Raw genomic sequence first — 144,179 nt, 5'->3', positions numbered from 1 at the left:
TCGGGAGCGATGCGTTCGAAGTGCAACCATGTATGTTGGGTGTACATACATATTTGTAGCTGCCGCCAACCGGCATGCTGAGAAATTTATGCTTTGTTTTCCATTGCGCAACATGCAACATCAATTCTCGTTAACTTTTCGTGTACGGCTGAGGAAGTCATGCTACACACACACACACATGCATAAGAGGGATACAGACACTAAAAAAGGGACGCAGCCGACTGCGGAATACTCTGCTCTAGCTTCTATGTATGTATGTATGAGAGAAGCCTTATGAAACATACAGTCGGACGGACGAATATGCCAACGTCGATGTGACTAGTAATGGAAAATGGAGAAAAAAATTGATACAACTAAATATCTTTTATAATCTTATAGCTGGACCTATCAAATTTGGCTGGCATCTTGCTGGGGATGTGCTACATGTCAAACCCGATTCACCAAATTCGAAAATCATATCAAAATCGAATTAACTTACCAATTTTAAAACTAGTGTCACCATATCAATTAAAATATTCATTGGTAAGATTCTATATCAACTATTAGTGAAACACAAAGAAATACATGAAAATGGCGAATCCAATTGCAACTAGAACAACTGAGACTCCAGCCAGGAGTAGCATCTTGGCACCTTTGGCTTCTCCACGCTCCGCTGTACGTTGATTCCAGCCATCAGCTGGAAAGCGTTCCTCTTCCATATTTTCGTTCGTGGCAGATCTCTGAATGAGTCCTGAATCAAACTTGCGGATTCAGAAAATTAAATCCCATTAACGCTTTTATCATTTTCAAATTGATTAAATTACTCTTTGCTTTATTTTCTTTTTATTATTTTTTTTAAGGCCTACTGTTTGAGTTGCTTTTGCTTGTCTTTTTACACAATTGAGCATTCTGTGTACAGTCGATTTGCTAGAAACATAAACCACAAGTGCTTCTGATTTGATGTACAGTCACAAAACACGACCAAGAAACACACACACACACGAAACGGAAACAGCATAGGAAATATGCTGTTGCACTTCCGCAAAAAAATGTTTATTATTTCAGAATGTTGAAAATCGCACTGAAAACAATTAAGCAGAACATAAATACGCTTTTATATATATATACAAAATATTAATGAATAGTTATTTGATTAATTTCTCAACTTGCAATTTAAAGTAATAATAATAGATTTTTTCTAAGTGTATTAACTGTTAAATAATATGCAAAACATGTACTCTGACCTTCGTCAATGGAAGGGGGGTGGAGGGGAGATGTACAAATAACAATTGCCAGGGTGTGCAAGGGGGGTGGGGGTTGGGGTGAGGTTTGCTGGTGCCATTCAATAAAAATGTAAATTAACTTATCAATTACAACGCCAAACAACAATAAACAAGCGGTAACTAAAAGAGCGAGGGGTGTGCGGGGTGTGTGTGTGTGAGGGGGCGACTTCATCTTGTGGCCACTGTTGAGTGTGAACGAGAGGCACGCGGGAGATATGGGAGGGGGATGCTATGTCTCTTAACGATTTTCTTATGCAAATGGAGGAACGAGAGACGTTAAAATATTCTCGCTCATAATTTTTATTTCCGTTTATTCAAGTTTCAAGATTGTATTGCATACTTTCTGGCAACGCCTCGTTGTCCTTGCCAGAATGCTGGACCAGAAATACCATCGTATCGTCCTGTTGTTTGTGCCCAGAGTCCATCCCCATCCCATCTCTGCTTCTTTCCACCTCTGTTGCGGCCAAAAGGAAGCATTTACAAGGCCAAATGAGGTCTGTGTTTTCTTTTGCGTCTCTTTGTGACCTTTGTGGGGCCATCAAAAGGCCATCGTCGGACATAAGTTACGACTGCCCGCCCCGGGGGTGCATTCATTTTAATATGTAGCTGATAAGAGACCAGACAGCTATCTTAATTAGATAACATTCGCAATGTTAACGGCGACTTAAGTTCGTTTCAACATTAAACCAAGCACACAACTGGACAATCTTGGATATTGTGAAAAATGAAAAGTAATTTGAACATTAACAATATAAGCAGAGCATCAATTGAAGAGTATTCTGTTCATGTCCGGATTAAATTCAATTTAAATTTAGTGTATTTAGTTCTTGAAACATGTTATTTTTACTTTGCTATCTCACTTTAGCAAGAGTAAAAAATATTTGTAATAAATTCTCGTTCTAAACAAATATGTATCTTTTGATTTATATTTCCTATTGAAACTCATTTGTGTAGTTACGCAATTTATTGTATAATAATAATCAATTCCTAAAATCGAAATCTAAATTGCTAATTATGCTGATCATGAATATATATACTAAGCTGACAAAGAGACTCTCTCGGCAGCAAAGACCTAAAGAGCTCTTTTTTTTGGGATGTGGAGTGTTTCCATCACTGACAATAAAAATAAATTTATATAAGTTCTAAGATTCTGTGCCAAATCCAACGTGGTCGGTCGCATTACATGTCTCTTTGGCCTGGGCTACTTTTATCGCCAGTTGCAGCTGCATGCGAGCTATGCAATTGCCAGCAAAAAGATGTATTCATCACTGATGCCGCCCACAGCATTCTCACACAATGCATCAGACTTCGGCCTCCAACACGGAGACTGGTCCAGAAATTGACCCATCACCAGAATGTGTGCATAATCATTAGATTGCCTGTCCGCCTGCTCGCCTAGCTCACTACACTGAGCAAAAAAGTGAGTGTCGTTGTTTATCTGAATATGTATTAGTTTTATAATGTATTCAGTTCGTGGTAGATAATGTGCAACTTGTAGAAACTTATTTTTGTTTTATAGTTTTTGTATATAAATTTGTATTTTTTTTTGTTAAGTGTAGAACTCATAATGCGAGTCTGTACATGAACGGTAAGCTGGTGCCCAGGTAAATGTGAGTAAGGTTAGGTTGATGGTCATGCAAGCGTATTTTCACATTCATTTCACATTCACACCATTTGGCAACCAAGGCGAGGAGGCATTTGCCGGACATGCCAGACAAATTATGACCACGATTGTGACTACAACAACAACAATAACTTGTTGCGATTCTCTCTGCAGGCCACTTGGAGAACGAGGGCTGCGAGTGTTGCTTTGGCGATAAGCATTTGGGTGATTAATGAAATTTGATGCCACTGCCAGAGGAGTGAGGGAGAAAATGAGTTGCCAGCCCAAAGCGCTCAAGCTACCCAGTAAGAGGGATAGAGAGTGAGAGAGAGTTGGCATTGTTTGTTACAGAGAATCTGAGGAACAAAGTCAGGCATTTTAAAGCACACTGATACTCTTCTTAACAACTTTAAACTGGGAGAGAATTCAAAATTTCACACAGTTGAAATAAATAAGCGACCATCTAAAATTGACTGCTTGACTCCAACAATTCTCAAGCTAAACTCTGAACAACAATTCAACCCAATAAAAAATGCAATATTAAATAGTATTACTTTTAAGTAAAACAATCAAAAATAGCTGTCCACATTTGGTTAAGTGTTAAGTGGACATAAACCTAATCTTACTCAGATACAGGAATCGTAAAGAACACTTCTCTCTGGAATTATAGATCAAATTGTTTACTGTGTATATGTTAAGTGAAGGGAAAGGCAGGCGAAAAGTTTGCACACCTTTGCCACAAAGAATTACAACAATTGAATCGACATGACTTATGTATGTTTGTTTATATGGTCACACAGTGGGCGGGCCTTGTACCGCCGCCTCTACACCTCCATGCCGCACTTGCAACGTACTCTAATTGGCCAGCTAGCCAGCTAGCTTGCAATACTCCAATTAGAATTCGTAATCGCGCACGCTTTGCCCATTTGAATTTATATCGAAGTGTAATCTAATTAATAGAGCGGCCAAAGAGTTGGCGACCAGGTGCTGCTTGGTTGCTTGCTGACCAACAACTACTGCCAATTCTTATTCGGCGAAAAGCACAACAATCGCCTATCGCAGCGGGAAGTGTCAAAAAGTCAACTCAATAACTGTTTATTTAACTGGCATATTTCCAATTTCCATCGGCCGTTGTGGCCTACTTGCAAGCCTTCTTCTGCTCTGGCTCTGACTCAGGCAAGCAGTCTCTGGGCCCAGTTAAGAGTCGAAAGCAACTTCGACAGCTTCGTTTTGTTTTGCATTTGCTCCACGTGGCGAAATTTGAGCCTCTTTGCCCAACTGCGTTTTTTGCTTTGTGTTTTTTTTCTTCCTGTTGCTCTTATCTGCATTTTGGGCATGCATTTTTTTATTGGGATTGCTTTGGAGTTGTTTCGGATAGCCAAATAGATAGTTACATAAGGATTGATTGTTATGACCAGGCTGAAATGTTGAAAAGTGGCCAGTTATGGCTGTGAAAAGTTTAAAACCATATTCGAAGGGAATTTTTTGTTTTATATTGGTGTAAAACAGAATTATACTTAACACTCTGTAGGCCATCTAATTTTGATCAGAACTAAAAATAAGTTCTTGACAAGCTATTGTAGAGGAATAATCAATATTATATTTCCTTTTTATATTGATTTCATAATTTCATAATTGCATAACTGACTAGTGCACATATCGATTAGAATATTTTGTTTGACTTTTTCGTTCACTTGCCATTTAATTGGGCTTAGACGGCCCACCTGATTTCTGGTTGATCGATATGCACAACTATCCATAACTGGAGTCGGGCGCCGGTGGCGGGAGTTGCCCACATTCCGAGCTTTGGTCGCCCATTTGCTACCGTTTAGCAGGCAGATTGATTTCAAGCCAGCCGCTGCTCGACTCGATGATCATTTCATATTTCCCCATTTCCATAAACAAACGCCCACCAATTGTGGGTGAGCCGGCTGCAGTTTCCCATCAATCAACTTGCTGCACTTCACTTGTGCCAGTTGCGCTGCGGCGTGGATGGAAGGAGGGGTTGGGTGCAAGTTGAATCCTCAGCACATTTGGCTGTTAAATTTGTAGCGGCATCATTTTTCATAACTGCCAGGCAAACAATATACAGACGATGCCATGGAAAGCGAGTAGCAGCTAACAGCGGGAGCTGCAATTGTAAACTGTAACCAGCCCCCTTCCTCCTCCCTCAACGGCATGAACCCTTTTTAAAACTGGCTGCGAAATCGATTCGAGCTCTAAACGTGATCGCAGCTTCAGTGTGCTGTTGTGTGAGTGTGCGTCTTCTTCGAATAACGCTTTGTTTTTGTGTGCAAGCCAACTGCTCACCTTACACCCCCCACACCCCCCACCCCCCACCCCCCACAAACCACAGCCCCTTGCGCCGTTTGTGAATTTGTTGCAATTTCTCATTGTCAGCGAACGCGTTCGCCGGTAAATTTTGATTAAACGCTCTACGGGAATTCACTTTGCCTGTTTCACCTCTCGTTTTTTCGCTCTATCTTTGTTGGTTTTTTGAGTTTTTTGTTTTTGCTTTCTTGTGGCTGTGGCTGTGGCAATAGCAGCACCTCTGTCCACATCTGCGTCCTTGCCCTTTCCCACTTGCAGCAATTGATAAATGATGCTCTTCGCTTGGCGATATGTTATGCAATTGTGGTATTTGTGTTTCGGCTGCGATACCAATGCGAAATACTTGAAGAATAGTTGGCTAAATCCTGCAACAAGATCGCCGTAATAAATGAATGAAGCATTTGGAAATCAATTAGAAGGTCTGCCAAGATGAAAGCGAATTTTATATCTTATACCCTGTCAGGGTGAGAGAGAGCGTGAGGGGGGATTTTAATCGGTCGTCAACAATACAACAGTTCTAGGATGAATTCAAGAAATGCTTTGGTCATTTGGCCGGCGAGTTCTTTTTGGGACTCGGCAAACTACAGTTCATGGCCAAAGCTTGAATGAAAAAATCAGCACACGAGATAATGACGGCGATCAGATGACTGATAGTATTTGTGATGAGTCGTTTTACGATTCTTCTTAGAGTTGGTGCAGTACGGACATGCCTAGATGGACTCGACTGTTGATCTAGAAGACATATAGATAAATATGGCATCGGAAACGCTTCTTTTTGCCTGTTACATGCACTTTCACAAAACCGGTATGCCCTTTTTACCCGTTTTTAATATGTTAAGGTTATGATATAATACCCTCTAAATGAGAAACACAACGAAAGTCTGATGAAAGTGCTCGTACACAGTAAACTATATGTATTGGTCAATGGAAGCCGCAGAGAGGGCGGAATGGGGGCAGCGACAGCAGAAGCCGGCGCAGCAGAATTGAGAGCGCCTCAATAACAAGCCGTAATAATAATTTTGCTCCAATTAATCAGCGTTAAATCAGCGAAGCGACGTCAACCGAAGCGATTCGTTCGATTTGATGTTAACCAATTGCCGCCTTTTGTTTTGCCGGTCTCTTTGTTATTATATATTCCAGTTGTTATTGCTGCTGTTGTTGTTGATGCTGTTGTGTCCGTTGTTGAAACGGATCAATGGCTGGGAAAGTAGCAGATGCCCAAGTTCGACGTCTGGTTCCATTAAACTTAAATGATATTAAAGCAAGCAGCCAGATGCCAAAGTGAATTCCAGAGTATTTTAAACTTATAATTTGTGAATACTGAGAGCATTTCTTATATTATTAATCATCGGTAGTAAATATACATATATATATATATATATATGTATAATATTGTATCGATTAAAACTGCGGAAAACTTTGATACTAATGAAATACCAGCTGATAACACTCTTGCAGGTGTGGGTGTAGTCAGGAAAGTTATTATATTTAATTAGGCATTTAATGTGCACTAAAAACATTCAAATTTGTATTTTAAAGGATTTAATACATAAGAAGTTGATTTCAAGAGAATCAATCATTTGTATTGGTATTGAAATTCAAAATGGTAAAATACTTTTTGATTAAGAATATACATATATACTTCATGGTATGGGGAAATGCTTTATTCTGCCAGCTACACAAGTTGTTCTTACCCTTTTTGCAATGGGTTCAGCAAATAAAAATGAGTGTAAAACTGATAAAGTCAGAAGAAACCCAAATATTTATATTGAGATGTAAGCAATTGTACTACCTGCTTCCATGACTATACATACATACATAAAGATATGTACATAAATATATACACGTATATATATATATTCCGTACATCGGCGAATCAACAACTTGACATTTGATGGGCCTCAAGTGTATGTTGCTTTTTGATTTTTTTGTTGTTTATTTTGTTGTTAAATATTCAACCCTTTGACTTGTGCCTTCTTGTTGTCTTTACCTTTTTGCGCTTTGTAAAAACATACTTAAAATTGCTCGTTGCTGAACTTGTGTCTGCCGTTGCCCGATTGTTTTCGACGGATTTTCAACTTAATTGCATCGTTGTGGGTCTGTCTTGAATCCATCGAATGTTTGACAGCAGGCAGCGCACCGAGCCGTAGGTGGTCCCCATAACGAGAGCTAATGAAATCTGAGTCAGGAACTGTCAAAATTGACGACGGCAAAAAAAAATCGCTTAAGTACATGCAAATAAAGTGTGCGGTGATAATTGCTTAACTTATCAACGACTGAGTTTGAAGTGTTTTTCTTGAGAATGCCAAAAATAAATCGGCGTAGAAGTCGTAATATTAATATTGGCATACAGCAGTGCAGTTAAAAGTGTTTGCAGTGCTCTCAATCTGCTCAGATCTGCAATAGATCTAAAAATAATTGATTGATATCAGCAATTAAGTTTATTTCATCTGTGCTGGATTTGCTAATTAATACATCGTCAAGAGCGTGTTGCATTTAATTAACGACACCAAATTTCAATTCTACGAATGTGACTCAAGAAACAGGCTTTTGTGTGTATTTTTAGATCTGCAGCTGCAGATGAGCGCTCTTAAGTTCCATTGAGGATCACTCAGAAACGAGTTGGCCAACAACAAACTGGGCTAACATTTCAGATGCCTCGGCATGCCAGTATCACTTACACCATCATCATCATCATCAACATCATCATTCCAACTGCGGACAATGTCAATGTTCGCAGCTAGCTTTTAGTTTAACTAACACGTTTCTTAGCCTCATTTCACAAGCTGGCCAATGTGCTTGACGTTGTTGTTATTGGCTGTCAGCCAGCGTCGATTGCGGTTGACACTTTTTCGCGCCACACGCCTAATCCTCTCATGCATCGCAGACGAGGTCGAGTGGCACCCAGAAACCGTGATGACTTGACACTTTAAAAACAGCTAACCGAGACCCAAAAACGAAACCAGCGCTAATAAAATATACCCAAAAAACTCCAAAGATATCACTTACACAGAGCTCTTAACTACTCTCAAGTGTCAAGTTCATTAACATATGCATACATCCAATTGATAGAAAACATACTTATACACACCTCATTAGCTTGACAGATTAGCCAATGAACCAACTCAAGATGTCCAAAAACCATTTAGAATACTGAGAAAAACACTGAGGTGAGAATACGTTTAACAGTTTGTAGATTTGTCTAAAAAATATCGTTTATTTATACATATTCATTGAAACCTGAGACTCAGATTTCGGGCTGGGCGCAGGATAACAAGTCGAAGTAGCTGGCGATGCTTCTGGGCAATAATAATATAGACCAAGTTGAGATCCGTATCGTATTACAGCGTCTGTCCGAATACATATATTTTGTATATAGATTTTTTAAGATTTAATTACTTGAAAAGTTATGTTTGTTTATACCCCCTGTAGAGGGTATTCTAATTTTGTTGTGAAGTTTGTTACACATTAAAGCAGACGTTTTCGACGCCATAATGTGTATATATTCCTGATCAGCGCTAATAGCCCAGTCGATATAGCCATTTATCCGACTGTCTCTCTACTTTGAGAAACTTGGCATATATCCGTCAGGCTATATGCTCAGTCTCATTTATCGCATAATTCTACTTTTCTTTATGAGCGTTTTAAATATTCAACTAGATGGTAAAATAAATGAATTGTTAATGCCCAGCTGACTGATAATGATTATCTATGTTTCGTGGCTTAAATGCTGAGCCAGGAATAGATGAGCTTTCGCTGGTGGCTCCTTCTGGTCATGGACTTTTGGGCCCAGTTTTGAGACTCCAGATGACTATCGCTGAATCTGGCTGCAGGTAACAAATGCAGAGTAAGCACAAATGATTAATGCGACCAGGCAGCCTATAATTAATAATGATTAAAAGCTGGCGCCCCTTCATCAACAGCAAAACGTGCACAGTCGAGGAGATGGTCGAGGAGTAGGTGAAGGTGGCGCCTTAAGGAATACTCGATTCCTTCAAGGCACTAATCGCTCCAACGAAATGAAAAGTGAGCATAGTCCGAGTAGATCAGAAATCCACTGGAGCCGACGACCCGCTGTGAGGATTAACATGAATTTATATATATATATATATATATATATATATATGGGAGTGTGAGTGTGTATGAGGCATTTGAATATTTTTCTTATTGGCCGCGAGAAGTTCACGATTCATGGCCCGACTGTGCGTGACCAGGTTTCATTTTCATTAGCCTTTGTTACTAACAACTGGCTAGGACTGACTTGGCTTGCTGTGTGGTCCCATCTGTGTGGCATTATGTTGTCAGCCACATCTCTGATCTCTCATCCAGTCTTCTCTGCAGCAAAAGTTGCTAATTGATTTCTGAAAGATGCTATTTATTATTGTTTATTCTTTTTGTTTCGTTTTTGCTGTGTCATAATAGCAATTATTTTAATAACATACATAAGGCTGCGTACTTTGTACATTTCAGCGATTATCATTTATTTTTCTGGACAGCATCATTGTCAGGCTTTTAATAGTGATGATATGCCTTCATGAGCCCCCACATGAGCCTGGACGTCGTATTCTTAGCGTCCTCACCACAATCTCTGCGTATCGTTTTTAAATACAACACCGGGTATATTCTTCAGATCCCTCAACATTGAATGATGTTGCTCCTAAGGCCTGATTGTATTTTGTTTCATTTTTATATACATCTCGATAGGCACTCCAATCGTTGGGTATCTCCATTGCCACACTCGAGATTCATTGATGGTTGAGAAAATGATCAAAGATTTTTTCACCTTGACACATTTTTTGGCACAATATCTAACACAGAAAACAAAAAATTAAAAGATTCAGATTTCAGCAGCCCTGGCTTATCGAAATACTGAACTGTGCTGACAGCAAATGTGAAATGTGCAAGCAGCTACTGACAGGAGTCAGGAATCTGGTCTCATTTTTTAGTTGTCTCGCTTTTAGTAGACGCTGTAGTTTCTGTGAGTTTTAACCAAAAAAAAAACGTTTGTGGAAATGAGCAGATACCGGGTGAATACAAAACCTGTAAGCGCACAAATGATTTTTGGAGTAGAATACAGCTAAAAGAAAATTGTTGTTTTTAATGCTTACAGTTGCCAGTTAGTGGCAAAGCGCCCTATCAGCCAGTGCCAGTGCCAGTGAGTGCGATTCGGGGTAAGTTATGGTGGATCGTCTCGCTAACCTCACAAAGTATATGCATGTATTTAATTAGGAAATTATCGTGGAGAATCTGAGTCACCGCCACGAGTAGCAGCTACGCGACAACGTGTAAGTTTTATACCAGATTTCATTTTTGGCAGTTTTATGTGAAAAGAAAAACGAAAATACAATAAGCACGAAGAGTGAAAATATCATTCGTTTTTGTATTTCACAACATACAAATGAGCTCCTCCAAAATCTTCTATAATTGCTTGCGAACCGACAGGCAACATAAATAGAGCCTGTCCAGATCCATATATGCATTTAATCCAAAACAAGGCATCGAATTTTGCAACCTCGAAATTTTAATCTATGAAAGCTTTAGTTTATAGTATTCCGATGTTCTTGATTTTTTTGTGAGACACACAATAACAGTCATAACTGTAGATTTTGGTACGGAAGCGTTTCCGATGCCGTAAAGTGTACGTGTATATTCCTATTAAGCATCAAAAACTTGCTCTCAATCTTGCTCTGCATGCTTAAAAGTATCACACGTTCGAACTACAACTGAAAATGTTCACTATTTGTATATATCCTATCCAATGGTTGTATCAAAAATATTACACTTTTTTTAATATTTGTTTTTTGGTATGCTTTTAGGGTCGTCCCCGTAATCGAACTTTGGAGGGCAGTTCGTTGAGAATGAACAGCACGAATCGGGTACAGGATCTTATCAAGCTGCTGGTGCGTATGTATAAGACACATGGCAGGTTGGTGCCAACGGAGAACAATGGCTTTAATCGAAATCTGAAGCCAGATGTGATTGTTGACTCCTTCGCAACGGATGACGGAGAACCAATGTTCTTCCTGCGATTCAAGTGTCGCAAGATACCCGAACTGATTACGTTGACCGAAATGAAGCGACGTGCTCCAACTATACTAATTGAATTCTATAGTTCCAGATTGACAAATGCTTATGAGAAATGATTCATTAATGAATTAAATTGACTTTACAATATTATTGAGTATACTATTGAGTAGTTCATATCTGTGTATCTGGAGCATTGCACATCAAAATGTTGTGGCAGCCACAGGTGTGTGGCATGTGCGAGTATTTGTGTTAAGCATAAAGATTTGCACAGTTAACGTGGCATTAAGGCAACAGTCACGCCCTTGCTCGCATATAAATCCAAATTCGTTGCCCCGCAACTGCAAAATGCAATTCCTACAATTCGACTACAGTTGCCTGATAAATTTTCATGTTGTCACACCTGCACACAACTCGCATGCACATAAATATAAATGACTGTGGATCCGCCAAAAGGTGGCATTGCAACAATTTCGGTGCCCCAAATAAGATATCAAGTGGGGAGGCGAACTCACTCACTCGACGCAGTTCTCGGTTCGCACCCAAGTTTACCAACCAACAAAATAAAGAAAAAAAAGGTGTAGAAAGAAGAATATATTGAAAGTGAAATATTATTAAAATGCCGCATTGTTGTTGGATGTCTCCGCAGTGGCAGTTATTGTTCCCTGCCTGCTTCTTGGAAGTTGCAATTGCGGTCTCTCTCTCTCTCTCTCTCTCTCTCCCACTCTTCCTCTTTCCGTTGCACCTTTATTTATGGGCGAATATTTGATTTTGGGAATTTCGTGTCGCGTGTCTCTGTTATCGCTAAGGCATTGGCATTTTGACTGCGCCTCCACTTGAAGCCAGCATGCATAAATATTTGCTTATTTATGCACCAATGTCAACACTCGGCTGCACAACGTACACAAACTGTGACTGCTTATCCCTTTCTCGGCAAGGGAGCAGAGGGGTGGCAGGAATGCCAATACCGAAAGATGCAGCAACAGGTTGCAAAATAAGCCCAATGTTTAAAGTTGCAGGAAAGAATGCAGTGACTGACTTCCGATAAGGACACAGATGTATTAAATAGATTTTGTATTTAGGAAAGTTGCATATATTATAAAAATTACTCATACGTAGCGTTGTTTAATATCTTACCTATATTATTAGCACATTTAAATCATTTAATGTCAAAACAAATAAAAATAAAAATAAAGGCTGTTCGTTTCATTCTACTTCAATAATTTGTACTCCATTATTTATACAGGCCTGCCGAATCATTTTAATCCGCTTTGGCCTTATCCGCTTGTCTGTCCGCTTGTATATGGAGTATTGTCATGACAGTGTTCCCAGCATATGTTTAATAAATATTGCAATATATATGTACAAATTGGTGCAAGGCTATTTATTCGAGAATAACTGGATTAAATATAAGAATATATTATTCAAATAAGATTTTTAGAACTCTGTTCATTTTTGACATATTTCGTACTTGAATCAAGAATATATTATTCATTAAAATATGCTTTTTCTCTGAGCAGATTAGGAATAACCCAAAGATTGTATGTATTCACCTACTATTTAAATCATATCTAGGCCTTATCATCATCTGGACACTATTTAATGAGTCAGAGTTACCTTTAAAATGTTCCCAAATTATGCCTTTGCCGAAGGTAGTCTCATTATATGTTCCCATCAGATTGCTGTCAAATATAAGAGTAAATTAGAATTATATTGCTCATTTATAAAATCGATAGGTAAATAGTACCTGTGGTGGCAACGATAGTACCACCAGGCTCCCGTAAACATTTCAGCACAACTGCCATTATCATCTGTATCGTTGTCTCGATCCCGTGTTGAGAACTTTTGACCCACATGAACTCGCAACGAATCGCCCGCATCTCCGGAGTATTTGCCCAATCTGGTCAGCTTGTACGCTTCCCATTCGGCTCCGATTGCAAATCGATCGTACATTGCAAACCTACGTATTCCTTTCCAATCCATAATTATGAGTAGTTCTTGATCAGCAGCTTTGGTCATGAAATGCAGCTTCTGCAGCCCTATAAAAAACTCGCCAGTCAAAGTTCCGAATCCTTTTTTGTAGTCCTCCCAGAAGAGAAAGAAATCCACACTTCCATCTTGACGCCTCAACACCGTTGTCCAGCCCCCACCCTGTGTCTCCTCATCGCAACTAACGTCAATCGCTTGCAGACTGAAACCGGGAACGACGATCTTACGAATACCACTACGACGATCCACAGCCTGCACATCGCCACAGCTGCTGGGAAACTGAATTGGCTGCAGGCTTATCGACTTATCGAATTTCTCACTCAACTCATTGAGTTTACCCATCATCTTATTCAGCAATTGGCTCTGCATTCTCTTTTCTGATATGTTAATGTCGATTTTGCTTTCCAAACTTGTAATATTATTCAATTTCTCATTAAAATCATTATTTTTCACCATCACATCATTCTGAGAATCATTCTGACGAATCTGTTTCGTTGCCAACTCTTCAAATTCACCCTTAACCTCATTCAGCAAATCGATCTGACGATTCTGCTCTGACCTGCTCAAGTCAATTTTGCTCTCCAAGTCTGTCACTTTACTGAATTTCTCATTCAACTGATTAAGTTTATTTATCACATCATTCTGCAATTCGCTCTGACGAATCTGTTTCGTTGCCGACTCTTTAAATTCACCCTTAAGCTCATTCAGCAAATCGATCTGACGATTCTGCTCTGACCTGCTCAAGTCAATTTTGCTCTCCAAGTCTGTCACTTTACTGAATTTCTCATTCAACTGATTAAGTTTATTTATCACATCATTCTGCAATTCGCTCTGACGAATCTGTTTCGTTGCCGACTCTTTAAATTCACCCTTAAGCTCATTCAGCAAATCGATCTGACGATTCTGCTCTGACCTGCTCAAGTCAATTTTGCTCTCCAAGTCTGTCACTTTACTGAATTTCTCATTCAACTGATTAAGTTTATTTATCACATCATTCTGCAATTCGCTCTGACGAATCTGTTTCGTTGCCGACTCTTTAAATTCACTCTTAAGCTCATTCAGCAAATCGATCTGACGATTCTGCAATTCGCTCTGACGATTCAGTTCTAGCCTGCAAATGTGGTGATAAGAATCTTTCAAATTTTTTTGAAATACATGTCGGGTTTCCAATACAAACCTAATCTCTTCGAGCTGCAATTGCTCAACTTTTCTGCAGATATCCTTGATCTGAAAACGTATTTCTGTTTTGTTGTCAAATTTAAGAGATATATACGACAGTTTCTCATCTTTTCGAACACATTCCCCTCCACTTGTTTGTACAGATATGCATAATAGGAACACAGTGCAAATAAATTGAAACAGCATTTTGGCTTGAATATTTTAGTACTTTAAATGAGCACAGATCGCACAAGACTGAAGAAACAGAGCTTATATCTCTTTGTTTTTGATTGCTTCTCTTGGCAACGACTTATTTAATTTATATTTAATCAAAAATGTGTTTATATATTATTATATATTCTCTAATGATAATGACGCGCACACTTTTGTCGATTCATCTTATCTATTCCAACGAATTCCCAATGTGCCTTCCAAAGTGGAACGATGCATAATAGTTGTTCACCTTCAACCCTGTGTACCCTGAGATGATGATTATGATGATGTAGACGCTACTACGAAGACTTTATCGGTTCTTAAAGGAATAAGTAAAACAGCTCCCTAATGCATAATTTTATTTAAATATCCAACAGATGTTTTAAATATATAGGTATTGTACTTAGGAAAGTTGCATATATTATGAAAATTACTCATACGTAGCGTTGTTTAATATCTTACTTATTTAAATATCACGTTGATGTCAAAGAGAATAAAAATAAAGGCTGTTCGTTTCATTCTACTTCAATAATTTGTACTCCATTATTTATACAGGCCTGCCGAATCATTTTAATCCGCTTTGGCCTTATCCGCTTGTCTGTCCGCTTGTATATGGAGTATTGTCATGACAGTGTTCCCAGCATATGTTTAATAAATATTGCAATATATATGTACAAATTGGTGCAAGGCTATTTATTCGAGAATAACTGGATTAAACATTAGAATATATTATTCAATTAAGATTTTTAGAGCTCTGTTCATTTTTGATATTTTGCGTACTTGAATCAAGAATATATTATTCATTAAAATATGCTTTTTCTCTGAGCAGATTAGGAATAACCCAAAGATTGTATGTATTCACCTACTATTTAAATCATATCTAGGCCTTATCATCATCTGGACACTATTTAATGAGCAAGATTTACCTGCAAAATTTCTCCAATGAACGCCTCTGTCAGGTCTGTTGTCATTATATGTTCCCATCAGATTGCTGTCAAATATAAGAGTAAATTAGAATTATATTGCTCATTTATAAAATCGATAGGTAAATAGTACCTGTGGTGGCATGCATTGTACCACCAGGCTCCCGTATACCATTGAGCACAACTGCCATTATCATCTGTATCGTTGTCTCGATCCCGTGTTGAGAACTTTTGACCCACATGAACTCGCAACGAATCGCCCGCATCTCCGGAGTATTTGCCCAATGTGGTCAGCTTGTACGCTTCCTCTTCGCCTCCGATTACAAATCGATCGTACATTGCAAACCTACGTTGTCCTATGGAGTCCTCCATAGTTATGAGCAGTTCTTGATCAGCAGCTTTGGTCATGAAATGCAGCTTCTGCAGCCCTATAAAAAACTCGCCAGTCAAAGTTCCGAATCCTTTTTTGTAGTCCTCCCAGAAGAGAAAGAAATCCACACTTCCATCTTGACGCCTCAACACCGTTGTCCAGCCCCCACCCTGTGTCTTCTCATCGCAACTAACGATAAATGGATACTGACTATAGCTGGGCACGACGATCTGATAAACGTTACTACGACGACTTCCAGCTGCAGCCTCTGCACAGCTTTTGGGATACTGAATTGGCTGCAGGCTTATCGACTTATCGAATTTCTCACTCAACTCATTGAGTTTACCCATCATCTTATTCAGCAATTGGCTCTGCATTCTCCTTTCTGATATGTTAATGTCGATTTTGCTTTCCAAACTTGTAATATTATTCAATTTCTCATTAAAATCATTATTTTTCACCATCACATCATTCAGAGAATCATTCTGACGAATCTGTTTCGTTGCCAACTCTTCAAATTCACCCCTAAGCTCAGTCAGCAAATCGATCTGACGATTCTGCTCTGACCTGCTCAAGTCAATTTTGCTCTCCAAGTCTGTCACTTTACTGAATTTCTCATTCAACTGATTAAGTTTATTTATCACATCATTCTGCAATTCGCTCTGACGAATCTGTTTCGTTGCCAACTCTTCAAATTCACCCTTAAGCTCATTCAGCAAATCGATCTGACGATTCTGCTCTGACCTGCTCAAGTCAATTTTGCTCTCCAAGTCTGTCACTTTACTGAATTTCTCATTCAACTGATTAAGTTTATTTATCACATCATTCTGCAATTCGCTCTGACGAATCTGTTTCGTTGCCGACTCTTTAAATTCACTCTTAAGCTCATTCAGCAAATCGATCTGACGATTCTGCAATTCGCTCTGACGATTCAGTTCTAGCCTGCAAATGTGGTGATAAGAATCTTTCAAATTTTTTTGAAATACATGTCGGGTTTCCAATACAAACCTAATCTCTTCGAGCTGCAATTGCTCAACTTTTCTGCAGATATCCTTGATCTGAAAACGTATTTCTGTTTTGTTGTCAAATTTAAGAGATATATACGACAGTTTCTCATCTTTTCGAACACATTCCCCTCCACTTGTTTGTACAGATATGCATAATAGGAACACAGTGCAAATAAATTGAAACAGCATTTTGGCTTGAATATTTTAGTACTTTAAATGAGCACAGATCGCACAAGACTGAAGAAACAGAGCTTATATCTCTTTGTTTTTGATTGCTTCTCTTGGCAACGACTTATTTAATTTATATTTAATCAAAAATGTGTTTATATATTATTATATATTCTCTAATGATAATGACGCGCACACTTTTGTCGATTCATCTTATCTATTCCAACGAATTCCCAATGTGCCTTCCAAAGTGGAACGATGCATAATAGTTGTTCACCTTCAACCCTGTGTACCCTGAGATGATGATTATGATGATGTAGACGCTACTACGAAGACTTTATCGGTTCTTAAAGGAATAAGTAAAACAGCTCCCTAATGCAAGAAGAAGAACTTCATAAAGATTACCTTCCAGGTAAGCATGCGCCTATATATATTTTCAAGTTTCAGTTTTTGAGCTTAAGGTGGAGCTGGAGCTGGAGAGCCGTGTGCGGTTCCCTTAGCTCACCAATCATATAATTCACTGACCAAGCCTGTTTGTATTTATAAGCAACTTAAGGATATTCGCTTAGGCACAATAACTGCCCTACCCCTCTCTCAGCTTCCCTCTCTGTTAGGGGATGGAAGCAGCCGCTGTTGACGTTAATTGACCGCAAACATTTTTTTCTTGTCACATTTCGTTCTTTTTTTTTTTTGCTGCGTGCAGTAAATTTTAATGAAATTGCTGCATTGCATTGTTGCTGTTGTTGGAGCGTTGCTGCCACATTGCTGCCACATTGCTGCATCTGCATCGGCTCGAAGTGCTGATGACACGCCTGTCAGCGACACTTTGCGCCCGATTGCTCCATAATAACATTTATAAAATAAAATATAAATAAATATGCAGCAAAATAGATAGATTGTATTTAAAATCAGGCGAATTGCTGAAGCTTCATTTTCGACGCCTTGATAAGGCATAAGCAAGTCTCGTTGTTGTTATACCCTTGCATAGAGTAATATAAATTGGTCGCCTTTAAGGAGATATCTTCGATCATTTGGATCATCATCATTAGAACAATCGGAGGTTTATGTCCATTTTGATTTCCTGGCTACACCAATACGTAAATCGGTTCTAAGGTACAGAAAGATTATAGAGTAGCATATTAAGCCATCTTTGAACTGTTTGCATATAAAATTAGACATTCAGTTTAAATATAACAGACTTAGTTAATGACAAACATTGGAATAGCTAATCTTCTGACCCTAATCGTTAGTGATAAGAAATATATAATACATATGGGGACTTCCATTTTTGATGTTGCTGTATTTAATTTAATTATATATATTCAACACATAACAAATACCACGTAGATATTTTAAAAAATGTATTTACTTAGATGGCTTTCTGATTGCTAAAAGAATTAAAAGATTTCTCTAAAACAAAAAGTATACAGCGATCACCTTGAAAATCACATTGACATGGCAGCTGAATAAATGCTTCATTATAGCAATGCTATTAATTACATTTCACACAAAATTCAATAAAAACAGCAACTACAATGCCAAACTTTTATTATAACTGGACAAATTGGAAGCCTTTGTGCAGACAGCCAAGTCGAATAATACATCATAAATAGCTATTTAATTGACGAACTTGGGCAACTAACCCAATTTTGTGTCCGACCAAAATTGGTTCATGTCCAGAATTGAAAAGGATTTAATTAAGCACGCCAGAAACCAAGTGAATGCCTTCTGCAATTTGCCTAAAACTAACTTAGTTAGTTATACGGACATCAGTTGAAGAAGTATACGAAGAGATTTAGCAGTTGCCTCTGGCTTATTTCGAATTGAATTTGAGAGACTTGACCCCCAAAGGTTGCCAGAGCAAACAGAACTTATTAAACCGAGGCAACAGTGGGTTTAACATCTATATATATATATATCTATATATGTATATATATACATATAGTATAAGAGGCTGTAGGGCGTGTCAGTTTGGTTAAGTGGCAAAATAACAAAGACTCAAACAAGTTCGGACTTGAACCTAAACTGGCAAGTTGGAAAATTACACAGACGCGAAGACTCGAGTGCTTTGGACTTTAGCTTGCAACAAAAACCGCAAATTAGTTGCCTGCCACAGCGTACCACAGATGGTACAACAACAAGCAACCAGCACCAAGAACAACAAACAGCATGCGAACTGCGAGCTGTGAGCTGTGGGCTGCCCGTTGCTCCTTGCTCGTTGCCAGTTGTTGCCCTCCAATGTCAAACGCATCCACAATATAACCAAAACCATAGCCAGAGACAAAATAAATAAGAAAATATTGTTCGAGCTGCTGTCGCTGCTGCTGCTGCTGGTGCTGCTGCCGCCGCCGAAGGCATCTTTCCAGGAAACCCAACAAAAATAATAACAACAACAACTACAGCAGCAACAGGCAGCGGCAGCTTCACTCTTATGACTGGCAGCCGCTTCTTCCTTAGCCTCTGTTTGACACTCAAAAAAAAAAAAGATGTAAATGTAAAGCTATTTATTTATTTATAATATTATTTATATTTTGGGCTATTCAAATGTAAAATGGCACAAAAATAATTTACATGATTAATAAGTGGTTCAAGTTTTTTAATATTTTTTACAACATTTTTTTTTGTCAGTGTGGCAGCAGCTTCCGATGCCGCTGTGCCAGCCTCTTATCAGCTCTCTGCTGACTTTGTGCCACTTTAACAAAACCAAAAAAAAAGTGGAAGAAGAAGAAGGAGGAAATTGACGCGCGCGTCGCTCCAAATCGCCGTCAACAATGTCATCGACGCTGTTCCCTGTATCGACTTCATCTGCATCTTACACTTCGCATCTTGCATCTTACAACAGCATCTCTTGCACCATACATGCACATGTATGGGTAGTACTTGTATGCGCACTCAGATGCCATCGCCAGATAAGCTCTCGCCGGGCCAAGTGGCCGCGTGACTGCCCTGAACTTGCACCGCGGCTGCGTTGCTCCATTGCACCATTGCTCCATTGGTCCTCACGCTTTGTTCCATAAATTATAATTTTATGATCACGAACATATTCGTGGAATATGTTGGCGTTCTTCATCTTCTCCTGCTCCATCGCCAGCTCCATCGCCATCTCCATCTCCATCTCCAACGCCATCCCAGTCGCCATTGTCGCGTTAAATATTAAAGTGTCTGCAACGAAAAAGAGACTGAAAATTGGCTACGCTGTGTTGGTGTCATCGTTTCTGTTTACACTAATTGAAGAACTCGACGTGCACACTCACTTCGGACTTCGTCACAGCCATGGACACTTTAACCGAACCCCAAACCCAACAACTCCCAACTGCAACTCCATGGCACTCAATCTCAATGTCAAACGGCTTCCGTGGCCAGTGGCGCAGTCGCAGTCGGAGACACAGACGCACATTTTCTTCACACTGTCTCTTGGTGTTAATCGTAAAAATTCTTTATTGGCCCCAGGGTGGAACGGGGCTCTATCCTAGGCTGAAAATACTTTGTTTAAGCTTTGCCGCAATAGCTATAATATTCAGAGTCAACTCGCCTCGACTCGCCTCGTCTTGCGCCATTTTATTGAAACGCATAAATCAATTAAGTCACGCAGACAACTGAAGTTCAAATATTGCCATATTTATGCCTTTTAATTAGCATCAGGCTGTCTTTTCTGCCCAGCTTTAGCACTAACCATAAAACAAAAACAAGATTTAAGGTTTTCGAAACACATATACCATTCAAATTCAAAGTGTGCCGCGCCAAAAAAAAATTAAATTTCGGTGGGCGTTGCCAACACCAATAAAAGAGAGCGGGCGAATTTGAAAGAGTGGGCATGTCATTAGCTCGGAAATGACTTCAATGAAATTTGAAAAACAATCAATATTCGTTAATTTACAAATGTATCTTTTAAAGTCTTAAAGTCTTTAAAAGATAGTTTTGTAGCTAATAGTCTATTAAACTGTTAAACAGATTGAAACGATCAGTCGATCGCATGCTGATTAGCATTAATAGCGATGTCCATCTGTCTGGCAGAGAACTTATAATAAATAAAGTCTAAGTGTACAGGGTATCTCCTAGTCGATCTCTCTCCCACTATTTAAGCATTTTTACTTGTTTTCGTGTTGTTTCAAAGAAAAATTTACAATACATTTTTTTTTTTTTCCTTTTTATTAATTGGCGACAATTTGTTTTATGTTCAGCCCCTGTTTTGGATTGCATGATTTTCACTATAAAATAACAGCAGGAGAGAATAATAACAACAACAATATAATACAATTTTGCCACGTTTTTTATGACTTCATTTGAATTTGCTGCGAGTAATGAACTTTAGCATGCAATAAAATGAAATTTAATATGGCTACGCCTGACTCAGACTCTTGGGGCGAACTCTTCGTGGTTGTGGTCCTAATTAGTTCCTTCCGCATAATTGTGCAAGGCAACTGGCAAAAAATATTAATATTCAACTGCAGCGCAGCTAAATGAAGTTATTGTTGTGGCCCATCCTCAATTAAATTCCCTCTCGCAATATGGCTATGCCAAGAACATATGCGAGTTAGAGTCAACTTTTATGCAATACGTTTTCAAAATCAATTGCCTTCCATTAGAGTTAGTCATTTAAGAATTTTACACGACTCTTCAAGCCTTTTTTCCAAACTTTTATCACTCGCTCTCGCATAAATATTCATTTGCCAAAGCAAAGACCAAAATATCTGGTGGCACATTCAGATTTTTCAACTGGCAAACACGGCATCATTATCATTATCATCATCAGCATCATCATTATCAAGTTTGCAGTTGTTGGCTGCTGGTTTAATTCCCTGGAAATTTCCAAGTTGAAAGTTGAAGGCAAATTAGCAACAGCGTCAAAATTGCGCCAGCGTGAAAATTAGAATTAAAAGCTGCAAAACTTGCCAAACAGCTAAACAAGAAGAAGAACAAAGTTCTTGTGCCAGCAACAGAATTAGCCAAAAATTAAATTACAGTATGTGTGTGCTTCTGTGCATTCTGTGTGAAGGGGTTTTATTTTCAAGTGCAGTGCTCTTAAATACTGCAAGCTGCGCTGAGTATTTTAAGTAAAGTTTGTCGCTTTGATTTAATTTTTATACCCTGAACCTAAAATGCAGGGCCAACCACTACTTTTCTCATTTACCTTACGTAGATCAAGTTAATTTAATTTTTTCAATAACTTTCCTCATTTGCCCAGTCATCAACAAATATTCATTTCCAATAGCAATTAAGCCACAGTTTTAAAGATATATTTTTCTAACCAAAAATGACGTGTAGGATTTACTGAATCTATTTAACATTTACAAAATTACAGAATGATTTGAATTATATTAGCTCACCTCTCAATAAACTATTGTTTGCGGCAGCCAGCAATAAATTTAGTTGTTAATTGGACTATTACAAGCAGTTGCCATATTCCAGGTATTTCACACCTGAGTCGCACTTCAAAATGGCACCACAATGCACCACATTTACGAGCACCACTCGAGCGCAGCCCTTAAATGCAACGAAGCCACATGCAATTTCTTGCGGTTTTCGCATGAAGGACTCTTTAGCTGCCACTTGAACTCCATTTGTGAGTGCGAAATTGTTAAGTAAATCAGAGCCAGAGCACGGTCTCAATGTGTGTTGGTTTTGGTTAGTTATATATATAAATATATATATATGTATATAATATATATATATAAATATATAATTTCTTGGTTATTTTTTCTTTTTTTTTTTTGTGTGCTTCTTGTGTTTTATTACAACGCTTTATGAGCCAAGCACAAAAATCTGTTGGAAGCGCAACGCAGCGAAATTAATTAAAAACGCCCACATTTCAGCGATAAATCAACGGCGACGACGACGGCGAAGACCGAGGGCAAGATTAAACGACAACAGCAGGCGACGGACGAGACACACACGCACACACACACACACACACACACACACACGTGCCTTTGCCATAAGTCGCCCTGCACGGCTGGCACGCCCTCTCCTTCGACAATGCTTTTGGACCGTGTTTGCTTAAGAGCCACTAATAATCCATTGTTGGCTTTTGTCCTTGCCGCTTGTTGTTGCAGCTGCTGTCGCTTGTCGAACCGCAGCAATCGAATGCATCGTAACCAGAAAGAAATTGCATGTTTAACAAGCAGCTTTAACAGCGCACCACAAATAACAGCAACAACAGCAGCCACATTTTGAAGAACTTTTGAAAAACAAAAGTTGCTGTTTTCTCCCTTTCTTTCTTTTCTTTTTGCAAGCAGCTTTTATGTGGTGCTCCACACACATGATTTGGCTTCGTCCCTTTTTTACTGCCAGCTTTTGGCGAGTGCATAACATTTCAGATTTATTTATGCCTCAGTTTTGTTGTGGCCTCTTCCCCGTTTTCTCCTTATCCCTCATTTTTGATCGCCTCGCTTATGAAATGTGTTTTAAATTAAAACAAAAATGTTCGATTTTATTTATTATTATTATTTCTTTGTGTTGAAAATAAAATTTATGCAGATACTCTCAATGCTGACAGCGACAGAGCCGGCTGGACATTTCAAGAGTTTCCCCAATTTTTATAGATGATTTGGATAGGGGAGGGGCATGGTTGGGCGGATAGGGGCTCTCGCTTTGGCGCCAAGTGGCAATTTAGCCAGTTCTTAAATACAGTGTGCACCGTAAATATTGTGCCGCCATGTCTCTGCAAATCGTCGACATTTTTATGAGCGATGTCCAGGGCCTGGAGGCAAGTTAAGTAAAGCAAAAATAAACAACAGCAAATAAATAAAGCAGCTTAAAAGCTGTTTGCCATCGTTGAATACGAATGCAAATGACATTACAATTGTCTGAGAGCTCCAGCGAATCGATTTTAACTGCATAAATATTGAAAATATGTATTTGCCAGCATACAATTATCGGTTTGTTGTTCGAAGCAGACAGACTACTCACCTGTGGTGTTTGAAACGTATGACTTGGTTTGGCTTATAGTCTTAAAGCGTATTAAAATTCACACCCAAATTGCAGAAAATTGTGAAAAATTGTTACACTTGTTTTTAGGTTATTAACTGACTGGCTTCAATGCAATTTTGTTTATAAATAATAAGTGGTAGGATAAAGAATTTTCTACCATCAGCAGACTTGACTACCTGACTCCGTAGCGCTTTACGCCTACACAGAATTCTAAATATATAGCAAATACTTTACTAACTCTAGCATAATTCTTCATAACTTTCAAATAATTTGCAATAAATGTTTGTGCAGGCAAACACTCAAGTGCCAATGAATTCAGTTATGCATTAACAACTTTTTACACACACACACACACTGGCTGACTGTGATTATGTAATGAAAATGAAACGAGCTTTTGATATACGATCGATATGTATTTTAAATGTTGTGTTAAATGGCGTATTTAGCTTGTTCACGGCTCAAAATTATGGGACAACTCCATTTGACGGCATGTCGCGGCACAGGAGGTCGAGGCGATAAATATCCAAGTGTAAATGGATACGAGAACCAAGAGCCAAGAACCGCGAACCCAGAGCCCAGAAACGCCAAAAGCAAAGAGACAGCAAAGCAATGAACTAATAAAGGACAGCCATGACAACAACAACAACAACGACAACAACAGCGACAGCGACAACGACTCCGACGCTTTATTAGCTAGAGCTTGTTGTTGTTGTTGTTGTTCTTATACCCTGTATCCATTAAAAATGGTTAAGAAGGCTATCATGAAGTCTGTGTAACAATGTGAAGAAAATATCTTCAACTCGATAAAGTAAACAATGAAGAGACAATCTAGATTAGAATAACTTCGTCTAATCTTAGTCTAATCTTAGGGTATATAAAAACTATCTAACATAAATGAAGTTTATTTATTTTAACACTTCAAAGTCAAAGTTATTATAAAATAAGATCAAAAGCACATTAATTATAGATTTACGTATGATAAATAAATGATGTCATAAAGTTTACGACACATCTTTATCCCTTTTGTTAATAGCTTCCCTCTCACACTCTCCAAAATTGGAGAATATATACGTAGATATATGCTCTTAAAATTATATATTTCTTTCTGTAACAAATAATAACAATATTAAAAATTGAGAGCCAAAATGATTGCCTAGCAGACACAGTTAGCAGCTGTGAATGTAGCTTAGAGCTGGCTAAAGGGTATCTCTAAGTCGAGCACTCGCGACTCTAAGTTGTTGTTGTTGCTGGCCATGGCATTATGACCGTAAGCGTGCGCACCGCAAATGCGTTGCCATAAATTTCAAGCTTTAGAGCAGGGGAGCCAACAATGTCTATGAAGACGTCGTCTTCATCGTCGTCGTCGTCGTCGCCATCGTCGGCGCCCGGGCACCCGGCGCTAATGAAGATCAACGATTGGCGGACGACGAAGACGTTGCTGCCGAGATTCCAGACATGAACTGCAGGCGGTGCTCGTTTCACCTTTCCGGTTAGCCATTTTGTGGGTGGCCGCATTTCTATGCGTTGCGCGCAAATAATTCATAAATTTCATTCAATTTTTATTAAACGCAAGATGTACGAGGAGAACGTAACGGAAATCCGCTCATTACGCAAGGCTTGTAATTAATCTCCAAAAGGAAAAGCACAAAAAAAGATACAATGTATGTATAGAAGAACTTATGAAAAAAGTTTATGAACCCGTCTTTGTTTTTTTTTTTTTAGGATGAGGCATTGTGGGTCGTCGCACCTGTTACACTCTTGGATTTGGGTTGCGCATCCGTTGTGCGAAAGGGTTTCCTTTTCGCCTCCATTTTCTGTGTGTAAATATTTGCAAATGAGTTTGAAATTAAGCCGCTTGTTATACTTAAGGCATGGGATCCATCCACTAGCCATCACTACTGTTGCTGCAGTAGCCGCAGTCGTGACGGCTTATGACTAAAACGTGGACATAGGATGCGTGGTTGCACATTGGTTTGAGACAGAAAAACAATAAAACAGAAAATTTTTATAAAATTTGATCATTTAGTATTTTGTAAGCAATGTTAAAAATTACGCTAAAGATTAGAAATTTATATTAAAATAAGATTGCACATGGATTCCATGGATCGTTGTCCTGATCCCGAGCTGTGAACTTTTGATCCGTAGTTCATCGCCCGCACCTCCGGAGTATTTGCCCAATGCGATAAATTAGCTCATGAAATTGAACTTTTTGGGTCCTACAAATAATTCGGTAGACTTGTTTGAAGTCCTCCCAAAATATAAAGAAATTCACATTGCCATCCTCACGCCTCGCGGTGACAAGTCAGAACAGGCACCTCCAAATTTCCTCGCACGCTTTCCAGTTCATATCACTTACGACTTTCACCTTTCCAATGAGGCTAACGTATCTTCCAATGTGCGTTCCCAAAGCGAAACCACGCATAATATTTGCCCTGCTTTCGCCCTGAGGATGCTCATCCTATGATAGATGAATGCTCGTTTTCAATATGCGAGAGGAATTGTGTAGGAGAGACAGAGAGGAAAGGTCAAGGATAACTCCTTGTCGAGAAACAATAATCAAAGGTAAATAGCATATTCACGGTTTTTTCTCATATATTTTTCTAAAGAATTAGATTATCTATAGATATGTCGTGGCTTGTCATCATTTGGTATTCGCGTGAGGCAATACGAGTCATTGCTCGTTGAAAAAGACGTCACAAATATATTGAATCATATTAAAGGAATCTTACATAATTTATTATATTTTAAAGGAATATATATATATAGTATTCAAATACAGTGCTTTCGACGATTTTGTATAATATATATATAATATTCAAATACAGTTCGACGATTTTATCTTTCAATAATTTTTGAGTTTTGACTTTAAAGAATTCTTTAATTATACTCTTGCAGATGAAATGAAAATGTTGTTGTAAGGCATGAAGGAGACATCTCAGACCCTATATAGTACATATATTCTTGATCAGCTTTCTCGATCAAATAGATATGGTCTTGTCCGACTCTCAGCTCTTATGCTGGGCTTATATGTGAGAATCGAGCAGAATGATGAGCAAATGAGGTCAATTTATGTATTCTGCAAGCTGCATAATAAACAATATGCAAAAGATCGTAGACAAGCAGAGGTTGGGCTTTTCACTGGACCCGAACAGATTTTCATTATTTGTATTTAATTTTTGCGAAACTTGTATCAAATTACACTTGTCACAATTAGCCGAGTAACCACTGTGCTCGACACAAAAAATAACTTGGATAGATAAAGCAGTAGACAGCATGCCGCAGATTGAATTGTCCGGCCAGGGCAAAGTATTTACATAAATTATTTTAATTCCGTTTCCTTTTTTTATTTATGCCAGCGTGTTTTGCATGTCAGCTCAAGCGATGGAGCAGCAGAACGAGCTGAGGGGATGTGGGAATAGAGCCGGGTGCCATATTCTGCCTTGGCAGCTGCGACTTTGTTGTTGTTGTTGTTCGCCTACTCCTTCATTTGCTTCTAAGCTGAGAGCGGGCGACACTTGACTGACGCCTCGCTGGCGCCATCTAGCGGCTGCCGACTGCGCGTGCATAACTTGCGTTTCATTATAATGAGATTATCCCTTTTGCTTGTAACTGTAACTGCGTGTTATTGTATAAGGATTTGTGTGTGTCAGTGTGTGTGTGTGTGTGTGTGTGTTTGTGTCTGGCACATTTTCATCTCCGGGCGGAGCTCAGAACTGCAACAGCTGTTTGTGTTTTCTTATTTAAATTATTTCTCCCTTTTGACATGTTGTTATTTATTCTTTCCCAGTCTCCTCGGCCTTCTTAGCTGTAAGGATTTAGGTTTTTCTCCTTATTTAACGTGAGCAAATAGCTTTCAGAAGAAGCAAAGTCACTCAAAACTCGTAACTTTCAAATAATGCAATGGGTTTTTTGGAGTGTGGCTTACAAGCACTAAAAATATACAGATTAAAAATGTAGAATTAAAGACGAAATGTTGGCTGGTCAAAAAAACAACAACAACAAAAAATACATATGAAATATCAAGATTTATTTAAAATATGTTGCTTTGCTTTGGTACTTGACAAATTTATGAGAACAGAAAAGTAACTTTTCTTTTGTATTCCCATTAGCATTCCAATCATTTGAACACATTTTCTATTCATGCTTAAAGAGCATCGATTTCAATTGAAATGAAAAGCGTGTAAAATGTCGAAAAGAGTCACGGGACCCACAACAGTTTACATAATGTGGAAAAGATGTTTAGCATGTTGTACAAATTATGCAAAAATGTGTAAAGCATGAACACAAATATGTACAGATAATGACATATGTTGATTTCTTTTTTTCTCTTTTTTTCCCAACCAACTCTTTTGATTAACGGACTGTGATTGGAACATGGCAAGGCCGAACCCATGTTTGAAAACTAATTAGAGCCGAGAGCGACAAATGTAAGCAGGGCGGACAACAACAACAATAACAACAGCAATAATAACAATGATAAGAGCCAACAACATCGAATCGTGTAATGGGGCTCATTACAACATCATTTTGTTAGAAAACAACAATAACATGCCTTTCAAGGTGTGAGCGTACTTTAACACAATAAATTATACGATGCGGGCAGCTAAAAGATCAATTCGTTGCATTGACGACAAAAATAAAAATAAAAAATAAAAAAATATCACGCAAAATTTTATTCAAAATAATTTAGCAGTAATTCTGTCAAAAGCGCCGATTGGGCTTCGGGTCAAAGTTGAGCACATCGAAGGTGAGAATCTTGTAAAAGGACACCGACCAGCCCGGATCGTTTAAGCGTGACAAAATGCGTCCCATCAGCAGGTCCTCTGCTGATGATGAGGATTCCGTTTGCTCCAAGGAATGAGCATCGTTTTGCTTCAGACTCGAATCCTGTTTGCGTCTCCACTCAGCCGTGTAATCGCGACGAAAGCGTATAAAAATCTCGGCAAAAACAATGCGATGCGGCACCGAGATAATCTCATGTGGCGTCTTCAACTCAATATCCATGCGACGCAACAAATCGTTGATCTCCGCCAGTTCGGCGGGTGAATCAAAGTCCTTCGTATTGCGTAGGCCAACGAACAGCATGTCAATGAATGCATATTTGCGACCAAAATTCTTACGTGTCGCCACCTTCATGGGAATGGCACGACGGATGTGCTCCTTCTCGAAGCGCACCAGCTGCAGTCGCGTATCGTTGCGGGAGAGCAGCATATCCCGTGTGATCTGCTGGAAGCCCACTGGCGTTGTAAGCTCACTAAGCTGTTCCGCACCCTGTTGCCGTATTATGTCCGTCATAACAATGGCTGCCTGCTTGGAACCCTCAACAAACTCCGTCTCACAGAACCCATAATCCCACAACCACTTGAGCCTCCACATATTGAACTTGGTTACCAGATACTTCCACGGATTGTGCAGATATACCAACTTTGGTATGATTTTCCTTTGCTGTTCGTTCATTGCATTTTGCCGCTTCCATTTGCTGCCGTGCAGCTGTCGAGAGTTCAAAGGTGGATCACTTGACCTTGCACCCAGCGGGGCTCGACATGCCACACAGCCAATGCAACACTTACGCAGTGCGGCATGATTGAGTAGTAAACTAATTAACATCCTGGATTGGGGTGTTAAGTTCTTGGCATCTTTCTGCAATTTTCAATTGACCTAAACTCGTTTTAAAATTGTTTTCTTCGAAACGCCAATCGAGTGTGTAGAAGCAAAATTTTGACAATTAATTCGAAAAAGCTGACTTACAATAGAAATATACAGTGTCTCGCAGCTTATTTCGGCAGTGTCTAGCAAAAATTTTAATTGCCTGCCATAAACTAATAATACAATATTTTTCAAAAATTCCAAAGACCTATGGCAGGTACATATATTAACCACCATAATGACTATATGACCCCCATAAACTGGGGTTTTCCCGCCGGCTGGGCCGGGTTATGTAAAAAAGTACCTGAAATTATGGTCACAGCTTATTTTCAACAGTGACATTATGGACACCTGGGTGCCATAAAACCCGGATTTTTTACGTAATGTTGATTATTTTCGGTATAAATAGACCAATCCTTCATAGTCAGTTTAGTTATATCCTGCATCTCGGGTGCAATCAGTCAACAAGGACTATGGGCAAACGGACTACCATTGAACAACGGAATCTCATCCTGGATCACTTCAAGAACGGATATTCACATAGCCAAATAGCTGAAATGGTCAATTTAAACAGGTCAACTGTAAACAGCATCATTCATCGCTTCTTCGACGAAATTCGGATAGAGGACAAGGGCAGAATGGCACCAAACAAGATTTTCACCGAACGGGAAGAGCGGGGGATCATCAGGAAAATAAGGGCAAATCCCAAGCTATCGGCTCCAAAACTGACTCAACAGGTGCAGGATGAAATGGGGAAAAAGTGCAGTGTGGAAACTGTGCGCCGGGTTCTGCGCAACCGTGACTTTAATGCCCGAGTACCACGGAAGAAGCCCTTTATAAGCGTAAAAAAATAAATGGACAAGGATGACGTTCGCCAAAACCCATTTGGACAAGGATATGGAGTTCTGGAACACAGTCATATTTGCAGATGAGTCCAAATTCAACATTTTTGGCTCGGACGGACGGAATTATGTGTGGCGACAGCCCAACACTAAGCTGAATCCCAAGCACCTAAAGGCTACAGTATCTCGGCAGCCGGCGTCGGGAATTTGGTGTTTATTGAACCAACAATGTACAAGAATGTGTACCTCAATATCTTAAAGGAAAATTTACTCCAAAGTGCCAAGAACCTAGGAATCCGACGTACTTTCCGGTTCTACCAGGACAACGACCCGAAGCATAAGTCCGGAATAGTACAGTCCTGGATTATCTGCAACTGCCCACATGATAATTCCACCGGCCCAGTCTCCAGATTTAAATGTTATTGAAAATTTGTGGGCTCTGCTGGAAAATAACATCCGGAATCACAACATATCCAGCAAACAGGATCTCAAGAATGCTCTGCTGGAATAGTGGACCAAAATTAGTACAGAAACGACCCATAAGCTGGTATCTTCCATGAATAATAGGTTAAGGGAAGTTATTAAGGCTAAAGGATATCATACTAAGTATTAACATCCTTATTTAAGTTTTTATACGTCTTAGAGACTGTCGAAATAATATTTGCCCTGTATTTTGGATAAGTTTTCAGTTTTTGACTAATTTTAGTTAATTAATTAATATTTTAATAAAAACTGAAGTTTCCTTTTCAAACGTGATATAACATAAAACAAATTGACATTTAAACATTTTGCGTTTGTTTCTTTGTTTAAACTTTATAGCACTTTAAAATTTTTGCTAGACACTGCCGGAAATAAGCTGTGAGACACTGTATATAGATAATACATTAGTAGTTAACTCACTAACTAAGTTCAATTGGAAACCTGTTTTGTGGCACTTGCAACTTTTATCTTTTGGATTTTAAATAAATCTATAAAGTGTCTTTGTGAGCTTTTCTACAGTTATGCCACACTTGAGATTTGATTATGAGAGACAAAAATGCACTTTTAACTCATTTGATTTATTCAAACATAAATTTATAATGGGTATAAAAAGAAAGAAGGAGACTAGATCTAAATCGCACAACGAGATTCCCCAATGCTTTCCAAAAGAAAAACATAATTTGAAGATGCTAAAAACATTATTTGACCGATACATAAATTATATTTGGACTTGCGAGCTGCGTGAGTGTCTCGAGTGTCTGAGTATCTGAGTATCTGAACATCTGGGAGTTGCGTGGGACAAGTGTGGTACGGGTTCAGTCTCTTTTCCGGATCTATCTCTGGATCACACGCAAACGACATAAAAATTAACAGCGAAATAAGAAAATAAATGAAAAAGAGCTTTAAATGCAATTGTTGCGCTTTGGAGATGTGTATTTAAATGGCGAGGCGAATTGAATTATGTGTAAGAAATTTAATGGAAAATTAAAGAGTAGCTGCTCAAGATCGCTGTGGTAGCTACACTCAAAGAAAAACTATCGTTTGTCCGAGCTGGGCAAGGCGAATCCAGTTGGAAACTATATTACATAATGTAGCAAAAATTGATTGTGAAATCATAAAAGCTTATCTCTATGAATCGATTTTTCAATTAAAGTATTTCTTAAAATATTCCTCACAAGCTTAACATCGTTTTTCGCGTGCTGCACTAACATTTCATTGCTGGGCTATGCTTTTAGTATTGAAATGGGCAGCTATGGAAACTCAAATGTGAATACGAGTATATTTTTTTCCAACAAGTTGAGCTAACATTAGTTTATCAATTCCCAGCCCCGTTGACTGGTTGACACAAAATGCGTGGTCGTCATCTCGTCATTGTTGTCGCTGACGACGACGACGTCACATGACGGGGCAAGAAAAACTCGGCAAGAGTTTGTATTTTTTTATTTGATTTTAGAGCGATAAGCATCTTTCATGAACCGCCGTGTTACAACTATGTGTGGCACACACAATGGCAACACAACTAACAGATACTTATTTGAGCGCAGTGCACACTGTGTGCAAGTGTGCAAGTGTGCATTGTGTGCTTGTGCCTTGAGAGATTCAAATTGAAATTCGAATGAAATGGAAAATAAGTAATTCATTTCGCTGCGGTTGGCAGGCCAGCATCGTTTATCTTGTTGCTCATTAAATCATTCAACTGTCAATCAATTTAAAACCCCTCCAACCGCCACTCCACAAACTCATTTCACTCGTCTCGCATTCATCATGAGCTGCATCCATGAGTTGAGTGGAGTGGAGTGGAGTGCTGTAGATTGAAGTGGGTAAGTTGCGTCGGGTCCAGCTTGAAGCTATAGACAGTCGTCAATTGTCTTTGGTATATAGCCAAAAGGAAATTCATGTATCGCTGCCTCGCTCTATTTCAACTCATCTAACGGTCGCTGTCCACCATAATTACTTACATCCACTGTTTAAAACTGCACGCATTTCAATCTAGCTGTAAATCGATTCTGATCAAAGCTATACAGCTCTTTGAAGTCTGTCTAAATTCTATATATATATGCTTGTCTATTCAAATTACATTTTATTTTTGTTTTTTTTTTTTTTGGAACACAACAAATGAAAACTGGTAAGCATGAAAATATTCCACTGTAATTATAGATATACGATTTGAGGTATTTATGAATATGTATGCCGATTTGTATATATCACTTGGTTTCTGCATAACTTCGCTTGATTGTCGCACTTTTTTCCTTTATTGTGGCGATCGACAGTTGAGTTTAGAGTTTCAAAACACACCGTTTTCTGCTGGGGCATTCAATGGATTCGTTCCCTCCCAGGTTGGTTGAACTGCGCTTAGCATAAGTATCTGTCGATTTCCATAACTAAAGCAGGCTGTATCTTGTATAAATCGAGCATCTCGTTCCTTGTATGTGTGTGTGTGTGTGTGTGTGTACAGCGAGTATCTCGTGACATGGGCATGCCAAAATGCTCTCCTACCTGTCAGGCGATTCAGGTTAAATCAATCAAACGTGAGTTGGAAAAACGAAACCTGTCAACACGGTTCATTGTTTGCATGCGCCGCGTTTAATGAAAGAACCGCCCCGAATCGAAGCGAAACAAAACAAAACAAAACAAAACAAAACCGAATCGAAAACGAACCCAACTAGGCATTTTTTATGCGGGAGTTTCAATGGGTTGGGGGGGCGTGGGGAGGGCGGCGTCACTATTGTAGATTTATGCGCGAGTATCTCTCAGATACACCAACATGCACAGTACAAAATGTTACTTAAAACCAGAAAGTAAATTAGAAAATGTCCAAAATGTATCATTTTAGAACATAAGCAAGTTTTTACATTAGTTTTAATTAACTTTACAGTAACTTGTAGGGGTATTTATTATTTTAATATTATTAAAAGAATGTAAGAGTTAGCAACCAAAATTCAGATACGATTTTATAGGCTTCAAAATATATAAGAAAAATAATTAAAAATCTATGTGAATAAAGAAAGAAATATTTATTGGGTTGGTGGAATTTTTAAACGTGAATATTTTAATTAGAAATCTATTTTTCTCAGTGCACAAACACACACGCACACACACATACAAGACGCATTTGCGATTCGTGGAGTTATTTGCATTTTTAGTTATTTCCATCTGGTGAACTATTGTCTGCTTCATACGGGTGGTCATTTAGCATATTTTGATATTGAGATTTATGGACAAGATAGAAACGTGTGCGACGTGCTGCATATCTTGTTGTTGTTGTTGTTGTTGTTGTTGCTGTTGCTGCTGTTGTTGGTACTTTGTCGGTAAATGCGGCAGCAACGGCCGGAAACGTTATGGAAACGCATATTATGTCAAATGTTAGCAAGAGTGAAATTAATTGAGTATTCGTATCGTATTACAAGAGACTGGGACTGAGACCGAGACCGAGACCGAGACTGAAGAAGAAAGGAATTGGCGCCCACTTAAACAAGTTGACCACAGAAATCATCATCATTAACGCATCGTGCCTTACCGTGGATGTGGACAATGCCACAGTGGAAATCTATATCTGAGTATCAGAGTTTCCATTGAAACCCTGCAAAAAGCGCGGAATGTGGTCGTGTCATTGAAATGCGATACACAAGTTGAGGGGCAGAGATCGTGATCCATTGCAAATTGTGGAATTGCTCACGGTTGCCAACTTCTACGGTTTCACCAGTTGTCAGTTGGTTGGTTGTCAGTACACAGAAATCTCGATGCGGTGGCAATCTTGGCTGGTGGTGCTCGATTTGTCATGCAAATTGATCGCCACTTGCTGCAAAACGCACAAATCAAATAAAAAAAATATAAAAAAAAAGCTGCAGTTTTTTGCGGAAGCAGCAGGTTCAAATCCGGTCGATCAAATTGCAATTTCAGTCGGTTCAATACGGAATTTGATGCAATTGGTAATTGAATACTCTCACGCATGTGCCGTCCATGATCCTTACGATTCGATTGTCATTCGCGGCGGCGGCGGCGGCGGCGTCGGTGTCGGTGTCGGCGTTGAGTCATCATTAAAATTCCAGGCCGCATTGTGCGTGGGCCTGCCGAAACTGTCAGCGGGCGACACCTAGCGGCCAACACCTGCAACTGTCAACTGGCTGCAACACAACAACACAACAACACAACAACCAACAACCACGTGATGTGCCTACTTTATAGCCACTTAAGTCCAGCCACTGACAGTTGACACTCGTCCGCTGCTGCTGCTGCTGCTGCTGTGTGGTGTGGTGTGTGCAACTGTCTCGCGCTTCCAAGAAAATCGCGCTGGGTGTGATGTCAGCATAAATTCACAGCCCTCCATCCACTCCCACACAGCCCTCCCTCCCCCCTCTACAGACGTACATTGCATCCAAACAATTCGAAACTGGGCGAATCGTCTAATTTATGGTATTAGATATTCAATTTTAATACACTTCTGGTGGGCATTATGAACTCCTCGAAGCTTTTGCTATGTGAACGGACAAACAAATAATACATTTCTATTATTCCTTTCAAATACAGAGAAAAATACTTTTAAGATTTACAAATAAATCACAAATATTACAGATAATTCAACACGTTAGAAAGCATAGATAGTTTTAATTTCGAGTATGTTAGAATTAAAACATTAATTAAATTAATAACAAATAATTAAAGTCTTTGGCACTAAAGAGTTCGAATTGAATTCATTATTTGTGTAGGGTATGTCTAAAGCGCATTCGTTCGACGCTGTTAGGACAAAACACCTTTGGTTTTCTTGACCATTTTCAAATGCTGGTTGTGTGCCCGCGTCGCGTCAGTTGTCAACAAAAAGAGCCACCCAAAAAAAAAAAAAATAGACAAAGAAATGGGGAGAACCTGTCAAGTACGTTTTGAGGTGCTTTACGCGGTCATAATGCAAATGCGATCGAGTTGGCCACCGTCCCTAAACATCCATCAGCTAAACTGAGCTAGTTCGCTCTCCCACTCTCTCTCTCTCTCTCTCTCTCTCTATCTGTCTCTCTCTCTCTCTCTCTCTCTCTATCTGCCTCTCTCTCTCTGTATTTTAAATGCAGCAGTTTGTACTACTGCAGTTACCCAGTAACCCAGATACAATAACTAAGACATCAAAGCAAAGTTCAGCCAAGTGCGCGATTTGTGTTTGGGCTTCGTTTTTTTTTCTTTATATTCATTCTTTCTTTGCTGTCAAGCTTAGTGAGTTGTACAAGAGACATACAGAAATATATATGTAGATATATTATGCTTACATCGCGTTATCAACTTGTTTTCAAAGTACAAAAAAAATAATACTCGACGAGTAGTTGGCGAGGCCAAAGGGACGAGGATGCAAACAAAACCAACGATGCGACAACGCAACCCAGAGCCAGAGCGAGAGCCAGAGCGAGAGCCAGAGTTGACAGTAGCCAAAAAATATGTCATAAAAAGATATGGTCTGCGTCAATATTGATACAACGGCTCGACGGGGGGAGGGGAACAGCCACGTAATGCAACCGTTTCATTTGGGGGAATCTTCTCCCCCTTCTCAGCACCTTTCTGTTTCCGTGTGTGTTTGTGTGTGTGTGTGTGTGTGGATTACAGGTGGCTGTGTGTTGTTTTGTTGTCAGCCTCGTTGTCATCATCATCTCTCTATCTCACACTCTCACTCTCACTCTCAGTCTCAGTCTCGTTCTCTGTCTCTCTGTATTTTTCATTGTTTTGCGTCAAATGCCGCAGGCCAAGCCACGTGCCACACTGTGTGCTTGCCACGGCACGGCAAGTCCACAACGCCAATTGCTTGCACTGTGGTATACAAAATATATGCATGGCCAAATGCAAAATTAAAAGTGATAAAAGAGCCGCTTTTCTCAATATTTCTAGACATAGTTCGGTTTAGCTTAGGCTTAGCACACAAGACTTTAATGTTAAACAATATGCCAAAGGGTTATTTTGACAGCTGCATTTGTGTTGTGTGAAACTTTAACTTTAACAAATATTTAAGAAAACTAATATCTTCAACCTTCATCAGTCATATATTTTGTATAATTTTCTTTCCACATTTAATGAACTAAAACGGCTATCTAAACCAAATACAGCTGTAGCTCTTAAGCAAAAGTAGCCAAGATAAACTAACATTAACAAAGTCAAAACATGATATCTGCCCTTATGAAGGGTCATTCATTTGATTATTATTCAATGGCAATCATTTAATAACGTCCCAAAGCTCAATTTGTGTATTATTGCATAGCTGAGAGCTAATTAAAATGCGAGCATATTTAATGTCTTTACTTGAAATATTATGAAATTATTATAGGGAAGCAACCCTTTATTGGTCTGTCTGTCACCCCATTGTCCAACTATTCTATTTCGAGCACTATATTTTAGTTTCTCGAAATTCTTAGCCAATGCTGTTGAGCATGCATAACTCTTGTGTTTGGGACCCCGTTTTTATAGCTCCTTTGACATTTGCACTCTGTATGCTAACGTATTCTCGGTGCGGTTGGTGGCTGCACCCGCTTACGGACTGGCTTAGGTTAACCAAGTTAAATTGTGCTATTTATATACCACGAAAATAACCCAAATTCTTTTATCGCTGGATAAATATTTATGTTCCCAACGGCACCGCAAGTAACCCCAACAAAATTCGATACGCTCATAAACAATGAGGGGAGACGGCACAAAAGGCAAAAGCAGCTTCTATTCCCCTTCCCCAATCATTTTCTAAATACATTTGCCACTGTCCACCACTGTGCATTACAGAATTGTCTCTCGAGTGTGAGTGTGAGTGTGTGTGTGTGTGTGTTGGGGGTAGAAAATTGTGAAAGGGATTGTAAATTGGGGTTTGGGAAGGGCGGTTTTTTGAGAAACATTTTTGGGGTGAGCAGATGTGGCCTAGAACCAACAATTGTTCCATTTTAACTTAGTCGTTGTCGTCCCCTCCATCTAACTGCTGCTAAATAATTCAAATTGTAATGTTAGCAAAAGAAAAAAATAAAATTAAATAATAAGTAATCATAAAATGAATGCATCCATATGTAAGTGTATCAAAACTTTTTGATGGGGAAGGGCGGAACTTTTCAGGTAGTTGTGTAATTGTATATTTGTGACAATCTGTTGTAATTGCGCTAATTGCAATTTATTATTCAGTGTCTGACTTGCTTACGTGCTCATCATCATTATCGTCAGGACGATGTGTGTGTGTGTGTGTGTGTGTGTGTCAGTTAGTGAGTGACAACGAGAGCTGACAAAATTTGTTGGGCAAAATATCCGCAGGATATGTGCTTGTTGATTTCGCTTGAGACTTTGACATATTATCTGCACCAGCAGCCGAGGGGGGATTAAGTACACAAGCTTACAGTTACCCGGCAAATGATATACCAGATACCACATACCACATGCCAGATACCAGATACCAGATACATATACAAATACTTGATTTTAATAATAAGACCAGACATCTCTTATGCCGATGTGTGTATCTGTTCGCATTTACTTGTTTATTTATTTTGTATTGTGTTTGCACTCTCTCCCTCTATACATAAATATATTATATGTACACAGATATATATATATAAATACATATATATATATATATATATATATATATATGTGTGTGTATCTGACAAACATGTGCAAATAAATTCATACAAATTCGTTTGAGTCAATATTGTGTATATGCATATGAAAATATGTATAAAATATATATTAAATTTCACATGTTAATTTCTCGAATATCCTGTCTGACTGTCTGTGTGTCTGTCCGTCTACTTGTCTGTCCGTCCGCCTGTCTGTCGTTATGCAATCACGCAAATGAAGTGTGCCATATTCCGCATTAAATATGAAAATTATAATGTACAATTTTAATTTGATTAAGTGGCCTCTGCATTCTTTTTGTCCAGCATCTGGAATTCGCCTTCCTCTCCTCTGATCTCACTCTCCCAGAGAGAGACAAAGAAAGAGAGAGAGAGAGCGAGAGAGAGTTTCACAATATTCAATATTAAATTTACATAAGAGCCCGTTCATCGTTTGTGGTTAATGTCGAATAATAAACACTTATGTTCAAAAACGCAATATGATTGGAGTTCAATGAGATGCATTATAATATTTATTTTCGAGAAAAGCATGGCTCTGGGGGAAAAAGCACAACTGGCCGAGTCTGGCAACTGATGGGATATGTGATAGCTGTAATTGGCTAACTGGCATTTGGCACAGCTAATCAGCGGCATTTTAGTGGCTTTCAACTTGCTTAATAACTTTACAATAAAATTACATAGCGCGACGAAAGACTGCAGGCGAGTATGTTGAAAGTTGCTGAGAAAACGATTTGATCAGCTTTAATTGGGTATACACAGCAGTAATGAACAAAAAGCTGCTGAATAAAATCTAATATGTAGAATTAAAGCGTTAACGAATGGAGTCTCTTTAGGCTCTTTAGCCTCAGTTATATATATATTTGACACCAAGCTGCTCGTAGTCTGTTTCTACTATAATTTGAGGCATTTAGTTTCTGTTGAACAGTTTCTGTAAGAATTGTAGTCTATTTAGCTGTCTGCTTTAAATTATGCATGCGCTATGTCTAATTGTGACATCCAATGAACTTTAGCCTTTTGTCTACACCCTCTGCGAAAAAGTTCTTGTCCAACTTTTGGCAGCAGGTGCTTAACAAGACCCACAATACATACTTATAAAGAGAAAGAGAGAGAGAGAGAGAGAGAGGGAGAGAGAGAGATGGAGAGAAACACCCACATATGAATACATTCACACACTCACACAGCAATGTGCATAAATTTTGAAGTTCTTTGGTTGCAATCTCTGCTAAAAAGTGGCGAGCAACAAAAGAGCACAAAAAACAGCGCAAGAAATATGTGCAAGCCTGAGAGAGATGGGAAGGGGGAGGGAGAGAGACAGAGACAGCGAATGTGGCAAGAATGGGGATCTAAATAGTTGTTACACTAACTTAACCTCATTTAAATATTTTGCTGCTGCTGCTGCTACTGCTGGCTGTTGTTGTTGTTGTTTTTTCCTGTTGTTATTGTTCTTACTGCTGCTCGGCATCATCTTGTTATTTTTTTGGGCACGCTGCTCAGGCTCACCGCCCCGCCCCGCCCACCCACCTACCCGCCTCCGCACTTCAGGTGCAGCCACATACATTTTGCTTTCGTCTTTAATGCCTGCGCGCACTCGCATAAAGTAGCACACGCGACGGGGGCGGGGTCAGGTGGCAATGTTGCATTCTGTATTCAAGTACAACGAAAATTGTTGTAAATTAGTAAATATGTAAACATGGCGCACGCTTACGACGACGACGACAGCAGCAGCAGCAGCAGCAGCAGCAGCAACAGCAGCAGCCACAAAAAAGGTGTGCGAAGCAAAGATGAGCAGCGTGTGGGTGTGAAAGGGGGGCTGGGTGCTTGTGGAAGGTTAAGTTGCCCCAGCCGGTGGCATCTCGAGTGTGCGTCAGCTGAAGTGGCTGAGGCTCAGGCTGTGGCTACCAACCTACGCAATTAAGTGACGACAATGATGTTGTTGGCCGATATACTCGTAGAAAGAAAGAACCTGCCGCCAAGTGAAAGGCGGCCTCACTCTATATAAATGCCAGCTTGTTGCAAGCTCTTCCCCTCCTTAGACCTTTCACTCTCTTTCTCTCCCTTTCTCTCTCTGTCTCTCTCTCTCTGTAGCGGCGCAGTATTATTTCATTGTTTGCATTAAAGTCGCAACAGAAGCTGCAGCAACAGCTGCCCCCAACTCCACGTTTACTCTTGCCGCACTTGAACGGCTACTTCAGCTTCCAAAAGGCTTTCGGTTACTTGGCTTCCGACAGCATTTGCTTTTCAAATACTCTAACAAATGTTGTTTTTTTGTTATATGATTCTATGGTCCAAGTGGTAACAAAAGAAGTTTCAACTTCAACAAAATGTAATTCATTTTTTCAGTCATTTACAAAATTGTTTCTGGTAAGTTGCTTAACTAGAAAAAAAAATATATAAATAAGAAAGTTGCCTTCTTTTTTTTTAATTACATCAATTAGATATTTTTTTCTGGCTCCATCAGCTTTTGCAGAGTATCTACTTTGTTGGGGGTTCAGTTGTCAGCTTGTTATGCTCTCTTTCTTGTGGGCCACCGCATGTTTGCATTTACCTTGGATGCCTCTGCTCCACAAGTGGGTTGTCAAGCATTTGGCCGGATCTGAAGCAGCAGCCAGCCAGCCAGTTGTTGTCAAGAGAAGTTGTAAAATGCGTTTCATACCAGCAGCAACAACAACAACAACAGCATCGACAACACAACTACGACAACAATATATTTTTGTGGATGCAAGTGGATTTGTAATGTAAGAAAAGCAGCGCCCCGGAAAAAATGCTTTGCTTACCTTTATTTGATTATTTATTTAAATTTATAAACGTACGCCCAGAAACGAAAAAAAATATAATAAATATGCAGTAGCTTTGAGTAATTTCATCATATGAATAATATAAATAATTTTGTTGTGCTCAAATGAAAATAACTTTAACATAACATAAGAAGTCTCTTGCAGTTAAGAAGAAAATTTGTTAATCTTCAGTTACAAGTGATAATCCTCAAACTGAATGCTTTCATTGTTATGTTCTTATTGTTAATCCGCTAGCTCTCCATAAAAATAGCAAACACGATCTTAACCCATTACATTTCATGCAGCTTACTTCAACATGACCACAATAAAAAAAAAAAGATGGCCATCTCCGCAGTGTTATTTTAGCAGCTTCTCCGCTTATTTATTCAAGTTTATGGATATCTTTGACGCAGTGGTCTCTTCACTAATCCAACTCGAATCCAACACACACAATTGGTATTCTTGGTAGTCGGAGTTAAGGCTTTTTATGATTTTCGCTTTGTCTGAGCCGGTGTGAAAATGAAAGTGTGTTGTGCACCATTTTGATATGGATCTGCTTTTTTTTATCTGCCTGATAAGCTGAGGCAGTTAATGGATGATGTATGTCGCATGTAGTCTGCTTGAGGCCAAGCTGTGCAAATTGCGTGGTCGATTTATGGCCGTATTTATGGCTGATCTCTATAGAATACTCAACTTTACACCGATCAAAAAAATAAAATAACCGAGAAAAAATGCCAAACAATGCGTGGTGACAGGCAATAAACACCCACAAAAAAAAAAAAAAAAAACCAACAGCTTTTTAGATTGAGGCGTCAAAATGTGTTTTGGATTTGGTAATATTAACAGCTAAAACTGCAGATGAGTCGAGTTTAAGGTTTTCATTGCTGCCTCGTTAGGCAAGCTGTTAAAAATGGCAATAATCACAGCAATTGATTGATGATTATTGAAACTAAATATGGTAAAATATGTTGGCTTACATTTAATACCAAATAAAGTGGCCTTCTATTCAAATTTGTGTCTACCATAATTAATATTCAGATTAAAGTAAAAAAAGAGAAGTTTATGAGTGAATTTTTTTGTAAATAAATAAATTGATATGTCGATAAAATGAAATTTGAATTCATTTAAAACTAAAGCTTTTTTTATTTTACAACAACTTTACAGAATACTAAAAAATCAGTTCGATTTCATTTAATTTTTCTGTTCCTAAGCTTTTGAACTGTTTTGGCTTTTCGCCTGGTTTTATCTTTATTATAGTGTGGAGCATGCATGCACTTATGGGATTTACCATGTAACCTCGTGATGCTATTAAAAAAAAGAAACTGGTCAATTTATGCGATTTTAATTTTTAGGTGCACATTTTCGAATTTGATCATAAAAAGTGTGCCACCTCTCTGCCTTGTGACAGGTCGACCATAAAATGCTAAGAAGTCCCGAATAAATATTTCAAATAACCATAAATATCGTTGATTATATATGCGCATGTGTGTGTGTGTCAGTGTGTGTGTGTGTGTGTGTATTTAGCGTAGGCCAAGGACCGGCCCAATCTTTTAATTAAGGCAATAAAACGGAAATCGACCACGTAACCTAAGGAAAACATAAACTTTACATTAAATCCACTTAATGTTCGAACAAAGTGCCATGAATGTCTTCTTTATCGCCACGTGCTCAGGGAAGGCCAGGCGCAAGTCCCGAGACCTCTCCTCACAGCCCCAGTTTGAAGTCCTTGTCAAGCAGCACCACTCATCAAAGTAGGGGACACACAGGCACACACACACACACACTCATACAGTAATTCAAAAGCGTTTGCCACTCAACTGAACAGAGCAGATGAGCCACATTCTCCACCTGCTGATCCACCTGGCTTTGCGTCGCGTTTGTGTCCCCTTCACATATTTGATTTTTATTAGCCGCTGTTGGACACCGGAGCGCGGTGTCAGAAAGTGGCGCCTTTGGCGTTTGCTTTTTTGCCCATCATCAACGCTGACCCATAAAAACACTCAGTCGAATGGATGGATGCATGGATGGATGGATGGATGGGTGGTTGGATGGTCGGTTGTGATGCTGAAGTACGTATAAATTAAATATCCTGGACATTAACGCTCGAGTGTTTATTTTTGCTCAGGGCTAAGGAATGCGCCAAAACCGTTAGAAAACTCATTAAATTAGCAATGTCGATTTGAAATGTTCACTCCAGAAATGTTGGGTCTATGCTACGCATGAATCATTCACGGCCAGAGAACAATTTGCAGAATTGGTTCGAATTCACTCGATTGTCATTTTATTTATTTCACATTTGTGCCAATGGCTAATTAAAAGAGTAATTGTTCGCTTACGCAAAAGGAGTCCTATCGAACTTAAAATAGACTCCATTCGATTTTTATCAGTGACAACAAGAAGATAGAACGCCTGTCGTAGGAACTCCGAAGATTAGATACCCTCGACGACCGAAGTCAAATTCATCTTACGACATAGCTATATCGATTCGACTCTTGATGCTGGTCGGAATAGATACATATATATATATATATACATAATGAGGTCGGATCATTTAACAACCCTTTAAATATCTGCAAGCAGTTCAATTAAGTTGCATGCTGCAAATTGTATTTTATTCTTGCAACTCGTACAGAGTATTTACAATTCGCTGCACATCATGCCGATCTGCACAGCGGGCGCTAGTCTGCCACAGCTTGTGCCACAGCCTGTGCCACAGCCTGTGCCACAGCTTGTGCCACAGCCTGTGCCACAGCCTGTGCCACAGCTTGCGCCATCATCCACAGCGTCAGTTGGTTTTCTTGTGTGTTTACTACCTGTGTGGTGGGCAACGTTTCATCGTGACCCAATGACACTTTGACTAATTGAAAACTGTCAAATTGCAAGAGTCAAATGCTGCCGGGATCAAGCTGGACTTCTTCCAACCCCTCATCTCCTCATCCACCCCACTCCGTGGCATTCTCTTAGCCGAGTGCCTGCTGTGTGTGGTTTTCGTAATTGAATTAACTCATTAGCAGTAAATATCTGTATAACCACCTAGCTGTGAGTAGATTTGTGTATCTGTACTTAGATCTATGTCTATTCAAATGTCATATAAATATTTTGAGCATTTTTCATACGTGTGTTTGTGTGAGTGTGCAAACAATTTGGGAAAATGTCATTTTGTTTAACATTGGCATCGGATTTATTTATGACTTTTCCAATTGAGGAAAACCCTTATTTCCTTTCATTTACTTTATTTTGCTCTATGTGTAATCTTTGGTCTCTGCTCTTAGGTCTCCGGCCTTCATGTTGTGAGTGCTTTCTAATTTAAAGTGGCAACAATTTGTGCATTTCATGTTGCCTGACAGCTGAAGCATCTACGGCTTACATTGAATATCTTCTGGCTATTTGCGAATTGCCGGTCCGATAATTAATTTAAAGTGTCCCAAAAAGGATCAAACACAAATTCGCCTGTCAATTGCAATATTGCAATCGAAACTGCAGTCAGTGCCAGACTAAAAGCATACGTCAACTGTAATGTTCCCAAAAATTATACACGAAATAGGTCAAGTTAATATTTTGATTTGACTCAAAAGTGATCAGAGTATTACTTAATGTCGACAAATAATGCATAGTTCACCAGTTCGGATTTCATTTACCTTAGTATTACTCGAGGGATAAGCGAGTAATATCTGTTAGCATAGCTGCTTATGAAATAAACTACAAACCATTGAATATCAATCGGTCGTCATAAAATCTGTACACATTATTCACATAAACGAGCTCTTCTTTTATATTGCCAACTGGCGGAGGAAAACTCCTTACTCACACATAGCATGTATGTATGTCTCTCTGTCTGTCCGTCAGTCTGTCTGTCTGTCTGTCTGTCTGGCTGACTGTGACTGGCGCTCATACGAAATCCCTTGCCAGCTGGAGTTCAGTGTGGTTAAGTGCGTGTTGTTACGATTGTGGCTGAGAAGCGGTGGTGCGCGGGGGAAGCGGGAGCGATAACTGATGATGATGATTCCATTTGTGGTTTGAATAATTTTCATAATTTAAATAACAGCCAAAACGGCTTCAATACTTTGCCGCAGCAGTCCTGACTGAACTGACAGACTGTCAGTTTGCCAGCCTGCCTGACCTGACAGACAGCCATGCTCTGTGTGAGAACTGCAAGAGAAAGCAAGAGTGTAAATCACAGTCATCTAGACAGAGAGACAGAGAGAGAGAAAGAGAGAGAGAGAGAGAGAGAGAAAGGGAGCCGCTTGGGAAATGATAAATGGAGCAGCGACTTGTTACGCATAAATTTTTGGAGGCGCCAAGTGGGCATTCTCTCACTCACTCCCCCTTTGGAGTAGCTAAGTAAATCCTTGACGTTGTGTGCAAAGTCGTCCGTTGTTGTTGTGTCCCTTTTTTGCCTTGCCAGTGAAAACAATATTTCATTACATTTACATATTTTCACTCAATTTTCATATTTTCACATTCGCGCTGGCTGCATTGGTGTCCCCTCCATCGCCTCTATCACCTACTCCTGACTTCATTGGCGCCTTTTGTTTTTTTCATTTTATGGTAATTCACTCAGTCCCTCCCCAGTTCCAATCCCATCCCATCCTCAGTCCCCATCCCCGTCCCTGTCCTCAGTCCCCATCCCCGTCCCTGTCCCCGTCCCCGTGCCACCCCGTTCGGTTTGTCGCTTTCTCGCTGGCTAGTCCCTGTTGCACTGTGGCGCCCCCAAGTGTTGAGCGGCAGAGTTCATTCGTTCGTTCGCATTTCGTATGTCAGCATTTTAAATAGGCTTTTCATGTTCGAATTTTATTGTATTTTTTTATATATACTTTGCCTTTTGCTCACTTATTTTATTTTTTTTTCTTTTGCTGTATTCTCCCATTTTTGTTGTTGCGTTGAGGACCTTCTTGTTGTCACCGCACCGTTGGATACATTAAATTCCGCAAGTCGTATATGCAAAGTCAAGCGACCCAACAACACTGCCACTTACCCTGGGCTTTATTAAATACAAATATTTTGCTTTCGCCGTGGGGTGAAACTGGGCGTAAACTCTTGGAAAATTGTTTGGCCTGCTTTCCAGCGTGGGCTCAACTGAAGGCCACTCAAGAAGGGCTTAACATTTGACAAGCAATGTGTAGCCGTGTGTCAGAGGACAGTATCAAAATTATATCAGCGGAACTACTCTATTTTGCCAAGTATCTGAGGCGATGGGCCAACAAGAAGAAATAAATATTCAATTTTATAAAAATTTCCAATCATGCAAATATATATATATATTTTTTTTTGATTTTTAATTATTTTTTTAGGCAAACGCAAAGTGGTAATTTTTTTCTTTCGATTTTTGTACTGCATTCATAATTCGTTATGTTTGCTTCAGTTTGTTTGAGAGCGCATTACTGTCTCGTACTTGCGAGTTTTATTTAAAACAAATAAAATGCCCAAAGGCTTAAAAATCACCATGACATCAGGATGGCATCAGGGCAAACACAGTCGCGTACAACAAAAATAATAATAATAACACCAACAACAACAACAACAACAACGACTCCACTGCGAACAATCTGGTAGAAAAAAAAGAAAAAAACGACAGGAAGCAGCAGAGCGGAACGTGTGAGAATGAGAGGAGTAAAAATAACAAAAAAGCCGCATAAAAAATGAATGGCAAAAAGCACTGAACAAATATTTCGCTCGTCATAAAAAACATTGTGCAATAATTTTTGCATTTCAGGACGAGAAACCAGGATACAGCAGCATGCAAATAACAAAAATAAGAAGCAGTCAGTTTATAATGTAAACAATATCGTGGGGTAAATACGAGGACATCAACTCGACTTGAAAATTCTGTGCGGGGCGGGACTCTATGGCAGTTGTTGCTGCTGTTGCTGCTGCTGTTGCTGCTGCTGTCACATTATGAACCGCGCTACCAGGCAACATAATCCTTTTTAAGCTACAAACAACTGACATTATCCGGCCAATCGAAATCCAACACCAGGAGCAATTGCCTTGACTGCATTGCCATTGCCATTGCCATTGCCATTATGTGTGCCTCTGCCTCTGGTCAGCTCTTTCGAGTGTCGCAACTTAAAGGCCACTTGGCAGTGCCATAACCCCAGCTTGCTTGGGGTCGGCAAAATGGGGTACAGGCAATACAACAATTTCTTAAATCTTGTTTACTTCAGTGTTGGTTCTTTGTCTTTGCAGTAGTACCTTTAAGTATTTCACTTTTATTACAATATTTGCCATTTGAGTCCCCTGTTGCCACCGGCAAACCAAACCAAACCAAAGCAAAAGCAAAGGCATCTAGGCAACCAGGGAACCAGCGTACTTACCTTCTGTAAGTCCTTCCTTCAGCTCTTTGCTTGAGAACTCTGTTTTACTGTTTTAGCATTCACTCTCCTACTTCTTCAAATTCCAAGCCACAGCAAGGAGTATTTGCTTCAGCTTAATAATTCGCGGTGCTAAAATTAAAAAAAAAAAATGGCAACTTATAAAATATTGTATACGGGTGCCTGGTGGTACAGAAAATGCTATAGTAAGTAATATTTAAATGCTGTTTTTATTAGTGAGCATTTGTATCTTATTTAACAGCAATCTGATGGGAAGATATAATGACAACAACTACGGCAAAGGCATTATTTGGTCCATCATCCAGATGATGATAAGGCCGAGTAGAGGATGAAAGAGAAGCTGAATACCTTAACAAAGCTGTAGTTTTCTGTAAACTGAAATTGATTCATTCTATTCTGGAATTAACTGTATTTAAACTTATTATTTCTTATATTTAATGTGAATTTGAACTGAAGTTCCCTAATTTGTTCAGAAATATTCTATGAACTGAACTCATTGAATATTTAACTGAACTGCAAATGGCTGCTTTACCACCCATCTCATCATTCACTCGGCCATTCATTGATTAGCAATTGGTGTCACATTGAAAAGTTGTCCTCTAATCGAAAGCAAAACCACAACGCAGTCAGGCTCAAACAGGCTCGTCAAAAGTGCCATTGAGCTAGCCGGATTTAGAGATTTCGAGCTGAATGCGTCACCCGATGCCGCCTAATGAGTCCAAATCCCTGCGAATAATAACAGCGCTGACAAAGGTGTGTCCATTGTCCCGATGTCCAGTGTAATTTTTGGGCTCAAGCGAGCGATATGATCTCGCTCAAAACTGACACCGCAGACGGGACAAAAATGTTTTTTGGCTAATTGAGGGACGCTCACTGGTGGCCAGTGTCTGTCCGCCACTGTCTGCATTTGTATCTGTGTCGGGCCTAAACAAAAGATTAGCAGCACTTTTAGCCAGCGCACTGAAAACGACACGAACTGGAAACAAGGAGTATCCTCTTAGATCTACAGCGTGCAGACCACAGACCTGGGCACCGAGTGACGAGGTAGTCCAGTGCCCAGCATGTGGACGGACGGACACGCGTTTAATGGCAGGCAAACAGCGCAAGCAGCGCAAGCAGCGTTGCATGCGCTTCTCTCTACGCATTCAGGGGCAAACAAAAACAATTGTCAACAGACGTAGAAACGTGACCAACGAATTTTACGCACAATTTCACTTTATGCGGCAGCGGCAGCGGAACAAAAGCAACCGAACAACACTCTGCAACCTGGAAAGCCATTCAATGAGCCCTCTATGTGTGTGTGTATGTATGTGTGTGTGTCTGCACATTCGTGCCACATTTATTGTTTAGTGTTGCCACCTACATTCCCCTTGCATGCCCTTGCCACATGCTGACCAGTCAACAGCCGACTCGCAGAGTGGGCAAAAATCCAATTAGGCGTCGCATGTGCCACGTTTGGCGCTACAAAAATCATCACTTTTTCTATTGTATACATATGTATATATACATATATATATATATATATATGCTGCTTCCTTTCACTTGGCCACAGTGCCACAATTGTCCATAACTCCGATATGCACATGAATCATACGCACTCCAAGTCGCATTCTAAATGCATAAACCATAATTGTCCCTGGCGCTTAGACGATGACTTCAACTTCAACTTCAACAATGTCTTTGACTAGTTACTTTGTTGTTTATGTCCGGGGACTTCCGCAGTCTGTGACTTCGCATCATATCCATAATTGTAGTGTTTACGATCTATTGGAGCCAGCTTGGCGCTGAAATAACTCAAGTGACAAAGGCGTCATTGGATTGCGAGACTTGGGCTGCCTTTAATAATCCAAAATCGAACTTTGTAAACTTTATAAAAATATAATAAAAAATAATGTAATTTCAGTTAATTTGTCAACTACCTAAAAATTGTGTGATTTGTCGATTTTAGTCATTATGGGGATTGGAGTGGGAGCGACACTTAAATGCCATCATCGGAATTATTGCTTTCCTTTCAGAGTATAAAAACGCTGTTTTTCAACAATGGCCACCTGTCAATCTATTTGAGATTAACATTTCAGCCGAGGAGCCAAACAGCTTTCAGCCACTTAATAGATTCACTTGTGTATCAAACAATCTGCTGGGATTTAATCCTTCTGTTTCTCTTGGCGTTTCCGTTGCTGTTTCGCCCATTATCATTGCAAATGTTGAAGTATTGTCCTACATATGTTTTTGTTCCTCGCCATGGAAAAGTTTCATCCGTCGATGTAATCGTATCACATTTCAGTCTCATCAGAGATGTTTCAGCTGTTTTAGTTGTCACTGTTTTTGTTGTTGCTAATGATCATGTTGACACAAGTTGTTAACAGAATAATTTATGCGACTTGTGACGCATTAAAAGTTGGCCGAGTCGAATCTATTGCATATTTAATGACAAGCCTGTGGTTTGGCTCATACATATATATATATATATATATGTATGCCTGTGCTGAGCCAGGCCGGATGCGCGTGCTGGATAAAATTAAGAGCCGCTTGGCCAGGGGCAGGGAGGAGTGGGAAGAAAGCAGCAGGCATCAGCAAGCAGCATAAATGGACGTCGACGCAGTTTTTTTGTCATTTGTCAACGTCGCCAGTTCCAAGATTTTTTCCAACTTCGAAGTGAGTGCGAGAGTAAAAAATGATAAACGCATTCGCTTATGATGTGTAGAGTTTCATAAATCATGTTGAAGTTTGAAGCTTGCTTGTATTTTGTTGCTGCTGCTGCTGCTGCTGTTGCATTGGGTGAACTTTATGGTTAGATCACGAGGCGACCTCGCCTGCATAAGTCTCCTGGCCCCGGGTCCTGATCCCAGTGCCACTAAGGTCGCCACGCGACAGCGCTTAGACAAACAAGTGTCACACTGTGCATGATGAAGAGCTGCCAGCAAAACAACATAAACAAAGCAAAGCAAGCCAGCCAGCCAGCCAGAGTTGCCGCTGCGATTTATGCAGCGTTGTTACCAACTGAACTAAAACTGTACCAGCTTGCAGCTAATGTCAAGGCTGACAAAGAGCAGCTGCTTTTTTGATACAATTGATGCTTCCATAAAATTTCCTATTTGTCTGCCTCTAAAAAAAATATGCACTTTAGTTGTTGATAAGCTAAACTCAAATAAATAATAATATTAAAAATATATATTAACAAATATTCCGCATTTGTTGAGATTAGCTTAGGAAAGGTCGAAGATCTCAGATCGCAAATGTGCTCATCAAAATGCGCATTAAAATATGAAGCAAGATGACTTCATCAAAGATTAAAAATTTGTCATTATAGACGAGCTCACTTCGAGAATATATTTTTGGCTTAAGAATTTTGAGGCTCGTTTTAAGTTTGCTTTAAGCCATGCACCGCAACTACTACTACTATCTCAATAAGTTCAACTATTTTACTTCAAGTTTTGTGTTAAATAATTAGTAGTCTTGGTATTATTCCTCCCCATACATGTCTGCTACTTCCAGATTATGGGGTACGAAGGAAAACTAATAAAAAAAAAGTTGTTATTAAAGCTACTCCAGAGACGAAGTCAGCTGCGTCGCAAAAGACCATCCTGATACTCAGTGCACAGTAATTGGCCCTCAATAACTGCTCATTATTATTAAGCAGCTTTCACTGGCACACACACACACACACACACATACACACACACAGAGAGAATTCCCCGATGTCGCACAGAAAGCTATTAGCCCTCATTTTTAAATGCCTGAATAAACTTGGAATCGATATCGTAAACTTGAAAGGGCGTCTATAATAATGTGTTCAGCATGTCAACTGTTTGTCATAGAGGGTGTCGAGGAGGGCTGCGTTGCAGAGTGGCGGGTAGGGGATTGGGAAGGGGAATGGGGACGCATCAAAGCTCAGCTCCGAGTCAACAATGGTGGACAGCAACAACAGGGCCACAGGGCGCTGCTCCCCATTGCTCCCCACTTGCCACTTATGAAATTGATTGTAAACACAATGAGGGTTCACTCCGAACGACACCCACTATTCAACGCCTCCCGCCCGGCCCTGTCCCTACTGTAGTTGACATATCGGCGCCAAGCAGGCAATTAACATGCAATTGTCATAAATTTACCCAGTGCACAGATTATTAAACATTCATAAAATAAATTACAAGCCAATGCGCATAAATTGTGAATTGATTTTAACGCGGCAAATCCGAACAAAGAATCATCGTCAATGCCATTAAGGAATCTGGTTATTGAATTATAACCACTTCTACGCATAATGGCCAAAGGGAAAAACATAAATTTCGCCCCCGACTAAACCATTGTGTGGAGTGCGAGTAGAAGAAATCAATTGCCAAAGTGCATTCGAGGGTTTTAAGTGTGCACAGACGAGGAAGACGACGACCAGCAAATATGTATTGTAATTGCAGCCGTAAAGAAACGAAGGGAAATCCCAATAAATGCCACACAAAGGGGCAACCCTAGTTGTGAGGGTTGTCATGGGCAAAGGGCTTCAAAGGGGTGTGGTAAATAGACTTTAAGTTTTCCTGTATACAGCAAACTGCTCTCAGTCAGCTCAATTTGAGACACTGACTCCAACTTTGAACATAACCTCACTTGTGTTAAAGCCAGTGCAGAAAATGCAATTACAAAAAAAAAATAGAAAAGAAAAACAAAAAAATATGTTTAGAAATTTGTCTGTGAATATTATTGGATTACTTAGTACATTTTCTCACATTTCGCTCTCAGAAAGAAGCACGCGAAGCAGATCATTTTTTTGGGCGCCAGAATATCATTAGAAATTCCCTGTCAGTTTTAAGAACTCCAAAGGGTAACGCCAGAAAAAAAATACACTTGAAATAAAATGATGACACAACTGCGCCAGTAATAATAATGACGATGACGATGATGATGATAATGATGATGACGACGATGATTATGTTGATGGGGCATGCCAAACAAAGAGAAAAATAAGTAAAAAAGAAACATTTTATGACATTGCTGACAATTTATGATGCAAATTCCTCGCAACAGAAAAGCAAAAACGAGGAATGAAGGATGCAGCCTGCGTTTTGACGGCGGGAGGGGAGGGGAGCGGCGACGACAAATTTGTCGAGAAATTGCATAAAAAAATCCATATCAAAAATAAATTGTTATGCTGAAATCTGTAATCTGAAGTAGTTGCGGATGCACTCGAAAGATATTTACGGGTGCGCAACCCAAGAGCAAAATGGCAGACCCGAATACAAAATGGCAACAAAAATAAATAAACTCATTGCGAATTGTTTTTCTGTTGATTCATCAGAAAATAAATTGAAATGCTCTTGTTGACATTTAACCAAAAAAAAAAAAAAAACAAAAACAACAAGTGAAGAATAAACACAAAAACAACACTGAATGCAGTCGGGTCCTGTCAGGTTTCAGCCAAGCTGTGTTTGCACTGTTGATTTATTTAATTTACTAAAACTAACAGCATAAAATATTTGATAATAAAATCACGTTCACACGCCTATGGCCACAAATCAATTGATACACAAACACACACAAACATATAACACACACCGAGCTAAATAACCCAACAAAAGTCCACCAACCAATCTATCCAATCGACCAACAAGTTCATTAAAACTTTTATACATACGAGTATACATGTATGTTTGACAAAAAAAAAAAAAAAAACTAAATAAATCCAATAAAATGAGGCTCCCATTTTCGTGGTAACCGCAACAAAACTTCAATTCGTTGGGACGTTTTGGTTATGGCCATTTCAACTAAATGGATTTGCCCCTGGGGCCAAACAGTAACCCAAACCCAAACTCATTCCCAAGCTCAATGTGTGTGGTCAAAACTTTGCATATCATCATTTCATTTCATGTTAGTTAAGCGTAGCCAAAAACATTTTTATTTTGCGTGTAGCACTTAATATTTATGAACATTTCATTATAAAAATATAGCCAAACAACAAAGCTTTGGCAACATTTCATATATGTGAATGTAATAAATTTTTTAGTGGCCAACCGACCAGAAAAGCGAAACTTCAACATATTATTAGAAATCTGAAATTCGAGCAGAGTTGTTCAATGAGTAATCCATGTGATTCACTAAGCCATGGGAACTAGTAAATCCAAGGAATTTCTGAGTATTTGAAACTGCTCTAGAGATGAAAGAAAAACATTAGAACATTAAAAGTCATAAATCATAAATCGCGTGTGTCTTCTTTAAAATGAGAATAAAATTAGGTAGTAAGAAGATATGCAATCCAATCCAATCCAAGATATGTCATTATATTATTATATTATTTGTTTTAGACATATTCATAAATGACCCTCCATTTAAGTTTGTGTTCATTTGCATTCCCAAATCAATGTCAATTACATTTTTGAAGGGATTCATTTGATTTCTTTTTAACTTTAATTGTAGTAAACCATATATCATCTATATTTTTAGCTCGAGATTTTCAAGGCTCTCCTCATTTTTTAGACATTTCGCAGACGAAACAATCAAATATTCCCGATTTAATCTTGTTTTTCGCTAAGCGTGTCAATTTTTAGTCCCACATCAATTTAAATTACATTTTCGAACAGTTTTCAAGGGATTAATATGATTTCTTTATTTATTTATTTTTGTATTACAATTTGATAAATTTGATTGTATTCAGCAGAATGTCAATCTTATTGTGAGTAATAATTGACAAAGATTTGATATCGTTGCCAATAACCAGAATATTTTATAATGAGTTTTCTTTTCTCATTTCCATTTAAAACAGTTTGTTATGAATTTTTATTGCATCCTATCATAAAAATATATATGTAAATATAAATATATATTTTTGTTTGTGTTCGAAATTAATTTATCGCCTTCAAATAATAACGAAACAAAATCGAAGCGAGCGATCGAAAAAAATATTGTTTACGAACAACGTGCAACGTGCAACGTACAACGTACAACGTTCAACGTACAACGTCAAATGTCTGCTGAAGAAGAAGAAGAAGCAGCAGCAAAAGCGTTGCCTGAATTTAAATGGACAAATTAATTGCGTTTGTCATGTTTTTGTTCGTGGCTGGGACTGCTTCTCATTGAGTTCTCGCTGCTCATGGAAACCCAAATAAAAAAAAATTAATTGGTTTTTTTCTGTGGACAGCTCTGAAATGTGTTTAATTCAGCATTAATGAAACATACACGTCACAGAGATTTTTTGTTCTTCATTTACTTGTTGTACACCAAAGTGCCAATTGTCGTTGAATTATTGGTTGCATTTAAAGTCGTTATAAATCTTGTTATCTGTGCGATCGGCGTCTGATCAACAAACGCCCATTAAACAGTTGCCAGCACGACCATTATCCTTGTCTATCCAGCAATCGCATTAGCTGAGACGAACCAAACCCAACCAAACCGAACCAAACCGAACCGAAGTGAACCCTTTTTGGGAACGCACACGAACAGAAAAGAAGACAAAAATACACGGGGGGGATCTATCCCTCTCTCTCTCTGTGGACATTAATTATCACACAGTTTGATTTTTTCGATTAAATGCCTTTTTTTTTGTTGTTCTCGCGTGTAGGAGGATCAATCGAGTGGAGGAGCTCCTTCCCATGCCCCTTCAGAGCACTGCTCCCTGCCCACCATGTCGTGTCAGTTGACATTTGTGATTGTGTCGCCTTTTTTGTGAATTAATTGAGCCTCCACTGCTTTTTTTTTGTTTTGTTTTTTTTTCATTTTTCTGGCCTTCAAAATTAAGTCGTTTCTCTGGAATGTTTTTGGGTGCCTGCCTGCAGCTTTTATCCCGTTTCTATCGTGAACCGACCACACATGGCGTTCCCCAAATGGGACTCCAATTTTGTGGCTCACGCAGCTGGAGAATATAAATATATATATGTGTATATATATATACTCTGATAGCTGCGGGCCGCATTGCCAATTAATTATAATTGATTAGCAATATTAACGGATGAATATTAAGTTGATGTCAATTCGCATGAAATCATCACGTTTGCATCCGCAGCAACATTTAATTATTTATAGTTTTTTATGTATTTATTTTTTTACATCTGTTGTCCAAAGATATTTCGAGTCTATCAATTTGCAGCGAAAGCTAAAATTCTCGATAAATGATAAATGATAAATGATAAATGACTTAATTGCGGCTCTCAACAGATTTGTGAAGCGTTCGAAATTATCATTTCAACAAATATATTCATTTTTTTGATGTGATGAATCATATGTAAATTAAATTAATGCTGCACAAACCGAAATAGAGAAAGAAAGAGTGTGGAGAGAGAGAGAGAGAGAGAGAGAGTGGATTATTGAGGAAAGCATTTTTTAAAGCGTTTTATAGCACTGCACTACTATGCAAGTATAACAAGTACCTTGAACAACTATAAATTATTTCTTAAAAAAGTGAAACAGAAATTTACATTCATTTTTTGAATTCTGTGCATATTGAAAATGGATAAAAATTGTATAATAAATAAAAATATTCCCATTTCGAGCTGTGGTTCGCTGTGAAATCGCTCTTCTCTTTATTGATGAAGTATCCCTGTTTTTCAGCCACTTGACACAGACCAGAGTAGACAGGGACTTGTATTAAATGTTAATCTGATTTCATTTTCAGCCGTTGGACTGCCCTTTACTTTATTATCAATAGTTCTCTTCAAATGCAACCCTGACCTGCTGGCAGCAAATTAAACGGAGTTGCCTGCGCCTTTGAGAGCTGTCAGTCGAAGCGGGTTCCGAATAATAATCAGCTTCCATTTGCCATTTTCCAGCATTCTCAACTGTTTTGTTGTGCATAGAAACAAATTTGGAAAATGGGTCGCGAATCCAAAAATAAGTTTCGATCGCGCAAACGCGTCAATAGATATCGTGCTTATGCTCCAGCTCGTTCTCGTTCCCGTTCCCGTTCCCGTTCCCGATCCGGATCGCCTGCCCGTTCGCAATCCAAATACCGTTCGTCATATTACCGATGCGAGGCAGGTGAATCGGGCCGCATAATAACGTGGCAGGCGAACACGTCACGGAAATGCCGTCGCACCAGCAGCGCCTGGGATGTGCCACCGGTGGGCTATGAGCATCTATCGCCCGTCCAATACAAGTCGATGCAGGCCAGCGGACAGATTGCCCTGAGGATTGTGCCAAATGCGTTGCCCACCGGCGAGTCGGCATCGATAGCGACTGTGACGCGGCAGGCACGTCGCTTGTATGTTGGCAACATACCCTTCAATACCACCGATGATGAGATGAGGGCCTTCTTCAATGTGCAGATCCAGCGCATGTGTGGCGCACTGGAGAACGATGGCAAAGCTGTGCTCACCTGCCAGACGAATCTGGAGAAGAATTTCGCATTTCTCGAGCTGCGCTCGATGGATGAGACAACGTTGGCCATCTCATTTGATGGCATCAATTATCGCGGCCAATCGCTGAAGATACGGCGTCCACATGACTATCATGCTGGGGGCACGACTGGGAGCTTTGTGGGTGCCACTGGGTATGTGTCTGGTGCAGTGGTGCAGTCGAATGCGGCCATTGCCACTGTGGTGCCAGATACACCGCATAAGATATATATTGGTGGCTTGCCCACCTGCCTCAACGATGATCAGGTCAAGGAGCTGCTGATGACCTTTGGCCATCTGCGCGGCTTCAACATGGTCAAGGATGAGCTGGGTCACGGCAAGGGTTATGCCTTCTGCGAGTACATGGATGCCTCGATAACGGAACAGGCCATCGCCGGCCTCAACGGCATGCAACTGGGCGAACGCAAGTTGATCGTGCAACGTTCTCTGGCCGGTGTACGAAACCTGGTTACCCATCAGTTGCCCGTGTTGCAAGTGCCCGGATTTCCCGCTGACGTCAAAGTGGGCAAGGCAACCGAGGTGCTCTGTTTGCTCAACATGGTCATGCCCGACGAGCTGTTGGACGATGCCGAGTACGAGGATATACGCAAGGACATCAAGGAGGAGTGCGCCAAATTTGGCAAGGTCATCAGCATCAAGATACCGCGACCCTTTGGCGAGTCGCCACAGCCCGGCTGCGGCAAGGTCTATGTTCGCTTCGAGACCACCGATGTCTGCAAAAAGGCCCTGAAAGCATTGAGTGGCAGACGCTTCAGCGGACGCATCGTGATGACATCCTTCTACGATCCAAACAAATTCAAACGCAAGGATTTTCAATAAACATAAAAACCCACAAATATTATCAATAACAATAATCAAATAAAGAGCTATTTAATTGTCGACTCTTCAAGTGACAAAGAAGGAAGCAAATCCAACTGAAAAAGGATATCAATCTGAAATGCCTTAACACTCATAAATCTCAACTGATTTTCTAAGACTGGGGCTTTTTAGTCATAGTCTGATCTGTAGATGTAAAGTTGAAACCCGATGGGTCAAGACTTTCCGCTTTCATAAATTTGTGAAAGTTTAAAACTCGTTTCAAGGTCGCAAATCCAAATTGCATCCCAAATAAATGCTTGGGCATCGGTCAAAGCTTTCCACTGCCAAATCCAATCCGATTTTCAAAAATCATTGCTTCTCAATCATGTTTTGACATCTAGATAAATACTGGAAACAAAGTTCAAAAATAGTTTCTCGCTGTTGCAATTGAACTCCGTCTTGCCACAGCTCTGCCAATTCATCTGTTGCCAGCCATAATACCCTTCTCTACGCTTCATACAGGGTATACTCCTGTCTGTTTTTTCGTGCCTTGCCTTGTCTTGTCATATCATTATCTGCTTAAGAGCGCTTTAGATTCTGTTGCCTGACTGTGGGCATGTCTGCCTCCTTTTCTCCGCCTCACACTCCCTCTGTCTGTCTCTCAGTCTCTCAGTCTCCGTCTCTCTGTGTGTGGACTGATTCAATTAGTTGACGTACAATCCTTATATACTTTTAAAAGCTGCTCCACAGCTCGCCGCCAGCTTAATTAAAATTTTCAGAGTTTCGCCTTCTTATCGCTGTGGCATTTCTCACATATTCACACCTTCTTCGCCGATGTTGTTCAGCTCCAGCTCCAGCTTCAGCTCCAACTCCGGCTTCAGCTTCAGCTCATTACGGCCAAGCAGGGCATTGTTAATGCTTTTACAATTGTGTGAAGAGTGAGGGCGGGGGCAGGGAGGCAGGGGAAAGGAAGCTGCACCAGAAGCTTATCGCACAACACAACGATTGCATTTTCTCAGGTTTAAGAAGGGTCTCTGTTGTATTTTATATTTTGTTGTTGTTCTTCTTCTTGTTGTTGTTGTTTGGAGCGCACCTTATCTTTATTTTGGTCATTTGGCCGACAGCCGGTCATCAATAAAGGCAAAAGGCGAAGCTTCGACGCTTTATCGCTGGGAGACGACTTCAACTAAACGCTTTATCGCAAAGTCCACCATAAATGTATGCGGCCGGGACACAAATTAATTCAACGCCTTGGATTTGTCATCGGGTTCGGTGGTTTGCCTTTGCTTTTAGGTAGACAATCGCCTTCTCAACTTGCCGCCAAGGGCAGCAGCAGAATTCAATTCAGTTCAGTTCAGTTCAGTTGAACTGCTGCTCTCAGAAATCAATGCCTATTTCGATGGGTAATTAATAAACGCCCATAAAGATGCGGATACAATAAAAATTCCAAAGAGAACTACACAGAGAGAGAGAGAGAGAGAGAGATGGAGAGAGATGGAGAGAGTATTGAGAAACTGGAAAAATCGTTGGGCTTTGTTTCGGTCACTCCAAAAAGGGTTTCTTTCATCGTTTTTTGTGTGTGTTTATTTTTTATGAGCTGCAGCTGCCTTGCACGGGATTAACTGGATTGTGTGAGATGATGGCCAGTCTCACCCCTCACCCCTCCCCCCTCTCCAGACACCCGCAACTACTTGCCTCTTGCCAGTTGGGGGCAGTGCCAGCATTAGCATCTCTCTCTTCCCCTCTCTCTTTCTCTCTCTCTCTCTCTCTCTCTCTCTCTCTCTCTCTCTCGCTCTCTGTTTTAATCTTTTTTATTGCTGACCATTTGGTGTCATAGGTTAGGACTCTGTCGATTGTCGCACGCAATGATTCTACACTGAACAAAATGTTATAGCTATAAATTAAATATATATATCTAAATAAGAAAAAAAATAATAATAATTAGACAAAGTGGTAGGCAGATGAAGGCATCGCCGATCCCTTGAGGTATATATATTCCTGATCAGCAACAACATCCGACTGTCTCTCTGAAAGTAAGGATCTTAAATAGGAACTAGAGAATCGAAGTTCTCTTTAAATATATGCGGATTAGACATATTTCATTTGATCGATAACTGTCCCGTTTTCGAGAATATCGATAAAAATCGATTTACGATTGCAATAAAATACACAATTGTATCCATATAGCCTTCAAATTGATGTACAATATACCCAGACATTCTTTATCAACTGATCGGTGATAGTTTTTTGTTTTTTTTTTAATTCTTTTTATTTTTTTGAGTGTACAGCACACAGTGGTGGCAGCACTTGGTCGGGATGTTAGGTAATCGAGGCGATTGGAGAATTAAGAAATCAAATCCGTGACTCTGAATAGTTTGGATAGTTTGGATGGTTTGGATAGTTGAGTGAACTCGTCGCGCGAGTTGTTTCTACGCATCTTTAATTGCATTCTCAGCATTTATTGTTTTGGGGCGAGAATTTGAATATGATGTAGTAGATAATTATGGGGCAGGGGTTTGGGGTTTGGGGTTTGGGGGAGGGGCGTAATCTTGATGGTGGTCATTAAATGTGGCTACCTACAGCTATATGATTACAGCTACAAAAAGGCAAACCCTAAACCCAAAAAACAAAAGCAACATTTTCAAAGCGTTTTGATAATAGTTGGAATCGATACTCAAATAACAAGTTAATTAGCTTTATTTCTTGGTTCATTTCCGATTTGGTTTGCTTTTGAAAACGGATTTGGATTTGGATTTGAGACGCAAAGAGCACCCACAACAAAGTATCTAATTTAATGGCCTTTGATATGTATCTGCGCTTAGACTAAATGTATCTTTTAGCTGCTAAAAACTTATTATAAAATCAAATAAACAAATTTGTTCTTCTAATGATTAACAAATTTATCTGATGCTGCTCACCGATATCTGATCAATTTGTAAGGTTGCATTTCTAATGAAGAAATATTGAACAGACTGAAAACCAGTCAAGGCAAAAAAACCAAATTCAAAATATATAAAAAAATGTGTTATTTGAATAACCAGAAAGATATTATCTGATTTTCAATTTAAGCGAAACTCTGCTCAAATCAATCCAATCAACTTTCTTCATTAAACCCATTCAAAATGCTTTTATGGAGTAAATATTTAGTTAACCAAAAAAGACGCAAAAAAACGATAAGAAAAGTATTTAATTAGCCGGAAACCTGTTGCCGTGTGTCGATTTTCGATTGCAAAAACCCCCAAAATTCAATTTGCATTTCCTGTTTGCTGACCACGCCCCCACCCCCCCCCCCACTCCTCTCTTCCCACGCGCCTATCCACCCTTGCTAAATAAAATCAAATAAACAAATATCGCAGTGCAACAAAAACCCCAAATTAAAGCAGAGTGAAGAAGAAGAAGACGAAAAAATGTTTTGTTATTTCCTTTTTAGCTCTACGTTCGGGCTTCGAGCAAAGGCAAAAACAAATTACACGCAAATACTCGTCGAGGGGATGGGGGATGCTCGCCAGTGACGTTTCTGTCTGCTGACGTCGCAGTCGTCGTCGTTGCTGCGTTAATGGCAGCGCAATTAATTCGAGCAAATCGTCTGTGAACCCTTTTTATGACCAGCGTAAGGTGAGCGAGAGCGACGAATGGCAGAGTGTGGGGTGTTGGGGTCGGTTTTTGGGCGCTGCTCTCAAATAAAAATTCATTAAACGGTAAACAGCGTCAGTTTTGTTTGTGCTTTTATGCCCGCCTTTGAACCGTTAAACGTGAAATAGGCGCACAAATATAAAATTTCTTTGAATGCCAACCGAAATTGATGCGCAATTTGCGAGTGCGAATAGACAGCAACAGAAGCAAGAGAGTGGGAGAGAGATAGAGAGACAGCTGCTATGCTGATGATGAAATACGCCTTAAACATTCCTAATTTATTCCACACTCAGGCAACACTGGTTTGGGAATAACTCAACTCGATTCTATTTTCAACGCTAGCTGATAATAAAACTAAATTGAATAAATTAAACTAAATTGCTATTAACATTTGCAAACTCCAATTGTAATAAATCAGGCAGAAGCTAGCTGTAAAAATCGTTGTAAAATTAGCATTATTATTAGCAGTAATAAGTAGTAAGTGTAGTAATAGTAGTAGGATAAATAGTAGAGGTTTGAATACTTGTAAAATTAGTATTTGTTGTAATAAGTAGTAATAATAATATGAGTAGTATAAATAGTTGTAAAATTAGAGTTAGTATTAGTTGTAATAAGTAGTATTAGTAGTAGTTGTAGTACATGAGCAAAAATAGTAGTTTAATTAGTAACAGAATTTAGTAGTAGTATTAGTAGCAGTGGAAATAAAATTAGAATTAGTAGAAGTAAAAGTAGTATTAGTAATGGACATATTATGATACAAATAAAAATAAAAACATAAATATAACAATAGTAGTAGCTATATTATTTATGGAACAATTTACATAATTAGTAGTTGTAGTAGTAAAAATAGTAGTATAAATATTACCTTTTTATGAAGCATTTACAACACTACTACTATTTACTACACAATTACCATTTATGGCTTTACTACTATTTATACTACTGCTACTGCAATTACGTATGCAAGCAAAGGAGAATTTCGTAGGGTACAAATAAATAAATAAAAGAAAAGGAAACAAAATTTGAAAGAAAAAAGGAATACCTGGAAGGGAAGCGCACTTAATGAGGCCAATAAAATCGAAGCGCCGTTCCACTTTCCAGTCCAGTTTAACAGGTGCCCCAACAACAACAACAACAACCAGTGCAGACAGGTAGCCAAAAAGGATATTTTTTAGGCAACATTTAAATTTGAATTTCAATTTAATTTTCGGGCATTTGCTTTGATATTTTGCCGTCGCTTTGCTTTTGTTACAAATCAAACAGAAAATTAAACTGAAGGGGGAGTGGGGGATAGAAAGAGAGAACAACAACAACAAAAACCATAAGCCAAAGGATGCATGTAGAGAACAAAACGAGCAAAGAGACTGGAAAAACACAATATGAAAACATTTTAAGCTGCTTGGCTTCGTCTCTCTCTCTCTCTCTCTCTCTCTCTCTCTTTCACTGTCCGTCTCTCCCTCTCGCTCTCTCTCTCTCTTTCACTGTCCGTCTCTCCCTCTCGCTCTCTCTCCCTTCCTGCATCTTGCTACGAATTTTGTTCTGCTTTTTTGTCTGTGCATCGATTGAGGCATAAGCTAAAAAGAGTTGTTAGTTTTAATGATCGTTTTTGCCAAGCAGCTTACGAATTATATAAATCTAAAATGAGCAAGGCAAAGCAAAGCAAGACATGCACTGAGCGAAAAAAGGGCTGCGTGTTGAGTGTAGATTAGAGTGGAAGTGGAAGAGTTTCTAAATATGTAAGTTGATTTTTTTGAGTGTAGATTAGAATGGAAATGACAACCCACTGGAAGACAACCCCCCACCACTCCCCCTCCCATTCCACTTGTCACTTCCATGAAGACTGACAAGTTTATCCTTTCTGGCAGTTGCATCTTTCCATTATGGCAGTAGCAGAGAGATGGGGAGGGGCTATCTATGTCCGCTTGTCAGCTGCACACCAAATGGTTCAACGACCCAGTGGGGTACACAGGGATGGGGACGGGGAATGCTGGATGAATGCTTCATAGTCGTCATCATATTCTTCGTTAGCTTCTTCTTCCTCGTCATGCTCAACGTTATCCACATTTTGCCTATTCATTTGTCCTTTGTGTGTCCGGCCCTGGCACACCCCAAACCCCCCTCCCCCCACCCTTCCTTCCAAACACCACCTTTGGCCCTTACCTATCACAACTTCAACTTTTGATATCCATCTGAATTTGCATTATTTTCTTTCGTTCTTCTGCTGCTGCTGCTGCTGCTGTTTACTGTCATTCTGATTTTAATCTTCACTGCGCTGCTCCCGTCTCTCTGCCTTCCTCACTCCATCGCTTTGTGCGTTTGACCTGCTTCTTCTTGCTACTGCCTTGCTTTATTATATCCTTGCAGAGAGTGAGAGCTGCAGAGAGTGTTTTAATTCAGAATCTCACAAATAACTAAAATTTATTCATCAGATATTATTATTATATCTTATCACTCTATCAATAATATATAATATATACTGCCATATAAGATATATATTAAATTCAAGCAACTTCTTAAATGTTAACGACAGGGTATTTCAACTTCGCTGTGCTGCAGTTTGGTTGTTTTTACATGTTTAGTTCTTAATTTTGTATTCCACTTCTTCTGCTCAGCACATTTGTTGTTGTGTTTGCTCTCTCTCTCTCTCTCTCTCTCTCTCAGACGCGTGTGCTTCAGCAAATGAACAGGTTCCATTTCTTTAGGCTGCCACTGCACTTTTGTTGTTGTTGTTATTATTGTTGTTTCCCTTAGGTTACCTTCCGTTGGCCAACAAGCACTTGACGTTTCATTCTCATTCCAGAGTTAAGCCTGAAAAAGTATCCTAATTGGTATTAAAATCGCTGTTATTTTTTTCTCAACCTTTGTTGCCGTGTCTCGTTGCAGTTGTTGTTGTTATTGTTGTTGTTGTTGGTGTATTCTGATGCTTTAAAAGGCATTTAATGGTTTATCTTCGCTGGTATTCAAATTGCATTCAACTAAATAAACTGAAAACTAAAGCAAAAATGTAAAAAAGACAAATAAATTCAACAACAAACTCAATTTCGGTTGCGCATTTTTCTGATTTAATCGCTACTTTTCTTCAACAGATAAAAATCAAAACAAATGCCGCGCTTCTTCTTCGTTAGCTTCCCTGGTAAGTGGAAGTAGCAAGTAATTCCAACGAAAGGGAAATATCCAGTGGGATTAAAATATTCGTACTGATTTTTAATGGTAATTACAAGTAAGTCGTTTTCAAAGAATATTGAATTTAATTATATGTTTGGCAGATTAAATTAAAGAATATAATATCAGATATTTTTAGACATAAATAAATTCATTGATTATTGAAAGTCTTTGACATTTCAATTGTAGTTCTAAACCAAAAAATAGTTTAAATCAATTAAAATATATTTTGCAGCATTCTGTTAATATTAATCGGGCACTTGAATGATTTTTGTTGTGTAGGTCAGTTAAAATATGTAAGCTATGTTAACGTTTCTAGCTAGCATTTTCTCCGAATTGTGTCTCTTGAATATGTCCGCTGCTGTTAACAGCATCGCGCTCTTAAGCTCTTAAGCAATGTGGAACGCATTAGTCCGAAATAAAGTAATAAGAGAAAATAATAATCAATTGAAGACGCAATGTTGTGGGATTATATTAAATTAATTAATTTACTAATTCAACACCTACATAACATATTCACTTACTAATATTTAACTATGAAGATTATTATGCTGTATATATTAATTTAATTTCAAGCTTCAATTGTTAAACTTTACAGAGACATAAGATCCACATGAAGAGTAGATGAGAGCAAAACAGACCGTTAACACGAAAAAGAGAGCGTGCTTTCAATATGAGGACCAATTCCCATAACTATGTCATTCTGTTAAAGCAAGACATATTGCCAAGTGTCAGAAGGAGTAAATCCATGTTAAAAATAGTCGACAACAAATTAATCAACATTTATGAAAATAGACACTTGCAAGACTTTCAGGTTGAACGTTCACATTCCATTATTAATGGCACACTATTAGTCAAACGTTCAAGCTTAATTATAATTATTTTGATGATGACAGCTACTAACTAACAAGGCATATTAATTGAAAACGAAAACTTAGTTCGGCATTTAGTAGTAGAATATTATTTTAAGTATTGTTATCCTTCAGCAGCAACAGTCGCTTAACATAATGCAATTCTCAAGCAGATACTCTCTCTCTCGTTCACGCTCTCACACAATCCACACTCGGTATTGCTGGAGAGCAGCCGAGCAGCCGCAGCTTGTTTACATTTGGTTTTTGGTGTTAACAGTCGCGTGCAACTTGCCCAACTCAGTGTTGCCGAGTGTCTGAAGCGTAGTGGTTGTCGTAGCGGCTGGCGTTACGTTTCAACTAGAGAAAACCGATTCGCGTCTGTTCGTGCGTACGTTCGTCGTCACCGTTATATTGTCGTCGTCGTCGTCGTTTATTATATATTCGGTCTGCCAAAAAGGATCCGTTAGTTTGAAGATCGTTTCTGTTTCGCTTTCCTTTTTTCGCCTGAACTTGTCGCTAGTTCTCGCGGTTAAAACAATTGAGTTATAAACGAATTTAAGAGCCGGCAAACGGTTTTTGACGGACAAAAGCAGCGCAAGCAAAAAAAAAAGAATAAAATTTTAGCTGCTTCGCGTGTCCTTTTAATGTGTTTGTGTTTTTCGCTGCTTCAAATTGAATGCACCTTGAATGGAAGAAGAAGCAGAAGGAGGTGTAACTGAGTGTGTGTGTTTGTGTGTGTGTGTCTGTGTGTAAATTTTAAATTAGCCGAGCAAAAGAAGCAACGGGATATTTGCCAAGGATTACAGCAAGGATTAAATAAGAAAGTAATTTGCATATGTTGAAAATAATTAATTCTATGATTATAATTATGAAAACGTGCTCCAAAACTTTAACATTAATGTATGCCAACTCTCACCACGCCTCCCCCGCCCCCCTGACCACCGCCCAAAGAATGTCCGCCTGTGTCCATGTTGCGAGTCAATGAAATTTTTAATTGTGCACGCGTGTCCCAAGTGACCCCCTTGTGACAGGGAGATGGGCGGTGCGGAGTACGTGTATTCCAGCATGTCGTGCCGGTTACGCCCCCCAAAATCTCCTACCCAGCCCCTTACCCACACTCTCGCATATCCTGGCTGCATGTTTCCCGCATATTCATCATATTCTGAGTAAACTTGCAGCCGTTTCCGGTTTATGAATATACCCCCCAACTCCACTCCGCCTCCCCTTAAGCCACCCACCTCCAAAAAAAAAGAACCAACCCCTTAAAATGCAGCCAGTGCTTAATTGAGTAACTTAATCCCCTAAGCAAGAACCCATTTTGAAGTTCTTGGCCAAATTGGCTAGATTTCTAATGGATTGCTCGAAAGGATTTGTGAAAGGACTTTATTATTTTTATGCTGGAATATGTTAATATTTGTAAAGAAATATTTTGTGGTTTGAATATATTCAATATTCCTTAAAGGTGCATTTAAATGCTTGAATATATTCTTAAAGGGTTCACTTTTCTTAAATAATTATTATGTTGGAATGATGTTATATACCTTATATACTTTATACAATGTGTTGAACTTATAGCTGCTATAGTCTGTAGAAGTGAACCAATTTCGAAATAAGAATCAAATTTGAAAGCGTGGCAACTCCATTTTTATATTTCTTAGACTTGGTTTAAAATGATAAATTATTCTTGTGCAAAAGACTGCAACAGTCGATCAAGATTGTTTCTTTCTATCAACAACTACTTCCTTATCGTGATATCGACTCAAATCGATATTGTAAATATATAGCCTTGTTATTGATATTTAATAATTGATTATTCCCATTGTAAAGCAATATTAATATTTAATAATATTTCTATATTTCTTTATCGGTTATTTATTTTTGTTAATGATAAATAAAATAGATTTTAATGTTTATTTTTAAAGATGTTATATCTCCTAGAGTAAGATATTAACTTGTATTTAGTGCAAACTTCTATATTTTAAATATATATATATATATTTATACATATATATATATATCTTGGTATATGGAGTTGCATTGGTTTTCCATTACAATGTAATGCAGCATGTAAGTGGAAATGCTTATAGAAAAGTAATACGGGTTGTGGTATGGACTCGAAGCTACACCGTCTACAACGTATAGATTGCGAATCGTAGTGGGATCTTCTCTATCTCTCCCTTAAGCTACCTCTCTCCCTATCTCCCTCTCTGTCTCTCTCAATGTCTCTGCTTAACTCACATCTTAATTTCAATTGAACTCGCAGTTTTGTCGCCTGTTTCTTAAGTCCTCATTCCAGTGTTGTCCTATGTTTCTTAAATACTCATTCTACTTTTTGGAGCTCCCCATTCTCCCCTATGTCCACCCCTCGCCTGCTTTTTTGTGGTCAGCTCCAGCCGCGTGCCTTGCTTTTCTTTTTGCACGTGAAATGAACATCAGCAAGCGTAGTGGAGAGGGGAGGAAGGTGACGGGAGGGTAGAGTAATGCACGCATAAAAAAGTGCCGAGAGCCAAACTCAAAAAAATAAAAAATAACAAACCACAACGTTTTCTGGGTACAAAGGGGGGTCAGCTCATTGGCAAAGTTGCCCAGAGTTGACCTCGTGTCGCCTGCAGCGTTAATTTATAATTTACTGTGCTCACTGAAACCGTCAAAAACCAACCGACCCCTCAACACCCCCCTCAGCCAACCAACCACCTGAGCCGAGCCGAGCACTCTCCACTTTCCCCTCTCTCTCTCTCTCTCTCTCTCTCTCTCTCTCTCTCTGCCTCTCCCTCTGTCTGCCCACATTTTTATATGATTGTTATTTGTGTGCGTTCTACGCGCTTTCATTCTGCGTCCGAATTTTGACTTTTTTACATTTGCCGTCGGCATTGTCCTTGCTGCTGTTGCTGTTGTCCTTGTTGTTTTTGTTGTTGTTGGAGTTTTGGGGGTAGGTGGCTAGAGGGGTGGGAGTGTAGAGTGGGCAGGGGGAGCGAGGGGGGGGTTGGTTGGGGGTTAGCCAGACGAGCTTGTGCAAATTGCCTTTTCAACTACTCACAAACATTTGCCTGCTCCTGTTGTTTTTAGTGCCTTAATTTTGTTTTCATTTTGTATAGATGTGTGTGTGTGTGTGTGTGTGTGTGTGTGTATGTGTGTGTGTGTTGTTTTGGTTTTGCTTCTGTGGTTTTTATTTTCCATTGTTTCTTTCTGCAACTGTTGCCAGTCTGTTCTTGTTGGTATTTTTGTCGCCCGTTTTGTTCTTTTAATTAATTTGTAAATGTACTTGGCCAGATTAAAGAGCAGAGCGCAGCAGATTAGCCAATAAGTTTTAAGTCTAAGTCATAAATTCAGTCCAAGTGTTTTGAGTTCAGCATCTTACAAATGCTTTCCTTTCCAGCGCGTATTTTGAGTGTGTTCCCAACTTTGAAGGAGCTAACTAAAGCGGATGACTATATCATATAGCTGCCGTAGGAATAATAATAATAATAATAATAAAAATAATAATAATAATATTAATAATTATAGTTAGCAAGGGTGTTTAAGCGTGTTGCTGTTGCCTGCTTTCCTATTTTACTCACTGTTTGCGCACTTATCCAGAGGATTGCAGTAATTGGGACTTTTTGTTCGTATAAACTGGTTATTGGCCATTAAATGAATGGCTTGTGTTAAGACAAACAATTTGAAGGCATTAAGTTTGTAACTAACAATAAGAAAACAACAAAGAAATAAAATAAAAAAGGAGAGATTAAGATAAATAAATGCAATATTTTATAGACTAATATGCAAGTAAAAACATGGGAATGAAATTATGTAAGGAGATTGATTGTAAATAGACTTAATCTAAATCGAGTTCAATTTCTGAGAGAAGAATTCAACTTTCAACCAGGCTTTGTTTAATCTTTCTCTTTTCGTTTTTCTTTTACCGTAATCCGTCTTTTTCACTTATGAGTGTTTAAACTTTAAACTCAACGGAACCGCAAAAATGTGCTAATAAATTCAATTTCCTCGATTCATGCAGAAACATCAACAGCAAACATAACCCAAGCACACACACAAACGAGCGCATTGATGAAAAGTCTGTGGGAAAACATTTGCCTAAAGGCCATTAATCGCTCATTTTTCGCATAAACAAAGGGAAACCGTGAAGAACCGCCTGACAATGTTTGCCCAGTCAAAACAAAAGCAACAACAACAACAACAACAGCAACAATAACAATAACAAATAACGTTAACAACAGCTGTGTGTTGGTTTATTGTAGCTTTTGTTGTGGGAAGTGTTTAACTTTTGTTTTCATTCGCGAGCACCGCAAAAACCAAAAATCAAAAAAAAAAAAAAAAATACAAAAAAAAACTTTGCTGACAAAGTTGTTGGTATGGAAAATGTCAATGAAGTCGTTTTAGTGTATGCTCTCCTCGGCCCACCCCCTCGATCCTAATGAAAACATGTCTCGAATTTAAAATTAAATAAACAGCAGAGCAGTAGAAAAAAAATAAAAATAAATAAGCAGAAGAAAACTCCCAAATGTGCAATTAAAAAATTTTACAGTCATAACTTTTTTATTATGGAACATAATTCAGTTGCCTTTTTTATGCAACCGCCTCCTCGGACAAGCCTCCTCCTCCCCCACACCATATTTTGTTTATTTCATACTTCATTTCGAATTCTCTTTCGTCCTTTTTTCCAATAAATTGCCAACGACCTACGACCTACGCCACCAACTACCTCCCCCTCAGGCTCTGCCTCTGCCTGTGAAAATTAATTTCATTTTCACAAGTTAAATTGCATTAAATTTTACCAACATTACGTTTGATTCTTCTTCTCTTTTTTATACTTAATTTCCTTGGCCACTTCTATCGTTTACTTGAATGTTTATCAAATTGGCCAACTAGTTGTTTTTATTTTTATTATTTTAACAGTTTCCTTGGCTTAATGCTTTTGGCAGTTTGGGTCATAATTGGAGGCATTCAATTATATTTAATTCTCTTTAGTTATGGCTCATAAATACTAATCTTTATAATATATATATATATAGCATATATACATATATGCAACAGCAGAGTTGTGTAGAGCTGAATTGTAGTATATATTCTTAGCTATCTTCAGGTCTTAGCGCTGACTTCATGATAAACACATTAGCGAATAGATACAATAACATTCAAGCGTTGCAAGTGCCACAAAGGAGCATACCCAAAATAGCAGATGGATTAGCGTCAAATCAAGATGCAAGTAAAAGCCAAGCATTAAGCAGACAATTAAAGCAGATAATCTCACATTTCTTTCCTTAATCCTTTTCTCTCTGACTACTCTGTAGACTAAGGCAACAACAATGAACAAGAAAAGTACGTAGCTGGTCTATATAACAACTATTCGCTGGAACACAACTTCCGTCTTCTAAAAGACCAATCAACATTTATTTTATAAAATTCTGCTCAGATAAATATAAGAAATATTTCCAATTAATGCCAAAATAATAATATTTGTCCAGTTTCCGCCCCGAGCATTATCATCCTCATCCTCACATTGTCATCTGGATGTAGACGATTTATTTATTTATAAAAATCTTTGCTTGAGGATTACTTTCAGTCGAGCACACTTATCAGTTATTATTTCGTTTCTTATCAGGTATTTTTCTAAATAACCTGGTACAATAAGGTCATCAGTATATAGTAATGCCTGGGATTGAATTCGCTCGAAGCGATAAGAAAGAGACGTCATATTTCAGTTAATCTTGGTCAGTTGGTCAGTCGCTCAGTTAGACATTCAGTCAATCAGTCAGTAGATAATTTACTTAGTCAATCAGTCACTCAAGCAGTCAATCAGTCAGTCTTCTATTGCATCCTCTTGGGTATCCCTTGTGCAGCTCATACCCCACACACGGTCGCACTATGTGTTGAGCACATGAAACTTGCTAACAACCAATAATTGTCGCTTCAACTAAATAATGCATAAATAATAAAAAAAAAAAAACCCTCTTTCGACAACAAACGAACAGAGTGGAAAACTAAGCAGGAACAACAACAACAACAACAACGACATTCTTTCATTTTTGGCTCTGGGATCGGGGGGCCAGTGGATTTGTCTGTTGGCCCAAACAAAGTGAGAAAACCGCGACGTGTCGACGAAGGCATAAAAAATGCATAAAACGAGGACAAAATAAAGTCATAAAGTAAAAATTGCTGGCAGAATGGAGCCCTGAGACCCATGCAGAATGAATAAAAAGGAGTGTGTATATGTGTGTGTGTGTGTTAGTCTGTGTATGTTGCACAACAAATGACGAAATAAGTCAGGGGCGTGTAGGTGTTGTAATACTCTCTCTCTCTCTCTTTCTCTTTCTCTCTCTGTGTGTGGTGCCCCTTTGTTATTGTTGTGGTGCGACTTGTTTGAGGTTTCAATAGGTCATAATTCACGCCTAGGCGCCCTTATTCACCCGAACCCCATCCCCTCTCCTCCTCCTTGTTTGCCCTACGCGGCGCCAAAAGGGATTGCAAACGGGATGAGAAAGTCGGAGAAACGGGAGAGAACGTGGCGACGAGGGATTCTAGCTAGGTGGCACACACAAATACATTCACATGACGCTGGCGCCACAGCAAACACATGTGTGCTATTTGAGGGTGTGTGTGTGGGTGGGTGTGTGTGTGTGCTGTTAGGAACGATATTAAAAATGCAGTGCAACAGTACAAAACAGAGTTAAACAAACTATTCCACAATGTACTGTTAAAATTTAAAAAAAATATAAATGAAAATATTATTCAATTTAATATATGAAAAAAAAAAAATCATTTTTGATACAACAATTTTGGTTTTTCTGTTTTACACACGTCTCTACAAGCCTTTTTTGTCAGCATAAATTTGAAATGAATTTCGTGTCCGAATCGCGTTTCCAACTTTAAATGTAGTTTTGTTCGAAAAGTCAACCCATGACGAAAAATGCTTGGTTTTTGAAAATCAGATCACTTTTGACAAAGTTATGGCTAGGGAAAGTTAACTCACGTCCCTTCTGGCTTTTTTGTGAGTATAATTATTATGATTAACGAGAAGGGGTTAAATTCACTACGAGTTTTTCAGCGCCTTTCTTATCGTGAAACAACTCCTGTTGCACTTTGGATTGCAGAACTTCAAAAACCGACAAATAACCACAAGAATTCCCCTCTTGCACACACAAAGGCAACTGTGTGCCGACAAAGCGAAGCGTTAAATGTGTTGTTGTACTGGCTACGGTTGTTGTACTGGCTATGGTTGTTGTTCTTATTGGTTGTTGTCAGTGTCGCTTGTTTTGTTATTAGCAGCCGCTTCCATTTGTGGCTTAGTATCTTGCACTACATCTAACCATCTCACTCTCTCACTCGCACTCTCTGTCTCTCTCGCTCTCTGTGTGTGTTTGTGCAATGTGCAAATTGGTTTGGTCGCTGTGTTTGTTTTTGCATTAGCTGTGGTCTGTTCGCTCTACCCTTCGACCCCCCTTGCTACCTTTCCCTTTCCCCATTCACCGCTGCCCAAGTTTCCACTGCTTCTGCTCCTTGCTAGCCACGTTGGTTTTCTGCCTTCTTTATGGCTCTTAACGATGAAAAATTTGTGCGCTGTGCGTGACCCAACAGCGCCTCTGAGTCCTGCCTCAGCCGTGATGCCGCACACACCGCACACACCACATACTCAACACCCTTCTACTCCCCCTTCCCCTCTCCTCTGAGCAGAGCAGATAGCCAGCTTCAACGTCAGCCTGCTGCTGCGTGTTGCTGTTTTCCTGTTTCTGTGTTTCCGTGCATATGTCAAACTAAGCCTTGTTGTAGACACCAAAAAAATACACAAAAAAAAAAGGAAAGAAAACGCAATATAAACTGTATGCACATACCCTGTAAAAGTAGTTATCGTCAGGGGTATATTGTTTTAAATTGTGTAATTTTTAGTTTTTAAATTGTAAACAGGAAAAGGTTTTGTATTGAGTTTCGAGCGGTTTATTTTGGTTCGATTCCTTTTTGATTGCCTGTATGGGAATAATGTAAGGGAATAATATTAATAATAAGAAAGAGTTCACAATTACCTTTTAATACCTTTTACATTTACTTTGTGGTTGAAAATCAGAGAATGTCGATTTCGGTTGCGATTCCGCATGTCACTTTTATTTGGTTTCGGTTTTGGTTTCTAAAATAATTCATTTATTTTTTTCTAATTGAAATTCTCCACATGTTTTACACTATATATAAAAATTAATCACATTTCTATAATTTTTTTAATTAAACGTTCAATAATTCGATTTGAAAGTTTGCTTTTTATTTTAGGGTATCAAAAAAAAAGACATCCTAATTACTTATCAAAGATATTTCAACATGTTGTCGCCGTGTTATGGGTTGAACTTAATCTCCATTAGGCCGAATGAGAGAGAGAGATAGCAAGAGAGAGAGAGAGAGAGAGAGAGAGAAAGAAAGAGGGAAAGCTGGATGGGAGCTTGGCTGGCGTCAGCTTGAGGGTAGATTGTCGGCCTGGTGAATTAGGGAACTTTCCGTAATGTCCAAAGTGCCATCGCACAAAGTGCTCGCTAGCAGTTGAAGTGTGTGTGTGTGTGTGTGTGTGTGTGTTATTTACAGGTATTGTTTTATAGTTGTTGTGGTGGTTGTAACATGCCAACCGCATCATAATTCATAGTACATTAACTGCAATGGGAGCGGGCAGCGAGAAGAAAAAGAAGCACAAGCGGTTAATGGTCGGTAGATGATAAAGTCGTTGCTTCTGCTGTCCATTAACTGACAAGGGCGATAAATAAAATCGATAAACCACCCAAAAACCGGCTAAATGCTCAATTAATTCAGTTTTGTTCAAGAGAGCCCCAAACAACTGTATTATAATATTCTCTGACTCGACTGAATAAGGCGTCAAAAGTTGTCTCTGTTGCTGGGGAGGGAGCGAGTTTTTGGCGGGGGAGGGGGTACTTAAAACCAAGGATAATATGCGTAAAAATCCAATTAATTTCACACCAGCCAATTAAGTTGACATTCAACAGAGATGCCACGCCCACTTGGCACACATCCTGTTTGTCTACTCACATACAGAAGCACACACACACACATCTCTACACTTATCTAGCAAATACTCAACCATCAATTAATACTCAGCACACCACACACACACACACACAAACACAAACACTCTGTCGAACAGGCGTGCAGACTATTGGCCAAAAGCTTGCCTTTGGCACGTGCGTAGGCTATGAAAACCGCAAAACGCATTCACAGCCAGACAAAGACCCCAAATGGTGGCATTTATCTACATTCCCCCCACATTTTTCCTCCGCCATTCCATCGCCTTTGTCATTTGCTGCCCCGCCCCAACGCCTTTAGTCAGTCATTTTCCTTTTTGGCTGCAGCCCAGCACGATATAAATTGTGGAAAACATGCGTGCGGGCCAATAAAACATGTTTTAACCACCGCTTGTAAGCTATGCTCCTTTAATTCCCCCTCTCCCATTCCCGCCCCACTCCCACCTACTCCCCACCCACTTCCTAGTTAGAAGGGGCTGCAAGTGTAGCAAGCAGGCCAACGCAAAATTCTCTGGCGGCACATTCGAAAATAATTTTCCAAGCATTTGGGAAACACATTTAAAAAAAATGTCAAGTATTCTCAGCGTACAATTACACTGTAAACAATCTTTATATCCATTGAAAAATCCTGTTTTATTTACGTTTGATTGAAGTGCAAATCATTTCTGTAGTTTGTTCAATTCCAGTCAGTCACTTTTATAATTTAAAGCAAACTTTAATTTAGAGTTTCACTTGTGAGTTTTACTTATAAACAAGAAATATTAAGATTCATACACAAAGTGTTTGCAGTGTCCGCATCTATCTGCAAATAGGAGTAGGAGTTAGGCGGCGAGGTGTGTGTTTGGCGCACCTTTTGGCTCGTTAAACGCCATTTTTTGTGTGGCATCCACATGAGGTACACTGTGGCTGTTGTTTTTTGTTTGTTTTTTGAGGACACAAATAAAAATCAGTTTTTGCCCTAATGTAAACAAAGTGACAGCCACCAAAAAGGAAGTGGGAAACAAGCCAGATACAAACAAAAATGAGATACATATAAAAAACATGCAACAGTTTTTTCTATGAGTGGGTAGAAAAGAAGCCGACAAGAATTCGATTCCATTTATATAAACAAATGCCGTTATATTTATATAGAATACAGTTATAATGTGAGTCTTATATATATAAATATATATATAGATACGAGCAAATGCATATTTAATGATGTTCAGCTGTTGTCTCATATGCCCTGTATTTTGTGCTTGATGGGGTATTTTGTGTGTTTAGGGGAAGCAAGACTGTTAAGTTTTACATATAATCTACAGTAAATAGATTTATGGAATAAGAATATGTAAAAGATACTAAGATGTCCATTGCGTTTGTATATTCTGAAGTTTATTTCATTTTACCGATAACTTTTCTCAATTGAAGGTCGATAAATTGATAAATCTATAGAAATAAAAAGTACAATTTCAGAGATATGTATTTCTAATCTATACACGAAAGCTTGACATAATATTAAGAAACTTGTAAGAAAATCGTATTGACTACAGGATAACTCCAAGTCGAGCTCTCTCGACTAGAGCATTCTCTCTTGTTATTTCTGGCCTTTGGATGGCATTGACATATGAGAATTGTTCACTATGTCGTGTCCTGTATTGTGTGTCCTATCAATTGGATTTCTCCAGGGAAACGCAAAAAACCCGCCTCGCTTCACAGTTTTGACTTTTGGCTTTTAATTAATAAAATGCACTGAAATAATAATAATAATAATAATAATAATAACTTGCATATGCATATTTGCTTATTTAAGGGGGTAAAAAAATGTTGGGCATTGTTTTGTTTGCAGTTACATATTTCATCGCAAATATTTTTACGTGTTGCGAATTTATTTGCTTTTCATTTTACTAAATAAACAATAAACCCACATGTGAAATGCATTTTTTAAAGTTTGCCATTTGTGTGCAATGGACTTTTGCGGTCGACCACAGAACATAGAACAATCATTTGGAAATTCTTTTTGTCTTCAATGTTGTGTGTCTAATCCAAGTAACCACAAAGTTGAAAACTGAAAACTGTTTGACTTTAACAGGAAATTCATTAAGCAAAATGTTTGCCAAAGCCAAAAACAGCAAAAATCCCGCAACAGATTTCAGCAATTATTTTTTGTTAAATTCTGTGGTAAAAATGTTAACTTGATTTACTGTCGTAAAAATGCACATCATACAGCATTTTTGGCACGATTTTAGTTTTAAAATATTAAATTCAATTATTTTAATGCACTTGTACTCGAACCAAATCAGCAACCGGAAATATTATAAATATATAAGTTAATTATATTATTATAAATATAAAAATTATTCAAGTGGTCTAAAACAGAAGTTACGTGAAAATTAAATGAAAACGGCGCTGAAACTGAAACTGAAACAGAAACAGAAAACAGAAACTGAACGAGTAAAGTAACCTCTTTCAAAAAATAAAAAAAAATAAAATAAAATTCCAGTCAGACTCAAGTGGAAACAAAATAAAGAATAAGTGCTCATTGTTGTTGCTGTTGTTGTTGTTGTTGTTCTGCCACGTTTGAAAGGCGAAACGAGCAAAAATAGAAACAGGATTCTATTATTAACAATGTGCCTTGTTTGGTCGCTCTAAGGCGACGTGCAGATATCCTGCCACTTCATAAACAGCAGTAGCAACGGCAACAGCAGCAGGAGCAGACGAGAAGAGCAATATGAAACAATGACAGCCAACAATGGACAGCAGCAACAACATCAACTAGAAGAACAACAACAAAAATAACAACAATAACGTCATCATCTTGAATAAAGTGTTGACATCTTTTTGCCCATTCATTGTGTTGTCCTCGGTTCTGTCCCACTGTCTGTCACAGTCTGCCAACAAGCATCCTTGACTAACGCTATGCGTCCTTTTTAATTAATTTCACTTACTGCTGCAGCAGTCCATCCTCATCCTCATCCTCATCCCTCTCAGTATGCTTCATAGCTGCCAATGTGACATGGTCCACAATCTATCTCGTTACCCCGCAGCGAGCACTGAGTTGAATTGAGTTGAGTTGAGCTGTTGTTGTTGTCTCAAATTCGGTTTTGCATGTGCAGGACTCCTCACTGTTCATAAATTTGTTGGCGTCACGTTGTCATGCCACACCCCCCTCAACCCATCTCCCATCCGCCCACTTCTAACTACCACCCATTTTGACGCAGTTTACCTCAACAGTCAAGCAGCGTTTGATGATGGAATGAAGAGATCATGTGAAGCGAACTGGAACCCAGTCCAGACATCATCAGCAGACATCATTCAACACGAAACACGAAACTCAAAATCAGCAGCAAAATCACTTATGCAAATTGGCTTGCCATGTTTCTGGGTTGAGCGGGGTAACTATGCAACGAAAATCAACTAAATTAATTAAGCTGCTACAAAAATGTGCAAATAAATGGCGATAGGGACTTAATTATAAAGTTATCCTGTTCTATTGTTGCTCAACAATTTTTGCAATTGATCCAAAAATATCGTACAGCATTTATGAATTTATAATTAGTATTTTAAGATTTGGAGTTATTAAGTCAAATCGAAAATGATTTAGTTTCCACCTTCGTTTCCGTTACGTAAAGCGCAAAGGTTTTGAAAGATATTATTAATTGGCCTCACATTTTTTTCGATATACGGTTCCGTTTTGGGAGCTTGGCTTTAATGGCAGTAAATGATAAAAAAGCAAGAAAACTAATACTAGAAAATACACATTTATCAATCAATATCAACCGAAAGATGAGATCAAAAAAAAATCAAATGTCGTATTTTCTTAAGTTTTATAAATAAACCTTATTAAATGAACAAAGTCATTCAGTCAATTTTTTGTGTGCGGCTCAATACGAAACCTATTTAAGGCCTACAATAGGCCCCTCAAAAGCAATTGGCCAGTTCTGTCTCCGCCTCTCTTTCTCTTGAGAGCTGTCTGTGCCACATAAAGTATATAGCCTATATATATATGTACTGCCATGTATATAAGGAAGCATGTGTATTTAACATGTACTCTTACCAGTCTCCGCATAATCCTTGGCACGGGCAACAGACGCGTAAACCCAAATTAAATACCCATGTGAAGGCTCCTCAACTTCCCCTTGCCACTTAACAGTGAGTTATGTGCTGTGTGCTGCGTGGCTGTTGCACAGCCTGCCTCAGTTTGCCAAAATTTGTGTATATTTACACGTATAGAGGGATTTGTGGCTTGCCAGTTTGACTACCCGCCTGACTGCCATCCTGCATGAAAATTAGATTTTCAGCCAACAGGTTTCCCCATTATTTGCAACAAAAAAAATAAAAATAAAGAAAAGAAAATCTTGAATTCGACGCATTTCGCTTTTGCATAATACATAAATATTTTCTATTTGCGCTACATTCGAAGAGGGGCGCATGGAGTGGAGTACTACTGAGTCCCAGGTCTCGTGTCTCAAGTGTGGCCAATAGGCACAGCATAAATAAGCAGACCGTATTCCCTCGACACCTTCTCTCTGTCTCTCTCGCTCTCTATTCCCCTCTCTGCCTGCCACTCACGCACTTGCCATTCTGACATCATTCATACGAATGTTTGTGTGTGGCAGATATATACATATATATATATATCTATATACATATTATATATATATATACATACATATATATTCAGGTAGGTGCTAGAGTGAGGCCGATGCCTGCACACGCTACCGACTCTTATTTTTATTATTTATGTTACTCATTCGCCTCGTATCCTGCTTGTTGATTGCTTTGCGTACACGTGTAGTTTGTGGCACTCTCCCCCAGTATCCAGCCTCAATATATATATATATATTTACCAATTCGTTGTCGAGCCCACAACAGCGTGCGTCCTTGCACATGACTCGAGTGCCTTTTGTTTGCCTCAACGTCTCTCGTTCTCGGCCTCGTTGCCATCGTCCTCATCATCGCCTCGACGCGCTAATATTATGAATGGAAACCCGTGCATTGTAGCCAAGTTTGCCAGTTGGCCCGTTGCCCGGTAGGTAGTTAATAGCTGGTAGTTGCTTTACCTCTGCGCTAGCCTTCTTTACGATCCAGCTTAGCATTGGCACAGGAGCGTCTGCAGCCTGAAAGAGATTAGACTCGGAAAAGTATGCTCAGTATATGTTTTCCAATTGAAAGTATTTGCAATGCCGATAAGATCACATTTTGTTTGTAGCATCGATAATTATAGGTATATTATTTCTTTCTGTGTCAAAATAGACAGAAAACAAAATAATTATAATAATGAAACCACAAGGTAAGCGTGACAATAAAATACATACAAAGGCAGTATATTCATATATGGATGCTATTCATAATTAGATCACTATATAAGGCAAGAAATGAAAAATATTTCATGGTTCTGGGTAAACTGCTTTTCATGTGCATGTGTTTTACTCTTGTCCCTATGTCTACTTTTCTCAAACTGTCGCAAGTATATTTTGAGAATCATGAATGAAAAACAACATCGAATGGCACAGCTCAACAACAACAACAATAATCAAATGGATCAGTTAAGGGACGAGTCGGACTGTTGTTCCATTTGCCTGATGCCCAAGACCAATGAGGTGTTTATTCGGTGCAAGCACACGTTCTGCTTCAATTGCATGGATGCCTACTGCAGCAATGTGCACATCAATCGCCGCTGTCCGTTGTGCCGCACTTGTTTCTTCTATTTTGAGCGCAAGAACGGTGTGCCCCTGATTGTTATACCCGATGAGGAAAGTGAAGGATCGTCATCGGAAGACGATGATGACGATGAAGATGATGATGTAGATTGGTAGATGATCTAATGAGTTTCGTTCTTATTTAGTTGGATTTCTTCTGTTTATTTTATTGTTAATAAATTATAGCATTTGCTAGTTAGCAAGGCGAAAACCGCAAGCCGCTCCTGACTCGCTAAGGTGTCAATGTGTGTGTGTACACGAAAGTGTGTATGTGTGCTTCTATTAGATGAATTGTAGGTAAGCCTCTGGCGAAATTACACCAGGCAGAAGCATCCATGTGGCGATGAAGCCTGATTGCTACTTAAACCTTTGTATTTACTTCATATTAAGCAATATTTTACCTACCCACACACATACAACGACACTTTTGCTGTGAATGACAGTCAATCCCCTAGCAACACTTCCACCGCCAGCTAGTCTTAGTGTGTTAGAGACTTGTGACTAAGTTGTGCTTACCTTGTGCATTTCCATTTGGTTAAGTCTGCTCCTTTTTTTTTTTTGGATATTTTTTGGTTGACTTCACGAGAATGCTTAGCAACAAAAAAAAAGATAGCCAAAAGAATGAAGCAAAATTGAGGTCAATTTTTGTTGTCATATTGAAAGCTGGCAGAGTCCCCCAAGCGACGTGTTCAGCATTCTTCTTGTTTAATATTAAAATAAATATTTATTTATTTATTATTTACTGCGACCCTCGCAGTTGTTGACCAACAACAAATGGTAACAACAACGAGACTAACGAGACAGCAACTGCAACCTGGTCATTTTGAATGCTCAGGGCACAGAGCGGGAAAGGGAAGGGTAAGGGGAAGGGGGTATGGTACGGGTGCTGTAATCTATCTGATATATTGCTCCCAGGCTGTGGCTGTCGTTGGAGCGTTGAGAGCGGCTTCCAGGCATTTTTAATATTTAAATAGTTGCCATCAAAATGATTACTAAAAGGCCAACAATAGAGGAGAGAAGAGCGGGGTAAGATTGGGGGTCATACATTCCAAATGAGTTATTTTTACTAAAGGCTTTTTTGGTAAACAAACCTGCTAGTCTCTTGTTGCTTGCTTAGCCGAAGGCATTTTGTAATTTTCTTAGCTTATGTGCGTGTCAAATTATAATTTTCAATTCTTTTCGAATGCTTTTGGGGCATGGAGGAATATTCAATGAGCAAATCTGTCTTTGTTATACACTGAATGGGAATAATGTTTAACGAAGCTGAGCAAATAAGATAAGATCTCGAATTTTGTCAATAATTTCCCTGATAGCACATATATAACGATATAGAATTCTTATAGATACATAATATGCCCAATCGTATTATTGATCGATGTTAAATTAAAATGTATTTTCATATTGAACAACTGGTTTTAGGGTGCCTAGTATACGAGCCCTGTCGACTTGAGCATTCTAAATTGTTTTTTTTTTCTGCTTATAACAAGAATTGAGCTTATTTTTGTAATGTGCAGATTTTGTTAAGTGAGGCAAAAAGTTTTTAATTGAAAATTTGTAGCAATTAAGCAAATCGGATCGAAACATTTTCTAGATTATAATCTTGCCAAGTTCTGAGAAGCCAAAACAAATGGCAGCAGCCACAGCAGCATTTAATAAATAGTGCAAAAGTAAGCAAATATAAAAGCAACGAAAATAGCAATTTAATGGAAATTCTTTGATTCATATCATTTACATTTGCATTTGCAATTGAATATTTTGCTTTTGCTCTGCACTTGTTATGCATAACTGAAAACTAATTCGTGAATATTTTCTATTTGCAGTGGCGCACGGCAGTGGTAAAACCCGAATGCAAATCAAATCGAATTGAAACAACACCAAAAGAACCACACAGACAGACAGACAGAGACAGACATACAGAGAGAGAGAGAGAGAGAGAGAGAGAGGAAGAGGAGTGAAGTGGAGCAATGCATGGAAATTCAATACGATGAACACAACACAAACATCAATTGCAACAATTTTGGCGAGCATATCGAAAAATCAGCTCGACGCAATGGAAAACTAAAATACCAAAAAGAACTTTAAGCATACACAAAACGCATTCAGAGATACGGTTTCGGTTTAGTTAGATAAGCCAGTCGAAATCATTGACTGAGAGCAGGCAAAAAACTTCTCCTACTCGATTCCACCTCCAAAATAGCACATAAAAAAGCCGCAACGCGCAATTGCCACACGATGTGCAGCAGCAACAATAAAAATAACAGTAACAGGAACGGGAACGGGAACAGGAACAGGAACAAGGAGCTACTGCTGTGGATTGCCTTGGCTGGCGTTGTCCTGACACTGAATATGCCAGGCAACCTTGCTGAACAACACCCGGCGACAGCTGATGAAGGTGAGTGTTAGGATTTCATATACATACATACTCGTACATATGTTCATGTAGGCAGAGTTCACAGGATTGTACACACTAATAAAGTCTGTGTGGAGGCATAAATAAAACACTCGCAGCCATTGACGGAATTGCGGCGTCAAAACCTCAATTGAAAAATAAATAGCGTTACCACAAAACAACACAAGTCGAAATGATTGAGGGAAACGGAAATGTGTAAAAAGTGCGCAGGGTTACAGTCAGCACCAAACCGAATCCGAAACAGAAACAGACACAGCAACCCAAGCCCAAACCCAAAACCGTAACCAAAAAATACTCCAATATAAAACGAAGTAAAAAGAAAAGCAATTTAGACATTAACACTTTTTGTGCGCAATGGAAAATCGAGGGGTTGCCAGTGACTACTCTATATACATACATTCACATGTATATCAGTCAATTTCAAATGTTTGTTTATTTTTTTTGTATTTTCTAAAATAAGCGTTAAATTATAAAGTAAATGGGAATAACATTTTGACAGGTTTTTATTTTGATGTTGTCGCATAAGGATTCGTAACTTTAAAAATGTGTGTGTGTTCTTTAATACTGACAGGAAAATACCCTGTAGCCGAGTATTTTCAAATATCACATTGAGCGCATGAATCAGCCATAACTTTATCAAATGTGATCCGATTTGAAAAAACGAGGTCTTCTTAGTCATGGATTGATCTCTAGAGCAAAACTACATTTAAAGTAGAAAACGCGAATTTGACTTTCCACGCCGATAACTTTTTTAAAGGTGAAAACCAGTTATTTTTAATAATGATTCCAACCCTTGATTAAACTGCATAATTCTGGATCGATTTTCATGCATAGATTCCTCAGTTTGATCAAAAACTACACACAATAATTCCCCTTTCAGGGTCGTGACTCTTTAACGTACAAACATTTTATCCCATTAAATTTCAATGTATTTCACGCACATTAAATGAAATTCGAGTGAATGTCAATGGGTTCCTCAGGGTTGCTATTAGTTTTCCTTATGCTCGTTGGGAATTGTTCGATTACTGGATGTTTGCTGCTCTCTCGTCGCACACTATGATTCTACTATTTTGTTTGCCTGACTCCGTGTGTGTGTGCGTGTGTTGACTTATGTGTATTTTGAAATGGAGGCGTAACCTTTCGGGTCAAACATCTGGCATCGAAATACAGTCACAAAATTCACATTCACCGTTAATTACTATGGACTGTAAAATGGGAAATGCACTTTTCGGCGTTTGGTAATGTTGCGTTTGGATAGAGCAAAAGCGATTTGGTGACGATGTTGCAACTCAGCAACAAAATGTCATCCAAAATGTGACTCAGATTGAATTGCGGTGGATGCGGTGGGGTGAGTTTGCGTTTGGTGTTGGGGTTGTCTGGGCTCTAAAAATGTTCATACAAATCGCTTGCCGAATCGTGCCATGTGTAATTGGATTTATGCTGCTGGTGACAAACTGTGACACTCACCCCACAGCTTCCCATCCTTCGAAACCCCCCAGCCTCAACGCTTGCATCATTGACAACAGTTGTCGTTGTTATCGATGCCATCGCCAGCTGATCATCATTATTATCATAGTCATCATCAGCGCTATCTTCATCATCATCAGCGTCAGCCAAATGTGATTTAAATTCGATTATTCTCAATTATTTTGTAACATGCATTTCATTTCAATTTCATTGTAAGAATACCCCTCCGGACTCGCTTCGATGCTCATTCACTAAACTCGAGCCATCACCCCTCGGTATTTGTGACTTCATGATTCGTATACCCTTGCATAGGGTATGATAATAGTGTCGTTAAGTTTGAAGAGTTAGAGGCGTTGAAGGAGAACTCTCTGACTTCATAAATTACATACATTTTATTGATCAGTGAGCATTGTTGTTTAGTAAGATATCCAAAACCAACTTAGGTAACATACATATTATTGTGTTCCTCCCATCAAGAATACATATAGTCGATATCAGACTGCTATATTATATAGCAGAGATAAGAACAATGTGCAGAAAGATTAATCCTTTTCCATTTACCTAGTTATCCAAATCAAACTCATCATTTCTGCCACTTAAAATGTGGACAAAAATCTATGGACTATGTGATATAGCTTTCATAGGAACAATCGGTTGGTTTTTAGATAAGGATTTCTTCAGGTTGTTCAGAGTCAGCAAGGGAATGTGAACTTCGGCATGCCTTACTTTTTTTTTCACCAGGGCTCTCATTTGTTGCTTGTTTCTTTTTATTGGTTCACTTGAGTGGATTTCGATGCCTGAGCCTCTCTCTTCTCGGACGGTTGCATTTGTTTGATTGAAATTGATTTGGTCTCACTGGGGATTTAACTTGACTCTCGTATTGTTTTTTGTTCCCTTGTTGTCGAGAACCATAACCATATTGTAGTATTATTTTTCAAGTGCTCAAGTTGACTTCGCAGCGGCTTAAGTGTTAAACTTATACTTTTCCTTCAGTTTTTTTCCCTCGTTTTCGTAATGAGAGTGTTTTTTTCCTTCTTTTTGTGTGTTTCAGGGCCCGCTTTAATAAAGATTAAGTTTTGAGACTTATGAAGTACTTACATTTGATGTGTGGGAAGTGAGTTTCATATTTCCAAGCATAAAGTTGTCTTTATCTAAATTATAAGTGCATCCTCAGTCTGCACTCCAATTATGCATATACATAGTGCTCCCCAAATCCATTTATAGCTAAAGCATCAGCCATCAGAATGTCCAACAAGCCGCAATTTTCAAACTGTTTTTCGACTATATGATATGCTCGAATACAAAACGCTATCCTTTCTCTTTATTATTTTGGTAAGGCTCTGTGTTGTTGGCTATCTAATCAAATATTCAACCTTTTTTATTTGGCTGTACTGATTTCATGGCTGCGATAAGCAAATATCTGCCATTCCCCGACAAATTACTTGTTAACAAGTGCATTTTAATGCGCAAAAAAAAAAAAAAAACAGTAGCCACAACAACAAGGTTTTTAGAAGTGCCTCGATTTTCTTTTTGGCCAATTTGTGGCATGTGTTTAGGTGGCCACTCCAGCTCGACGTGTGTGAGTAGCCGCAATTGGAATGAATGTGGCCAATAAAAATAAAAAGCCGGGCCTACAACTGTAGTTGCCACAAAACTCTCCAACTCCCAACCCCCACCCGTTTTGTGTGGATGTTTGGCCAATTGGAATAGAAAATTGACATGGCTTTTTGTGCTTTACTCTTAGTAGTTGTATTTGTACACCGCTGTGATTCAGCTGTGATTGTTGCCTTTCTTTTGGCGTTTTGCTTTGTAATGTAATTTTATCATGCAACGAACTATTTTGCAGTAGGTGTCCGACAATTATATAGTTGCAGTAGGTGTCCGACAATTATATAGTTCCGAGCGTTGAAAGCGAAAGCTGGCCAATTTTCAGGTATTAGCAATTTCTGATTTAGGTCATAACTTTAAAATTTTAATTAAAACAGGATTAAGCGAGTGGAGCGTGGCTGAATGCAGTAGTCGAGAAGGCTCGACTTGGAGATACCCTGAGCACAGATATTATATTAAATAATTAATTTTTTTTAATGTGTTTGAAGGTGCTTCCTTTTACCTGTTACATATACCTCTTTACCCATTTTCAATAGGCAAATAAGCGGACATCTAAAAGTATAGACAAAACCACAAAAAATTCGTTTAAAAATGTGTATGCAAATAAACAATTAAACCTGACGCTGGCATCAAAAAATAGCAAACAAATGTCATGAATTTATTGAGCACACGCAAAGTGGCAGTTAAAAATAAATAAATACCATTAGGGAGGGCATCGAAAATTGAGGCACAATGAAAAGTAACCTGGCAACACCCCTCGTATTGACAACAACCCGCGCTTTGTAATGAGCATTGTTAACGAAATCGAATTTCACGAATTTTATTTCTGCGATTTAATTGTTGATTTCCATTTAATTATTGGCGCTGGCTTTAATTTCAATTGCGACAAACCAAATGTTATTTTTGTCAACTTTACAGCCACCAACATAAGGGAAGAGTGGGAAAACAAGTAAATAAATATTGCTAGGATTTTTGAATAAATAATAAAACGAGAGAAAAAAAAACAAAACGTGTGGAGAGCGCAGATGTTTCGACACTGAAATAATCCATTAATTCAATAAATGCGTAGCGAGAATATCGCTCTTTTTCCATGTTGTCCAGAGAGGTCTTCGGATTGTGTTTTCCTTTTGGCAGCCAACTTTGAAAGACAAATATTTGTTCAACAATTTGTAAATATGCTAAATTGTTTTTATTTTATTTTTTTGTGGGTGTAACCAGCAGCTGAGAAGCGAAACCTGATGCTGATGAAATCAGAATCCTTGACGGCGCTAAGCGCGAAGGCAAATACGACGCAGCAGCCGCGTCCTTTGCTCATTTTAATCCTTGATTTCTTGTACCAATAAAATATTGGAAATATAAAAGAAAAAAGAAAAAAGCAGAAAAAACAACAACCATAAAACACACATAGGAAATTCCGACCCTTTCTGTCAGAAGCTAAGCAAACAACATTTGGGAACATGGTACTTGAAAAATTACCCACCCGCAACAAACATCCTGCTGGGAATATTTGAATGTGAATGTGAATGGATTGGTGTGCCTTTGACGTTCTCAGCGGTATGAATGAATCTGCGGAAAAGCCAGAAATATTTTTCCAAAACAAATACACACACCAACACACACACTCGCGCCAGTGGCCAGGGAGACAAGCGAAACGGACGAGTTCAACTCAAAAATCAATGGGCTCAATTTTAAAGCGTTCGCATTTCATGTTTCGCAAACCATGCCATGATTCGATGATTCTCTCTGTGGCACTGAATCTGTGTGTGTGTGTTGGTGTGTGTGTGTGTGTGTTGATGCGGTCAAGGCTTTGACGGTGCCGCTTCAGCCGCCTGTTGGCCATATGCCTGCGGCATTTGAATTGGGTATGTATGAGGATTGCGCATTGGCATTGGAGTCAGAATCGGGTTCCCTTTTCGATTTGCAAATTGTAAATTGGCACTCGATGATTTTCGATTTTCAAAACTTACTGATGGTCTCTTTGGTCTCGTGCAAGCGGTCTTTGTGCGCTGTGCGAGGGTAGCTCGTAAAGTTAAAACTGAAAGTGAAAGCTTAAAGAGTATGTATAATCATAATCAATAATTGTATGTACAAATTGTTCAAATTAAAGTTAAAAGCAAACTATGATTCAAATTCCATTGCTTTTATGAATCGGTAGCAGTCGAGCTTAGAATTTGCAACAGATTAAAAGAGCTGTTGCATAATTGAAATGTTATATGCATTTAAAATTCAGACTATCATCAAAAATGCATTGCTTTTGAAAACGGATACAGTTTTGAGGTAGGTATTTTGGTTGATTAAAGTCTAGGAAGGGTTATTCTCGGCACTTGTCGGGAACAGGCCATATTTCACAAGACTCTTACCCCAGCTAGCTTGCGGGCAATTTCTTGAGCTAGCCACACACCCATACATGATTAGTTAGATGTTTGACTTGGGGGTGCTTTTAAGGATTATCCGCATGTGCTTCTTCTTGACACACTCACAGCTTACATACCTACATATGCAGGGATTTTCAACAAATTTGGCATTCGTTTTTAATGTACTTGACCCGCCGTTCAGCTGATAGCTGAGCAAAGATGCAGAAGAAAAAGAAGAAGAAGAAAAAGAAGACAGCTGCCTGCCGCAATAAACTGGAAAAGTGCAGCTTGGTCCTATAGCTCCCGGCGGCATGTGGCCATGACTGTGATTGTATGCGTATTAGTCTGTGGTTCTTTGTGTGTGTGTTTGTGTGTCACTGGCATGCTCTATTTATGCGCTGATATACGGAATTATGCTGAAAGCACGTTCCCACACACATCGAGACACATAAAGGGCCTGCCGAGCTAGGAGAAGTATAAGAGCTCGAGCTCTTATCCTTGCTGCAGTTGCCGCGTGGAAAATCTCAGCGGGAGCCCCTAAGAAAAGTGCTTCCTGCATAAGCGATTTTGTCTACCTATGTGAATGTGTGTGTGTGTGTTTGTGTATGTGAGTGTGGGTGTATTTTAGTATCTGTGTGTGCATGTGTGTGTTGCTTCCTTTGATGTTTGTTGTTCTTCTTGCCAGTTGTTCTTCTTCGGCACTGCCTCGTACTATTTATTTTCACTTGAAATGCTTTTACTATGCTCTAACTCCTCTGTACCACTCTCTCTATCTCTCTCTCTCTCACACTCCCTCTCTCTCTCTGTCTCTGTCTCTTCCTCTATGCATACGTCGTATGAAAAGCAAATTGTCTGCTTTGCTTACTTAAAGAAATCGATACTAGATTCCATTCCTCCAAAAAAAAAAAAAAAACAATTTCGCCACTGGGTCTCTCATGTTTAAGTGATTTTATAATAATTCCTTTTTTATTGAGAACATATACCTAAATAGCATGTGTATATTTGTGTATGTGTATGCGTACTTGTTTTTAATTAGGTCTTTTAATAATTCTTTGCATATGTAAATCAATTTGAAAGGGTTTATGTTGATTAATTGGGTTAATATATTTATTATTCTCACTCGTTTTCTTGTGTCAATGCTGCACACTTTATTACTGATGTGTTAATTTTTGTCTGCTGCACTTTGAGTGTGTTCAATGGTTGTCGTGACACTTGACCTGACTATAAATCCATTTATGTGCCTAATGGTTAACAATTGGTTTCAGAGACGACACCTTTCAGTTAGTTGCAGAGATGGCAAAGTTTATGGCTGTGCTGTTGACCAGTTTAACGATGACACGTTTGTGTCAGTTAGACATCTGCTGTAAATGAGCGTGGTGATTTGGTTAAAATGCCATCATTGATGGCAATCAATCGAAGACTATTTTATGGCATCTACTCTACGATTCTCAATCACAATCTGGCAGTCGCCTACCTTGACAAATGGAGAAGAAGCAGAAGTTGCTTGCTGGCATTTTATCGATGGTTAGGCGTTTCCACAAATCACCTTTGCTAAGGATGACAATGACACGGCCAAATATCGACAGATTGTCTTCCAAAATTAACTCTCAGCGGAGCCGAGGCAGGCAGCACAAAATAAAAGGATACTGCTGCGTAATGGAGATTTATCAGTCGCATTATCTATTCATCAATCTTGTCACATAGAAAAGCAACCAACCTACTGCGTTTGATATATACAAATTATACAGGGCCAAATTTTTGACGCTCTATATTTCCTGTGCGCCATCGCTCCTCTCTCCCTCAATTAAGATGATATAAAATATATGTACAAATCAACTCGCAACATAAAACTGACAGAGCTTGGCAATAAAACATATCTGCTCCATCTAAAATTTAAATATCAGCTTGTGTGCAGCCAAAAAGGCGAATTTAATTTTCATGCATATTTAACAAAAAAAAAAAAAAAAAACGACAGTGTCGGAAAATTTATGACTTCATCAAGTGTTTTGTGTTCGTCGTTTCCGATGAATATTCATGAGCACTTAATGCATATATATTTCTACATTTTTTTATTTTTTTGTTTTTTTTTTGGGGCCAGAACTAAAAACTGTAAAACTGAAAAGTATCTTAAAAGGCGGCATTTGTTAATTAAGTTTGCAGCGTTGACTTATATATCTATATTCGTCACTTTACTATATCAAATTTGCATATTTGGTAGCTGTTTTCCCCACTTTGAGATATATGTGTGCCTATATATATACATATATATATATGTATATTTAAATGGTGTGTCGCTTAGCTTATGTTTATAAGTCGGCATAATCTACTTTTATAGTTTGTTTACTCAATTTTGTGTAACTTTTTGACATTTCTCGCTCCAAATTAAACGCAAACAAAGCAAGAGATGCACACGAAATATTTTATGGGCACCTTTTCCACTCCTCGCCCCCAATTTTAGTTTCTTCTCCCAAGTGCAGCGTTAAAAAAACCATGCCGCCAGACGAAAACAAAGCCAAAACGTGGGGCGGAAGTGGCCGCTATGCCAAAAAAAAAAAAAAAAAAATAGAAAAAACTCCCCAATGAAAACAAGAACACAAAAGCAAAACGAAATGCAACGAGAACGAAATAATAATAGGAGAACAAAACTGAAAAAAGTGAATACGAAAATGGAAAATTGCTGTGCCAGTTTGCAAGTGTTGTGACAGAGAGAGAGGGGTGGGAGGAGAGGGAGGCTGGGAGGCAGGGAGCGTCGGGATTTAACGAGAAAAGTGAAATGAAAAACCCCAACATAAATATGCACATGAATTTAGTTTCAATTCCACATAAATCGCTGGGGCTTAAAAATGCCATGGAGTTCCTAAAAATACGCAACAAATACCGATGAGAACATCAAGCTTGTGAGTTAAGATAATTGCTCGATTGAGAGACGTTTCAACTGACAGACAGATAGACGGATGGTTATGTCTGAATATGGCACGTGTATTGATTATATTGATGATACCTGATTCAGCAAGAAATTTGATTGAAGTGTAATTGTTTGTTTGCTCGAAAATCGAGCTGATTGAATATTGATGATAACTGATACAGATTCGAAATGGATTTATTGACCGAAGTTTAAGCTATGATTTATTATATGTTCAATAATATTATGATTGATATAGATTGGGATAGACGGATGTAAGGGCTTAAGGATTGCACGAGTATTGATTATATTGATGATAACAGATTGAATAAGAAATGCGAATGATTGAGGGAAATAAATTGATTGTTGACCTAATGATTGAAGTTTCAGCAATAAAAGAGATAGACAAAGAGAAAAGTCCTTGAAGTTCGAGCTTATTGAGATTTAAATTTTATTGATTGTATGCTTAATTATCATATGACAGATATAAATTTAAATGTATATTGAATATATATAGTTATAAATTCTAAAAGATCTGCATTTGTTCAGCTAATATTGAAACATAAAGTGTCACTCGATCTGATTGATAATAACCCAAATATATAAATATAGCTCAAATAAAATCTAGGTCTCGTCACGCACAATCCACATGGGGAATACAAACAACAGCTGATCTCATCTCTGCCTCACATATATATTCTATTTGCGTATTTTTATGTACACGCACACGTACTAAGAAACAAAAAATAAAAAGGTATCTCTTCTCCGCGATTGTATTTTTCATTCATTCCTCCAGCTGTGATTAATTTTTGCCATTCCAATTTTATGCCCCAGCCGACGAGGCTCTTGGGTTCACCCTGGCATTTTTATTGCGTATGTTTGTCTGTATATATTTTTGGTATTCCCGCTGACAACTGCTGCGCTCCAGTCGTACGCCCATTCATGGCTCCTAAGTGGCCCTATGCGTTTTTGTTGTAGTTGTGTTATTATTTTTTTTTGTAGTTTCTGTTGCTGTTTTGTGTGCGACATTATTAATGATCTACAAATTCCCCAGACATTTCAGTTTCATTTGAAGTTGACACACAAAACGCATGACAACGGACAAAGGCAGAGGGGGAGGGAAAACTGAAACCAAATGTTGAAAACTGTCCAAACACACACACTGCATCCTCTCCTCCCTACCTCCCTCCCTCCTTCCCTCCTTCCCGGCTTCCCTATCTCTGCTTTCCATTCCAACGAATTTGTCTCAGCGATAGTGAAATGAAATGATTTTGAGTAATTTATTTGATAGTAGCGCTGAAGTATTTATTATTTTGAAAAGCGCTGAACAATGCCGTGATTAATTTGACATACCCCCTAGTACTAGTGCGAGTTCTAGTTCCTCGCCCCTCCACACCCTTTGCGTTGAGCAAGTGGCGCACTAATCCCTACCAAAAATTCCTTGCGGCCACGTCTGCCACCAGAATCATCTCTTCGGCTGCCTTTTTTTTTTTTTTTGGGATTCTTTGGTTATGGTTTTGGCGCAACATATTTGATTTTATGTTTAGTAGCCGTGTTATTTATTCGAATCGGTCTCGCTTAGAGCCCCCACCAAAACATATTGCTGCGGCAAAGTGGCCTTTGAAGGCGGAACCATTGCCCCGCCACTCCATCTCCATCTCCATTTCACCCTCTTCGTACTCCCTACTCCCCTTTTGCGCTGCGGGCTATAATTCAGAATCAATCGTTATGGTTTTGGCAGCTTGCAAATTTTTCTTTATTATATCATATTAATTTTATGAGCGTTGTTTTCGCCGCGCTCTTTGCAAAAGGCCGGCCCCCTCCCTCTCTTTCTCTCTTTCTGTCTCTCTCGACCGCCCCTCACAGCTGCTTTACGGCATTTAAAAGATATTTTTCATATCAATGAAGCTTTATTTGGGCAGGCCCAACGAGCCGTCAGGACGAGCAGGCTCGCCAGGATTCAGAGCCCTGCAAAAAAAGAAAAAAAAGAGAAAAAACTTTGCTAAATTTGCTAAAGTCATGCAAACATTTTTTACATATATCGATTTTTTGGAGGCTCATTTTTACCGCTCTTGTGATTGTTGTTGCTGTTCTCCTTGTGAGCTCGTTTTTTTTTTTTTTGCTCATTGGTAAATTTTCTTTGCGTGTCTAGAGCTGGGGTGAGGTGGGGTGAAGTGGTGTGTTGTGTTGTGTTTTGTTGGCTGGTTATACATATTCAGGACTTGTTTCAGCACATTTGTTATGACAGGCTCAAATTGGGTGCTATCAAAATTATATATTATTTTACATAATATCTTCTTTCTGGCTCAAAGTGTGCCCCCGCCCCGCCATCCTCATCCGTGCTTGCCAACGTGTCTCAACGTGGCTGGCAGAGCTAATTTGATGCGGCATGAATTTCATGTTGCTTTACAATTAGTCCATAAGCAGCAAGTAACGCCTAGACAGCACCCAAAAAAAGATAGATATGTATATCTAAAACATGCACAACCTTAGCCATACTTCGCACAATGAAAAAATATGGATCTCAATTCAATTTCTGATCACATTTGGACTTTAATGCAATTATATTAAAATGAATTGTACTTCATCTTAAGGTGATTATATTTTGTTACACAAAGATGTACATTTTAAGCCAAATTTGTTGCATTAATTATAATTATTAAATTGTATTAAAAAAATCTAATTATTTCATTTGCAGCTATAAATTATTCACAAATTTAATTAACTGTAAATAAACGCTGATATTATTTAGTTTGACTGTTTTCCCTCTCACTTTCCCTCTCTGTCTCTATCTCTCTCTCTCTCTCTCTCTCTCTCATTTAAACTACACTTGGCACCCAAATTCAATAATAATGTAGTTTCTAATGCTCATATATCATATACCCAGTATATTTCATCACTTCAGTGTTTCTGTTTTTTACTGTGTATCAACTTTCAAACATTGATGGCTGTCACAACTTAACAAAGTTTAGACGAGGGCACAACACGCAGCACACTTGGACATTTTATTGCAACAATTTGTCAGAAGGTGTCATATACATACACTCCAAAGCAAACTTCCATTTAACAACAATGCCAGCCCACACAGACAGCACAGAGAGCATAGACAGAAACAGGCCAACACCTCGAGTTCCAAACAGATCTTAATGGACTGTCTGGGGCCAGTGCTTTGTACAACCTGAAGCTTTGCAACGACAATTTGCGACTTACTTACCAACTTACCCCGAACTGCAGTAAAGTGAATTAAACTCAACTCAACTCAACTCGACGACAAAGGACCAACTATGACCCCCACTGTGAGAAGTGTGTTCCGAACCCATTTATGGGCACGGCCATAAACACGTGTAAATCCCGTTCATAATGAAAAAGTCACGATTTCTAGTGTCAATATCGTAAAAAAAAAGAAAAACGGGAACGAGCAAATGGGGTCTAAATAGGAAAACAAGTCGTCTTGCCCTAACCCTGCCCATTTTGGGCAATAAAATCGAACTAATTACAGCTCCCACATATGTTAGGCTGAGAGAGGGGGAGAAGGAACTCGCTGAACTTCTATGGAGCCCGCGCCGAAAAGCGGCTTAACTTACTTATCTATCTATCTATTCTACTCTATCTATTCCATTCCATTCGTCTGTGCTCTCACTGTGATCTAATCACTTTGAGTGATGTCTCTAACCGGGTTTCATTCAACATATCCGCGTCCGTATCCGTCCGTATCTATCGCCTTTGCGTGTTCTGTTTGCATTTTACAAATGTCAACAATGGAAAATGCACTTTGAGGTTTCTATTAGCGCAAAAGGAGCTACAACTTGAACTTCTCGTGAGTATGAGTGCGAGTGTGTGTGCGATAAGCGTGGCGAGCCTCATGCGGTGCTGCATTTGATGGACAGCGTAGCGGACGCGATAAGTGCAGCACAGTGGAACCCAGTCTGGCGACCAACTGGCAAACATACGATATCAATATTTTTTTACTTACAATTGATATTCACCTGCGCTGTTTGGCCAAAGGGAAAGGGTTGCGGGTGGTGGAGGGGTGGTGCACACGCAGGTAATCCATCATAAAATTAGTTTTGCTGCGCGCGCACAAAGATTTTTGAACATAGATTAACGCAACTAGCAGCTTGTTATAAATAAAATATATACAGAACTATTACCCAAGCTTATACACTTAAACAAATAAAAGAAAAAGAAAACAACAACTAGACGTTACATTTTTTTCTTTTGCATTTCTAATAGAATAGAAATTCTCCTTGAAAAGAATTTGAATAGATTTGAATTTAATTAATTCCATAGAAGTACATTTTTGATATTTTATCTTTGATCAAAAACACATAATTTTTCTCAGTGCATAAATAAATAAACTGCGGATGATTAATGTGACCCAGACTTGACACGCCACTTGTAAAACATGATACTTTTTACAGTTGATCTAATTGGGGTCTAACCGTACCAAACTTACCCTTTCATACAATTTAATTGCCCTTTTTCAATTTTGAATTCAAATGCCATCTAGCAATATTATAAGTCGGACCTTTGGCGTTGATAGGAAGCCTCGCACAACGCACAAGGAGTCTTATGCATAAAAAAATGCTCAAACTCAATCCAATGAAAATCCAATAAAATTGCTAAAAGGTCTCCCACACCCACACACATGTATATATGTAGACATACACAATATTTTCCTTATTTTATAACTTCCCCTGGCCGGCATAAGGCGTTCAAAAGGCACTTTATCTGAAAGCCCCAGAAAATCTCATGAAGCACTTGGCTAATTTTGGAGTTAATTTAGGTGAGATTGTCACTGGAACGTCATTTGGCCATAAGCAATCGCAATTGTATTTAGAGGGGTGCAAGGGTAGGGGGGAGACAAAGCAATTGGAACTTCCGCCAACATGCTTTGATGTTGTTGTTGTTGTTTTTGGTGGGGTAGGCCCTAAAAAGTCGACAAATGTGCCTGCAGGAAATATTAAAGCTTAAATCGACGACAACGAGTAAACTTCTTAACAGGAACAGAGGAAGCGCGAGAGAGGGGAGGAGTGGTGAGCGGGGGTGCGTAGGGTGGCCAGGGACTTTGGCTCAAAGTCAAATAAACGACAACAGAAATATAAAATACAAAAATAAAATGACAGCAGCAAAAGTCGAGAACGGAACAGAGGCGGGCCATAAATGCCCAACAACTTGAATCGCAAATGTCTCTGTTCACTTGCAGATGGCCCGAGAGGCACATTTCGAGTAGAGAGAGAGAGAGAGAGAGAGAGAGAGAGAGAGAGAGAGAGAAAGAGAAAGGGAGAGAGTCATTGAGTGTCCTTCTGTTTCTGCTGTTGCCGTATTGCCACTGTCAAGTGGCGCCTACTTAAACCGGTAGGGGATCCAGGGATAAGGAGCATTCAGTTGAGTCATTGCCAATTTGTTGCCACTAAGGTGCTGACATGTGTGGCACAAAGACAATATCAATTCTTTGGGGAAATATATAAGTTAATTTTATTTGAAAGCAAAACATTTCCTATTTGTGCCACATTATCCATTGATTTATAAATCACAAATTACTTTTTAATATATTGAGAACGAATTTTGTCTTCTGACTTCATGATGAACACAAAAGTCAATACATAAAAGCCATCCAAACGTTGCAAGTGCCACAAAGGTAAAACAAAAAATTATGTTGTTCTCCTTTTCTAACATTAAGCAGATCATTAAAGCCATTAAAGTCATATTTGTCATATCTTCCCAATAATTGAACTTCAAATTGCATACAAAAAATATTATTAATTCAAGATGTTTATTTTTCTGCGTAGACCAAAGAAAATTAAAGCGTTGCAAGGCATTAAGCTTCTCTTTCATTCTTTCTTCGGCCTTATCATCATCTGGACACTGTTTAATGAGGAAGAGTTACCTGTAGAAGTGGCCCAAATAACGCCTTTGCCAAATGTGTTATCATTATAGTTTCCCATAAGATGGCTGTCAAATATATGCGTAAATTAGAATTATATTGCTCATTAATCAAATCTGTAGGTAAATAGTACCTGTCGTGGCATCCATTGTACCACCAGGCTCCCGTATGCCATTCAGCACAACTGCCTTTGTCAGCTGAATCGTTATCGCGATCCCGTGTTGAGAACTTTTGACCCACATGCGATCGCAACGAATCGCCCGCATCTCCGGAGTATTTGCCCAATGTGGTCAGCTTGTACGCTTCCTCTTCGCCTCCGATTGCAAATCGATCGTACATTGCAAGCCTACGTTGTCCTTTGAAGTCCATAGTTATAAGCAGTTCTTGATCAGCAGCTTTGGTCATGAAATGCAGCTTCTGCAGCCCTATAAAAAACTCACCAGTCAAAGCTCCGAATCCTTTTTTGTAGTCCTCCCAGAAGCGAAAGAAATCCACACTTCCATCTTGACGCCTCAACACCGTTGTCCAGCCCCCACCCTGTGTCTCCTCATCGCAACTAACGTAAGTCGGTTGCAGACTGTAACCGGGAACGACGATCTGACGAAGACCACTACGACGATTCACAGCCTGCACATCGCCACAGCTGCTGGGAAACTGAATTGGCTGCAGGCTTATCGACTTATTGAATTTCTCCCTCAACTCGTCGATTTTGCTTTCCAAACTTGTAATTTTATTCAATTTCACTTTCAGCCAACCATTCTGACGAATCTGTTTCGTTGCCGACTCTTTAAATTCACCCTGAAGCTCATTCAGCAAATCGATCTGACGATTCTGTTCTGATCTGCTCAAGTCAATTTTGCTCTCCAAGTCTGTCCCTTTAGCGAATTTCTGATTCAACTCATTGAGTTTATTTATCACATCATTCAGCAAATCATTCTGACGAATCTGTTTCGTTGCCGACTCTTTAAATTCACCCTTAAGCTCATTCAGCAATTCGCTCTGACGATTCAGTTCTAGCCTGCAAATGTGGTGATAAGAATCTTTCAAATGTTTTTGAAATACGGGGTTTGAGGTCGTGTTTCCAATACAAACCTAATCTCTTCGAGCTGCAATTGCTCAACTTTTCTGCAGATATCCTTGATCTGAAAACGTATTTCTGTTTTGTTGTCAAATTTAAGAGATATATACGACAGTTTCTCATCTTTTCGAACACATTCCCCTCCACTTGTTTGTACAGATATGATAATAGGAACACAGTGCAAATAAATTGAAACAGCATTTTGGCTTGAATATTTTAGTACTTTAAATGAGCACAGATCGCACAAGACTGAAGAAACAGAGCTTATATCTCTTTGTTTTTGATTGCTTCTCTTGGCAACGACTTATTTTATTTATATTTAATCAAAAATGCGTTTAAATATTATTATATATTCTCTAATGATAATGACGCGCACACTTTTGTCGATTCATCTTATCTATTCCAACGAATTCCCAATGTGCCTTCCAAAGTGGAACGATGCATAATAGTTGTTCACCTTCAACCCTGAGTACCCTGAGATGATGATTATGATGATGTAGACGCTACTACGAAGACTTTGTATGTTCGTAAAGGAATAAGTAAAGCAGCTCCCTAATGCAGAATTTTATTTAAATATCCAACAGATGTTTTAAATATATAGGTATTGTACTTAGGAAAGTTGCATATATTATGAAAATTACTCATACGTAGCGTTGTTTAATATCTTACTTATTTAAATATCACGTTGATGTCAAAGAGAATAAAAATAAAGGCTGTTCCTTTAATTTTACTTCAATAATTTGTACTCCATTATTTATACAGGCCAACGGAATCATTTTTATCCGCTTTGGCCTTATCCGCTTGTCTGTCCGCTTGTATATGGAGTACTGTCATGACACTGTTCCCAGCATATGATATTTATATATATATATATTGAAATATATATGTACAAATTGGTGCAAGGCTATTTATTCGAGAATAACTGGATTAAATATAAGAATATATTATTGAATTAAGATTTTTAGAACTCTGTTCATATGTGATATATTTCGTACTTGAATCAAGAATATATTATTGATTAAAATATGCTTTTTCTCTGAGCAGATTAGGAATAACCCAAAGATTTCCAAAACTATTCACCTACTACTTCAATCAGATCTAGGCCTTATCATCATCTGCACACGGTTTAATGAGGAAGGTGTACCTGTAGAAGAATGCCAAAGAACGCCTTTGGTAGTTGTGGTATCATTATATGTTCCCATCAGATTGCTGTCAAATATATGCGTAAATTAGAATTATATTTCTCATTTATAATAGGTAGGTAAATAGTACCTGCGGTGGCATGCACTGTACCACCAGGCTCCCGTATGCCATTCAGCACAACTGCCTTTGTCAGCTGAATCGTTATCGCGATCCCGTGTTGAGAACTTTTGACCCACATGAACTTGCAACGAATCGCCCGCATCTCCGGAGTATTTGCCCAATGTGGTCAGCTTGTACGCTTCCTCTTCGCCTCCGATTGCAAATCGATCGTACATTGCAAACCTACGTTGTCCTTTGGAGTCCTCCATAGTTATAAGCAGTTCTTGATCAGCAGCTTTGGTCATGAAATGCAGCTTCTGCAGCCCTATAAAAAACTCGCCAGTCAAAGTTCCGAATCCTTTTTTGTAGTTCTCCCAGAAGAGAAAGAAATCCACACTTCCATCTTGACGCCTCAACACCGTTGTCCATCCCCCACCCTGTGTCTTCTCATCGCAACTAACGATAAATGGATACTGACTATAGCTGGGCACGACGATCTGATAAACGTTACTACGACGACTTCCAGCTGCAGCCTCTGCACAGCTGCTGGGATACTGAATTGGTGCCAAGCTTATCGACTTATTGAATTTCTCACTCAACTCATTGAGTTTACCCTTAAGCTCATTCAGCAAATCGATCTGACGATTCTGCAATTCGCTCTGACGATTCAGTTCTAGCCTGCAAATGTGGTGATAAGAATCTTTCAAATGTTTTTGAAATACAAGTCGGGTTTCCAATACAAACCTAATCTCTTCGAGCTGCAATTGCTCAACTTTGCTGCCGATATCCTTGATCTGAAGACGTATTTCTGTGTTGTTGTCAAATTTAAGAGATATATACGACAGTTTCTCATCTTTTCGAACACATTCCCCTCCACTTGTTTGTACAGATATGCATAATAGGAACACCGTGCAAATAAATTGAAACAGCATTTCGGCTTGAATATTTTAGTACTTTAAATGAGCACAGATCGCACAAGACTGAAGAAACAGAGCTTCTATCTGTTAACTTTATAAGGAGGAGTACAGATTGTTTCTCTTGGAAGTGGGATACCGTTTTATTATAATTATATATAATCAAAAATGAGATTACGTAAAGACACAAAAGTATATATATTCTTTAATGATAATGACTCGCACACATGTCTTATCATCACGTTGACCTTTATAATATTTTATAAATATTCTCCCATATATATTCTTCATCCGGATCTGTTTGTACGTGTGTATGAACACGTGGATCTCAGAGGATATGAGAGCTGTAGAAAATGTAGAACATAAGTTCTGGTATATCACATGCAGATGAAGTTTATGTAATTTTACACACACGAACAATGCTATGTTTACTTTCTTCGTTTAAAACTATTCTTTATATATTATTTAGCACATCAAATACTCTCTTTATTTACAGATGTTCTCAGTTTGCACTTTAGCTTTCAGCTTCAAACATTTCTGTCCCTTAAGTTAAAAAGCAGAAAGAGAAAAAAGATAAACATACTATTTGATTTATTTGCTGATCTGTTTGGAGCGTAGTTGTTTGTTTAACGAGAGGCGCCAAGTTGTTGTTATTGCTTATTTATGAATGCGACGAAAAGCTCTCTCGAGGCTCGTCTACTTTCACATTTTCCCATTTCCCCAACAGCCCTCGCATTTGCAGTGAGAGGCCCCCTCGGGGCAAAAAGCAAACAAATGATCTAAATAATTACCTCGTTGTTGCACTAACATGGAGCTAAAGCATAGCTCGCCACATGCAGCCGATTGTCAAAATATTTTCATTTCCATTTCCAGCTGCAGGCCAAAATAAATAAATAAATACTCGTTCATACAATGCCAAAAGCAAGAGCGGGGAAGGGGTGGCAGAGAAAATCATTGACTGAATGACTGATTGACTGAATAATTGCTCTGCACTTAGCCATAGATTGTTTGGCCAAGCGTTCAGTAAATGAGCTGAACAAATGGCTTCAAAGATCAAATAAAAAGGTTATATATATGGAGAAGTGGGGTTGCAAGTTGCATTTTGAGTTGCTTAAAAGGAATGAAGCAAACTTCTTCAATCAACCATTTCCCCTCTTTCTCTCAAAAAGCACTATTTCGATGTGTATACGGTAGGTTCTCTCACTCAATTTCAAGAATTTCATGCAATTGCTGTTCAGAGTTCATAAATTTAGTTTTTTGTGGCACCCCCCTGAATGTGTTATCAAAGTGTTAAAACTCCTACCACAAGCACTCCTCATGTTGCATACAATATTGTGCATGTTATACTGAATCGAGAACAAGTCGGTCGCAACATGTTGACGCCCACATTAAGTGGCACAATTATGAGGCGACAAACATCGGGCACAAAACATCTTTTTCTCTGCTGGGGCAACAACATGTCGCTCGCTTAATTATAGCCTACATCATGCAGAGAAATTTGTTGCATGCGCCATTAGCAGCCAAGTGTCCGTCAGCAAAAGACTGCTCGACAGTTTTGTATTGGGGTGGACTGGTTTTTAGGGTGGATCCACAAAATTTGTCAAAATATTGGCTAATAAAAAAAACAAACAAAAACAAAAAGAAAAACAGAAAAGAAAAGCGGGCCTTGAAGCAGATCAAATGGGATCACTAGAGTTAAGAACACATTACGAGGCGACACAACATTGAAATGCACTCTCCACTGACATTCATTCAATCATCAATGCGTCTAATTCATCGCGTGTGACAATAAATCTACCCGCTGTGGGGAGTTGGGGTTGGGGTACGTTGGAATATGTTGAATGGGTTGTCGTCTAATTTCCGCTTCAAATTGATCGCACGACCTCCCCACAGATGAACAGATGACAAGTTGCAAAACGCTCGCAACGCATCATTTGAATGAACATTCAATTTCCATTCCATTTCGATTTCGAATTTCGATTTCAATTTGTGTGTGTGTGAACATTTGTTAACCCCAAATTGCAATTAACAATTGAACAGATGACGGACGACAGACTAAAGCCCCGTCGTCTTCATCCGTAACGCATTTTTGGCTGCAGCACCAATTTTTATCGCTTTGATCTGTTGACCTCATTTCCCGCCAGTGAAGCCAAAACAAATTGCATTTGCCCTCAATGAATTAAATCATTCGTTCAATACCCAAAAATTGCGGTCATATTTTTTTCTTTTCCATATATATATATTTTTTTTTTTGGCGCCATTCATTGGATAAGTGGTAATAGAAATTCTAGTGGGGGGAGGGAAGGAGGGAGGTTTGGTTGTTGGAGAGGCCTTCGATTTGTTACACTGATTTGACACATCTTGTTCGTTTCGTCTATCGGCTATAACTAATGGCCATGCCCATTTCTCATGTTCTTGTAATGTTTGCACCCATTTGTTAGCGGAGCTTTGAATGAATGTGAAACAGATGGTAAAACCAGGAAGATTGTTCGATTCCCAATCAAATTGATGTATAGGATTGCGCGTTCTTATATCCAAAGTTCATATCCAATTGGGTTTATTAAAATGGGTTTTCCTTTTCAGCTTGATTTGCGTTCTACTTGAAGAATTTCTATCATACTTGGCAGGGCTTCTAAATTTAAAATCAAAAACCATCTTCACATTTTAACAGATTAAACAACTTATATACAAAAATTCCAATTACTTTTATTGGTTCACTTTAACATCCAAGTTTTTTTTCCAGTACAATTTTTCAATAAACATTGCAGGCTGAAATTCATTATATTATGGACAAAGGTAGCCACAACAATTCATTCCACAACATTCCATTCCAGGCACGAATATTCATTAGCTAATAATAATCTTGCCTCCATCTACCCCCACCCACACCCACTGCCCTGCCCGCTGTAACTTCATTCCCAGGGCGAATTAATTTCATATGCAAAGCTTGTTACGTTTGGTGATTATTACAACAATTAATCGGGGCATGGCAATAACTTGGTTAGCTGACTAGTAGTTGGTTCATCTGTTGCTTGGGTTAAGCGAAAAGTTTACATTTCTTTCATACATATATCGAATATAACGCCAATTATGAGAAATAAAAATGCATTAATTTAATTGAATTGCTGCGAACGACAAAAGCCGGAAAGAAATGTTGTATTTTCATAATCTACTCAATAGATATAAATGTTAACTAATATTTTTAAAAGCTCAACAGCAATGCAAACAAAAACCCGAAAATCGAAAACTGTTGACATAAATGTATGATAAGCAACAAAGGAGAGAGAGTGTTTGTGTGGGACGGGGAGGGGTGAGAGGGAAGCTCATGTCACATATAGGCACGTACAAAACACGCCCATTGCCATTGTTGGTAATATGAAAAATATAATTTGTATAATTACAAATGCTTCGATAATACCAAACACCCAATCAACATTGGAAATTAAAGAGGCAGCAACAATAAACAATATCGCTACAATTGTCCAAAATCGGTTGAAAGCTACACCCAGTTCCAAGTTCCAAGTTCCCAGTTCCCAGCCGTAGAGTCACACTGAGGGCAACAACTAATTGCCCGGTCGCCAGTCGGACTCATTCCGCTCCACAGCGGGACGACACGCACAGCGCGACGCCAACTAAGAGGGTGGGGCAGATGATGGTGAAGAAGAAGAAGAAGAAGAAGAAGCCATCGATGTCGACACCACGTCGCGAGACGACTGAGTTTTAAGTTGAGGCGCCACACTCGCGCTGTGCATTGACACTGCCACACGTAGCAGTCTTCGTAGATGCATAGATGATGATGATGTCGTTGGTGATGATGATGACAACGAAGAAATTGACAGCGATGTCGACTCTATATCTGCACTGAGAAAATCCAAATACTAAAATTGTCACAAGTCAGACAAAGTGGCAAAAGAATGCGATATTCCTTGAGTAATGTTTGTTCGACCCAAAATCACTAAACTGAAAACTGTTTTGTAATTAGCTGAGTATGATTGCCATTTGCTTACTTGGAGTAAGATATTCAAGATTCGAGATGCTCAATTTCTTGAATTAATCGTGTCAGTATTTAAAAATCAATGCTCGTAATGATAATATGGTCCTTAATGAACTAAGATTTATATCTATTGAAAAATCAAATTCTACTAGGATAAAATTGCTTAAATTCTATTGCGTCCTAACTTTAATTTACTGTCATTAAAAATTGATCGAATTCTACCTGAAACTTGAAGAAAATAGTCAGGAGTTGAATACGACTTTAATACCCAAGTTTTTCTCTGAGTGTTAATTGCAGTCAGACCACGCTTTGGTTACCCCTTTTCAGCGCCAGTCTTATCATCAAAGGAAATCAAGCTGTCAGTCAATTTATGGTTATAGCAATGTAGCACAGTATTCAAACGCGTGCTTAGGGAACACGCCAAACAACAACACAACAACTACAACACAGAACAACAGCAACACACACTTCTACACAAAGAAGGCTTACGCACAATGTCAAAGTTCACATATATTTCAATTAAGTTATGCCCTCAGCAACGAAGCGAATATTTATACAAATTACAGCTGTAGCATTTTATTATAATTTCGTATGTCAGTTGTATTGAATTTCATGTATTATTTATAATTGAAAGACAAAGTCAATTCCAATATTAATTATCTCTCTTTGCAGGTCCTCTATCGGAGGTGCTCACAGCTGTCGGTTCAGAGGTGGCTCTGCCTTGTGATCTAATGCCCGGCACAATGATCGCCGATAAAGTTCAAATCGTTATTTGGTATCGTGAGGGAAATGTGAAACCCATCTATAGGTAAGTACCTAAATTAAGAATTATGGGTGTAATAACATTTAAGTATGTGATTTGTGTGGCCTAATCCAATTAAAATTAATGAAGTTCAGCAAGGGTATGTAACGAGCAGACGGGAACATCTACAACTTCAAAAACCGAGTGAATTTAGTTATGTCCGCCCTTCTGTCAATATGAACAAGCTAGAGACTCAAAATTTGGAATATTTATCACTTAATTTATTATTTATTCCTTAATTTATTTATCGACCCAAATCGTTTCCCGATAGCAATAAGAGACTATTGTAAGAGTTTTGCATTCTTACTGGCATATTATATACCAGACTTGCTATTAATCAACTGTACAAATTAATTACAACTAATTGAGATTTTCCCAATCAAAATTCATATTGGTATTTAATAAACTAAAATTATCTAGTCTAGAATATATTTACTAGCTGTGCACAGGGTATCTCCAAGTAGAGCTGTCTCAACTACAGTATACTCACTTGTTCATTTTACGCAGCTCGTTTTGCGGGACTTAAAAAAACATACACCTTTACTTAAGCGAGAATTCTCAAGAATTCTTATAAATATTCGCACATCTTCAGCAGTACTTAAAAGTCCATGAAATCCTCTTAGCAATAATTTTATTAAGAGGCGTTCTAATCTGCCAAGTAAGATGCCATTAAAGTAACACCCCCGTACAAAGTTAACTGAATAACTGAAAAATTGGCAAAATATATATATTTTTGGATTTTTATTCAATGGCATAGGACAACAACGGTAACATTGCCAACAAGCAGCAACGACTTATTTGACAGAAAAAAACAATTTTCTTGTTTTTTTTCGAATTGGGTTGGTTTCCTGTGCTCTGGGCCAATTATGAAAAGCTGAAGAGATGTCGACACACACACGCGACTTGAGGTGCGCTCTCATTATAAATTCTATTAGCGTTAGCCATTTATGTTGAATTTGACGATATAAGCATTACTTACACACATAGTGCCCCTCCCCACCCCGACCATATATGCACACAGAGTACGTGCATCTTTTGGCCTGATATTATTATTTTTATTTTTGCTGTTTTTGTTGTTGTTGTTCTTGTTTTGTTGGGTTGTGACAGGTGAACAGCTTCAAGCTCTAAACGGTTTTTAACAAGCGAAGCAATCAGAAATATGCCAAATTGTTAGCAGGTGGAATGTCATATATATAAACATGTATATATATATATATATGTGTATATATTTATATACTATGTGCTTAGATGCCAAGTTGACTATTGGGGCATCAGCAAGTCACAAAAGAATGTTTTGCCTTGAGCCCTTAAAAGGGTACAGAAGATGTTATACCGTTGCTCACAAGACCAGAAATTGATTTTACATACTCTGACAACCTTGGCGAACACACACACAAACACACTTACACTTACACACACACACACACACATACACAGCAACACCCACACCTACCGCACACTTTGGCAGCCCGAATCGATTATGGGCGCAGTCAAAGTGTCAAAGTTAAATGTGCATTCATGTGGTTCGATTGATTTTACAATATAAACTCGCTGCGGTGACTGCAATTACAGTTTCCGAGTACCGCATTTTATGACCGCCTCCCCACTCCCCACTCCCAACCCCCAACGCGCAACCCCCACCATAAACTTTACTGCCCCTCATCACACCTTTCTTTCTCGCTCTATCGTTCTACAACCGATCTGAAGTGCTACCAAATAAAGCGTTTTTTGTTTTATTTTCTCACCCATGACCGTGCTTGTGCCCGCATTTTGTATTTTTATTGTTTTCCATCAATTTTAATTTGCTTTTTTCTACACTTCATAAATTTTCGTTGTTTTCTCAGTGTTGCTGTTGCTGTTGCTGTTGTTCTGAAGAGCGAGTGAAATTTCCATATGCCAGAGAAGGTCGACAAGATTAATTACATGAAAAAACTTTGTTGCCCAATTGCTGTCAGGTACAACTGCCCGCCCCACCCACTATCAATGACCTTTAGCTGCCCAGGGTGCATATATATATATATATACCTATATTTATGTACTTCGAGATATTGAGCATGGAGGCCAAATCAACTTATAAGTAGCCTCTGGCCCCATTTTGTGGGTGATTTACGAATTCAGTTCACAATTTTCTTCGTTTTTTTTTTGGCTGTTGAACCTAATTTAATTATCTGTAAATCCATTAAGAAATAACCATCCATCATGTGGCACTTACTCTCGTACTCCTTTCTGCCACACAATGCAGTCACTTTTGGATTTATTTTAGGAGTCTGGATGCATTTGAATTTTTCCTTGTAATAAATCACCAGCGACATATGGGGGCTGAAAGAGAGGGAGCTGATATGCATGCATAAGCTCTTTGATATATTCAAGATGTGCGATAATCTAGGGGGAATGCTTTCATATCAGGCCATCGTACATAATGCTACTTGAGCCGAGGTTAAGTGACGCTGGACAGGTCAGCGCGTGAACGCCATAAGATTAAAACCAGAAATTATTCAATATATATATTTAATTAAAATTATCAGTGGAGTAATCTACAAAAATAAATTCATTTTGTGGTGAAAAATCCGTAATAAAAAAAAATCCGTAAATCAAATCTCAAATCAAAAATGTGTTTGTCATGATTGATAAGTGAGAAGCTAAACAAACTTGATTTAAGGTTTCCAATATATGCTTTTGATTTGATTTGATTTCTTTTGCGCTGTGGAAAAACTTCGCTCATTAACAGATTTAATATATGAAAATCTTTTTTAATCCTAGCGTGTTCCAGCTTCAAAATAGCAGCGAATACAGAACTGATAAATCCATATGCGCATTTGTACATTTAAACTTTTACTTTGCGACCACAAAAAAAAAAAAAAAATTATGCTTCTGCTTTTTATGATAAGATAAATATTTTAATGTCCGGGCTTTAGCCTATTTAAAGGTGATTAAATGATGGCGCTGGTCAAATAAGTAAAGTGGAATATAAAAACTTAATTTCAAATGAAATCGGCTTAAAAAATGCTACACCCAAACAAACAGCGCTAAATTGATCAATTAATTAATTGAAGCAAACTATAAAAAATGAAAACACTGTTCCCAGCCAATGAATTAACATAAACAGCGAAATTTATTTTGGTCTCCAGTGCATTAAGGGGGAAAACCAGACCAGCAAACAATAGCAACAGCAACAACAACAACAATGGGTGGCTCTTTAGGAGGGTAGGGGCGAAAATACACAAAAAGGGCAGCGCAAATTCGAAAAAAAAAACAACAACATAAAACAAATTAAAAATTTACAAGTGTCATCAAATTAAGTGCCACACACATAAAGAGGCAAACTAATTCGACTGGGGAGCAGAGCAAGGGAAATGTAAAACTGAGCGAAACAGAGACTGAAAAAAATACAATTTAAATGTAACCATTTAAAATGTTGGAAAAACTGAACATTTTCTGAAAAAAAAATACATAAAATCGAAAGTTCTGAAATGCACTTTGGATTATTTACGATTTGTTGTTGTTTCTGGTCGGCTGTAACTTTGGGGCGTTGACATTTAATGCGGCATTTTGTCAAAATGCATGGAGACAACCATAAAAAAGAACAACAACAACAAAAAACATTTGCCAATAACAATAAAAAACTATTTTTTTTTGCTTTTTCTCTTGGTTTTCCATTGTTTGTTTGTTGGTTCTGATTGGACTGGCATTCTGTTTGCTGGGGAAAGCTAATGAGACATTCTATTTTTACGGCGATTGCCAGATTTAGATTTTGTTTGCATTTTCAGCGATTTTTATATACCCATTTCATTTCTGATTTGACACACATTTCTCTACATAGCTATGTTTTTGTTTCTTTCTCTTAATTGCCACCAAATAAAATCGATTGATGTCTATAAAAGCGATCCTCTAGTGAATGTCTGCCTGTGCAATAATCCCTGGGGTGTGTACGAAGGCAGCTACTTTATGGATTTGATAGTTATTCTTTTTAGTCGGACTTGAGACGTGCTTGGTATGTGAAATGATTGAATGGCAAATGCATTGAACTCTTACAGAAAGAGATACTAACTTTACAAACGAATGAAGATGAAATGGTAAAATTGATCGAAAAATCACCCGTTGCAAAGAACTTTGCCAACCATTATAATTGAAACGTTGTATCAATCTTCAGGCCGTGATATTGTTAAAAATCGGTTAAGTTTTGGCTAAATTATAGCATTGAACAAGTTTGACCCAACTAGCACTTTTGACGGTAAGATTTTTACATGGAAATGGAGTCAGAATCGCGTTTAAAACTTCAAAGTTTTCACCTTGTTAAATTGTCAATTTAGAATGTCGTTTTCATCTACAGGTCAAACCATGATTAAAATGCCCTGGTGCTTGGATATCGTTTTAGTTTTGACAATGAGCACTTTTTGATCATTTTATCATAAATTTCGAGCCAGACTTAAGTTTTCAACTTTGAATGCGGGATTAAACAAGAGCTCAAACCAACATCAAAACTATATTGCTTTTGAAAATCGCATCACTTTTGATAAAGTTATGGCTTATTATGGAAAGCTTTGACATTAAATGCCATTTATTTTTGTTGGCTTTGGCCAACAGCTGTCCATTTTGAGTTACCAAATATTTAAAATATATATATAAATATTTATGTCGAATAATTGTAAATGGAAACAGAAAAAAGCACTCAGTAAATTCAATTACAGTGTAAAAGCCCTTTAGTGACATTTGAAATATGCAAATTGTGAATAATCTAATTGAATATATTTTACACTACTCAACTTCGTTTTACAGCTTCGATGCGAGAGGTCGACCACTACACCAGGCGGTGCCCTGGGCCGATGAAAATGTCTTCAACAAAAAGGCTCACTTCTACTATGACACAAATCCGCCGGCTTTGCGCATCAAGAACATTCAGACCACAGATGCTGGGCTCTACAAATGTCGCGTTGATTTCCATAAATCACCGACGCGCAATTGGCGCATTAATGTGACAGTCCTTGGTACGTAGCAAAATCACAGACCCTTAAGTCTCTTGTCGCTTTATTACATCACTTTCATTTGCCATTTTCGCTTTTGCGCTTTTCGTTTTCATTTGCAGTGCCACCCACTCAGTTGACCATACTGGACCATCACGGGGCCGCGGTCCGAGATCAAACGGCCGGACCCTATCTCGAGGGTGATAGCATCAATTTGACCTGTCTGTCCAGCGGGGGTGTTCCCCCGCCACGGGTATCCTGGTGGCGTGAACACGCTCTTGTCGATGACTCCTTTCAGGTGCTGCCGGATGGCTCGGTGCGCAATGCCCTCCACCTGAAGAATATACAGCGGAAGGATCTGCTAACGGTAAGTGGCCATCGTTGACATTCACCCACAAAACATTCCCGTGTAAACCTTATTTATGAGTAAAGCCAACAAAAGAACCAGCAGCAGCAGCACCAGCAGCTTCTATACAATACTATAACCCATCCGCACAATGGCCAAACGCTGACCATTTATTTCGCTTAGCCACAGAAAACCCAACATTAACGACAACGCTCGGTGTGGCCAACAGCTCTAAGTCCCAGTACGAGCTGGGAGTCCCCACAATAGCTAATAGAAATCAGAGCGCCTGGTCGAATTGAATGCAGCCGCGTTGGCAGCGAATGCAGCTGCGACTGCATTGGGGAATGGAATATATTGTTGGCAGTTAATTCTAAGCCGATTTCGCTTTGCTTTTGGGTAATGAACAATATTGTTAGACCGCCGCTAATCCACTTATTCAACAGCACCTCTCTCTCTCTCTCTGTCTTCCTCTCTCTCTCTCTCTTTTGTCGGCCCACTTGTACAAATTGTAGGCCTTTGTGAATGACGGCTCTTTTGTGTTCGCGGCAAGCATTGTGAAGGAAACCCGTATTAATATGCTGGTCTAGAAATCACTTGAAAAACCCCTTGTGCGGTGCTAAAGCCCAAAATTATTAGTCGACAACGTTGAGGGTTCTTGAATAAGTTCTTGGCTGGACGCTAGCATATGACAAATATAAGTACACTGTTCAAAATCTACACCCAAAATAAGCTTACCATTTACTCCATCTGAAATGATTATCTGTAATCGATAGTAACATTCAATTAGCTTATAGAATTTTACTTAAATATACCCCGAACCCATAATGAAATTATACGAAACTTTATAAAGCATCTTCGACCCCATTAAGTACATGCTGATACTTCAAATTTTGGAATATAAATTCTCGTTGTTCACATACAATTATTGTTGATGAATGAATAAGCTACTTTTTCCTCCAGTGTAGTGTGAAGAGACCTAAGAATCACTCAGTTGGATTCAAGTCACCGCAAATTATTCAGTTGAGTGCATTCCTTAACGACTACCACCATAAATCAAACGACATAATCCCATTTAAACTACAACTACTCGAAATTTGAAATTAAAGCACAACAAACATGAATTTAGTGAAGTGCATTAATGTAAATTGGAAAACATTAGCTATTCAGCAATGCGATAGCTTTAAAGTCAAGCAGTTCGCTTGGAAATCAATCCATTTCAAACTCCATTTAAACACAATTAACAGCTCAACACAAAGAGGCAACTCAATTGGTATTGGTCTTTTAAAGCGAGAAACACACAAATTTCAATATCGAAAGCAATTCCGTTAAACGAGAAACAAAATAACAACAAACAAGAAATGCATTGTACATTAGCAATAAACACATTCGGGACACAAACGATGACCCACTGCGACCCCACCTGGCGATGCTATTGAAGACATATTGTATAACCCAAAGAAAATTTATGACCTAATTTCCTAGCCAAAAACGACACTTTGACAGACTGGCCTGGTCGCCAACTGTCTGGGCTAGTAGCCTATCTATAGCTAGCCTGCTTTTAATTTTCCCCCAAGTTATGCAAATATTTTTACTAGACATCGTTACAATTTTCGTGCCTCAATAAAATGTCCGCATTGGAAACGTATATGGCCAGAAAGTATCGCATTACCAGCAACAGCAACAACAACGGCAACAAGTCAAGCTACAGAATTTATGATATTAATACTGCTACAAGCGCACAGAGCACAGCGAAGCCTGTGGAACGTAACATAATTGATTAACATTTTCTGGAGCAGTTGGCTTGGCTAGTGGGTAGTGGGTGGTGGGTGGTGGGTGATGGGTGGTGCGTTGGAAGCATGGTTTGCTCTGTATATTATTTTCTTATTTTCTTTATTTTCTTTTGCTCAGTGTTTGCGTGTTCGACAAGCATTTCAAGCAATTAAAATTAAATGTTCACCTCTTCAGCTCAAGGTTGATTTATCATCCTGCAGACGTTCCATTATCGCCAATATTTTATCGCATATTGTATATATTGTAATTTGTATATTGTTGTATTAATAGACGACCAATTATCGTATTATGCATAAATCAACCATATTGTTTTCTCTCTTTTTTCCATTTGCAGATGTACACCTGCCAGGCGACCAATGGCCATGTTGTTCCGGCATTGACCAAAAAAGTTATACTCGATATGAACTGTAAGTTGTGGGAGTTTGTTGGTGGGAGGGGAAAGGGGGGAAGAGGGAACAATCATCTTTTAATATGCATGTCCCGTTTCGTATTACAAATTTTATTCAAATGATGCTGATAAACTCCTCAACCACCCACAATGTTGCTGCTGCAGTCAGTTTTGTGTTGGCATTTGTAATTATGTTTACGACTCAACGTGGGCAGTCAGTTGGCCAAATGTCAACAGTTCAAGGCCAGATACTGGCACGGCTTTGAGGGGGGTTGGTGGGCGATTCGCCCTTCATGGAAATTAATGTAATTAAAGTTTTTGTCATTGTGGTTACGCGTTGTTTATGCATTTATGACAGCAAAACTAAGTAGTTAAGCTGTGAGCGGGCAGGAGAGTGAAGGGTGTAGTTTGTTTTACTAGGTGAATATGCTAATCGCATTACGGATCCCTCGAGTGCAAACAGTGCAATAATGATAAGGTTGTTTCCAGTTTTATGCTGGTTGTAAAGTTTTGTGCATAGACAAAACACAACAGTAAATTCAGTAAAGCTTGTATAAGCCTGCCCATATTGATGCTTGTGGGTTAGTTAACATTTTATTTAAACAGTTCGAGAATGGTGAGCCTTATAGTAAATGTATTATGCTAGTAAAGTTGTCAACAATTTGTATATACATATGAATAGTGAGCATTATTGCAAAGAGCTGCCAATAATCTTGACAGTTTTTAGGCCGCAAACGGAACTGCATATTTAATAATTGAAATTCAGAAACGGGATCGGAACAGATATTAAAAATTTGTCTTAAGAACTAGTTACAGCAACCGAAAACCAAAATATAGATATGCACTGATGATTTTGAGTACAGCGTATTGTGATTTCAGTGGCAAACACTTTATTCCTGCAAATAGATAGTATACTTATTAAACTAATAACTTATCCTTAAATCGCATTTCTTTTTGCACAGTGCCGCCATTAAGTCTGCTGCTGCAGGGTCTCAATCATGCCGTTGTTGCTGGCACACGCACCCATGTGACCTGCACGGCAATCGGTGCTCGTCCTCCTCCCCATATTATCTGGTCGAAGGCTGGTCAGATACTGAAGGGTGCCTCACAGTCGGTGAGTAAAGGGCGACGCACTAATTAATCCATTCAAATAACTTTGGATAATTTCTACAAACACAGACTGCCTCAGATGGAAACACTACCATATCGGAGCTAATGCTCATACCCGTGCCAGAGGACAATGAGAGGCAAGTGGTCTGCTCCATTGCACTCAACTCGGGCATCACATCGCAGCAGCTGCACGAAGGTGATACGACAGTCATGACAACCCTGGGCAATGGCAATATGGGTCTCTTTCTGAAGGACTCCCGTGTGCTCAACGTGACTCGTAAGTTGAGAGTAAATTTATATGATTGCAGCTTGTTTTAGTATCTGTCTCTCTCTCTCTGTCTATTCATTCTGTACAGATGCACCCATTGTTATTCTGAATTTGGGCGCTCCACTCGACCCAAACAATTTACTTAAGGGTTCCGATGTCTATCTGGAGTGTGATGTGCGTGCTAATCCCGCCATCACACGTGTCGAATGGTATCACAATGTAAGTAACCAAAGCTTCAAACTAGCCCTACATAAATTATCTGCCTCTCTTTCTGGCAAATACAACTGGGAGTTTTTTCCTAATTCTAAAAATGTTTTTGTTCTCCTTTTTGCTTGTAAACTCAACTCATTCTTGTCTCATTCTGGGTCTCAATTGCGCAGGACAAACAATTGCACTCGTCTCGCGGCATCATCATATCGAATCAAACGCTGGTGCTACAGGGTATTTCCAAGTCCTCACACGGCCAATACTTTTGCCGAGCGACGAACCTGCAGGGCAGCGTGTCCAGCAATGAAGTTTACCTCGATGTGAAATGTACGTGATTGAGTAACTAAAACGAATACTTGGCCAAGCACTCGACCTTATCCAGTACTTGTTCTGCTCCTTCTCTTTTTCTTCTCTCGTTTATTTTCGTTCTTCTCTTGCTGCTGCCACAGATCCGCCCGTGTGCAAGTCGGAATCGACGATTATACGCGCTGCACTCAAGCAGACAATCAACATTACCTGCGAGGTGGACGCGAATCCACTCGATAATCTAAATTACAAGTGGCACTTCAACAACTCGCTGGAGAATCTCATTGAGTTGCCGCAGGTGGGGCAGCTGCTGCTGCTCCCTGCCGCACTTAGCCTGCCACCGGAGTTGTCTTCCGGCAATGGCGGATATTATCAGCGCAGCAAACGGAAGCACACACACGCCACCAGCAGCAGCAGCGGCGCTAGCAGCAGCGGGCAACGGTTGCTTCATGGCCGACATGGACGCGTCGCCAGCATTGTGGACATGACGGCCAGTGTCCGTTTCGAGGATGAATACGACCTGGAGCACGAGCAGGAGCACGAGCACCAGCACGAGTTCGATGGCTATACGGATTATGTGGAGCAACCGTACACGCAAATGGTCTACTCCAACATGGTGCACAAGAATCACGTGGACAACAAGCAGCCGCAGCGCAAACAGCTGCTGCAACAGCAGCAGCAACAGCAGCAGCTCCTTCAGAACCCCAGCGAATCGGGTAGCAGTGGACAACAGTTGTTGTTGGCGGAACGAAAGCGATTGGCGGCATTGCACAAGCAGCAGCATCATCGCCAACAGCTGGCCACGCCCACAACGACGAGTGCGCCCCCATTGAACAATGTCTACAGCTACCATGTTGAGAGCTACGAGAGCTTTGGCGCCATTTCCTGCGTGGCCAACAGCCCGATGGGCCACAGCCAGCCCTGTTGGTATCACATTCAGCCCGCAGGTGAGTTATCAGTGTAAATATGTAAGAATTGGGTAGTCGTACATGTCATAGGGTATCTGCCAGTCGGGCACTCTCAGCCATATGTGCCAATCTTATTTATTGCTGAGTTTGTTGTCTGGTAAGTCAATCGTTTGGTTGGTTAGCTGGAACAAACAAATAAATAAAGAGGAATATATATATTTTAATTAATTTCGCATCGAGCATATTCAACAATGACGTTGACGTGCAACATGTTTACTCAATTCCTGCGGCTGATGCTGTTGCTGTTGATGTTGATGTTGCGGTTGCGAGGCGCTGGCCGCATTCTGACCGAGTGTGTATGTGTGCGTGTGAGTGACCAGTAGATAATTGTTGCACGTAACGCGGCCAAGTGGCTGACACCATTTGGTGTGTGAATCTCGGCGCGTTGTTATTTACATTTTGAAACTGTGGGGCAGTGTTGCAACAGCACCACCAGCAACTGCAACAGCAACAGCAGCATCGATGTGGCAATTTCACGCGTTGCAATTGTTTGCAGCAATTCCGGGCAGCCCATGTCCCTGGCAGCAATAAAAGCCAAGTTTACCAACATTCAGTTCTTGTTGTTGTTGTTGTTGATGCAGCTTCAATCTGTGTCGCCAATAATCTGATAATCAAATGCAATAAATTGCAAGGCGCATCATTTATTTACCTATCGCCGATAGCAAATGGCGAATGGGAATGGCGAATTGCGAATGGGGAATGGCTCTCTCTGCTGGCGTTAAATTTTAAGTACATAAAACGGTCATGGCCTGAAATGTCACCAGGATAATGGCAGCGGTAAACAAAAGAATGGGGCGATTGGTCGAAACCATGAAGCTAAGTGCAGCAAATTTATTTATGGCTTAAATCGGACTGTTATTTTCATCAAGTTGCATAAATGCAGAGTGTTGCATAAATGTGCAATTTAAATGTCATAAACTGTATTTTTGTTTGAATAATATTCAGAACGCTAATTATCAGATGCAAGTATAATCAATAAAAGTTAATGTGTAAGGATTTCTCGGGTCGAGGTCAAGTATTTAATAGGTTATTTAAATAACAACAATCTATAAAAATGGGTCAACATGGAGCTGTGCAAATGTTTGAAACGATATCTATTCTTGATCATCATCAACATCCGAATCGTATGTTGGTCTTAGAGAATATAAAAGCAGCCTTCTAACTTGTTATCCCACGAACAGATTTCCAACTCAAAGTAAACACGCACTGAACTTTAGTTTTAAACTACACCATTTACATACCAATGAAAGTATCCTCCGTTAATAGTATGCATATTATAATTACAGACCTGCCCGAACCGGTTAAGAATTGTACGGCGTACAATGCGACAGCGAATTCGTTGCAGATACAATGCGTGCCGGGCTACGATGGTGGCATTCCGCAGCACTTTCATGCACAGGTGTTCGATGAGCTTACCCGTCAGATACTTTACAATGCATCGTATAAGTTTCCGGAGTTTATGGTGAAGCGACTGCCTAGCGATTCGGCCTTCAACATACGCGTGACGGCCGTGAATGCCCAAGGGGCTAGCAAGGTGGCCTATCGAGTGCGTGGACGGACACTCTCCGCACCCCTGCTGCGCACAGGTAAGAGTTGGACAGCCACGCCAAGCCAAGCCCGCGATATGCTGACGGCTTTTCCATTTTCCATTTGCCATTTTCGATTTTCCATTTTACTGATTTGCATACAATTTTTTTGTTGGTTTGTTTGCATTTGTTGTTGCAGCATCGTCAACGGCTGTGCTGGTGCAATTGACGCCGCTGCTGGGTGCACTAGTTGGCGTCATTGCGACACTCTTTTTGGTGGCCATTTGCGTTGTGATCTTTATTAAGTTTCGCAGCAAGCGGAGTCGCCATCATGCGACTGGAGATGCCACCACAACCGAGGCGGACAAGGGCAGCGCTGAGCCGCTCTCCCGCAATATGGGCAGCCATTCAAGTTTGGAGGACAAAAATCCGGATGTTGTGCCCCAGGAGGCCAACAGCGAGGATGAGTTCCATTTGGAGGAGAAGGCATTCGACCGCTTGAATATGGAATCTCAGCGCATTTTGTACACGTCTCCGTCACGCATTACCACCGCCTCGCCGCCGCCGCCCCCCTCGCTATCACCCACATTTGGCAAGCAGGTGAGTCTCAGATAGATAACCGATTATTGCCGCCAGCGAATTCCTTTGATTTTTTCGTGGTTTCTGCTCGAGTGAATATTCACAGCTGAAATGCACATTGAAATTTCAGTACTGCATCTGACCATCAATTTTACTTAAAACTAGAATTTTTCAGTCAGCTAAAATTGCTGCATACTTTCGGAGGTCTTTGTGCGTGTTGCCTACTTCTAGGTTCTGTTTTCAAAACTTGTATTTATTGCATATTTATATGCAGAAAGAGAACAGTCTCACACAAAATTTAATTGGCTTATCCACTTTAAATTTTAAATTAAGAAATGTTAGAAAAATAATAATTTGTGTATTAAAAGTTTGCAAAAGCTTCTAGTGCGCCAAAAAGTTGTACAACTTCAATTAATTTCTTAAAAAAAAACTCAGAAATTTCTTTAGAAATATAAAAATATCTGCAAACAATTTAATTTTAGAACATCATTATAAACGTCTTAGAAAATCTCGGCTTGCAGCATACTCCAACTTGATTTTCTGGGGCCGAAGCACACCAAATAGCCGAGACAAGAGTTGCACAAAGTTATCAAAGTTCGGTTAACTTATTTTGTCTCGCCAAATAGGAAGCCATAAACTGAAATTAATTTGCGTATGTATTTTATGTATGGCTGCCAAGAAACTGAGTGCACAGTTAAAGGCTATCAAATTGTGTCTAAATTTAACCAAAGTCATAATATGCTTGAGTCGCAGACATATATATATATTTTATATATATATGTCTATCCTCATTTGAATGCGAGCAATATCCACTTACAGCCAACACAGCTCTTGGCTAATACGAGAGCCAAAAATTACTGGTTTTGACATGGAAGTTATTATTACACGTTATTGACACAAATTGATTTAAGGTTGGGTGTTGGCAAGTGTGTGGGCGTGGCCGTCTAGATACATTCACAGATAAATATTCTCGTTAACATTTACAAATTGTGGGAAAATGAATACTTACGGTTGTGACCCAAGCCAAATATTGTAAATAAATAACCCATAATTATTTACAGTGAGTTGATACGTTGTTGCTATCCCAGCTAGAAATCAACTTTAGATTCAATTACTGTAGGCCATACTATTTATAATTGATACCAATAAGTTGCCGCAGTGGCCAAGTTAGCCATGAGTTTGTGTAACTAAAATCTCCGGAGAGAGTATGAGAATCGTGTCGACTTAACAGAAATTCACATAAACCTAAAAACTACCCGGCTTATAAATTGGTTCGCTTTGTTAAATATTCAAATGATGAAACTTTTACTCTCAGCTTTAGTTAGTTATCAAAACTATGCACACCCAAAAATACCAAATACCCTACTTGTTTTTTTTTATAGAGTGTGAGGGAAAAGCGTATATCATGTTTGACCTTTGTGGCGACAAAGTTTAAGAAATCGGTGACATGCAAGAGTGGTTTATTTTTAATTGACAAATCTTAAATTAAAATCACTCATCGCACCACTTTGTGGTTTTTATTTATCAAATGAACAGTTAACAGTGGGCACAAAGTATTACTTAGTCGGTTACACTCGACTACAATGTGCTTTGCCATCATTGTTGTCGTTTTTATTTTTTATTTCATTTTGTTATTTGCCAAAGGGTCCACATCAAATTTTAATGCTTTTTGGCTTGGCTTTGGTCAGGCAAATTTGAAGTTAGCTTTGTTTGCTTTTTAGTTTATGTTGCGGTAGCTCCTCCATGCTCCCTCCCCCAATCTAGCAGTGCATGCCATTACACGCTGGCTAACAAGCTCATTAGAAGTTAAAGCTATTTTTTTTTTAGTTTATTTTATTTTTTTTTTTTGTGGTTGGTTGCCAACTTTTAACCACACGTGAGCAAATATATTGTCAACATTTGCGTATGCAAATTTGCTGCACTTGCGAGTTTTAATTATATATTTATGAACATCTCTCTTTTTTCTCTCTCTCTGTCTCTCTGTCACTCTCTTTGCAGTATGGCGAACTATCGCTGACAACCAATCCCGCATTTAGTTTGTACAACACGCCGCAGAGAGCACCGGCGGCACAGCGTCCGATTTATACGGCTCCACCGCCGCTATTGTCCACACGAACGCCCCCAAACATTTATACACGAATACCGGGCAGGGGCAGCAGTGGAGGCACCTATCATCTGCCGGCGTATGAGACGCGCACATCGCCCACCTCGCCGTATGGCTCGACGACGACCTGCACGATGCCGCTCCTCAATGGTCAATCGAATGGATCCCTGCAGACGAACAGTGGCAGTCTTGGTGGCACCGCCTGCAATACCCTGCCGCATCCCGGCAGTCTGGGCCTCTCCGGCGGCGTCTCTACTGCAATGACGAGCTCTGTGACGAGTGGCAATATAACAATTGGTGCTGCCCAAACGCTGCTCACCTCGCCCCGAGCCCAGACCGCCTACAGCTTGGGGACGGGTACGCAATCACCGCTGCTGAGCGTGGGCAGCTCTTTGCTGGGCGTGGTTGGTGGCGGTGTCGCTGTTGGTGGTGGCAACTATGAGACGGTGAGCTCCTGAGAGTTAGCCAAAGAGGACATTAAATGTCAGATCGTGTGCATTGGGGGGAGCAGTACGTGTACAACATCGGGCGCTGAGCGCACCACCATTGTCTAGAGCCAACAGCGAATACCGCCTCTAACCAGAACCCCTCTCCCCTTCAAGCCCCACAAACTGTAATCCATTGCTGTATTATATATATATATATACATATATATATGTGTACTAGAAATAGTTAAGCAGCCTCACAAACAACATACACACATAAAAGGTATGTAATAATCCAAAATACTTTCGTCCCAACTCCCAAATAACAAAAATTGCGAACAAACAATTTATAAGACTTCCAAAAAGCAAGAGAAAAAAGTACATATATAAGAAATGGCAGAGCGATCATAGAATGTTTAGAATTTAGCAGTTACAGACGCTGAAATGACTTGAACCACAAGAGAATAAAGCATTTATCAGTGTGTGTGTGTGTGTGTGTATGTGTGTGAATGGAGAGACATATTTCGGTGAAACCAGGCAATACTGATTAGTTAAGAGTACCACGAATCACGAATCGAATACTGAGCCACATTAGCTACGCAAATATACTTCAGTGAAAATAATGAGCTATGCTTGTGAATTCACCGAGACACTTAGTTTAAAGCAAATACTTAAAAAAGAAAATATATAGATATATATTAATATATGTGTATTAATAACGAAATGCGGAATTTAGCTATAGCCCGAGTTGTAAATAATAACTAGGCTAAGAGACAAGGAGATCGATCACAAGATTAGCATTAATTGTAGTCATTTAACTCGTGTAGTCTAAACTAAATTAGTTAGTCACATTGAATCTACGAAAAGACTATCCCCCTTTCAAAACAAAATGAACAAATCCTGACTAAATTACTGACTCATATATGGCATATATATAAAAGATAATGCTTATATATATATATGTATATATAGATAATATATATAGCACAACACTTAATGGAAAACTGACTAGGCGCAAATTAACTGTATGTATTTAAGATATATATATATATATATATATATATATATGTATATGTATATCAGCGATAATATTTTTTGTTAAATGTGAAAGAAACTTTATGGAGAGCATCTGTTGTCGCAAGAAAAATCTATATCAAGTCTATATATGTAAGTATATATGTAATTACAAATCCAAAATGCCCGCGCCAATGTTCAATGTGTATGTAAAAACATTTTCGCCACCCGCCCAATATTCAAATTCAACTCTTTAAGACAACAAAAAAAAAAACAAGAAAAAAAAACAAAATACAAAAATTAACACTTAAACTACAAGTTTTTGCCAGTGTTGAACAATTCTTTGGAACCATCTAAATACATATACTAAATTGCAAGTGCTTTTTCAATGGACAAAATCAAATAATAATTGTGACTCGAATTGTAAATTAACATTACGAATAAATGGATTAAGATATATATATATATGAATATATAGTATTGTATAGTTAACTAAATATAACTTCCCATATTTTTTTAAAGTTACATTCGATTTATTTTGGAAATTGTCACTAAACTTAGTTTTACATTTTCGACATTTCTGTCAATTATTTAAGTTGTAAGCAAATGAAAAAAAAAAAACCAAACAAAACGTTCTCTATTTATTTTGGTCTATTATTTGAGAAAAGCGTTTTTTTACGTATACTAAACATAAATCTTAATATTAAAAACCAAGGAAGAATCAAAACAAAAACAACGTGAAATATGTTCAAGAATAAATAAAGAACTAAATCTGAAAACGAATGCGACGCGTTTTAATCAAACAGGAAGTTAGATTTATAATTGCGTGTCTGAATAAAATTGAGCATTTTTATTAAATATTGGCAGCTTTTGGTAATGATATTTATTTTATTTAAAGCTCAACTCTATTTTGATAACTTGGACAGTTTGAAGTTTTATTAGAAAAGCTAATTAAGCTTTGAATGCTCAATTTAGATGACGAACACATGTCTTTTTGAGAAGCTGTCAAAGGTTGTCTTTTCTGATGGATACTCCACTCCAGGACGAGGAGATGGAGATGGAGTCCACCTGCCATTTGCTGACGTTGATTTGCTTTGTCGTTTGCTATAGACATTTTTCATAATTTAAAGAGTATACACGCCCCCGAGTCGCTGCTAATGACAACAGGCGCGCACACACACACACACACGCCCACGCAACAGGACACACACAAAAATGACATGAGTTCGTGTGCGATATTTGTCCTTTTGGCAGGACACGCAATACATTTTTGGAATTAATTAACGCAGACGAAGCCCAAAACTAAACAGCCACAAACATAAACGTGTGTGCGATTGTCTGTGTCTGTGTGTGTGTGTGTGCGAGTGTGAGTGTGTGTGCTTGTAAAGTCCTCACACATCCTGCTGCGAAACTTGTCACAGACTAATTTCGTGTCTCAGCTCATAAATTGATATTAATGAGCGAGCATATTTTTTTCGCGTTTGAATTTGACTTTGGCTCGTTTGACTCTCGACAGTTACAAAGTGGACTCCCCGCCGTATACGTAATTTGAGTCGCCGGCCAATGTCCTGCGGTTATTTAACATGACTCGACATTCAAATGTACAACCCACACACACCGTTGGAGAATGGTAGCCATGGTCGCTGTGGGAGCTCGGTCACATTTCGTTTCAACAAATAAATTGTATGAGAAAACTTTTTGTTTGCACATTTCGTCTTTGGCCCTCGGGGGAATTTGGAATTTGGATAGGAACGAATGCGTTGGGTATGTTTGGTTTGGTGCAACTGGGTTGAACATTTGCAGTACATTTATTGTCCGAATTATGACATTCGACCGAAAGACTAGAATAACAAATGTGGTTTTGTCTGTAATTCAATCGTCGAGAGAGCGCCCTTCACTCGACTCGGCTAAGACTTTTCAGGTTTTTTCATTTTTTTATCTTTCTTTCGCTTCTTGGCTGTGGCTTCCTTGTCATCATCTAAATCCTTTGACTTGTGTTTTTTCTTATGCGATTTACTTTTGATCTGTTCACTTGTAGTTTCTATTGTAGTATTTTGCTCATTTTTATCCTTTTCCTTAATTTGGGCCGACTTCACATCGAAGACAATTTGATTAGGCTCTTTCTTCAGGCGATTATCTTCCAACTTTTCGGTTGCATTCTCCAGCAGTTGGCGGCATTCAATGCTCAGCTTCTGTGCATTCAATACCCATCTGCTGTGCCGCAGTGTTTCCTCTTTTGTCTGCCCCAAATATACAAAGAATCTGCCTCCGACAACAGAATTTAGTTAATGGGAATTAATAGAAATTCTTAACTCACCGTTGAGCTATTTGTAGCTCCTGCCTGGCAAGCTTTGTTTCGAATACGCTTTGGCTGTGCTGCTTCATTGCCACGGCCAGATTATAAAGTAACGTTCGATTTTGTGGCGCCACATGACGCGCCCTTATCAGCACATCCCTTGCCTCTTCAAATCGCCCACCCTGGTAGAGAGATCGAGCCAGATATTGCATCACTTGCACTTTATTCACTGGCAGCAAGTCCTCCTGCAAGTATTTTCGATACATTTCGATGGCCTTTGCATATTGTTGCTGCTCGAGAGCTATGTGCGCAATATTCAGGATGGCATCAGTGCAGCGATTGCTCGTATTGACAATTAGCTCGAACATCTTCTCGCCATCCGCCAGATGTCCGTTAAGGGTGAGTGAGACGGCAATGCCATTTGTTGCCCACAAATTACATTGATTTTGCTCTAAGGCCTAAATGAGTGAATCAACACAATGAGTTAGAAGAATTAGTTAGAATCGTTATCAGTTCAGCCTAACCCAATTGTACCTAATTACGTAATTACTTATTGTTGGATTTACAATTCTTATTTAAATGATCAATGATGATGAATTCAAATCCGGTAACATCTTCTTTCACCTTACCTTTCTGAACAGTTGTAGTGCATTCTCCACATTTCGCCTCGATTCCTCGGGCTGTCCGCGGGCAATATCTTCTTGGGCTTGAATCAACAGCACATTGCCCTGGCTGACGAGTATCTCAGAATCATGTTGATGCTGCGGTTGCCGTCGAATCGCATTGTAGTGATTCAAGGCGTGCAAAACGGAGCCCTGCTTACAATAACAAATGCCCAACAATTTTCTGCAATAAAGATGGATATGAATGGGCATATCACTGCAATCCATCTGGCTCTCACCTGGCTGCCTTGTTGTGCTCATCCCGCTGGAGCACCGCATTGAAGAACTCCAAGGCAGTGTCAATTTTATTGCGCTTATAGGCCATGGCGCCCAATCGAAGATAGCTATCCGTATAGTTGGGATACTCGCGCATCAGCTGCTTGTAGATGTTCTCCGCCTGCTCGTCCTGGCGCAGTTCCTCCAGTATGCGTGCCCGGTTGAATTTCAGTGTGAGCATGTTGCTCTCACAATGCTCGTCTTGAGTCACAGGCATCACTGCGTTTAAGGTTTGCAGCGCTTCTTTTGATTGATTGGCGTAAAATTGCAGTGCTGCAATGTTGTTGCGCCAAGTCAATGGCACATCTCTGGGTGACTCGGACAGTCCTTGATAGATGTACTTAGCCTTCTCGTAGGCGTGCAAAGACTGCTGCCAGAGCTGCTTCCGCTCATAGATATCGGCCAGGCCAAGCCAGATATCATAATCGTTCGTTGGACTATGCATCAGGGCGATATTGATCAATTCAACAGCTGCCTCAAATTTGCCCGACTGCGAGTAGAATGTGGCAAGCATGCGCAACGCCTGTGGCTGTTGTGGCAGCTTGTTGAGCACTGACTTAAGCAGTTCCTCGCCTCTAACCAAATCCCCGCGTCTCACGTAGATCTGGGCAATGCCAAACTCAGTCGGCGCATACGAATGCGGATACTCGTTGAGAGATTTCCCATAGAAATTGAAGGCGAGATCATAGTTCTTCATCGCATGAAAACAGCGCGCCAGCTGAAAGCAATCCTGTGACTGTATCAATGGATCATCCGTAATCCGATAGGCATTCCCCGCTAGCAATTGCAGTTTTTCATAGTTGCCCTCGTAGTAACAGTGGGCCGATAGCCAGGTCAATACTAACGGATGATGTGGATTCTGCTCAAAGGCCTCGCGCAACAAATTGACACCCTCCTTTGTGGAATTCGGTTGGCGTTGATTCAACTTTAGCTGGGCAATGCCGATCAGTGCATTTATGCTGTGACCATTGTGCTCCAGTGCCAGCTCGAAAGCACGACGCGCCCGATCCAGATCGCCCAGCTGCACAAAGCAATGGGCAATGCCAACACGGACATCGGCCATCGATCCCTGCGGACGATGCAGCAGAACGCTCTTGAAGTAACCCAATGCCATCTTATACTCGCCACGACTGTACGCCAGACAGGCGAGCCCCAGCAACGCCTGAACACAGTGCGGCACTTGTCGCAAAGCGGTAACAAAATGATTACTGGCCTCGTCAAGTCGCAACTCAATGAGGATCAGCGCAAATCCGCGGCACAGCAAATGCTGCACATCCGTGAAGTTCAGCTGCAAGTTGTCCATCGACTCGATTAGATTCTGCACCTTATCCTGATAGCCGACACGATTCTTGCCAAGCTTGCTGCATGCCATGCGTACAAAATGACCCGTTAGCAATGCGTAGATCCTCAACAAGTCATTCTGGTAGGCCGGCAGGGAGCTGACCTCGAGCGTTAGCGCATTCTCCAACACTGCCTCAAAGTCCCGAATGTGGTTCCGATTGTAGTACGCCCACTAAGTAGTAGAAGTGGCTATATCTGCCCAAAATTGTGGAGCTTCCCCTCTACTTACAGCTTTGGTTATCCGCTCACGGAGCGGTCCGTCTGTGTTGGTCTGCACATCCCGGGGAATTGCGCCTAGTGCCATTTGTGCAGTTCGAAGTGTATTTGAAATATCTCTTTGACTGGCCATATTATACATAGTATACACTTGTGTCACAATAATGATCTGCACTTTCAATAAGTTATGTCAGTGATGGAAACACAACAAGGGCAGGCGATGTTTTAAATAAACTTTTCGATACTTATCGATTGGTAGTATTTCTTAACTTTTTTCATTAAAATATACTTGCATAAATAGTTTATTGGGTAATTGCGTGGAAACGTCGAATTAAAATAGCAGCACACAATTTGTACAATATTATAAATCAGCGTGAATTACTTACACTCGATTAGTTTCCAGCAATTGCAGATATTGTCGTATATAAAAAGGTTTCCAATGTTTAACTTTTCATTCATTCTGAAATTTGCTTTAATGTTATAAATCGTTTCATTCCATCGCTCCAATAGTTCCGTCAAGTTTCAAACCATTAAAGGTATACAAATGGTATAAGCAAAGTGTATCTATTAATAGATAACAAAAACAATAAGAATAGAATACCAAACCCATGACTGCTATGCAAAGATTCAATTATGAATATTGAAGCTAAACAATAATTGTTATTTTATATTTGTTTACTTAAGCCACTATTTTCTAGCATATGAGAAATCAATAGTGTCCAATTAATTAATTCAAGCAGCTTTCAGCACCTTTCAATGTCAATGGAAAGTTAAACAATTGCTTGTAAATCAAGTTGTCGATGACGTAAATTACATTATGGCCTAAAATTGCGCAGATACCCAAACCAAACCAAATCAAACCAAAAACACATACATAAATTATATTTTGTGTCGCCTTTTTCCATTAGTATTCGTGTTTGGGTCATTGTTGCTTGTCACCCAACGCAACGAAATCGAAAACAATAAGCCTAAAACCAATACGAATTCCTGTATACATAAATAGAAAAAAACCTACATTACAGGTAGTGAGTAATTTTTGGCTGAAGTACTCAAGTTGAACAATGCTAATCCATTAGACATGGCAGATTAGTGTCCACTGCCACCCAATTCACATCCGTATCAAGCGAACTTGTTCTTGGGCCCACAGCAAATCGAGTATAAATGGAGCAGTTGGTCTTTGGAATAGTATCAGTCAACGCACTTCAATCTTTCAGAACGTTTCGTCCAAACAAACCAACCCCAAACACAATCAACATGAAAGTAAGTTGAGTTGGTTAAAGGATATTCGAATACACTAAAATATACATTTATAAATTTATAGTTCCTCATCTGCTTGGCACTCTTGGTCGCTGTGGCTCAGGCTCACGTTGTGGCACCAGTTGCCACCTATGCTGCTGCACCCGCTCTGACCTACGCAGCTGCCCCATCCGTCTACTCGGCTGGCATTCCGTCCGTCTACTCGGCTGCTGCTATTCCACGTGCCTATACCACATACGCTGCTGCCGCTCCCTCCGTCTACTCTGCCTCGTATGTGGCGCCATCTGTGTACTCTGCGTATGCTGCCCCCGTTGCCACCTATGCCGCACCCGCCGTTGTCTCCACGCTCCTCAAGAAGTAATCAAAAGTAACTAACACACTACTACAACATGTATGCGAATTTAGTCTGTGTCGAGCGTATAAATATAAATTGAGCTGAAATTAAGATTGGCAAAAGATTTTATTTGCTTTGATTTGAGGGATTACCTGAGCCCATCAGCTCTCGTCAACAGTTAAGCATCGACTAAGCAATGAATATTTAAAGTGGGGCAAGTTGAGCTGGCAATTAATCTGCCGAGTCGCCTTCGCTGTTGCAACTAAATTAAGTACATGCTCAGCTATGATAATAAGAAAATGAGCATCATCAAGCAACACTTAACACCCAGTTACATATTTAAACACTCTTGTGCAGTCATCTGTCTGCGCATTATGCGTTAACATCCATATTTTATTCAAACCACCACTGAGCAAAAGGGAAAGCTGTGATTCTTAAAGCAAAAAGCTGAGCAAAAATGCTTAGCGAAAACACTTACAGCTGATAAGATATACATAAAATATTTTTTGGTTTTCCAAAACGGTTTTCTACTATATTTTTATTGAGTATCTTCAATCAGAATGTACTTCCTTTTTTATGAGTGTAGTTATTAGCTGAGTTTGGTGCCTTCTAACTGGTTTCGTTGCATGTTCGGGCATCCGGGCAGAGGTTAATGTTATGCAAATGAATTATGACCAGACTGTGGAGCTGCTGTAGCAGCTGTGCCACCAATTGTGGCACGTGTTTGACACATAGATATACGCGTGCCTTCAGTCGTCACATAATTCAGCAATAAGCGCTTGACAAACACACAGACACACATATACTCTCTTTGAGTCACTAATCATCAAGGTAAACAAGTGCTTATTGATTTACCTTCCCTTGAACGGTGTTAATGGAAGGACGCAAATTGTTATACAATATTTGTACAAACATAATGCCTCAAATGGGGGTTGATGGTGGTAGACTTAACAAATGCATCTGAAAAAGCCCATGTTTACAAACTATATATATAGTTTCTTTTGATCAGTTTCCGGGCGGAATAAGCAACGATTATGCGCAACAAAAGTTTTGTGCTCTCGCTCTGCCGAGCATTTCCCGCTGTTTTGGGGCGAAAACTTTTAGCTAAATCACTTAGACCAAAAACAAGTGTCGGGCATGTCGAAAAATCACGCCGACAACAGATAGCTACTGCAGTCGAAACAAACTTTGGCAGCTCAAGTTTGGCAACAGCGCTTTGCCAAGCGCTTCATCAGCCTTCAAATATGATGTTATTTATGGTAACAAGTTGTTTCAGTTGTTTCTCCCATTTTGCTTTGCTTCACTTGTGCACTGTGAGAATTTATGCTTTCCCACATCATATTCTGCAAGCTTTGCTTAAATTTCTAACGATCAACATTAGTTCTATTTTATCGAATCAAAATCAAATATTTGATTCCTTTAGTTTTCTGCGGAATGTTCTATAAATACATAAATTAATATCAATTTAGCAGTAAGACATTTTCTACTTTATGATTTCCTATCAATACTTTTTACAGTAGAACATTTTCTACTTCTACTGTGAAGAAAATGATTTTCCATCAATACATTTATTAATATCCATTAAGCAGATGAACATTTTCTACACTGATTCCGATAATTCTAACTTAACCCGATTATCAAAACCTTTTGTTGAGAAATTCTCCAACTGTTAATCCCTTTATCTTTGAATGTTGAAAAATCTGGAGTTACTTTAGGACGGGTTCTCAACAATTGTCTTCGAATGACAAACATTTCTATCCCAGCCAATTAATTTGCTGATGTTATCAAGCAGCTTACAAGGGAGGCAGTCTCCCGTCCTTCTCCTTTTTCTGCACAGCCACAACCTCAACGCATTCAATTGTGCAGGAATAATGCAATGGCAACTTATGGGATATCCTTAAGGACTTGACTAAGTAGTAAGTCAGCTTGCCAGCCAGCCTGCTTGCTTGCCTGCCTGCCTGCCTGTTGCAAATGGAATGAAAACAACGTGGCAAACAACAAACGTAATGACAATTGAGTGGCAGGCAACAGCTCAGAACTAATCCGATATTCATTTCTCATTCTTCCATTGTTAGCGTTGTCGCGCATAAATTGACAACAAGCTCAAGTATTTTATTGAAGTGTATTCCAAGTTGCAATTCCGCCTGCATTTCGCCAAACATTTAATACACATAATAAGCTTTTTTCTATATTTTACTGCTATTTAGAAGAGCGATTTTCATTCTTTTGTTTTACAAATAACTTTTTTTTGCTGTTGTTAAATCGAGAGAGCTTCGATATAAACATAGGTGCTTAGCACCGTTTTGGCCTAATAATTAAGCCACTGGCAAGTGAAGTGCATATCAAACACGTGTCGCGCGAGTTTGCCTCCGTCTCAAGTGGCGACTTGCCACCCCGTTGCCGGCCTCCTCAAGCCGAGATGGGATAACAAAAACAATCTTCCACATGTTCACTCTGAGTTTCTTTTTTTTATTATTATTGTATTGTATTGTTGATTCGTTTGTCTGCTGCCTTGACAATGGCAAGTCCGTCACGGCCACGTCCACATTCCCAGCCAGAGCCACGCCCACCTGGCTGCACGTGGTATCCAGGCAGCAACATCTTCTGCCGTAGAACGTATGAGTCCCGCACACAAAGCCAGATGACAAATGACTCTGAAGTGCAGTTGTGCAGAAAGTCAAAAGATGTTACATGAAGCAGTCGTCGCACTCGTCTCACTCGTCAAATGCATTCTTACTTCCACTTGGCTATAATTTTATAAACTTACAATTCCTTTTTACCTTAATTAAAACTCTTTACTCGGCACTTAGGCAAGTTTGCATTGCTTATTCATTAACAAGTTATCTAAAGAATTGCTAAATAATTCATATGCCCTTGTTGGCCAATTACGAAACTTTCATCTTTATCAAATGTCAGATTCAATGCCTAAATAAATTATTCATTCAACCAACATGGTTGTTCAATAACTTTAATTTATTTAAAGCCAAGCTTTAGGCAAAATGCCTGTCAGCCTTTGGCTGTGTGTGGCACGTAGCAAGTAAGTATTTGCAATCTGTTCTCGAGTCCTTTTTCGGCAATCCTTTCACGAACCCAGTTGGAAAGTTTTCTGCGGCACCAAATCAAATGTCGATTATCGCCTAGTTAGTTGCACTCCCGGGGACCTTGGGAAAATCGAGGACGAATGCCGGCGCCTGGCACCAAATGTGCCGTTTCCTTCCGCCTTGCAATGCCATCCTTTCACTTGGGCAGGTTACTTCTGAAGTTCGTCAACCCTACCCAAACCCCCGTCTCTGTGATGGCACCGAGCGTCACTTCGACTGTCACTCATTATCGGCGTGTTTGTTTTATGAAGGTCGTTTCCCACAGCCCCTGCCGTGCACACAAAAAGGATTCAAGACACGCACGCACCCAGAGTTCATACTTGCTCCACTCTCTCCTCTCCCCACTACTCCCCGACTGCCAGCCTGTTTACTCCGCTTCCTACTTTTTGTCGTTGTCATCATTGTTGTCGCCGTCGTCGCCGTCATCGTCTTCGTCGTCTTCGTCGTCATCATTCTCACCATTTGCGCCAGCGTCAAAAACGACGTTTGCCATTGTTATCTTCTACCCGGGCTCCATCTGTTTATGTGCCTCTGCTTTATGACACTCTTGTCCAGTCTGCAGCATTTGCTCCACTCCGCTCCACTCCACTCCTCTCTGCTTATATCTTTTGCAAAATCAAACATTTCGCTTGTCCGGCAAACCTAAAATTTGTCTTTGCTTTACAAAGTGCTAATAGGGCAGCTGTCAGGCGGATGAGAAGGAAGATGTGGATCTGGATGTGGATGTGGATGTGGATGTTGATGTGGATAAGCCGCCCCAAGTTCATAATAATTGCGTATGACAACAGTCAAAGTGAATCTGTAAACAACAACTTGTCCTACTTTTTCTTCTTGTTGTTATTGCTATTGTTGTTGCTTGGGTGGTTGGGGAAGCGCACATTAAATTATGGCGCATTATTGACAGTTTATCAAATTGATTTAACAAAGCGTTTCGTTGCTGTTGTTGTTGTTGTGGTTGTTGGTTACTTGCCACATCAGCCACCCCTCAAGCACACTCTACCCCTCTCTTCCTCGCTCAGCAAAACTTAGGGTGCGTGCTCTTCCTGTGTATTTTAAGCATCCTTAAGTGGTCATGATAAATGTTATGGCTCTTTCTCTAGGCTCTTACGGCACTCCATTCACTACATTCTCTCCCCGTCTATGCTTGTGTGTGTGTCTGTGTCTGTGTGTATGTGTCTGTGGGTGTTTGTGTGTGTTTGTGTGAATTTATGTAATGCGCAAAAGTTTAAGCATGCTTTTCGGCTGTGTTTGCTTAATGTTTTATTTTTTTTGTTTGGCTCTGCTCGGGGAAATTTAGTTAATTTTAGTTTGTTTGTACGACAAAGTACGTTAAATTGTGTCTGTTGTTTTATTAATTTAAACAAAAGGCTGCCAGAAAAAGTTTTCCCAACTTTTAGGTACTGCACAAACAATGGGTCCTCGCCTCGAGTATGTTTGAGTGGGTTGCAGATTGGTTAAATGAATGTATTTTGGCATGTTTTTTGTGACAAGAGAGATAAAATAATTGTTCCGGTCAAGGCTGACCTCAAATATTGTAAATGCTCAAAAGGATATGTATTATATGGAGTTTAACCACTGAATAATAATACAGCGCCACACTTTAGTCAACTGAATGAATTCGTCTCACTCTTTTTATCTTAAAGCCTTTTACTTTAACTCCTTAGTTTAATATACATTTTTTGGGGCTTGCTTTTAATTTTTGTTTTTTGTTTTTTGCTGGCATTTTCCTCTCCAAATTAAGCCAGTTAGGTAGCGGAAGTCATGTTGGGCTCTACTTATTCTGAGCATTGTAAATTTGCATAAAAGACGCTATTTTAGTGGAGTGAAAGACCAAGTCGCGGATATATATATATATATATATATATATATGTGTATTCTTTGCTTGAGCTGCAGCTGTTATAAAAAACATATATTTTTTTTGTTGAAAAGAAGAACTAAAGCAGCGCAAAAAGAGAAAGACGAAAACACACAAAAGGAAACAGCAGCACATGCTGATTTTTTGTTTTGTTTTTCTTTTTTGTTCACGCTATGTGTGGGTGTGTGTGTGTGTGCGGAATTAAGTTTACGGAAACGGAAATGGAAGCTGCACGTCGCCATATTGCCCAGCAGATGATCGACATCAGTTGCTGCTGCTCCTGCTCCTGCTCCCCTCTCTCTCTCTCTCTCTCTCTTCTATGGTTGCATACCTTTGTTCAGCAGCCCTTATATTTGGCTTATTTATTTTGTTTCACTTTGTTCACTGCTTTGACCTTCTCTTTCCATCTAATCCCAAATCCTTGGCTGCTGTTCACCTCGCTGACTCGACCTGTCCGAGCAGCATGCTCTGCTGTTGTTGGTCCAGTTCCGATTGGTCCGATTGCTCCACTGTTTCTATGCCCGCTGAGTTCCCCAACTGTTGCCAGTAATTGCAACAATAAATGAAGCCACCTGCAACGACATTGTCTTCTCTCTGGACATTTTGCAAGCATTCATAATTCATTTAACACACTTATGCAGCTGAGCAGCAGCCAGGTTATTGTTGCTATGGTCACCATTAAAATGTATTTGGAATCGTTTTCAGCTGCTGCATTGCCTGTCATATTCGCTGTCAAGTTTTTAGATATTTTACTTATTTCAGTGCAATTTTAACAAGGACAAGACAAACCTTTAATTTGTTCTGTTAGATTTTCATAATCGTAAATAATCGTTCGACTTGTCATTGTATTTATTATTCTCTGATTGTTTTGTAGCTGCATCCACTATGAAATTCGTTAGCAGACTGCCTTCTGAGCTACTGAGTTTCATTTGGGAGGAAAGTTAAAGAAACAGTTGTCTTTGAAAAACATCTTTAATATGTACAAAACAGCTGTTTCTTGGCTAGAACAAATGGCGTTCCATTAAAGACAAGCTGAATTGATGAAAGTGACTCACAGATTTCTTATCAAATATTTTGTTAATCGTTGCTCATCATACTTTGGAGAAAGCACGCTGAATATAAGTTAAAATAACAAACGCATCCATTATTATATTTCCACCTCTTTATCCATTGTGCCATCGGGCTTCAATTGTTTTGTGGCCGTTATGGAAGGCGTTGGCTGTTTATCATTTGCCGCATTGCATGACTTGTGCTCATATATCAATATATCGTCTGTGGCAGTGTATATAATCGTGTATATAGTAACCCACTTGGAATTCGGTATTTTTATATGGAGCAACAAAACCAAACAATAACATTGACGAAATTATTGCCGGCGTCCCAGCAAATAGAAATTCGACTCGAATTTGTAATTTTTCGCGTGGCTTGCGTGAGAGTTCAATTTGTGAAGAAGCAGAACCAATAACCTCCTCTTCCTCCTCCTCCTGCCACGCCCACGCTAATTACATGAGGGGTTGGCAATGGTTGTTTTGCACCATACAGCTGCCACTCTAATTGAATTCAGTAAATATGGGAAAGATGGGGTAGCGGAGCAACGGATCTTATGCACCACCCATGCAGCATCATGTTTGCAATATCCTGCGGATGTGGTTGCCTTGTGTGTGTGTGCGTGGCGGCTAGAGATCCAAAGTTGATATGAAGCCTGTAAGCAGACAACCTAAAACTCAAAGTGCAAGTCGAACGCAGGAATGTTCAGCAAACTGTTAAAGGCATTTTGGGGTAGCGGCTTCAAAGATGGAAGAAGGCTTTGAGTGAAGTATGGCACTGTGAGTATGTATGTATGTAAATTGCATGCTGAAGGGCTGCTTAAACTGAGCTGAATAACTTTAGTAAGCTGCTCTCCATTTTTTTTCACATATTAGCTTCAATATAATTGCGCGGCTGTTGCTCACTTCAAAACTGAAAGCAACCTCCTGGCATGCATCCAACGTAGTGAGTCAGAAATCAAAGAGGCTTCAATGGGTTGTTTGTTGCATCCTTTTCATCCTTTCTCCTTTTGGGGTTTTGTGCGGTTGATCTGCATCTCCCTCTCCCTCCCTCTCTCTCTCTCTCTCTCTGAGTGCGCATTTAGCTGTGTGAATCCGCTGTGTGGCACGCCTCGCGTTCATCTGACGTAATGAAATTAAATATTTAAGCTCGCAACGCCTGAATGGACCACTCCGCACAGAGTTCCACAGGATTTGCCGTTTGTTGTTCTTATTTTTTTTTTTTTACAGATCTGAAATGCTTTTAGTCTGTACTATAAGCTATCCTGTTTACACAACGGGAATTTCCCTATCGAATGACTTTTTGCAGATCAAACAAGTTATACAGATATGTGTAAGTCAACTTGTCATTTGCATAGCTACAAATACAGTTGACTGTACATGAACAATAAGAGCTCAAACTGTTGCACAACTCACCTCTAACATTGTGTGCAGGGTATGCAGCAGAGATAGAGAACTTTACGGGGCTTGGCCATTTGGCAACTGCAGTTGCTGTCTGTTGCTGCAGTAACAGTGCCCCATCTATTGCGTGATGCAGGATTAGGATTAGGGCCATGTCCTCTTGGCCAGAGCACAGCTTGCAACTGTGGCAGATTTTTGGGGATGTTACAGTTGCAGCTGCTGTTGCTGCCTCAACACTTAACGCCAGCAACGACAGAGAATGGATTTTTGAGGCACACGGACAACTTCGTCATCGGATACTGCTTTTGTCAGTTGCTTGCCACCTGCACGTTCTCCTTTCCCTCGTCCTCTCTCTCTCTCTCTCTCTCTCTCTCTCTCTCTCCCTCTCGCTCTGCTCTGCTCTCTCCCTTACTGTTTCTCTTTTGTGGCAGCAGCAGAAACGTGCTGACGCCTCACAAAAGTTGGCATTTTCCCCCGGAATATTGCTGTCAAAATCAAAATTTATTTGGCAGTGCATTCGATTTTGGCAATTTGGTCGGTACGCAAAAAAAAAAAAAAGAAGAAAAGATAAAATGGGAACTACGACGGAGACGGAAGTGTCGAACTCTACGTGATAGGGTTTCGGTTAGTTTCGGCCGGAGCTCTCTCATTGAATCTATTTTTATCTCGAAATTGAAAATAAAGTCAGCGGTTTGCTGTGAAACATTTTTCATTTCATGTAAATTGAAGTCACAAACGAAGGCGGAAGGCCTTTAAAAAACTTTTGCTCAAAGAATGAAAAGTATTCAAATATACGAAATAATATAAAGTGACTCAGTAAACATGCTTATTAATAAAATTTTAATTAAATTGTATGTTGCTTTCTCTCTTCCTACTATTGAGATTTAGCGAGAATTGGCAGCTGAAAATATATATTAAATTTCCTTTCGTAGGAGAAAACAGAGCAAAAATGAAAAGCGAATACGAAAACAAACGCAAATTACAAAAGCGCCAAACTACATAAATATCAGACGCATTGGAGCGGCAATGCAACAATTTTTAATTACCATTTAGTCGCTCGAATGGGCACAACACTGGCCAAAATCGAGAAGAGAGAGAAGAGCGAAAAAAAAAAACAAAAAAATAGACTGAAAATCGTCCAAATCGCTCGTAGCGCTTTACATGCCCATTTGGCTGAAATTTGCTGCTGTATTTTTTAGGCATTAAAAAATTAAAAAGCGCACACAAAAAAACCCAGACACAGAGGGCAGCCAGAAATAAGGGCAGGCAACAAATGAAGAAAAAACAAAATAAAAGAAAAAACGCTGGGGAAATTAAGTCAATGTCCTGCGGGGTCAGTTGCGTTTGGATAAATGTAATTAACCTTCAGGATAAGCATTGAGTTGGGTCTTTGATAATGAACGGCAAACGGCGAATGAGAACTGCGACATAGAGAGAGAGAGAGAGAAAGAGAGATATATATATATATAGAGAGAGAGAGAGAGAGAGATGAAACGGTCAGTAAGTCCGATTGAAAAATACAACTTCAAACAGCTGGCAAATTTTCACGGGTAAAACCATTTATACAAAATCTATATTTACTTAACCCTTAAAAGGACTAACATTAAATGGAGTACGAGTAGCACGAGAACAGAGTAAAATATATTATTTATATACGTTATTTATACATTTTACACCTACCTTTAAAAAAGGTCGATTAGTTAAGATCAGCGATAAGGTTAACCTCAATCATGAATTAACACAATTTATAGTTGACTAACTTAAAGTTACACACATAGAAATGAACGGTTAGTGATGAATATGCCAATGCCTTGTACTTAATCTATTGGGCGGACTTAGAGGCGAGGCCTCTTGTGGCCTTAGATATTCATCAACGTAAATAGACCAAACCACATCATTAGGGCAGTCGCCATAGCGAATTAATTACAATGAGAGGCGAAGGTGTAAAACTCAATGCGAGAGCAGAGCAAACAGAGCAAACTGGGCACATCATTGACAAGCTAACGTAGAAGCTGGGCAAGATTGGCAAACGCTAGCTGTAATTATCTTTGGTTACACACACACTCACACACACACACTCACACACACACACATAATTAACTCGATAATGAGGGCAGGCTCGTAGACGAAGCCAGACCCATTTCCCAAGTTGTCGCAAAGGCGCAAAATGTTGCATGTAATTGTGTGTTAGTTGTTGTTGCTAATGTTGCTAATGCTGTTGTTGTTGTTGTAACGGTTGTGGTTTGTCTGTGTGGATACCGTCCGTGTTGCGCTTTGTTTGCCATGATAATGACTTCCGGTTCGCCGGCAAAATGACAGCCGGAATTCGTAATTGCTATTAAGCGTTTCAGGCCTGGCTCTCAATTTGCGACCCTCTGATTTGCAATTTGCAAAACAAAAAAAACAAAAACAAAAACGAAAACCTAAAGTGGCTAGCTTATGTGGTTAAAAGTGTAAGTGTGTGTGTGTGCGTGTGTGTGTGTGTGTTAAATGTAACATGCCGTAATTCTTACGCATTTGACCCAAATTGACGCAAAAGGTGTGAAGAACTTGGAAAGCTGCCATTGCGGCAAATTGCATTCGAATTGCAATGGGAAACAAGTCAAAAGCAAGGAACACAATGTGTTATTATGCAAATTTGGCAACGCTTAGAATGTTGTTGAGACTATGCCCCGATAAAGGTGGCAACTAAGAAAATATCGGTAAGGCCACAATAGAAAAATCAATAGAACACAAGTTGTCAGAGATAAATATTCGTATTTCGAAATCCATTTTCATTGGCATAAGTTTGGTAAACTTACCGAGAGTTGCTCTTCCGGGTGTAGTTTAGTTAAGAATGAAAGTTTTTGTCCAAGTGTATGTGTAAGCATATACAGCAAGCTAACAATAAGAGTTCTGAATTTACCAAAAAGTTACGACTTTTCGTCTGCGAAGTTGTTTGCCAACAGCTAGTTTTGTAATTAAAACCATGGGAGTTCACTCCTTGGAACAATCGTGTGATTGTTCATATTTAATTTAAACAACGAGTGGCATACGACTTGCACCAAGAATGCCTTTCAATGAAATTGCATAAGATTGCGGCAAAATGCTAATTAATTGGGGTTGTTCTCCATTGCTGACTTCGGCAATTGGGTGTTTTTTGCTTTTCGATGGCGCTCCAATTTCCAAGAACTTTTAATGCTGACAAATGACGGTGACCCTGGGAAATGGTTGTCGGATTTTAAAATGGACTGGTTAGCGCTCCCTTTAAGACGCAGCTGAAGCTTCTTTAACGTGGCTTAAATATTAATGGCACATTACGTATACGCCGCGCTCGCAGCCAGTTGGGAATTTAGTGGTCTTAAATTTTGTATGAAATATAAATATATATATATATATATTTGGCGCTCTCTGAAGTCGAGGTTTAATATTTATAGCCCAATCCCAGGGGTCAATGGATTGTGTGTCTATTTGAAAATTTAAGCACGCAAAAGGTTCGCATATTAAATAGCAACTTGACGTTATCTCCTGACGTCTATCTGACGCCTCTGCGGAGTGGGCGTCTTTGTGGGTCGTTTGAATAAGTTACTATGCATTGTCCTACTTAATTTAAGGATATGCTATTCCAATTCCATCCTTACTCCTCTGATAATCTAAACTAATCACCTAATGTACATTTGCTTTAATCGTGTATTATTTAAGGAGTGTGTCATTATACCAGTACCATCTATAATTCTCTTCATAGACTGCGATGATTTGTGGCACTTAATCTGTCACTCAACTAGATTCTGTAGGACATACGCTTATTGTATATTGCATCCATAATTCTTTTTGGCATGCGCCTTTGATAAGGTAACTGCTTTTCATGCTCTTCTTTATGCTGAAATTGTCACACAGCCACACATAAATCCTTTCAGTGCCTATTGCAAATTAATTACATCCTCTTTCATTTTTTATGCACACTCGATAACCCCATAAAGAAGCAGATACCAAATACCCCCCACACTCTCTCTGTGAGCGTGTCTCTGTCGGCATACGATATGTGTCTGCTTGCAACTTGCTCAATTGCAATTACAACAAGCCACATAAGCGAAGAGGGGGCGGGCTTGGGGCTTGGGTTGACTAGGCTGACAGGTTTGCATATTTCATAGTATGCTACGCATAAGTGACACTTGTCAAAACACATTTTCCACACCTACCACCCCACTCCCTTCCTCACTTCCCTTTCTCATGCTATTTGCCCGGGGGCCAAATAGCATATTTCAAGTGCGGCACTTCATGTGCCTCCAACATAGAGAATGGGAGAGAAAGAGAAGGAGAGCGAGAGCGAGAGAGAAACAGAGGGCGCTATTCAAAGGGGACAAAAATGTGCTCAAGTCGAAAGCCCTTGAGTTGTTTTGCAACATTTGAACACGTCAAGTTTTTAAGGTCAACATGTCACTGGCAGGCGGGCAAAGCAGCGGCAGACCAATAGTCGGGTATTTAGACAGTCAGACAGACTAAATATTAGTTGGCAATTTTGCTCCCGATTTGAAATCGTTTGCTTGTCTATATGTGCGTAGTTCGATGACTCCCAACACTTTGGCAGCCGCTTTTCCATTATTTACCGCCAATAGGCAACTTAAAGCCCCAGAAAGTTCTGAGTTTCAGTTTGAGTTGCAATTGAAGTTGCAGTTGAAGTTGCAGTTGAAGTTGGACTTGGAGTTTAAGCTGAAGTACAGCTCATTTTTTGGGCAATAGTAATTCATTACAATGGCCATTTTTGCCACTGGAATAGTTCTAAGCGCGGTTTCCACTTCGCGCATAACTCAAAGTTGAGCAGCGACGTACTCAAAGTTGAGCAGCGACGTAGTTTCAATGGGATCCAGTATTTAACTATGCTTTAGAAAATAGATGTGTTTAATTTAGTAAACAAGATTTATATATTTTGTTTAATTTATCCGATTCAATTTGCTGCTTAACTGTCAGACTGTTTCGATGCGCTATTAGAAATTCATAACTCAATTCATAATTATATTTATCGTTCTCATATTATTTCAGTAACTCTTAAAATTAGTGAAAGTATTTAGTATAGAAATATTTTTGAGCAAAATTCCTATCATCCAAAAAATTGTTAGGATATTTATTAACGATAGAAGCATATTGCACCCAGTTAAATCTCATTAAATTTCAATTTTCGTTGAAAATAACTACTCCCCAGGCACTCTAATCAATTTCATCTCTTTTCTTTTAAAGATATTCCAACAAAAAAATAAAAATTACAATACCGGCTTTCAATAAGTGTTTCCCCATTGCTGTGAGCAGCATTTTCCGTGATCCTGTTCCTCCATAATAATCTCTTCTCATTTTTCGGCAAACCCCCTGTAGCATTTTGAGCTACGTTTGTGATATTTTGCTGCTGCACTTATTGTTGTTACTCTTGTACTCTAGCATGCTTATCTGGGCTGCTCTCAGTAGTGCTGCACCCCTTTGGGGTCATGTTTACTCTTTGGGCGTACGCTGCTTTGTGTGTACTATTACTCTAGGTTGGTCTATGCGAGTGTGTGTATTTTGTTCGGCAGGAAAAAAGTTTTTCGTAAAATTTTCTCGAAAGAATGTTAGACAAACCGCTTTGTTGGCAACAATTTGGGTTAAAACTTAAGTGTTTTGCTTCGAGTTGCCGCATTGCCACCCTCTCGAGCATCCCTCCCCCCCACACACACACAGTGCAGCCATGCCTCACCCTTGCTTATTCTCGCTCTTAAATTCCTTCCAACTGTGGTAGTGCTTTGGCTGGCTTAAACCTTCTCACCAGCGAGATGTGCGGCGGAGCAGAGCTGCAAGGTTAAAGACAAGATGAACCAAAAGGGGAAAAAGCACAACCAAACAAAAAAATAACAACAAAGTTTGTGTGAAAATGTGTTGTCGAAAGCCAAAGCTAGCTTGTATTTTTTTGCCCCTTACATTTTCGGTTGCGTTTTTTCTTCTGCATGCGCACATTCCAAACGGTTAAAGAAAGGACACAAATTGTCCTCTGGCTTCTTTGGCTCTTTTTGTGTTGCGTTAAATTGGCGAGAACTTACTTTCACTTCGGTTCCCCCTCTCCCCAAGGAGTAGACCACAAAATGGAAAGTATTTTTGAAGAGCCAAATCAGTTAAGAAGCTTTACTTATTTTTTGGGAGGGAAAATAATGAGGAAAAATAATTAACATCTATTAGGGAATGCGGCACGCAAAACTCTAACATGTGGCAACTACGAGTGTTGGCTCGAGGAGCGTGTTTGCTAATTTGATTGAAAGTTTTAATCAAGTTTAGCTGAAAGTTTGATATGCCGCAGTGCCGAGACCACATCAAAGCGTGAAAAGCAACCAAAGTTGATCCAATTTCAACCGAGCAAACCTATCCAAAGTCCACACATAAATGTGAATGTATACCAATAGCGGTAGAGTGAGAGAGAGAGTGAGAGAGATAGAGAGAGAGCGAGTGAGAGGCATAGTCTCTAGACATAAGTAGATAAATTTGTTTCTTCACATTTAAGGGTGCGGCTTTATTGGTAACTGCTAGGCATAACTTAACTAATTTTAAAGTTTTTGCAATGAGATCTGCAAGTATGTCAGTATGTTTATATTCGAGTGTGAGTGTTTGTGAGTGTGTGTGTGTTTTAGTCACGCTTGCAGAAAGTTTGAAAGCACAACTGATTTGGCTTTTGCTTCAACTGAAATTAGTTGCAATTTTTGGTATCTGTGAAAATTTGCCAATGGCAAAAGGAGTGAGCAGCAGGAAATTGTCTACAGCAGCTTGTGGTTGCTTAGCCATCATCAAATACATCCTCATCATCATCATCATCAGCATCATCATCGGCGTCATCTGCAGGAACGATGACACTTGGATGAAGTTGGGAAGTGGATTTTGCACTGCTTGTCAAGTATTTTGTAAGCACTTCAGCTAATTCGTATTTCAAAGCTAATGCATTTGCATTTGCAAGTTTGCAAAATCAATTACACTTCTGTTTTTTGTTTCATTGCATTGTTTCAATATTTTCGTTAGTCTCGAACAAATGCAACCCTGTAGTCGACTCAGAACTATTCATATATACATATATATAGGTCGATAATTAGTTCGATTATTGTTATCGGCAGACATTCCAAGTGCTTGTTGCAAAAGGGAAGGCAAATGGAGAGCGCTATTACCAAAATGGATACAATTGCCATTAAAGATGTGGAAGGAAAATCATCCAAACAGACGGGAATTATAGAAATCAATGGCAACTCAAATAATATCAAACTACAACACAATTCTGGACATATCGTCTTAAATGGCAGCGATGTCTGTATTTATGTGGGCGGCGAGGCTGAGGACGAAAATGCGAAGCACACTCAATTTCATGTTCTACTTGTGGAGCTGCTAATAATGTTTTTAATATTATTTACCACATTAAAAATAGCTGAAATCAGTTTTTAAATAATAAAAAATGTCATGAAACTATTAACATAAATAGCCTTGCATATATTTTGCTGAGCGAATCGATTATTTTGCTGGCTAAGCCAGAAGTATCGATCAATTTTTGCTTACAGTCAGATCAAGAAACTGTAGCTATAGAAATTGGCACAGAGTATTTCGTTTCTTCTAGAATACATGTATATAGCAACAAAAAGTAGTTAAGGGAAACGGTGCATTAATATTCTTGAAATAGAGTCAATTCCATTAATATATTTCTAATTTCTACCTTTCTTGTGTTTCCTTAAGGAATTTGATAACTTGCAAGTATTGTTTCTACAGCATCGATAAATTTGACTTATCGATACTTTAAGTCGTGCCTGGTTGACCTAGCCTTGTGCAAACAATATGTGTTTGCTGCACGCCATGTGAGTTCATTCAGGAATGTTGACTCACATTTATTCCTGTTTTGATGGGCTTTCACTTCAGCCGTATTTTTTCTTGAGCAATTTCCTAAGCCTCAGGAAGCGCCAGCTGGCACATGCATCGAAAATAACATTAAGCCTGATGCTTTATAGCATTGTTTGCAGGTTAGGAGCGCATCCTGCAACTGGACGATGAGGAAAAACGCGTACACAGTCGCCTGTGGCAGCGAAGGGGCATTGTGATGACAGGATCACTAAACTGGACCAACACGGGCACACAAAAGCTCAAATCGTCGACTCAACTCACTTTATCAGCAGCTCTTTGAAAATATTTGGCAATCCTTACTGCTGCTCCGCAGGTCCACCTTTAGAATGGAGTCTACATCTAATGGGGCTACGGATGAAGACGTTTGTCTGCCTTGGAAGTTCTCGTAGAATCACATTCGATAATCTGGCGAAAAATCTTTTCAATTGAAATCCTTATTACTTGAATTTTTTTTATTTCGGTAGTCCAATCGAAAAGTAAAGTTTTGTTTATGGGACACAAGGGACTATTGTATTATATGTTTTGAAAATCATCTTTAGGATTCAGTTAACCGTTGAGTTAAGTATTTAATTTTTCGTTAAGCATCCTTTAGTTTTATGGCAATCGAAAGTTTTTCGACACATGATGCTGCGAATTGCACCAGTTAACCAAGTTAACAAATTCACCCACTTCACATTTTCTTTTCGCCTTTGTTCTCGAGTCTTGATTACACTTTGGTCGCTCATAAATTTGTATCCGTGTGCGCGAAAGCAAAAAGGGACAAAAGAAGAAAGAAAACACCGCGTCGAGTTGCATACTTTTCCAGAATGGCCAATATAAAGGGCACAAAAGTTTTTTATTTCACCTAGGTGATTTGAAGTGAAACTTGAGCGCTGCAATGTGAAAAGCTATAACTAGAAAAGAACTTGCAAAAATAATTGCATACAATTTTCACTCGCTACGCCTTATCAAATTGCAGTTTTGCTGTGTAAGGAAAATATGTTAATATATAAAGCTGAGCTAACAAAAATAAACCTAAGCTCAAGAAAATATTATTGTTTCAAGTAGCGAAGAAATCATAATAATTCATTTTTATATTGGAATTTCAATTGTTTGTCTTAGCCAGATTTGGGAGTGGTATCTCAACTGTCTCAACTGCTTAGAAAGCGTCGAGTGCATTAATCAAAAAAAGCGCAGCTGATGACAAATTCTGGAGACAGGTGTTTCAAGTGGCTGTCGTTTCAAGTTGTCTCAGCGCCCTCCTATTTTATGGGCACGGCACAACAAGAGAATACGAGCATACCTGGATTGCTCAGATGCAGCTTTCTGCTATCCGCAATATGGCCACCCATTTGACCCTCCACCTGACCCACACAAATTTTATAACCAAACATTTTTTGGGTAGTCTGCTTGGACGCGCTCGTAAATTCGTAGAAATCTCCACACGTTTGTGTATGTGAGTGTGTGTGTGTGTGTGTGTGTGTGTGGTGTGTGTGTGGGGTGGGTGTGTATGTAATTTGCTTTTGATATATGGCCATTGCTACGTTACGGGTTAGTACTTTTCAAATTAGATTTAGGAACGGTCGCTGCCCCGTTTTCAAAATGTTCAAAATTTACCCCGATTCCACCTGCCATAAAATGTGAAAGGCGAACCCTAAAAGCATTTTCAATATTTACACAACACAATCTAAGGCCAAAACAACATTGTAAGTAACACATACAATACACATACATACATAAGTGACAGTATGTAATCGAAATGATAGCCAGTCTAGACCAGACGCAGAACAACAATCTGATTGAATTG

The 144,179-nt window shown here is 39.2% G+C and overlaps 7 protein-coding genes across 7 annotated transcripts; 4 read left to right on the top strand and 3 right to left on the bottom strand.

Annotated features, from left to right (window-relative positions):
• Positions 1–10,139: 10,139 nt before the first annotated feature.
• LOC116805901 lies at positions 10,140–11,377 on the top strand. Its single transcript, XM_032741065.2, has 4 exons — positions 10,140–10,238; positions 10,307–10,367; positions 10,426–10,481; positions 11,013–11,377. Exons 1-4 carry the CDS (start codon positions 10,209–10,211, stop codon positions 11,337–11,339), a joined length of 474 nt encoding a protein of 157 aa, XP_032596956.1. The 5' UTR covers positions 10,140–10,208; the 3' UTR covers positions 11,340–11,377.
• A 17,244-nt stretch (positions 11,378–28,621) lies between these two features.
• Positions 28,622–29,723, bottom strand: LOC6568687. The gene has a single exon (XM_001995226.3). It carries the CDS (start codon positions 29,583–29,585, stop codon positions 28,680–28,682), a length of 906 nt encoding a protein of 301 aa, XP_001995262.2. The 5' UTR covers positions 29,586–29,723; the 3' UTR covers positions 28,622–28,679.
• A 26,661-nt stretch (positions 29,724–56,384) lies between these two features.
• LOC6568688 (splicing factor U2AF 50 kDa subunit) lies at positions 56,385–57,880 on the top strand. The gene has a single exon (XM_001995227.3). The coding sequence runs from the start codon at positions 56,416–56,418 to the stop codon at positions 57,775–57,777; it is 1,362 nt and encodes a 453-aa protein (XP_001995263.1). The 5' UTR covers positions 56,385–56,415; the 3' UTR covers positions 57,778–57,880.
• Positions 57,881–81,991: 24,111 nt separating this feature from the next.
• LOC6568691 lies at positions 81,992–120,671 on the top strand. The gene is made up of 13 exons (XM_032741067.2): positions 81,992–82,483; positions 104,620–104,755; positions 109,526–109,734; positions 109,833–110,077; positions 112,182–112,254; positions 113,198–113,349; positions 113,415–113,622; positions 113,702–113,832; positions 113,994–114,147; positions 114,270–115,073; positions 116,381–116,680; positions 116,820–117,220; positions 119,198–120,671. The coding sequence occupies exons 1-13, from the start codon at positions 82,324–82,326 to the stop codon at positions 119,759–119,761; spliced, it is 3,537 nt and encodes a 1,178-aa protein (XP_032596958.1). The 5' UTR covers positions 81,992–82,323; the 3' UTR covers positions 119,762–120,671.
• A 1,657-nt stretch (positions 120,672–122,328) lies between these two features.
• On the bottom strand, positions 122,329–125,680 carry LOC6568690 (RNA polymerase-associated protein CTR9 homolog). The gene is made up of 5 exons (XM_032741005.1): positions 125,547–125,680; positions 123,940–125,489; positions 123,668–123,884; positions 123,060–123,496; positions 122,329–123,004 (listed from the first exon to the last, which is right to left on the bottom strand). The coding sequence occupies exons 1-5, from the start codon at positions 125,673–125,675 to the stop codon at positions 122,650–122,652; spliced, it is 2,688 nt and encodes an 895-aa protein (XP_032596896.1). The 5' UTR covers positions 125,676–125,680; the 3' UTR covers positions 122,329–122,649.
• Positions 125,681–126,422: 742 nt separating this feature from the next.
• On the top strand, positions 126,423–127,235 carry LOC6569165 (cuticle protein 16.5). Its single transcript, XM_001995231.2, has 2 exons — positions 126,423–126,793; positions 126,855–127,235. The coding sequence occupies exons 1-2, from the start codon at positions 126,695–126,697 to the stop codon at positions 127,149–127,151; spliced, it is 396 nt and encodes a 131-aa protein (XP_001995267.2). The 5' UTR covers positions 126,423–126,694; the 3' UTR covers positions 127,152–127,235.
• A 5,173-nt stretch (positions 127,236–132,408) lies between these two features.
• On the bottom strand, positions 132,409–132,980 carry LOC116805918. The gene is made up of 3 exons (XM_032741126.1): positions 132,870–132,980; positions 132,714–132,809; positions 132,409–132,652 (listed from the first exon to the last, which is right to left on the bottom strand). Exons 1-3 carry the CDS (start codon positions 132,958–132,960, stop codon positions 132,513–132,515), a joined length of 327 nt encoding a protein of 108 aa, XP_032597017.1. The 5' UTR covers positions 132,961–132,980; the 3' UTR covers positions 132,409–132,512.
• Between the last annotated feature and the right edge of the window lie 11,199 nt (positions 132,981–144,179).

The sequence above is a fragment of the Drosophila grimshawi genome, unplaced genomic scaffold (assembly GCF_018153295.1).
Source record: "Drosophila grimshawi isolate 15287-2541.00 unplaced genomic scaffold, ASM1815329v1 contig_1367, whole genome shotgun sequence".
NCBI classification, from domain to species: domain Eukaryota; kingdom Metazoa; phylum Arthropoda; class Insecta; order Diptera; family Drosophilidae; genus Drosophila; species Drosophila grimshawi.
This window is presented reverse-complemented; position numbering and strand designations above follow the sequence as displayed.

What these genes read in the sequence shown, in the direction of transcription:
- LOC116805901 (XM_032741065.2), top strand. Translation starts at nt 10,209, where the DNA reads ATGAGCAGATACCGGGTGAATACAAAACCT. An exon ending in GCCAGTGAGTGCGATTCGGG is followed by an intron (nt 10,368 to 10,425) that starts GTAAGTTATGGT and finishes GTATTTAATTAG; the next exon opens with GAAATTATCGTGGAGAATCT. An exon ending in TAGCAGCTACGCGACAACGT is followed by an intron (nt 10,482 to 11,012) that starts GTAAGTTTTATA and finishes GTATGCTTTTAG; the next exon opens with GGTCGTCCCCGTAATCGAAC.
- LOC6568687 (XM_001995226.3), bottom strand. Translation starts at nt 29,585, where the DNA reads ATGTTAATTAGTTTACTACTCAATCATGCCGCACTGCGTAAGTGTTGC.
- LOC6568688 (XM_001995227.3), top strand. Translation starts at nt 56,416, where the DNA reads ATGGGTCGCGAATCCAAAAATAAGTTTCGATCGCGCAAACGCGTCAAT.
- LOC6568691 (XM_032741067.2), top strand. Translation starts at nt 82,324, where the DNA reads ATGTGCAGCAGCAACAATAAAAATAACAGTAACAGGAACGGGAACGGG. An exon ending in CATTAATGTGACAGTCCTTG is followed by an intron (nt 109,735 to 109,832) that starts GTACGTAGCAAA and finishes TTTCATTTGCAG; the next exon opens with TGCCACCCACTCAGTTGACC. An exon ending in CACCCACATTTGGCAAGCAG is followed by an intron (nt 117,221 to 119,197) that starts GTGAGTCTCAGA and finishes CTCTCTTTGCAG; the next exon opens with TATGGCGAACTATCGCTGAC.
- LOC6568690 (XM_032741005.1), bottom strand. Translation starts at nt 125,675, where the DNA reads ATGTATAATATGGCCAGTCAAAGAGATATTTCAAATACACTTCGAACT. An exon ending in GTGAGCGGATAACCAAAGCT is followed by an intron (nt 125,490 to 125,546) that starts GTAAGTAGAGGG and finishes TCTACTACTTAG; the next exon opens with TGGGCGTACTACAATCGGAA. An exon ending in GAGCTACAAATAGCTCAACG is followed by an intron (nt 123,005 to 123,059) that starts GTGAGTTAAGAA and finishes TGTCGGAGGCAG; the next exon opens with ATTCTTTGTATATTTGGGGC.
- LOC6569165 (XM_001995231.2), top strand. Translation starts at nt 126,695, where the DNA reads ATGGAGCAGTTGGTCTTTGGAATAGTATCAGTCAACGCACTTCAATCT. An exon ending in CAAACACAATCAACATGAAA is followed by an intron (nt 126,794 to 126,854) that starts GTAAGTTGAGTT and finishes ATAAATTTATAG; the next exon opens with TTCCTCATCTGCTTGGCACT.
- LOC116805918 (XM_032741126.1), bottom strand. Translation starts at nt 132,960, where the DNA reads ATGCAGCTACAAAACAATCAGAGAATAATAAATACAATGACAAGTCGA. An exon ending in TCTAACAGAACAAATTAAAG is followed by an intron (nt 132,810 to 132,869) that starts GTTTGTCTTGTC and finishes AAAACTTGACAG; the next exon opens with CGAATATGACAGGCAATGCA. An exon ending in GCTGCTGCTCAGCTGCATAA is followed by an intron (nt 132,653 to 132,713) that starts GTGTGTTAAATG and finishes ATGTCGTTGCAG; the next exon opens with GTGGCTTCATTTATTGTTGC.